General features: G+C 40.1%; 3 protein-coding genes, 1 non-coding gene and 1 pseudogene across 5 annotated transcripts; 2 read left to right on the plus strand and 3 right to left on the minus strand.

The window, feature by feature from the left end:
* Positions 1–6,578: 6,578 nt before the first annotated feature.
* On the plus strand, positions 6,579–9,860 carry LOC102414161 (annotated as a pseudogene).
* A 12,205-nt stretch (positions 9,861–22,065) lies between these two features.
* Positions 22,066–23,051, minus strand: LOC112585253 (POU domain, class 3, transcription factor 3). The gene is made up of 3 exons (XM_025287165.3): positions 23,045–23,051; positions 22,375–22,993; positions 22,066–22,287 (listed from the first exon to the last, which is right to left on the minus strand). Exons 1-3 carry the CDS (start codon positions 23,049–23,051, stop codon positions 22,236–22,238), a joined length of 678 nt encoding a protein of 225 aa, XP_025142950.3. The 3' UTR covers positions 22,066–22,235.
* LIN9 (lin-9 DREAM MuvB core complex component) lies at positions 22,952–106,735 on the plus strand. 2 transcript variants are annotated; one of them, XM_006046076.4, is made up of 15 exons: positions 22,952–23,166; positions 33,064–33,096; positions 34,662–34,756; positions 36,202–36,306; positions 45,697–45,830; positions 47,099–47,224; positions 55,777–55,934; positions 76,314–76,447; positions 77,836–77,955; positions 78,440–78,541; positions 81,882–81,962; positions 96,556–96,681; positions 104,319–104,498; positions 104,665–104,762; positions 105,253–106,735. In XM_006046076.4, the coding sequence occupies exons 1-15, from the start codon at positions 23,088–23,090 to the stop codon at positions 105,356–105,358; spliced, it is 1,677 nt and encodes a 558-aa protein (XP_006046138.1). In that variant the 5' UTR covers positions 22,952–23,087; the 3' UTR covers positions 105,359–106,735. The 2 variants fall into 2 exon arrangements, with proteins under 2 accessions (XP_006046138.1, XP_025141820.1); XM_025286035.3 differs by lacking the exon at positions 81,882–81,962.
* Positions 106,736–109,562: 2,827 nt separating this feature from the next.
* On the minus strand, positions 109,563–113,199 carry MIXL1 (Mix paired-like homeobox). The gene is made up of 2 exons (XM_025285195.3): positions 112,602–113,199; positions 109,563–111,400 (listed from the first exon to the last, which is right to left on the minus strand). Exons 1-2 carry the CDS (start codon positions 113,007–113,009, stop codon positions 111,098–111,100), a joined length of 711 nt encoding a protein of 236 aa, XP_025140980.3. The 5' UTR covers positions 113,010–113,199; the 3' UTR covers positions 109,563–111,097.
* Positions 113,200–139,970: 26,771 nt separating this feature from the next.
* Positions 139,971–140,078, minus strand: LOC112585366. The gene has a single exon (XR_003109831.1). It is a non-coding gene; the product is annotated as a U6 spliceosomal RNA (small nuclear RNA).
* Positions 140,079–144,179: the final 4,101 nt, after the last annotated feature.

Below are 144,179 nucleotides of genomic sequence, written 5' to 3' on the forward strand. Positions count from 1 at the left end.
CAAACTTAGCTTTCCTCTGCCCTGTCTTCTGTTTTTTTTTTAAGACCCCTGTTACCTAGTAAAATGTTTCTTGCTACTGAAAATATCAGCTCCAAAAGATAGTACATATTCTGTGTAGCATTTGTGGAATAAGAATGCCAGGCAAGGGGCTTCCCTGGTGGCTCAGTGGTAAAGAATCCACCTGCCAACGCAGGAGACAGGGGCTTGTTCCCTGGTTTGGGAGGATCCCACGTGCTGAGGAACAAATAGATCCATGCTCCACAACTATTGAGCCCGTGCTCTAGAGCCCAGGAGCCACAACTACTGAGCCCACGTGCCACAACTACTGAGCCCGCTCACGCTACAGCCCGTGCTCTGCAACAAGAGAAGCCCCTGCAAGGAGAAACCATGCACCACGACAAAGAGTAGCCTCAACTCATCGCAACTAGAGAAAGCCTGCTTCCAGCAGTGAAGACCCAATACAACCAAAAATAATAGATAAATGAAGAAAGAAGTAGAAGAGGGGGTGCCTTGCCCTGGGTATTCTGAGTCTGGATGCCTAGATGTGCCGTAACCATCAATCACCACGAGAGGAGCTCTCTCAAGGAAAAGGTGATGTGCTGAGAAAGGCAGAGCAAGAAGAGAGAAGGACCCAGGCCCTGCTAATCTCCCCAAATTGCACACCCACCAGCCCGAGGCTGCCCTCCTCCAGCAGTCTCGTTACCTGAGAGAGTACTACTTTATTGTTTAAAGTCACTCAATGGCACCCCACTCGAGTACTGTTGCCTGGAAAATCCCATGGATGGAGGAGCCTGGTAGGCTGCAGTCCATGGGGTCGATAAGAGTCGGACACGACTGAGCGACTTCACTTTCACTTTCCACTTTCATGCATTGGAGAAGGAAATGGCAACCCACTCCAGTGTTCTTGCCTGGAGAATCCCATGGACGGAGAAGCCTAGTAGGCTGCAGTCCATGGGGTCGCACAGGGTCGGACACGACTGAAGCGACTTAGCAGCAGTGAGGGTAGTCCGGAGAAGGCAATGGCAACCCACTCCAGTACTCTTGCCTGGAAAATCCCATGGACGGAGGAGCCTGGAAAGCTGCAGCAGTCCATGGGGTTGCTGAGGGTCGGACACGACTGAGCGACTTCACTTTCGCTTTTCACTTTCATGCATTGCAGAAGGAAATGGCAACCCACCCCAGTGCTCTTGCCTGGAGAATCCCAGGGACGGGGGAGCCTGGTGGGCTGCCATCTATGGGGTCGCACAGAGTCGGACACGACTGAAGCGACTTAGCAGCAGCAGTGAGGTTAGTCTGTTACTTGCAAAGATCCTAACTGATACAATTAAGAATTCTCAATATATAAAGGACTCACTACATAAAGGCCACCTGATGCGAAGAGCCAGCTCATTGGAAAAGACCCTGAGGCTGGGAAAGACTGAAGGCAGGAGAAGGGGGCGACAGAGGATGGGGTGGCTGGATGGTATCACCGACTCAACGGACACGAGGTTGAGCAAACTCCTGGAGACAGCGAAGGACAGAGAAGCCCAGCGTGCTTCTGTTCATGGAGTCACAAAGAGTTGGACACAACTTAGCAACTGAAAACAACACAAAGGACTTTAAAAAGATATTCCTCATGAGGGAAAGCTCAGGAGTGGGAAGTGTGTGTGTGCGCTTGCATGTGTGTTTGCCCCAAGGGAACAGCAACATCTAAGGAACAAATGAAACAGAACAGGAAGGCAGAGGAAGATAGAGGGACAAGAAGCCAAGAGCTAAATATAGATAAAAACCCAAATATATCGTTCAAGAGGAGATTATGTTTAGAAGAGGAATTAGAATGATACAGGGAGAAATTAAGAGGAGGTGCTGAATAACTTTGGGAATTTTAAAATGCTGATGATTAATGGAAAGGCAATATAGTTTTCAAACACAGAGGCCCAGGGAAAGGACGAGAATTAAAGGACTAAGGTAGTAGGAGAAAGCACCAGTTCTAGGACCAGGTGAGAGGAAGCAAATGCAAAAATACCTATTAGATACTCATTCTGTGTTTGCTCATGCAGGTGACACAATAAATCCAAGAACAGTTGAAGCCAAAGTACAAGATTTTCTCTCAAAAAAGCAATGGAGAACATTCTATCCTGCACATAAGATGCACACAATAAATATTGCTTGAATCAATTAGGAACAATATTTGATCAAGAAGCCAATTGTTGGGTTAAGGTTATTGTGTCTTTGGAACACAGGGAAAGGAAAATTAGCAGAGTGGCTAGAGTGATTCTGGAAGGGACCATGGGATATATGAACTGGGTCTTAAAATTTATAGAGAATTTATTTGGGCATGGAAAAATATGTAGAGAATTAATGATATTGTGGTGGGTCATTAAATTCTTAGTCATAGTTGCCTGGCAGTTGCTGCAGTCTAAATAAGTCCTATTATTATGATCCAGAGACAAGCATGTTATCAATGCAGTAGAATTGAATGTGTGACTAATTGTTTTTAATTTAAAAAGTAAAAAGGATTTCATTCAAACAGAAAAATGTATGAAAAAACTTGAGTGACTAATATAATCTTTGTGCCACTCTTTTCAATGTTAGCAATTCTTACATTTTTTAATTAATAAACAGGCACCACAAAGAAGCTTAACTGAAAGAGAGTCTTTGTTAAGCTTGGTGCTTATGTCACTAAGAAATTGAAGCTGTCAGTCACCCTGAAGTGAGGAGCGTAAGCTGCCTGACTGCTTCTTGCTAGTCACGTGATGATGAAAAGTTTTTTAAACTCTAGGAACATCAGTAAAATAAAGATAATAGTAGTGCTTCTCTCGATAGATTGTGAGAATTAACTGAGAAAAATGAAGGTAGTGATAATTAATGAGGTGGCTCAGAGGGTAAAGCGTCTGCCTGCAATGCAGGAGACCAGAGTTCAGTTCCTGGGTCAGGAAGATCCCCTGGAGAAAGAAATGGCAATCCACTCCAGCACTCTTGCCTGGAAAATCCCATGGACAAAGGAGCCTGATAGGCTACAGTCCATGGGGTCACAAAGAGTCGGACACGACTGAGCAACTTCACTTTCACTTTTCACATACTAAGTATTCTTAAATAAGAGCTAAAAAGCTCAATGAAAACTAAGATCATGGCATCCGGTCCCATCACTTCCTGGGAAATAGATGGGGAAACAGTGGAAACAGTGTCAGACTTTATTTTGCTGGGCTCCAAAATCACTGTAGATGGTGACTGCAGCCATGAAATTAAAAGACACTTACTCCTTGGAAGGAAAGTTATGACCAACCTAGATAGCATATTCAAAAGCAGAGACATTACTTTGCCAACAAAAGTTCATCTAGTCAAGGCTATGGTTTTTCCTGTGGTCATGTATGGATGTGAGAGTTGGACTGTGAAGAAAGCTGAGCACCGAAGAATTGATGCTTTTGAACTGTGGTGTTGGAGAAGACTCTTGAGAGTCCCTTGGACTGCAAGGAGATCCAACCAGTCCATTCTGAAGGAGATCAGCCCTGGGATTTCTTTGGAAGGAATGATGCTAAAGCTGAAACTCCAGTACTTTGGCCACCTCATGCAAAGAGCTGACTCATTGGAAAAGACTCTGATGCTGGGAGGGATTGGGGGCAGGAGGAGAAGGGGACAACAGAGGATGAGATGGCTGGATGGCATCACTGACTCAATGGACATAAGTCTTAGTGAATTCCAGGAGTTGGTGATGGACAGGGAGGCCTGGCGTGCTAGGATTCATGGGGTCGAAGAGAGTCAGACACGACTGAGCAACCGATCTGATCTGAAGTCATTATATAGGACTTCCCTGGTGGCTCAGACTATAAGGAATCTGCCTTTGGTGCAGGAGACCTGGGTTTAATCCCTGGGTCAGGAAGATCCCCTGGAGAAAGGAATGGCTACCCTTATTATATAAAATTTTTATAAAGTAAAAAATTATTATATAAATGCATAATAACAATTATCACAGGCATGCAAAACAGTCTAAGGCCTAAAACCAAGTGGGCCAGAAAAAAGAAAAAAGTAATGACCAATAATTATGAAATAATCACCAAATAACCAAAGTTACCTACTATTGACATTTTGGTATATTCCCTTCCAGTCTTTTCTCTAATATAAAATGTTTTGGTTGTAACCATACTACATGTACAATTTTGAATCCTACTTTTCTTTAAAATTTACCACCTTCAAATCAATGATATATTTCTAAATCTGTCCATGTACAGTCTTCTGAGCTCTTTGTTATTTATAATGTTTTTGAATTTGCAGAAAAGCTGTTTTTGAATTTGCAGGAAAACCTTCGTTATTGGGGTCTCTGAAGTATCAGTCTGCCTTGGGCAGTGATGCTCTTCACACTGTTCTGTGATTCTTGGGGGCAGTGGGCGCCGTCTGATTCAACTTTGTTCTCTTAGCTCTAAGCAGGTAAGTGCCTGACATCAGGGCAGGACTGAGGATACTTTGGCTGAATGAATGAATGAGTAAATGAGTTAACAGGGATGCAGGTTGCTTGAAGTTTATTTAAAGACTGAGGAGATCATTTTAAGGTCAACCAGCTTTATTTGATTTGAATACTCTCTCATGCACATGTGGCAAAACAGTATCATGTCTAGATTCAGTTCAGTTCAGTCACTCAGTCGTGTCCGACTCTTTGCAACCCCATGAACCGCAGCATGCCAGGCCTCCCTGCCCACCACCAACTCCCGAAGTCCACCCAAACCCGTGTCCATCGAGTCGATGATGCTATCCAACCGTCTCATCCTCTTTTGCCCTCTTCTCCTCCTGCCCTCAATCTTTCCCAGCATCAGGGTCTTTTCCAATGAGTCAGCTCTTCTCATCAGGTGGCCAAAGTATTGGAGTTTCAGCTTCAGCATCAGTCCTTCCAATGAACACCCAGGACTGATCTCTTCCTCTAGGATGAATTGGTTGGATCTCCTTGCAGTCCAAGGGACTCTCAAGAGTCTTCTCCAGCACCATCAATTCTTCGGCACTCAGCTTTCTTTATAATCCAACTCTCATATCCATACATGACCACTGGAAAAACCATAGCCTTGACTAGACAGACCTTTGTTGGCAAAGTAATGTCTCTGCTTTTGAATATGCTGTCTAGGTTGGTCATAACTTTCCTTCCAAGGAGCAAGCGTCTTTTAATTTCATTGCTGCAATCACCATCTACAGTGATTTTGGAGCCCAGAAAAATAAAGTTAGCCACTGTTTCCACTGTTTCCCCATCTATCTGCCATGAAGTGATAGGACCGGATGCCATGATCTTAGTTTTCTGAATGTTGAGCTTTAAGCCAACTTTTTCACTCTCCTCTTTCACTTTCATCAAGAGGCTCTTTAGTTCTTCACTTTCTGCCACAGAGATTATGACTCTTATTTTTTACACAACCTTAGGTTTTTTCCCAAAAATGGACATTTAGGGTGCAATGCAGAAGTATACTAAAGATCCAAAAATCTCAATGAACCTGAAGCAGGAAAAAACTCAAATAGCAACATGCCAAAGGACATTATAATCAAATTGCTAAAAACAAGCAATAGAGATCTTAAAAGTAGAGAAGAACAAAGATACGTTACATCTAGAGGACCGAACAGTTTTCATTAGAAACAATGCAAGCACCCACCCCCAAAATGTCATCTTTAAAATGCTGAAAGATAAAAAGTTACCAGTCTAATGAAATAAAGATACTTTCAGATAAGCAAAGGGTGAGAGGGTAATTTCCCTCAGAATTGCATTATTAAGAAATGCTTTTAAAAGAGTTCCTCAGTACTCTTGCCTGGAAAATCCCATGGACGGAGGAGCCTGGTGGGCTGCAGTCCATGGGGTCGAAAAGCGTTGGACATGACTGAGCGACTTCACTTTCACTTTTCACTTTCATACATTGGAGAAGGAAATGGCAACCCACTCCAGTGTTCTTGCCTGGAGAATCCCAGGGATGGCAGAGCCTGGTGGGTTGCCATCTATGGGGTCGCACAGAGTCGGACACGACTGAATCGACTTAGCAGCAGCAGTTCAGTTCAGTTGCTCAGTCGTGTCCGACTCTTTGCCACCCCATGAATCACACCTCCCTGTCCATCACCAACTCCCGGAGTTCACCTAAACTCATGTCCATTGTGTCGGTGATGCCATCCGGCCATCTCATCCTCTGTTGTTCCCTTCTCCTCCTGCCCTCAATCTTTCCCAGCATCAGGGTCTTTTCCAATGAGTCAGCTCTTCGAATCAGGTGGCCAAAGTATTGGAGTTTCAGCCTCAACATCAGTCCTTTCAATTAACACCCAGGACTGATCTCCTTTAGGATGGACTGACTGGATCTCCTTGCAGTCCAAGGGACTCTCAAGAGTCTTTTCCAACACCACAGTTCAAAAGCATCAATTCTAGAATAAATGAATGGAAAAAATGCAAACACCAATCATAAGCAATCTAAACTAATATCAGACAAAGTAAATTCCAGAAGAAGGAGTACTACCAGAGATTTTAAACATTTTTTCATGATGACAAAAAGGACAATCCATCAAGAAGATAAGAATCCTAAGTATGTGTATACTTAGTAAATGAAATTCAAAATAGAGGAAACCAAAAATAAAATGAGAAATCCACAATGACAGTTTCAAATTTCAACAATTCTCTCTGGGCAATTGATAGGTTAAGTAGAGAGAAAATCAATAGGTGCAGCTTTGAACATTATCAATCAACTCGACCTAACTGTTATTTATAGAACATGCCACCTAATGATTGGAAAATACACATTCTTCTCAAGTGCAAATGTGACATTCACCAAGATAGTCTATATCCTGGGCATAAAACAAGTCTCACATTTAAAAGGACTGGAACAGTGTAGAGTATGTTCTTTGACCATTAAAGAATCAGAATGGCAACAACAAATAAAAAAAAAAATGACAATATCTTCACCTTCCAGGGTAAGTCTCATCCAATTAGATGTTCATGTGGCCTTTTCTATCTCAGTTCAGTTCAAACAAACTCACTGGTTTGAAGCATTTTCATAGTTGAGACCACCAGGTAGAACTAACCATTCTATTTCTTTTGCCTGCACTGTATTCGGTATGAATGTCTGTATATAAGTATGAATATATGCCATGCAATAAATACAGAGATTATGCTGATATTTTATGTACAGACACACATATGTAATTCTTATTTTGTAGTCAGTCTCATCTTAATCCTTTCATTTTTGATAAAGGACTGACTCTAAAATCAAATTTTAAAAATACGATAAACTACAATGGAATATAATTTGCAAAAATGCTGAGTCAGCATGCTGTACACCAAAAACTAACATAAAAGGTACTTCCCTGGTGGTCCAGTGGCTAAGGCTCCAAGCTCCCAATGCAGGGGCCTTGGGTTCAATCCCTGGTTGGGGAACTCGATCCCACATGCTGCAACTAAAAAAAAGATCCTGCGTGTTGCAAGCCAGACCCATGTAGCCGAATTAAAAAACAAAGGAAAACTAACACAATATTGTAAATCAATGACACTTCTGTTAAAAAAAAAAAAAAAAAAAAAAGGAAAGAAATGGAAAGAGCCTTGGGAGCACTGCTAGGGCTCAACCTCTCTCCTCTCTCTGCACCTTTAGTCCACCACTTTCTTTTCTGTGGACTGGCTTTTTCTAGCCGCAGGGCAGAAAACACAGGCAAAGAAAAGGACACATTTGTGCCCTACCGTGTAACCATTTGGCAAGTGACTAAGTCCACGCTTTCCCACCCAATTCCACAATCCTTATAGGAGAGAATCACTGATTCAGTTTCCTATTCTTGAACCAATTACCTGTAGCAAAGTGAGAGAAAGCAAATCTTGGGTAGGAGTTACTTTTGAGCCAATCAGCTGTGACCTGCAAGTCCTAGAGGAAACACATTTCAAGTCCAGCTGTGCTTTCTTGGTTCTTGCTGTCTGACTCAGCCCTGGGACCTTCTGCTGCAGCCAGAGCAAGGATATTTAGGACAGGATAGACATGTGCTAACAGTGCCTGAAACAAATATTGACAATTCTGATGAGCAATGATTTCCATTTCTGGCAGTGATGTGTATTCTTATCCATGAAAACGACAACAAAATTAGACCTAGAATCAAAATGAATTGTGTCTTGGTTGAAAACATTGCGAAAAGACTATTGCATCAAGCCTTAAGCGTCATCTTATTCAACACAGAAAATCAACTCCTGATACAGCAGAGATCAGATGCTAAAATTTCCTTTCCATTTTGTTTTACCAGCACTTGCAGTTATCCATTAAGTCATAAAGGGGAACTTGAAGAAAATAAGGCAACTGAAATACGAAGGACAGCACAGAGGCCTTTAAAAGCTGAATTAGTGATTTCCATGGCACAGGTTTCCCCAGACGATACTAACTTTTTAAATTTTATTTATTTTTGACTGCATCTGGTCTTAGTTGCAGCAGCGGGATCTTTTTCATTGCAGCACATGGGCTTCCCTCTAGTTTGTGACTCGTGGGCTTAGTAGTTGAAGCATGTAGACTTAGTTCCCCTGAGGCATGTGGGATCTTAGTTCCCAGACCAGGGGTCAAACCTGAGTCCCCTGCATCAGAAGGCAGATTCTTAATGACTGGACCACTAGAGAAGTCCTTTTTTAAAAACTTTATTGGGATATAGTTGATTTAAAATATTGGGTTAGTTTCTACTGTGCAGCAAGTGAATCAGTTATACATATACATATATCCACCCTTTTTTAGATTCTTTTCCCATATAGGCCGCTACAAAGTGTTGAGAAGAGTTCCATGTACTATACAGTAGGTTCTTATTATTTATTTTGGTTATCTATTTTACATATATTAGTGTGTATATGTCAAACCCAATCATCCAATTTATCCCTCCCCCACACCCTCTGGTAACCAGAAGTTTATTTTCTACATCTGTAACTGTATTTCTGTTTTATAAATAAGTTCATTTGTAGTTTTCTTATTAGATTCTACATATAAGCAATATCGTATGGTATTGTCTTTGTCTGACTTACTTCACTCAGTAGAACAATCTTTAGGTCCGTCCATGTTGATGCAAATAACATGATGTCATTTTTTGATGGCTGAATAATATTCCATTGTGTATATGTACCACATCTTTATCCATTCCTCTGTTGCTTGACATTCAGGTTGTTTCTACATCTTGTCAATTGTAAATAGTGCTGTCATGAATATTGGTGTGCATTATTCTTTTGGGTAGTGTTTTTCTCTGGATATACTCCCAGGAGTGGGTTGCTGAGTCATATGGTAACTCTATTTTCAGTTTTTTAAGGAACCTCCGTAGCAACTACACCAGTTTACGTTTCTACCAACAGTGTAGGAGGGTTCCCTTTTCTCCATACCCTCTTCAGCGTTTACTGTGTAGATTTTTTTTTGACAACGGACATTCTGATTGGTTGTGAGATGATACCTCATTGTAGTTTTGATGTGCATTTCTGTAATAATTAGTGATGTTGAGCATCTTTTCATGTGCTTTTTAACCATCCGTGTGTTTTCTTTGGAGAAATATCTATTTAGATCTTCCATCCATTTTTTTTATTGGATTGTTCATTTTTTCAATATTGAGCTGCATTATCCATTGGTATGTTTTGGAGATTAACCCCTTGTTGTTGTCGTTGCTTCATTTGCAAATATTTTCTCCCATTCTGAGGGTTGAAAGACAATAATTTTTTAATGAGAATTCACTGTAATCCGATGGCGTTTGGGGCGAAATTAGGTGCATTTTGCTTGTGAGGAAGAATGTATTAATAGCTTTGGATTCCAATGCCTGTGAGATTAAGAGCTATTGTTATGTGTCCAAGGGAGAACTAGAAGATTTCTGCAGCCAATGGTGTAATCAAGATAACTTCCAGGTTTAAAATGATCTCACAGATTTTTCTTTTCACATGTTGAGGTAACTTTATTTGAATCAGTTCATTGAACATTAAAAAACATGAATATGAAAGTTCATGAATGATTTTACAAGTACTGAAAAACTGGTCCACAATAAAAGGGACTGATGATGGCCTCAGGCCTGTGACTATGAAACTCAGATGTGTGTTCAATAGTCCTTGAAACATTTAGGTATCCGATTTTCCTCAGTGTACTGTTGCTTGAATAAACAGGTTCCTTTGAGGAATGACTAGGAATCATTGGTGTTCACTAGCCATACGGATCAAGGGTGCTTCCGCCTAAGAACTTGGCCAGCTCTTCCATCAGTGGGTCCCAGATCTGTATGTAATTTGGCTCAGGGTTGGGAAATGAGCAAGGCATCAAGACTTTTTATTAGGGTGACTGCCCTCCTGTTCCGGAGAAGGCAATGGCAACCCACTCCAGTGCACAGAGTCGGACGTGACTGAAGCGACTTAGCAGGAGCAGCAGCACCCCTCCTGTTCCTACTCTTCCAACTTTGTCTTGACTGTAGATATTAAATAATTGCCATCTATTTTGCCCCTGGAGACGCCATATGTTATTAACTATTTCCATTTCCACATGTTTCTGTGGGTCAACTCCCTTGGCTGTCCCTTCAACCATGCCAGTTTTTGTGGTAGAAGCATCCTCCACCCACACTGCTTTCCCATGATTAAGCACTGCCATCTGGCCTCTGTTATTAAAAAAAAAAAATTCTTTTATATTTAGTTTTGGCTACCTCAGGTCTTAGCTGTAGGCTCAGTAGTTGCTCTGTGAGATGTGGGACCTTAGTTCTTCAACCACGGATCGAACCTATGTCCTTGCACTAACAAAGCAGATTCTCAACCCCTGGACCACCAGGGAAGTCCCTGCTGCTGCTGCTGCTGCTGCTAAGTCGTTTCAGTCGTGTCCGACTCTGTGCAACCCCATAGATGGCAGCCCACCAGGCTCCCCCCGTCCCTGGGATTCTCCAGGCAAGAACACTGGAGTGGGGTGCCATTCCCTTCTCTGAGGGAAGTCCCTAGCTGCTGTTATTTTCAACAGGCTCCACATCATTCCCAGCACTCTTAAGGAGACCAGCCTGCGACTGCCTCTCCTATGGTCACCCCTGGCCTTCATGGGAGAACCACTGCTGAATTTCTCCACACTAGCACGTTCTGAATGACATGTCCCCTGGGCTTTCCCAAATAGCAGCACACTTCTCTGTTCTGGCTTGTATGAAGTATCCATTGCAGCACACCCACCTCTCTGAGCCCATTTATTCCTTCCTCTACAATCTGCCAGGGCAACTCAGGAATTTCAGCTTCATTCATTTTAAACTGTTGCTTTCTCCAGGCATCTTTGTGATATTGTAGTAACCCTTGAGATTTTTGTCAGGACATTAAATCCTACGTCCCAAGAGAAGGTCCCCAAGTCAATGAATCCTTCCCCATCCATTTTATATTTATTTAAATAAAATAAATATTTTATTTTATTTAAAATTTTATTTTTAATTTATTTTATATATATATATAGTCTTCCTGATCAATAACCTTCAAAATCCAATCTAGGGACCTCCCTGGTGGTCCCCCTGGACTAAGACTCCATGCTCCCAATGCAGAGGACCCAGGTTCAATCCCTGGTCAGGGAACTAGATCCCATGTGCTGCAGCTAATGATCACACATGCCACCACTGTAAGATCTTGCATGCCACAATTAAGACCCAGTGCAGCCAAATAAGTCAATAATTTTTTAAAAGTCTAATTCAAAATCTCCTGGTTTCTACCAGTATGTGCTGGGTAATTCTGGAAGCTCCATTGGGTGTAATCTCTCTCCTTCTTTTTCAGCCTTAAGCTGGGATTTAACCTTGGTTATCAGCCTAGCAATCAAGAGAGTGTGATTGGGGTGGGGGAACCCTATTGTTTTGTCAGAGAGAAGATGCTTCCGTGTCTTCCTGAGTGGGAAGAGAGCTAGCTCTAAAAGGAGGCCTGGATTCCTCTACACCTCCTGAACACCCTACAGGGTTCAGGAGCGTCTGCAGAGCCAAATCCTCAGGAACATTCCCCTACAAGTCTCCTTCCCAAGAAAGTGTGTTAGTCACTCAGTTGTGTCCAGCTCTTTTGCAATCCCATGGACTATAGCCCGCCAGACTCCTCTGTCCATGGAATTATCCAGGCAAGAATAGAGGAGTAGTTAGCCATTTCCTTCTCCAGGGGATCGTCCAGACCCATGGATCGAACCCTGGTCTCCCACATTGCAGGCACATTCTTTACCATCTGAGCTGCCAGAGGAAGCCCTGTCAAAGGACTCCAGGTTTTCTCACCTAGGACTCTGACCTAGGCATGACATAACCTGCCCTGGCTGAGCATTTACATGTCTCTGGAGCTCAATGACTCTGTTAAACCCTACTCTTACTCTTTTGCTATGTTCTCTCTTCATGGAGGCAATAAAGACCTCTTAATAAACTAGCCAAGAACCCTCTGGCTTTCCACTTAGCTTTTAGGTGTTGGATAACTTTTTTTTTGTTATTCCTATGCAAGACATCAGTACAACTTAGTAATAACCAGCCAATCCACTGTCCTTGTAAGCACCATTTTCCCCTTTTCTTTCAGTGCCTGAATCATTGCATAAGTGAAGGTGTGTTCCCCTCCCCTGGGATATTTTTCTAGGACACCACAAGTGAAATCTTCAGTTACCAATGTGCCAAGAATTATGTCCCACATTCCACCTGGGTTGGGATATTCCCTGCCAGCCAGGTGATGAGTTATCCAGTTCAAAGTTCATTGTAACACCTACTTTTCCAGACTATTTCCTAATATACACGTTTCCAGTTCAGGTGCTCTGAGAAGCAGATATCAGGAGGGAATCAGAAATGCAGAAGATTTATTTGGGGAAACACTTTTGAAAGATAAAGCAGAGAGGGAGCAAGAGGATGTGGGGAGAACCTCAGAGCAGACTCCAGGTCTGACACCTGTAAAAGGAGATGGAAGGAAGGAAAGAGCTTCTCATAGGAAGAGGCTCCAATTGTAATGCAGCTCCAGGATCATCTTGGGCAGGCCAGTTGGGAGACTGTGTTAACTATGCTTTAATCACTTTCAATGTTTGATTGCTAGAAGGACTCACAGGACTCCAACAGCTTATACTCATATTTTTTTTGTTTATGTGTTTTTAGACTTTATTTTTAAAGAGTAATTTTAGTAGCAAAATTGAACAGACAGTACAGAGGTTTCTTATACATCCCCTGTCCCCCCCACATGCACAGCCTCCCCATTTACCCATCTCCCACCAGAGTGGTACATTTGTTACAACTCATGAAGCTACGTGGACACACCATTATCTCTCAAAGTCCACAGTTTACATTAGTGTTCACTCTTGGTACAGGACAATTTTTCTATTTGTTTGTTTTCATTTTTTATTTTTTTACTATTTGGCCATGCCCTGTAGCATGAGGGGTCCTTGTTCCCCAACTAGGGATTGAACCCATGCCCCTTGCATTAGAAGTACAGAGTCTTAACCACTGGGCCACCAGTGGTTAAGGAATTCCCAGTCCCTGTTTGCTTTTTAACAAGCAAAGAATACAGTGTGGCAACAGCAAAGTTATGCAATGAAGGGGCTGGAGATCTCAGGTACAGGCTTCTTTGTTCACCCACTGCTGGATCCCACAGGATGCACTTTGTCTCCAGGTCTCAAACCACCATTAGCTTGTGTACCAAGGAGTCCAAAATTGACTCATGGTGGAGATCACTTAGAGTGAGCTGATAGTGTAGACATATTCTAGCTCCACGACCAGCTCTAATCATTGAAATCCCCAAGACTCCACCAAAGAAACAACTATTAATCAATGCTGACAAGCTGGTATATCTTGCACCCCAAATACAGACCAGCAGTCACAGAACATCATTTATTATGTTCCACAGTTTTGCCAAGGGTCACCGTCATGTTGCAGGCAGCTAGATGAGTATGCAGCCAATCCAGACCATGCCATGCAGGAGCCGCAGAGCCAAGATTGCCCAATACAGGAGGCCCAGGTTGAGTACAAATGGTTTGGCTCTGGCAGCTCTGCCATGCTCAGTTACTGGCTAGGAGCAGCAGCCCGAGGAGAGCCTGGCATCAGCATAAATGCTGAGCAGACCTTAGGGTGCAGCAGGAGGGCCTGTCAACCAACTACATTCCTCACAGCTGGAGATCTACGAGGCATCTATCACCATAGCTAGCAAAATTCACCTCAGGAAGTTTTTCAAGCTCCCTCTGACTCTTGTGACCCATGTTTATTACTCTAGTTTGTCCTCTTGACATATCTTTAAAAATTTTTTTTAATTAATTAATTTATTTGACTGTGCCAGGTCTTAGTTGCGGCACGTGGGATCTAGTCCCCCTAAGTAACAAGGGTCAAACCCAGGCCCTCTGCATTGGGAATGTGGAGTCTTAGCCACTGGACTACCAGGGAAGTGCTCTCTTGCCATATCTTAAACTCTCCAGCCATCCTGAACTACTTAAATATCCTGGAATAAAAGTCATTTACTTTCTCACCTCTGGGCCTCTGCTCATGATCCTCTGCCATTAATACTGTTACTTTCTTCTTCCACTTCCTTCCCCTAACTTCTACTCATTCTTCAGGTCTCAGTTCAGACACCATTTCCGTACGAAAACTTTCCTGCTCCCTGTCCCTATATGCTTCTATAGCATCCTGTCCTCAACCTCATAGCACTCATCACATGACTGTTAATAGCTGAAAGAATCTGTGTCTTCCACTAGTCCACACGATCTGTAAGGGTGGGCACTATGTCACATTGAATGTTACCTAATGCATGTCACACTAGGTGCTTAATAAATATTTGCTGATTGACTACAGGATAATTTCACCCTTTTGAATTGCTTAGAATCTGAGAGTTTAGAAATGAAAGCAAAATCGATGATTATCCAACTCTTAATGTTTTCTTACATTCCACAGACATATACATGTCCTGAAGGGACAATCTTTTTGGGCTAGAATCCATAAATCCACTTCATGAAGCCATCTTTCTGGTTTGGGCAGCATTGATGACGTGGCACTCCTTATTGGGTGGTCTAGTCTCCTGTGCCCCCTAGTTGACGTTCCCCAATTTATTCAGAAAATTCTAGACAATGATTGAGTATGTTCATTTCTGTGGGGAGTATGTTTTTCTACTTTACCTCCCATGGGATAATCTAGTACAACTTTTTCTGTAGTTTGTTATGAAAGATACTTGGTGAAAGAGGTTGCTCTTATTCCTTCAAGGAAGTGATGTTTTTCCTTAGGCTTGACTCCATTTTGTAGAATGAAAAACAAAGAGATCTTCACTAAAAAAAAAAACAAAAACTGGGATATGCTACTAAAGTTTGCTGAGCATAATGTCTTTAGAAGTAGTTTCTCAGAAATACAACTCACAACATTTAGTTTCTTCTCGGTACAGTTAGGGAAACAGGACATGGGAAAGCGAGGCAGGAGGTAGTGTTTCTGTGCTGGGATATGGGCCAGGTGTTTTATGTAAGTGCTCTCATTTAATTCATAGTACAGCCTTAGGAAATAGGTTAAATGATCCCCTCCTCTGTTGTTTTTAAACTAAACCTGGGTCTCAGGAAAAATTGGTATTGGATGATCCTCCTAAGGGTCATTCTAAAGAAATAGGATCTATCAAGAATTCAATTTGCATCTTCCTGTAGTCACTTGGGTTGAACAGGAAAAGCAGCTTGTCTTTCCAGCAGAGTTTGCAGAACAGGAAGTAGAATGTTTGGCAGAAAAGACAGAGTGGACAGGAAAGCAGTTTGATATCGGTCTTTTGTTTGCATCTATCATTTAAAATTGCTCAGCAGAGGGCAGTTGACTTTGCATCTTCACTGAGTGACTTAGAAAAGGATTCTACAAAAAGTGACTACGGAGAAACGGGGAGGGGCGGATTTGCCTGGTGGCTCAAACGGTAAAGCGTCTGCCCGAAATGCGGGAGACCCGAGTTCGACCCCTGGGTCGGGAAGATCACCTAGAGAAGGAAATGGCAACCCACTCCAGTAGTCTTGCCTAGAAAAGTCCATGGATGGAGGAGCCTGGTGGGCTACAGTCCATGGGGTCACAAAGAGTCGGACACGACTGAGGGACTTCACTTTATTTCTTTTCAGTGGTAAAGAATCTGCCTGCCAGTGCAGGGGATACAGGTTTGATCCCTGGACGGGAAAGATCCCACATACCTCGGAGCAACTAAGCCCAAACGTCACAACTACTGAGCCAGGGCTCTTGTGAACCGAAACTACCGAAGCCTGTGCTCTGCAACAAGAGGAGCCACCACAACGAGAAGCCTGGGCACCACAGTGAAGAGTAGTCCCGGCTTGTCACAACTAGAGAAAGCCTGCGTGCAGCAACGAAGACCCAGCACAGCCAAAATGTAATAAATAAATAAACCTTATTATTTTTTTAAGTGACTACCAAAGATTTTAGATTGGGGTAAAATCCAAAGAGTCTGAAAATAAGATTTACGTAACAACTTTATTGAGAGATAATTCACAACCATGAAATTTATGTTTAAAACGTATAACTCAGTGGCTTGTAGTACATGCACAGAGGTCTGCAGCCACCACTGCAAGGTCAAGTTTAGAACACTTACTTCACTCCAAAAGGAAGCGCTGCATCCTTGAGTAGTTATTCCCAATTCTCCCCTACCTCCAATCCCTTCTCTGCCTCCTCAACTCCATCCTTGTGCTGTGCTGTGATTAGTCGCTCAGTTGTGTCCGACTCTGCGACCCCATGGACTGCAGCCCGTCAGGCTCCGCTGTTCCTGGGGATTCTCCAGGCAAGAATACTGGAGTGGGTTGCCATGCCTTCCTCCGGGGATCTTCCCAACCCAGGTACTGAACCCAGGTCTCCCACATTTGGCAACTCCAGCCTTATGTAACTATTAATCTACTTTCTCTCACTATGGATTTGCCTATTCTGGACATTTCATATGAATGGAATCATATAATATGTGGTCTTTTGTGACTGGCTTTTTTCACTTAGCATGTTTTCACGGTTCACCTATGTTGTAGCATGCATTAGTACATTTCTTTTTATGGCTAGGTAATATCCCATTATTACTATTACTATTATATATCACTTTTTTCAACAACTGGTTTTATCATGAAAGTAACAAAATCTTACTGTAGAAAAATGATAAATACAGATATAAAGAGAATAAAAATCACCCATAATCCTACCACCGAGAGACAGCTACCATTGTATATCTTTTGTTTTAGATTTTAGTCTCTGCATGTGTATTTATAAATGCGATCACATTGTGTGTACTATTTGTACCTGTATTTTTAATAGTGGTAAAATATACATAATATAAAACTTACCATATTAACTATTTTTAAGTGTACAGTTCAGTAGCATTAAGTATATTCATACACTGCACAAACATTACCACCATCCATCTCGGAACTTTATCTTTCCAAATTGAAGCTCCATAACCATTAAACAGTAACTCCCCATTTGCGCCTCTCCCAGTCCCTGGCAACCACCATTCTGCTATCTGTTTCTATAAATCTGAGTGAGTGAGTGAAGTCACTCAGTCGTGTCCGACTCTTTGCGACCCCATGGACTGTAGCATACCAGGCTCCTCTGTCCATGGGATTTTCCAGGCAAGGGTACTGGAGTGGGTTGCCATTTCCTTCTCCAGAGGATCTTCCCGACCCAGGGATCAAACCCGGGTCTCCCACATTGTAGGCAGACGCTTTACTGTCTGAGCCACCAGGGAAGCCTTATGAATCTGATTAGCTCATGTAAAAGGAATCATACAATACTTGTTTGTTTTTGTGTGTGTGACTGGCTTATTTTACTTAGCATGATGTCTTCAAAGTTCATCCATACTGTGCATAAGTTAGAATTTTCTTCCTTTTTGAGGCTAAGGAATAATATAATAGCCCATTGTATGTATTTACCATATTTTGTTTATCCATTCAATATTGATGGACACCTTGGTTACTTCCACCTCTTTACTATCGTGAATAATGCTTCTATGAATATAGGTCTACAAGTATTTCAAGACCTTGCTTTCAACACTCAGAAGTAGAATTACTACAGCATATGATTTTGCTGTTCAATTTTTTTTGAGGAACCACCATACTATTTTCCATACTGGCTATACCAGTTTACATTCCCAGCATCTGTACACAAAGATTTCAATTCTTCCATGACTTTGTCAACACTTGCTATTATCTGTCTTGTTGAGCATAGCCACCCCAGTGAGTGTGAAGTGGTATCTCATTGTGGGTTTTTTAAAAATATTTGTTATTTATTTATTTGGCAGCACCAGGGTCTTAGTTGTGGCGTGTGGGATATAGTTCCCTGACCAGGGATTGAACCTGGGCTCCCTGCATTGGGAACCTAGCGTCTTAGCCACTGGACCAACAGGGAAGTCCCTCATTGTAGTTTTGATTTAAAATTCCCTAATGATATTGAGCATCTTTTCATGTGCTTATTGGCTTATATCTTCTTTGGATCCTTTGCCCATCTTTGAGTTGGGTTATCTTTTTATTATCAAGTTGTAAGATTTCTTTATATATTTTGAACACAAGTTCCTTATTAGGCATGTAATTTACAAATATTTCTCCCATTCTGAGGTCTGGTTTGTTTTTTTTTTTTCTTTCTTGATAGTGTCCTTTGAAGTACCTGTGCATGAGTGCTAAGTCACTTCAGTCGTGTCTTACTCTTTGCTACCCTATGGACTGTTGCCCGCCAGGCTCCTCTGTCCAGGGATTCTCCAGGCAAGAATACTAAAGTGGGTTGCCATGCCCTCTTCCAGGGGATCTTCTCGACCCAGGGATCAAACCCATGTCTCCTGAATTGGCAGGTGGGTTCTTTACCACTAACCCCATCTGGGAAGCCCTTGAAGTACACAAGTTAATACAAAAATAACTCAATATTTGATAAATGAACCATGGGACTGGAAATGATCAAACAATATCCCTAAAATGTGGCTATATTTATTTTCCTTATGACTTATTTTCATGACTATTGTCCTTGTGAAATTTTAGGGTTTTTTTCTTCAAGCAAACAATGACTCCCAGCGGAATATTGCTCAGCCATTAAAAAAAAAAAAAAAGGATTTGAGTCAGTTCTAGTGTGGTAGATGAATCTTGAGACAGAGTGAAGTAAGTCAGAAAGAGAAAAACAAATATTATATTAACACATATATATGGAATCTAGAAAAATGGTACTGATAAACCTATTTGCAAGGCAGAAATAGAGATGCAGACACAAAGAACAGACTTGTGGACACGGTGGGGGAAGATTACATGCTACGCTAAGTCACTTCAGTCATATCCGACTCTTTGTGACCCTGTGGATTATAACCCGCCAGGCTCCTCTTCCCATGGGATTCTCCAGGTAAGAATAGTGGAGTGGGTTGCTATGTCCTCCTCCAGGGGATCTTCCCAACCCAGGGATCAAACTCACATCTCTTACATCTCCTGTGTTGGCAGATTGGTTCTTTACCACAGTGGGGCAAGGAAAGTGTGGGATGAATTCAGCGAATACCTTTGAAACATATATATTACCATATTGTAAAACAGATAGCTAGTGGGAAGTTGCTGTGTAACACAAGCAGCTCAACCCAGTATTCTGTGACAACCTAGAGGGGTGGGATGGAGTAGGGGGTGGAAGGGATGTTCAAGAGGGAGGGGACATATGTATACTTATGGCTGATTCATATTGTTGTATGGCAGAAACCAACATAACATCATAAAGCAATTATCCTCCAATTAAAAATAAATTTTTAAATGTTTTAAATAAATAAGAAACAAACAATGACTTATATAATCATGTCATTTTAAATTGGAATACACAATTGGAGGAAATTTAACAACATCATGATGGATGTCTTATCCTCACATCATAGAGGGAGAAACTGAGGCTCTGAGAGTGGGTTAGATTCCTAATTCTATCATCCAGTCAATGCTGTCCTTGAATAAGTCACCAGATTGTTGGAAGGATCAAGTAAGCAATGATTGTAAACATCCTCATATAAATATCCAGTAAAGAGTCTCATTGAAAATAATGAATAGTTCAGTTTCTTGTTTGTAGTCACAAAGCTAGTTAAGTGGTAGATCTGAAGCTGTATCATAGCTTCAGACTTCGGAGTGTGAGAAAACTCATTTAGGGTTCTTGTTTAAAATGCAGATTACCAGTGGAAAAAGAGTACATCAAGGCTGTATATTGTCACCCTGCTTATTTAACTTACATGCAGAGTACATCATGAGAAACGCTGGGCTGGATGAAGCACAAGCTGGAATCAAGATTGCTGGGAGAAATATCAATAACCTCAGATATGCAGATGACACCACCCTTATGGCAGAAAGTGAAGAGGAACTAGAGAGCCTCTTGATGAAAGTGAAAGAGAAGAGTGAAAAAGTTGGCTTAAAGCTCAACATTCAGAAAACTAAGATCATGGCATCTGGTCCCATCATTTCATGGCAAATAGATGGGGAAACAGTGACTTTATTTTTCTGGGCTCCAAAATCACTGCAGATGGTGATTGCAGCCATGAAATTAAAAGATACTTCTTGGAAGAAAAGTGAAGACCAACCTAGACAACATATTAAAAAGCAGAGACATTACTTTGCCAGCAAAGGTCCGTCTAGTCAAGGCTATGGTTTTTCCAGTGGTCATGTATGGATGTGAGAGTTGGACTGTAAAGAAAGCTGAGCACTGAAGAATTGATGCTTTTAACTGTGGCGTTGGAGAAGACTCTTGAGAGTCCCTTGGACTGCAAGGAGATCCAACCAGTCCATTCTGAAGGAGATCAGTCCTGGGTGTTCATTGGAAGGACTGATGTTGAAGCTGAAACTTCCAGTACTTTGGTCACCTGATGCGAAGAGCTGACTCATTTGAAAAGACCCTGATGCTGGGAAAGAGTGAAGGCAGGAGGAAAAGGGGACAGCAGAGGGTGAGATGGTTGCATGGCATCACTGACTTAATGGACATGAGTTTGGGTAAACTCTGGGAGTTGGTGATGGACAGGGAGGCCTGGTGTGCTGCGGTTCACGGGGTCGCAAAGAGTCAGACACAACTGAGCGACTGAACTGAACTGAACTGCTGTGTATATGTGTATGTGTGAAAACTGCCTTAAAACCTTGTTTGCCTGCTATAAGTCGTTTTTCATCTTTGTAGAAGGTAGGTCAGAATGTGATTAAAAGGCGCATAAGGGGTTAGGTTACCGATGAAAGGATTACTTGTAAAATTTAGTCACCCCCTTTCCTTTTGCACCCTGCTTCACCTCCTCCTAACCTCAGCAAGTGGCAGCACCCAGTTACCCAAGGCACAAAGTTGGCATCCAGTGATACTCTCTAAAGTCAAGTGGTGGTGGCAAGAGCTAACATTTGAGCCAAAATGTGTTCCAGGAAGTATCATGAGGTCTTTATGTTCATCAAGTCATTTATCCTCAAAACCACCCTGTTATTATGAGAAACTGAGGCACAGAGAATTAAGAAACAAACTTGCCTGAGATTATACAACTAGCAGCCAGAATCCCAGGCCTTGGGGCTCCTGAGTCCACCCTTTGAAGCTCTAGGGTGGTTGATACTGATTATCTGTTCTCCTTTGCCTGCCTGCCCTAGCAGGCTTCCTCATGACTGGTTTCCAGAACTCTCAAGTTGTCACACTCAGTTTTCCACATTTTTATTCTACAACACAAATGGAAACATGCCAGCCCTACACTTTAAAACCCCACCTATCCATTGCTCCAGTGCTCTTAGCAAATTCAGCTCCTTAGCCTCAGGCTGGCCTGTGTTCTGCTGTCTTCATCTCTACCACCTACCTCCGTCTGCTGCTGCTGCTAAATCGCTTCAGTCGTGTCCAAATCTGTGCGACCCCATAGACGGCAGCCCACCAGGCTTCCTCCTCCCTGGGATTCTCCAGGCAAGAACACTGGACTGGGTTGCCATTTCCTTCTCCAATGCATGAAAGTGAAAAGGGAAAGTGAAGTCGTTCAGTTGTGTCCGACTCTAGCGACCCCATGGACTGTAGCCCACCAGGCTCCTCCGTCCATGGGATTTTCCAGGCAAAAGTACTGGAGTGGGTTGCCATTGCCTTCTCCACCTCCGTCTACTACCTTTTAACTTTTTAGTTCCTGGAATTCACCCATGTTGTATTCTCATTGCTTAACTATCTCCCTCATCCCAACCCCTCCCCCATATATCCCTGGAAAGAAAGGACTGGCGCTCAATAACATTCTTAGATGAATTGTTGAAAAGCAAGAGTGGTTTATTATTGCACAGTTAAAAGTCTGAAATTGTGAAATCTTTCCCTGGGCTTCTTTCAAAACCGGATGACTTCTCATTCAGTGTTCTCGTAACATTTCGATCAGGATGCTTCATCTTGAAGTGTCACTGTCGGGTTTTGTCTGTATCCTCTCAAAGCCTCCACTTCCTGGTTCTGGAATTCTCTCCCAGCTCACTACATGGTCTAGTGTGAATGGATCAAAGAGCTGAGCAAAACAGTTCTTCGGCTGCCGACCCAAGTGACTAACTTCATGACCTCCCAAGGTCTCACCTCCAAGCTCCACGCAATTGGATGGAGTGGCCCCGGCTAGCGAGGGGCTCCGGGCACCGCGAGTCCGGGGCAGACAAGCTGTGGGGCTGAGGCGGTCCGAGCCCTCCCTCCAGCTCTCCGGAGAAGGGAGGAGATGGAAACGCGGGAGAAACGTGGGCATGGGGAGCCGTGAAAAATTTACTTGGAGTAAAACCCCCTAGGGGAAGACGGCCAAGAACCTGGGGCCTCTCCCCGCGCCAGGCCCACAGGTGATGCCTCCCTTCCCCGCTCCTTAACCGGCCCGGGCCTCCTCCCCACCTTCCCTCCTTTTCCCCACTCGGAATAAACAGCCTGCAGTTCCCGCGGCTGCAGCGAGAGACGCGAAACGCGCGGCGGGAGCGAGCCCCGGAGGAGGAAGGCCGCGCGGGCCGGGAGCGGGCCCGGGCGGGACACAGCAGCTCGCGCCGCTCCCCCCGCGCTCCGGCGCCGGGCCCGGGCAGGGGCGGCGCGAGACGGGCCTGTCCGCGCGGCCTTCCTCCCCCTCCCTCCGGCCCGGCTGGGGGCGGGGGTGGAGGGGCGAGACGCGGCCCCACTAGGCTGTATACCCTCCCCAGGCAGGAGCGGGCGGAGCCGGGCCCGCCTCAGCCGGCCGCGGCGGGAGCAACGCCGCGCTGCGCCGCGGGCAGCGAGCTCCGCATTCGAACCTCCCTCGCAAAGACAGTCTCCGCCCCACAATGCACCGCGGCGGGCAGCCTTTGAAAAAGCGGCGCGGCTCGTTCAAGATGGCGGAGCTCGACCAGTTGCCTGATGAGAGTGAGTAGCACCTCAAAGCACCCCCACTCTTCCCGTCTGCCGCTTGCCCCCGGGTTGCATCGGCCGGGACGGGCGGCCGTGCCCTCTGCCGAGCAAGTGGGCTGACTGCCAGCCCTGCCGCGGTCCCCTAGTCCTTCCACCTCGGTGTTGCCGCCGCGTCGCCGCCTTTGTTATGGTGTCTGTGTGTTGGTTTCTGGGGTGTGTGAGCGCCAGGGCCGGAAACCGAAAGCCCAGGGGTCCAGCCCGTGCGAGGCGGAGGCAGTGGCAGCTCCCCTGGCCCTGCTTGGGCCCCGGGCCGCGGTGGGGGAAGAGCGGCCCCCGGCCGCGGGGGCTGTCCTCGCCGCCTGCACCGTTCTCCTGGCGCGGAGAGACGCCTGACGGGGTTATGTAACTCGTTGTCCGGGGGCCGAGAAGGTCTCAGGCTGGGGAGGGGGTGGTCACAGCCCTTCTTCTTGCCCGGGTCTCTGATCCTGTCCTGTCACAGTTTCTGCCGCTGCGGGCACTTGTGATCATCACTGCCCTTCCTATCCTCCTCCGGTGTGTCCACCCCTAGAAGCGTTTCCGTGTCAAAGGGCTGGCCCCTTCCCCTGGGACCACAGGTGGCTGTGGACCTTTCCAGAGGTAATACAGACAGGGTCCACAAGTGTTCAGGGAGCCCCCATCCGACTGACTTTCTTCTGTGTCTTAGGAATCCTTCTGTGTCTTAAGAATCCTGGGGGTACCTTTATGCAGGGATGTGACCATCACACCAGGCACATACAGTACTCTCCCCTGACTCCCACCCTGTGCATTGCCTCCCTTAACCTTGTTTACTTATCTGATATTCACTTGTGTTTAGTAAGTAAAAGCATTAATTCGTAGTTTAAGCACAATAGAACTTTATTTTGTAGTTTACAATATTGTATAAAGTATACAGGATAAAGGCAGATATTTTAGTTAATCACAAAAGAGACCTGATTCACACTCACTATTCAGTGTATGTATCCTTGTTATTTATGAGAGTTTTAGTATAAAGAAAACAAAAGTGATTTAACAATCACTGTTAAATCTGCCTGTGCAAGACCCTTAAAATGAGGGCTGAAAACAGCCAATTCTGTTTTCCTTGTGTGGTCATATAATCTTAAATGTGTTATAAAGCTGAAAGTTCAAGTTGCCAAACTGGGAAAAAGTTGTATTAAGAGAGTTTATGTTTCATATTTGCTCTAGACCAGTGCTGAATTCCAATGGAACTTTGTCAGCGATGGAGATTGTTCTGTTTTGCAATGTCCAGTAGGGTAGCCACTAGCCGTATTGGCTCTTGGAACTCTTCAGAAATGGCTACAGTGACTTTTAAATTTCATTTGATTTTTGTTAATTTAAGTCTGAATAATTACATATGGCTTTTGACCACTGTATTGGACAAGGCACAACCATAGACCACCAATGAATATTATTATTTCTTGTCTGGAGAATATCTTTGTGATTTAGGATGCTCCTAAATAAAGGTGGGCCTACACAATGCACTCATCATCTGGAAATCTTTGCTGTCTTTTTCATAATCTTTTATCACCTCTTGGAAGTCCCAGCCACTTGATAACTGTCATTTAGAATGACACACTAGGGTTCAAATTCCAGCTACACTCTCAGACTGTATAATGTAGTCATTTATATTACTTTGTAACATCTCTGGTACACTAGGGTGTGTGTGGCGTGCACCTTAGCTTGTCCGGTATATGTCTTGTTTAGCTTGACCAGAGCTTGTTGAAAGCAGGGATTGCTTTAGCTGGTTTGTCACACAGTGCCACAAGTCAAGTATATATCTATATATGCTTAATTTAAATGGAATTGAATGTAGGGTAAGAGGCATGATGACTGACTGGAGCAGAAGTGATTTCAGTTTGATACTAGAAGTAGCAATATGTTTCTTTGCCAGGTTTGGTCAAGGGGGCTAGTTACAAGTTATCCAGTAGTCTGTATAACATTATCAATGAAAAAGCTACCTTTTATTTAGTCCTAATTATGCACCAGGTGCTGTACAAAGCATATTGGATACATTTGCTCATTTAATCCTCATTCCAGTTCAGGTAAATACTCTTAGTGAGGTAGTTGAGGCTGTCTTCAGCCCAGAACTTTCCAGTGAGCCTCTGTGCTTAACAGCTCCTGCTCATTTCACACATTGTCCTAGAGGCCCTTCAGGCTTTATGGGTTCAAGATCTACCTCATCATCCTACCCCAGTACAGAGATACTTTCAGTTGTTCTGGTTGAATGAATGGCTCCGCTGCAATCAGCTAAAACCTAGACTGAAGTTACCTTGCTCACTCCCAATATTTAAGCTTTTACTAAATCTTGTAACTGTTACCTTTTTAATATCTCTCAGTTTTACCTACTTGTTAAACTTTATCCTCATCCAAGTTGTCACCATCTCTTCTGCATAATTCACTTCAGCCTCCCATTAATCCACCATCGTAACCCTCCCCCTCAGCCTACACACAGCCAGAGAGATCCTTTCGAAATATATGTATGTCATCCTATTGCTGAAAAGTCTACTGACTACAAGACCCTTTGTGGTCTGGCCATTCCCCATCTCTCCAGCACTATTTTGTACCACTCTCCCTCTCATTCTGTCCCTTTGAGCTAAACTGAACCTTTTTCAATCCATATAATCTCTCAGCTTTCTTTTTTTGTAGGGCCTTTGCTCATGCTCTTCTGTCTACCTGGAAAGCTCTTCCTTCCCCTCACTTCCAGTTAACTTCTACTTTATCCTTTAGATCCCATTTTAGGCTTCTGTCCTCACTGACAAATAATACATCTTCTTATTAAATATTTTCATACCACTGTGTAATTTCTTAGTGGCAGCCGTCACAATTGCAGCTTTACATTTGCTACCTTTGGTTAGAAGCCCTACCAGAGAAGGTGCCATTTCTGTTTTTCTTCATGCCTGCAGTTTCATGCTTGACAGCTGGTTTCTTTCTCTGCTCTTTTTTCATACCACCCTTCTCCTGTCAATGAGTCCCCAAGCATAATATTGCCCCCTACCCTTCCTTCATATTCTAAGTGATCTACCCCAGGGCTTTTTTACTTGCTGTTTCTACAACCCTGACTCGTTGCTTTGACCTGTTCTTTCATGACTAGTCTTTTTCATGAGTTACCTTCTCAGAGAAGCCTTCTGTAACTACCATATATAAAATTAGTTCCTCTCCACACTGCGATCCCCTACTTATTTCCTTTACAGCAGCTACCACTATTGTCGTTGTCATTTTATGTTCTTGTTTAAGGTATGCCTCCTTCTGCTACACTGTAAGCTTCCCTGAGAACAGAGGCTTTGTCTTTTCCTTCAGTTAACCCTAGTCCCTAGGGCAGGTATTCAGTCAATATATGTTGAATGAATGAACATAGCCAGGAAAAGCAGGATTCTAACTTAAGTGAATTCACCTGCCTGTAAAATATTATTCTTAACCTAATTCTTTTTTTTTTTTTGATTGATCAAAGTAATACTATCAATAAACATGGTCTGAAAATTAGTCTTGTGCTATGTACATTTTTCTCTAAGCAGTTTTACATATACCAACTCATTTAATCTCCCATTTTATGAAAGAAGAGTAAGTAGCACAGAAAGGTTAAGTAACTTGCTTTAGACAACACAAAGTGGCAGAGCCAAGATTCAAACACAGGTAGTCTTCATCTGTGTTCTTAACCACTGTGCTGTACTCTCTCTCAAGAAAGGAAGAAGGTTAAAGGTAGTAGGTCAGAATCGGCAAGATGCAGTGTCTGCCTTCATGGAGCAGAAATGATATCGTTACAGCTCACATCTCTTCCTTTAGATCTCTGCTCAAATATTACCTTTCATGAGCACCTTTAATAGAAACAGTCTTCCCTCCACCAGCTCCCACCCATCTTGCTTTATTATTTTTTTCCAGTAGTGCTTATCTTCCCTTGATATGTGTGCATGTGTTTATTTCCCCTCAGTAGGATGTAAATTGCCAGGGGAGCATCAGGAGCATGGGCTTTGTTTTGCATGCTGTCCTTGTCCCCAGTGCCTGCAGCAGGGGCCAGGATGCAGTCATACTCTCTGAATGGGTGAATGGTTACTGCTTTTTCTCAGATGAACCCTGTTTTTCTTGGTAGCTACGTGGATATGTGTTGCTTCCCAGTTGTGTTGTATTGTTTGATCCTTCTTAGCAAGACTTTATGGCCTCTCTCCGCCACCTTTCCCCTTACAGCTTTACTGCCTTTGGTCATTAAACTTCAGTTTGCCATGCAGAAGCTGTTAAGGTGCCCTGTTAGCCATTCTCCACATCTAGGCAAGACAATAGGGGGAAAGCAAGAGTGGCTTTGATATTGGTGGGTTGTCTGTTCTACAAGCCTCTTGAGTACTGCCTTGAAGAGAAGTCAGTTGAGGTTTGGAGACCTGAGATGCATAATAATGTTTCATAGGCAGAACCGTGATACTTTATCTGCTACTTTGCATTTAAAGTCTGTTGTCAATTTGTATGAGTTGTAAATAAATCATTGCTGCTTCTGTCTGATTTTTGTACTTTGTTCATGTTCTTCTATCTTCTACATTATCCCCTGAGATTATTATGTATTTATTTATTTTTGTGTTTTGTGTAATGTCATAATGGACTGGCTTCTTTTAGATGTTCAGTTCAGTTCAGTCTCTCAGTTGTGTGTGACTCTTTGCGATCCCATGAATCACAGGCCTCTCTGTCCATCACCAACTCCCAGAGTTCACCCAAACTCATGTCCGTCGAGTCGGTGATGCCATCCAGCCAGCTCATCCTCTGTCATCCCCATCTCCTCCTGCCCCCAATCCCTCCCAGCATCAAGACCTTTTCCAATGAGTCAACTCTTCGCATGAGGTGGCCAAAGTATTGGAGTTTCAGCTTCAGCATCAGTCCTTCCAATAAACACCCAGGACTGATCTCCTTTAGGATGGACTGGTTGGATCTCTTTGCAGTCCAAATGACTCTCAAGTCTTCTCCAACACCACAGTTCAAAAGCATCAATTCTTTGGCGTTCAGCTTTCTTCACAGTCCAACTCTCACATCCATACATGACCACTGGAAAAACCATAGCCTTGACTAGACAGACCTTTATTGGCAAAGTAATGTCTCTGCTTTTGAATATGCTGTCTAGGTTGGTCATAACTTTCCTTCCAAGGAGTTCAGTTCAGTTCAGTCGCTCAGTCTTGTCTGACTCTTTGCGACCCCATGAATCACAGCACGCCAGGCCTCCCTGTCCATCACCAACTTCGGGAGTTCACCCAGACTCACGTCCATCAAGTCAGTGATGCCATCCAGCCGTCTCATCCTCTGTCATCCCCTTCTCCTCCTGCCACCAATCCCTCCCAGCATCAGAGTCTTTTCCAATGAGTCAGCTCTTTGCATGAGGTGGCCAAAGTACTGGAGTTTCAGCTTTAGCATCATTCTTTCCAAAGAAATCCCAGGGCTGATCTCCTTCAGAATGCACTGGTTGGATCTCCTTGCGGTCCAAGGGACTCTCAAGAGTCTTCTCCAACACCACAGTTTAAAAGCATCAATTCTTCAGCACTCAGCCTTCTTCACAGTCCAACTCTCACATCCATACATGACCACAGGAAAAACCATAGCCTTGACTAGACGAACCTTTGTTGGAAAATAATGTCTCTGCTTTTGAATATGCTATCTAGGTTGGTCATAACTTTCCTTGCAAGGAGTAAGCGTCTTTTAATTTCAGGGCTGCAGTCACCATCTGCAGTGATTTTGGAGCCCCCAGAAATAAAGTCTGACACTGTTTCCACTGTTTCCCCATCTATTTCCCATGAAGTGATGGGACCGTATGCCATAATCTTCGTTTTCTGAATGTTGAGCTTTAAGCCAACTTTTTCACTCTGCACTTTCACTTTCATCAAGAGGCTTTTGAGTTTCTCTTCACTTTCTGCCATAAGGGTGGTGTCATCTGCATATCTGAGGTTATTGATATTTCTCCCGGCAATCTTGATTCCAGCTTGTGTTTCTTCCAGTCCAGAGTTTCTCATCATGTACTCTGTACTCTGCATATAAGTTAAATAAGCAGGGTGACAATATACAACCTTGACATACTCCTTTTCCTATTTAGAACCAGTCTGTTGTTCCATGTCCAGTTCTAACTATTACTTCCTGACCTGCATACAGCTTTCTCAAGAGGCATGTCAGGTGGTCTGGTATTCCCATCTCTTTCAGAATTTTCCACAGTTGATTGTGATCCACACAGTCAAAGGCCTTGGCATAGTCAACAAAGCAGAAGTAGATGTTTTTCTGGAACTCTCTTGCTTTTTCCATGATCCAGCAGATGTTGGCAATTTGATCTCTGGTTCCTCTGCCTTTTCTAAAACCAGCTTGAACATCTGGAAGTTCACGGTTCACATATTGCTGAAGCCTGGCTTGGAGAATTTTAAGCATTACTTTACTAGCGTGTGAGATGAGTGCAATTGTATGGTAGTTTGAGCACTCTTTGGCATTGCCTTTCTTTGGGATTGGAATGAAAACTGACCTTTTCCAGTCCTGTGGCCACTGCTGAGTTTTCCAGATTTGCTGGCATATTGAGTGCAGCACTTTCACAGCATCATCTTTCAGGATTTGAAACAGCCCAACTGGAATTCCATCACCTCCACTAGCTTTGTTTGTAGTGATGCTTTCTAAGGCCCACTTGACTTCACACTCCAGGATGATTGGCTCTAGGTGAGTGATCACACCATCATGATTATCTGGGTTGTGAAGATCTTTTTTGTACAGTTCTTCTGTGTATTCTTGCCATCTCTTCTTAATATCTTCTGCGTCTGTTAGGTCCATACCATTTCTGTCCTTTATCAAGCCCATCTTTGCAGGAAATATTCCCTTGGTATCTCTAATTTTTTTGAAAAGATCTCTAGTCTTTCGCATTCTGTTGTTTTCCTCTATTTCTTTGCATTGATTGCTGAGGAAGGCTTTCTTATCTCTTCTTGCTATTCTTTGGAACTTGCATTCAGATGCTTATATCTTTCCTTTTCTCCTTTGCTTTTTGCTTCTCTTTGTTTCACAGCTATTTGTAAGGCCTCCCCAGACAGCCATTTTGCTTTTTTGCATTTCTTTTCCATGGGGATGGTCTTGATCCCTGTCTCCTGTACAATGTCACGAACCTCATTCCATAGTTCATCAGGCACTTTGTCTATCAGACCTAGTCCCTTAAATCTATTTCTCACTTCCCCCGTATAATCGTAAGGGATTTGATTTAGGTCATAACTGAATAGTCTAGTGGTTTTCCCCACTTTCTTCAATTTAAGTCTGAATTTTGCAATAAGGAGTTCATGATCTGAGCCACAGTCAGCTCCTGGTCTTGTTTTTGTTGACTGTATAGAGCTTCTCCATCTTTGGCTGCTAAGAATATAATCAATCTGATTTCGGTGTTGACCATCTGGTGATGTCCATGTTAGAGTCTTTTCTTGTGTTGTTGGAAGAAGGTGTTTGTTACTGAACTGAACAGTATACTGAAAGAGGAACTCCCCAGGTCAGTAGGTGCCCAATATGCTACTGGAGATCAGTGGAGAAATAACTCCAGAAAGAATGAAGGGATGGAGCCAAAGCAAATACAACACCCAGTTGTGGATGTGACTGGTGATAGAAGCAAGGTCCGATGCTGTAAAGAGCAATATTGCATAGGAACCTGGAATGTCAGGTCCATGAATCAAGGCAAATTGGAAGTGGTCAAACAAGAGATGGCAAGAGTGAATGTCGACATTCTAGGAATCAGCGAACTAAAATGGGGTGGAATGGGTGAATTTAACTCAGACGACCATTATATCTACTACTGCGGGCAGGAATCCCTCAGAAGAAATGGAGTAGCCATCATGGTCAACAAGAGTCCGAAATGCAGTACTTGGATGCAATCTCAAAAATGACAGAATGATCTCTATTCGTTTCCAAGGCAAACCATTCAGTATCACGGTAATCCAAGTCTATGCCCCAACCAGTAATGCTGAAGAAGCTGAAGTTGAACGGTTCTATGAAGACCTACAAGACCTTTTAGAACTAACACCCAAAAAAGATGTCCTTTTCATTGTAGGAGACTGGAATGCAAAAGTAGGAAGTCAAGAAACACCTGGAGTAACAGGCAAATTTGGCCTTGGAATATGGAGTGAACCCGGGCAAAGACTAATAGAGTTTTGCCAAGGAAATGCACTGGTCATAACAAACACCCTATTCCAAGGAGTAAGCATCTTTAATTTCATGGCTGCAGTCACCAACAGACATTTATAACAAACCATGTAGAAACCTGCCTTTTCTCAATATAAGTAAATGGCTAACCTTTCAAATAACATCACTACTGCCTGATCTTACATTATATATTTTTTAAGCTTAATGGATGTCACAGTAACTGAGATGAAAAATAGCTGATTATAAAATAAAATAAATTTTAAAATGAGGAATGATAAGAAATAATAATTTGACTATAGTAAAAGAAAAGGTGCTCTAAACAGTTTTTTAAATTTAAAAAGGGAGATTTTGCTCACTAATAATTCTATGAATAATTTCTATTTTGGACCACAGAAAGGTTTTTTCCTCCCTGTACTTTCTTTTATTGAGATATAATTAACGTATAACCTTGTATTAGTTTTAGATATGAGTATAATGATTTGATATTTGTATATGTTGCAAAACAATAAGTTTAGTTAACACCCATCACCACACAGATACAATTTTTTTCTTGTGATGAAGACTTTTAAGATATACTCTTTTAGCAATTTTCAGAAATATAATACAGTATTGTTCACTTTAGTTACCATTGCTATATATTATATCCCCAGGACTTATTTATCTTATAACTGGAAGTTTGTACCTTTTGACCCCCTTCACCTCTTTTGCCTATCCTCCACCCCTGCCTCTGACAACTGCCAATTTGTTCTCTGTATCAGTCAGTTTGGTAGGGTTTTTTAATTTTTTTATTAAAAACATTTTATTACTATTTTTGGCCATGCTGAGTGGATTGTGGGATCTTAGTTCCCTGACCAGGGATTGAACCCTGGCCCTCAGCAGTCAAAGTGCAGAGTTCTAACCATTGGACCACCAGAGAAGCCCCTTTTTTATTTTTTCTAGATGTCCCATATAAGTGAGAGAGATCATACTTTATTATTTTTCAAATGACTTGATCTTCTTTGCATACATATCCAACTCTGAGATTTTCAATTTAGTGCTCTACCTCTCTCATAAAAGCTTCTTTGCCTATCAGTTCTCCTACAGCTCCTCACCCAAATATCCTTTATTTACACCAGAACCTTTAGTCCAGTGTTTCTCAATATGGGCTTCAGAGTACCTACAACAGAATCCCCTGAAGGCCTTTATTAATCCTTCAATTTCTACATGGAGGAGGAGCTTCCGGGTTGTTCTGCTATACACTGTTTTAGTTAGTGAATCCCTCCAGCTTTACGCTATTCCTTCTTGGCTTCTCTGAATGCCCTAGTCAGACTTGTATCTTTTTAAGTGTACATACTTGCATTCTAGACTTCCATTCTAGACGGCTATGACAGTCCCTGGATCGTTTCCATTTTCTCTTTTCTAAAACTGTATTACCTCTTTTGATCTTTGCCTCAATAAATGTCAATTCCCTTTCTCTTTTCCTTCTCCAAAACCAGCACACTTTTGGTTGAGGATCCAAAATTGCTTCTGTCCCTACTCCTTCTCTTTCCTCTCTTTCTGTTTTTCTGTCTTACAAAGTTCACCAGTTCTCATAGTTTCAAACAGAACTCCCAGATGTCTCCAGTTCTTCCATATGTTGTCTGAGTTCTGGTCAATAGCTTGAACTGTCTATTAGTTATTTCTAATTGCATGTTCAACTATGACTTCAACATTGCTAAAACTAAGTGGATCACCAAGTTTTTTCTCTCACTCTGATTATGAAGTAATACTGATTTGTTTTCATTGCAGGCTCTTCAGCAAAAGCACTTGTCAGTTTAAAAGGTAAGAATCAGAGCTTGATTCTTTAGATATGGCATAAACTAGGAATTTAATTCATTAACTTAATTTGGTTATAGTATTGTCTTTTCTTTCTAAGTTACAATTCACTATAGCTTTTAAATACTGGTTTTCACTGATGATAACTTTAAATTCATATGGGAATTTGGCCCTTGGTTTTCTCCCTCTAGAATTATTGATTAAAGTACTTTGTAACTAAACATTCTGAACAGTTCTTATTGGATTTAAATAATGTATTAACAACTGGGCTAAGCTGTATTTTGAGGGCTTCCCAGGTGGCTCAGTGGTTGTTTATTTTTAAAGAATTTTGTGAGCTAAGTAATAATGCAAGTCTCTTGAAATAAAACAGTGATAGTGTTATTTTGAGAAAAAGTTAGACTTGTTCCTTGGTCTTGCTATTTCTTTGTATGAGTAGATTAGACCAGTCCTTTTAGTATAATTTTGAAATTTTATCTCTTGAGCAAAGATTCTACTGGGTAAGTACATTAGGAACCAATCTAAATCTTCTCATAGGCTCATTAGTACTTTTAGTTTTTAAAGCTACCATGTTGTACCTTGGATGGGTGATGTACCAGATCAAGTCCTTCTGGCTTGAGAACACTTATCTTCCAGGATTACCCTCATTTATTTGTCTAGAAGGATCAACCCCATCTGATCTCTTTTGTACTTATTAAAATATATGTCTAAAAAACGAGAACATGGGTACACCCGTGGCGGATTCATGTTGATGTATGGCAAAACCAATACAATATTGTAATTAGCCTCTAATTAAAATAAATAAATTTAAAAAAAAAAGAAAGAAAACCGACTCCACTATTTTTTTCTCCAAATATTAAAGCCATGTCTCTTTTTAAATATATACAAGGAGCATAAAATTTTTATAGGAAAATTAGAAAATGCTATCAGGTAATTAAAAGGAAATAGAAACAACTATCCTGTGTATATTCATCTCAATTTTCTCTGTCTCTCTCTAAATAAACAAATTTTTATAAAAATTAAACTCACCTTCTTTAATTTCACAATTTTCATGTTTAATGTATTTAATCAGTTGATCAGATTTTTTTCTGGTTGAATTCAACTCTGAAGACGTTTTACAGAATTAAGGGAAAAAAATACCACATATGTCATTTTTAGATATCAAGGGTTTTACACGTTGAAGCAGAAAACGTTTAGAAATATGCTCTAAGTTCAAAGTTAAAACTTTTCTCATTTTTCCTTGCCTGCTTTCAGTCAGACTGTACTGAGACAGTTTTTGGCAAATTAGAATAGAGGAATTATTGAAAACCAAAATGAAATAAGCCACACATGTTTTAATATGAAAATGTAATAGTTTCAAGTAGAATCAGCTTGTCAAATTATTTAGAAAGTTTGATGAGAAAATACAGAAGAGATTTTTTTCATTTGTAATAAACTAAAATTATTATGGGCAGTATATTTTTTCCATATTGGTAAATATTTCAGATATATTGCTGTTATTAAAAGGCCATATTTATAGTATAAAGTCCTTTGAACTAAAGTTAAATATCATAAATAATAATTATTTATTACAGAAGGAAGCTTATCTAACACATGGAATGAAAAGTACAGTTCTTTACAAAAAACACCTGTTTGGAAGGGCAGGAATACAGGCTCTGCTGTGGAAATGGTGAGGAATTAGTTTTTCTTACTCTTTAGAATATGATAGCTAAATTGTCTATATTATTGTCATGTACACATTCTTATAGCACTATAAAACTTTTTCTAAGGTTTTTCTCCAGTTCCAACCGTTTGTTTAAGTGTCATTGAACAGTATTTGGTCGTATCTAGATAAATAATCTGTGGTATCTGTTCATCATTAAGCATTTGTAAGTAATTCTTGCTTTAAAGAGGCAAACCAAAAAAACTCCTCAACAACCCAAAATCTTTAATAGATTTTTAATGATTTAGTAGATTTTTTTAAAATAAAAAAAAAATGTATGTGACTCCGGACCCTACAAAAAGATTTCTAGATAAGTGGTAAGATGTTGAAATCTTGTGGAGGTCAAGGGTAAATGCATTTAAGTTGGGAAGTAAAGATGAGCACATAATTGGCATAACTAACAATTTTGGGGGCCTTTCTTCCTCCCCTAGCCCCTGGAAATTTTAGGGGTCAATCATGAAACACAGCTGGGTTAGACGGCAGCTGTCTCAGTAGCCTGGACAGTTGGCCATACTCTTATCAACCCTGCTGTCATCATTTTCTTCTTCCTCTCGGCCCACGGTCAGGGGAGGGAAGCAGGGTAGCGGGGACTTCCTGTTAGGCCTATGCGTTCTTAAGGCTCTCAGTGGGTTTAATTTCAAGGGTCCATACCTTTGATGTCATTTGGATGCTTCCCATATGTTGCTATTCCACTGCCCCTGCTTCAGTTCAAAGTAGGCATGGAACTGTCTTGAATGATGAGAGAAGGATTTGAAAAGGGTGTGGGTGTTATTGGGATATTATTTCTGGTGTTCTTTATTAATAAAGGCTCTGAACCTAGGATGGACTGTAAGTTTTTTCATATTACAGATCCTTAAGTTTGTAATATATTTTGGATACTTAAAAGTTTTTAGTTCATATGCACTTATCAAGCATCTGTTATTATCTCGTCTTTTTATTAAATGGAAATTTGTCAACAATTTTTCATAGCAGATCTAGTATAATATTATATACCTTTAGATTTACTCTCTAAAGTGAGTAAATGTACTCTCAAAGTCTAGTAAATTTGTCCCTACCCAGTCCTACACAGGAGACACATCATGTGAAACACCTAATTGCTTGGTATTAATCCAAGCACCAACATAATGAGAACTGGAATTTCCGGAACTTAATTTTCAAGACTACTAGCATACTGTATGAAGACTTGGGTTCTACTTTAATTATCAGCTGGGTGTTTCATTTTTAAACAAGTTGCATAAATATGTATATTTCTACTTTATAAAATCTAAGATTATTTGTATGCTTTATATTTTCTTTCTTCTTCAGTACTGATGATAATTCAGTTAGCTGTATTTTCCAAGTGTAGAATTGTGCTTTGGAACAAAAATGAGATATGTTTGGCCTTTTCTTTAAATAAAAAATTTGTATCATAGCCTTTCAGAAACTCAAAACGAAGTCGGCTCTTTTCTGATGAAGATGACAGACAAATAAATACAAGGTCACCTAAAAGAAACCAGAGGGTAGCAATGGTTCCACAGGTATGTGTGTGCTAAAATTTTGTTTCATTGAAAGGAAATGAGCAATCATTCAACATAATAAAGTTTGTATTTATCATTCTATCACATTTTGAGTGACAAGTTCTTTTCTTTAAATCGTTACTTCGGCTCAGCTCTGTTTTAGTTACCTGAAAAGGGGCATTATTTTATTCATGAACTTTAAACCAGAGTAGAAAGCCAATCCTCAGTCTTACAAATGCACACTATTCTGTTTTGGGGGGCAGGGGGCACTGCCCCACAATATGCAGGATCTTAGTTCCCTGGCCAAGGATCTAACCTGTGCCTCCTGTAGTGGAAGTGCAGAATCCTAACCACTGGACCACCAGGGAAGTCCCATGTACACTCCTTTTAAGCATGGAGATAGTGGACATTAAACAAATGAATTTGGCAAATTGGGATTAGCTTGGCATTTTGCATGGAATTCAGAGGGGAAAAATCATTTTAGTTTATCACTAAGGGAAGTATGTTGAAGACTTTCTTTATCCAGAAGAGGAAAATGTATAGTGAAAAATCGTATTTCCTTTTTCAGTTTTGACGTCTTTTTTTTTTTTTTAAGTGATAGTAGACATATAAGAATCAAAGGAATGAATGAAAATTAGAAAAGGAAATATTAACTTTAAAAATAATTTTCTTCTATGAAACTTAAAATTTTTGATAAAGTTATTCCCTACTTTCATTTTTTTTCAAAAGCATTTTAAGATTTTCTAGTAGGATATATTATAGTAGAGGTAATTTTCTTAACCAAAGATTTGGCATCAAATAAATTAGAAGTATTACCAGCAATACGCCCTACCAAAAAAATCCAAAGAGCTTTTACATACCTTTATGGTCATTTCAAATAGTAAAATATATTGTTATCTATAAAATGAACAAAAATTATCACAGCAATTTGAATCACTTATCGGCTTTTCTTCCTGTCTTCCTTTGGCCAATCATTTTGATTTGCCTGGTTCAGAGTCCATATTTGGTATATTTCAGGATTCTCCTGAGTGTGCACATATATCTCTTAGCCAAGATGGATTCTACCAAAGAGACATATGGGTAGAGTATCAGTTAGCACCACTCTGCTTTGACCTCCAAGGAGCCTTTCTGCACATATGTGGTCAGGGAGATCTCCTGACTTCAAGAATGAGAAATATGTGGTCTGGGCAGGGTCCAGTGTCCTCTCTTAATTGTTCTGCTATTCTTGTCTTGGAGTTTCAGTCCACAGGGAATGAATCTCCTATTGCTTTACCCTGGGCAGGAGCCCCATCTACCTCCTGCCTCAACTGGACTGCCAGGGAAGTCCCCTGGGTTGACCTTGAAAGAGCTGTATTATTATGATAATTTGGATGCTTTAATTATATTTAGATTTTTAAAAAATTTCCAAACATATGGAGTTAAAAAAAATTTTTTTTTAATGTCTCTTCAGCTATTTATTAGGAAAAATTTCAAACATACAGAGAACTCTGGTCTTTGTGACTGTGAAACCAACCTCCCCCAAGTCTACCCAAAGCCCTCCTCCCCAGGCACATTTCATTCCTCTGGGACTGTTTTACAAAGACCTTTCAACTTCTGAGCAATACAATACAAATATAACATAGGACAGATATGATATGAGACTTATTCAAATATGTGAAAAAATTTTATATTCTCTGAGTTTTCTTTTTTCTAGTCTTACATGCCTAGTTCATTCAGTCTTCATTTATATGATATGTCTTATTTTCTTACCCTCCTAGTCATAACCTCTAATCTGTTGTATTCTTTTTGTTTAAAGAGCACCACTCAGAGCTGAAAAATTACAAAAATCCAAATTTACTGAGTCTTTAGTATGTTCCAGATCCTGTTCTAAGCACTTTGTATGTAATATTTTGATTTAATCTTCAAATTCCCCATGAGTTAGGTTACTTATTTCACATTTTTCAGATGAGAAAGCAGACACACAGAAGTTACCTTGTTCAAGATCATAAAGCTGGGAAGTGAAAGCTGATACTGAATGGCAGACAGCCTGTCTTAAGAGCCTTTCTTTTTTTGTTGTAGCTTTATTGAGATGTAATTAAGAAAGCAGACAATTCAGTATGCTTTAAATATATGCATAGATGTGTGCAACAGTTACCACAGCCAATTTTAAGACATTTTCATCATCTCAAAAAAAGAAAAAGCAGTAGTAGTCACTCTCCATTTTCCATTTATTGAATAAACCCTTAGAAGTATAATTGCTGCAAGGGTATTTACGCTTAAACTTTGGAAGATACTACCTAATAATCTATTTTTAAAAGTTGGAATAACATATTTCCACTAACAAATTGACTGTATTTCTTCATACTCAACAGAGGGATCTTCAATACAGTTTTATGTCCAATGAGCCACCAATACCCTGTTTTAAAATCTGCATCAATAACTCAATAGAAATAAGAATAGCACTCTTTCTGATAGTAATATTTTGTAATAATTTGGTTATTTTTTATGCTAAATGACTCATGACATATAATTTTTTTTTACATTAACAAGTCAACTTTCTAAGTACCATGTGGTATCCTGAATTGGATTCTGGGCCAGAAAAAGGACATTAATGGAAAAACAGAAAAAATCCAAATAAAGTCTGTTGTTTAATAGTATTATACCAGTGTTAATTTCTTAGTTTTGACAAACAGTGGTTGTATAAGATGTTAACATTAGGGAAAGCTGGATGAAGGGCATATGGGAACTCTGTATTGTCTTTGCAACTTTTCTATAAATCTACAGTCTTTCCAAAATAAAGTTTTATATTTAAAAATAAGTTAATTTTAACCTTCATCTACCCTTCTGATCTGCTTCCCTCTTCCATTGATAACCAACCAATTTTAGACCTCTTTAATACTTCTAAACCTTTCTATATGTTTTCACAGAAAATATATAGTATTGTTTTGTGTATGTAGTTTAAAAATTACATTTATAGTAGTATTTTCATGATATTGTATCAGTCATCATTCTGTAATTTATTTTTTCACTCAAAAGTCTGTTTTTTTGTTTTTATTTTGTCTTGTGGCTTGTAGAGATCTTAGTTCCCTGACCAGGGATTGAAGCTGGGTCCCCTGTAGTGGAATCAAAGTTTGTTTTTGAGATCTGGCTACGCTGACTGATTTAGACAGGCTTCGGTGTTTCATTTCTTTTTGCTGTTTTATAGTATTCAACCTTATACCATAATTTATTTCTAAATTCTCTATTTATGGGCGTTCAAGTGGTTTCTGAGTTTTCACTTTTACACACAATGCTGTGGTGAACATCCCAAGCATGTTTTATAAATTTGCAAGTGTATTCTAGGACAGATGCCTAAAATGTGGAATTGCTGGATCACAGGATATGCACATTTAAAGTTTTTAAAGTAGTGCCAGATTATTCTCCAAAGAAATTGTACTGGCTTATACTTTCAGCCAATAATATATCACAGTGCCTATTTTATCTAATGCTTGTCAACCCAGTATAACCAAACAGCTAGATTTTTGCTAGTCTCATAACAGCATCTCATTTGTTTTAGTTGGTAGGTCATCTATGAGTGATGGTGAGATACTTTTCATATACATTTATAAACTTTCTTTCTTTTGTTCTAAACTTTCTCCTATTTTTTTTTATTTTTAAATTTTATTTATTTATTTACTCATGTTTGTCTGTGTTAGGTCTTTGTTGCTACACATCGGTTTTCTCTAGTTGCAGCAAGCAGGGCCTACTCTTTGTTGTAGTGTGTGGGCTTCTCATTGCAGTGGCTTCTGTTGTTGCAGAACACAGGCTCTAGAGTGTGGACTCAGTAGCTGGAGCTCATGGGCTTAGTTGCTCCACGACATCTGGAATCTTCCTGGATCAGGGATCAAACCTGTGTCCCCTACATTGGCAGGTGGATTCTTATCCACTGTAACAGCAGGGAAGTCCTTCTCCCATTTTTAAAAATTGAATTATTGGTAATTTCTGATTAATTTGTAACAACTTTGTATATATTAAGAATATTAGTCCTTTGGCTATTTATATTATAATTTTTTTCAGAGTTTATATAATAGTTTGTCTTTTGCTTTGTTTCTGTATTTTTCACCATGCTGCTGCTGCTGCTGCTAAGTCGCTTCAGTCGTGTCCGACTCTGTGCGACCCCATAGACAGCAGCCCACCAGGCTCTGCCGTCCCTGGGATTCTCCAGGCAAGAACACTGGAGTGGGTTGCCATTTCCTTCTCCATTGCGTGAAAGTGAAAAGGGAAAGTGAAGTCGCTCAGTCGCGACCGACTTGTGGCGACCCCATGGACTGTAGTCCCCCAGGCTCCTCTGTCCATGGGATTTTCTAGGCAAGAGTACTGGAGTGGCTTGCCATTGTCGTCTCCATTTTTCACCATAGAGGACTGAAAAAGATTCTATAGGTCAAATATACCTGTTTCCTTTTAATGAGTTTTTGATTGTATGATCAGAAAAACCTTCCCTAGTCTAAAATTTATAGCTTTAGAATTCTCTATTTCTTATTTCATTTTTTTAAAAAAATGTTTAAATCTTCAACTGTCTGAAATTTATTTTGGAGTAAGGAATGAGGTAAGACTGCAACCAGATTTTTTTTCCAGAGGACTGTTTAGTTGTCCTGGTAACATTTACTAAATAATCCATCTTTTTTACATTGGTTTATAATGCTACTGCATGACAAGCTAAATTCTGTATATATTTGGGTTTATTTCTAGACTTCCTATCTCTTTATATCTAGTATATCTCTCTATGTGCTAGTATCAAATTATTTTAATGTGACTTTATATTGTGTTTTAGCCTCTGATATAACATTACTTATTCTTTTTTAAGATTTTCCTGAATATTCTTTCACATTTATTTTTCCTTATGAACTTTAGAATCAACTTGACTAAGAAAAAGAGTCTGTTGGGATTTTCATTGATATTGCAGTAATATTATAAATTAATTTGGGGAATATGACATGTAACATTGGGACTACCCATCCAAGAACTGGTTGTAGTTCCACTTATTCAAGCTTTTTTGCCCCTTTTTTGTTGTCGTTTAGTTGCTAGATCATGTTCGACTCCATGTACTGCAGCATACTGGCTTCATGTCCTTCACTATCTCCCACAGTTTGCTCAAACTCATGTCCATTGAATCAGTGATGCCATCCAACCATCTCATCCTCTGTCGCCCCTTTCACCTCTTCCTGCCTTCAATCTTTCCCAGCATCAGGGTCTTTTCCAAGGAGTCAGTTTTTCACATCAGGTAGCCGAAGTATTGGAGTTTCAGCTTTAGCATCAGTCCTTCCAATGAATATTCAGTACTGATTTCCTTTCAGATTGACTGGTTTGATCTTGCAGTCCAAGGGATTCTCAAGAGTCTTCTCCAACATCACAGTTCAAAAACATCAGTTCTTCAGCACTCAGCTCTTTATAGTCCAACTCTTACATCCATACATGACTACTGGAAAAACCATAGCTTTGACTAGACAGAACTTTGTTGGCAAAGTAACATCTCTGCTTTTTAATACACTGTTTAGGTTGGTCATAGCTTTTCTTCCAAGGAGCAAGCGTCTTTTAACTTGATGGCTGCAGTCACCATCCACAGTGATTTTGGAGCTTTAGAAAATAAAATCTGCTACTGTTTCCATTTTTTCCCCATCTGTTTGCCATGAAATAATGGAACTGGATGCCATGATCTTAGTTTTTTGAATATTTGGTTTTTAAACCAACTTTTTCCACTCTCCTCTTTCATCTTCATCAAGAGGCTCTTTTAGTTCCTCTTCGCCTTCTGCCATTGGGTTGGTGTCATCTGCCAATAAGAGGTTGTTGATATTTCTCCTGGCAATCTTGATTCCAGACTTTAAATTTCTTTTCCATGTCAATCTTGCACATTTCTTAAGTGTATTCCTAGGCGTTTAATACTTTGTTCTCACCATTTTTGCTGTAATAAACAATGTATTTCTTGTTTTATTGTCTAATCTGTTTTCATTTATATAGAGAGAAGATAATATCTTTTAAAAATAGAGAATTTTGGATAACAGCTTGTTTTCTCCTGCTTTATTAAATTCTTACAGTTGATTTTTTTGAGTTTTCTGGGAAAGTCATGTCACCTGCAGATTTACAGTTTTATTCTTTTTCTTCAATTGGCTAATTCCACCATCAAATATAGTACAATGTCAAAAATAGTATAATCAACATCTTTATCATAGTCCTCACTTTAATGAGAAATGTTCACAATTTTAACATTGAATATGATCCTGACTTTTGGATTGGATTGGGGAGAAATGTGTTATTTATTTATTTTTGGCTGTGCTAGATCTTCCTTGATGCATGGGCTCTTCTTTAGTTGTGGAGAGCAGGGGCTACTCTCTAATTGCCATGCACAAGCTTCTCTTTGCGGTAGCTTTTGTTGTGGTGCACGGTCTCGAGTGCGCATGAGCATCGGTAATTGTGGCACGTGAGCTCAGTAGTTGGCGATTCCCGGGCTCTGGAGCACAGGCTCAATAGTTGTGGCACGTGGGATCTTCCCAGATCAGGGATTGAACTCACGTGTCCTGAATTGGAAGGTGGATTCTTTACCACTGAGCCACCAGGGAAGCCTGAGAAATGTGTTTTGAAGGTTAAGAAAGTATTCATCTATTTTTATTTTCTTGGTCAGTATAACTAAAGGCTTATTAATTTTGTTGATTATTTTCTTCAAATAATTTTTGATTGTATTGATTTTTCTTCTATTGGTTTTCTGTTTTTTATTTCTTTTATTTTTGCTCTGATTTTTATTATTTTCTTCCTCTACTTGCTTTGAGTTTTCTTTGTTCTTTTTTTTTTTTCTAATTAAGGTGGAAGGATAAGTTATATTTGAAATTTTTATTTTATCCTAGTACAAGCATTTATCCAATGAATTAAATTTTTCTTTCAGGTACTGCTTTAGCTGTATCACTTAACTTTTGGCATATTGTGTTTTTTTCAGTCATTTTGTCTATTTTATTCCATTAAGAGTTTTTTTAGTAGATATTGGATTATATCAAGTGTTTTAGCATCAGTGGAAGTGATCATATGATTTTCATTATTTCATTTATTAATAATGGCACATTACACTAATGGTTTTCTAATACTGGCCCTTTCTTGTATTCTTGACATGAATTTCACTTGGTTGTGTTGTATTTTTTTGATGTTCTTATGATGTTTTTTAAGCTTTTTAAAAAATGAAATATAATTGATATATTACGTTTAGGTATACAATATGATAATTTTATTATTTGTGTATATTGTGAGATGATCATCACAGTAAGTCTAGTCAACATGCATCCCCATAGTTACAATTTTTTTTTCTTGTGATGAGAACTTTAAAAATTTATTCTTTTAGCAACTTTCAGATAAATAGTATGATATAGTCACCATGCTGTACATGACATACCCATAACTTACTTATTTTTTTAGTATATGTGCTGCCGAAGCGAGCACCATAACTTACTTATTTTATAACTGGAAATTTGTATCCTTTGACCATTTTTTATCCATTTCATCTGTCCCCCTACCCTGTCTCTGGCAACCACTAGTCTGTTCTCTCTTGAGTTTGGGTTTTTTGAGGGGAGAGGAGTATTTTTTTTTTTTTTAAGTTACACATATAAGTAAAAGTATATGCTGTTTATCTTTCTCTGACTTATTTCACTTAGCATGATGTCCTCAAGGCCTATCCACCTTGTCACAAATGGAAAAATTTCCTTCTTTTTAATGACTGAATAATATTCCATCTGCATATATACCACATTTTCTTTGTTTGTTCATTTGTCAGTGTATGCAGCAGTTGTTTCCATGTCTTGGCTATTGTAACTAATTCTCCAGTGAACTTGGGGGTGCATGTATCTTTTGGAGATAGTGAGTTCATTTCCTTTGGATAAACACCCAGAATTAGAATTGCTGGATTATGTGGTACATCTATTTTTAATTTTCTGAGCAACCTCCATACTGTTTTGCCTTCTGGCCACACCAATTTACATTTCCACCAGCAGTTTACACGGGTTCTCTTTTTTCACATGCTTTCCAACATTGTTATTTCTTGCGTTTTTGATAATAGTCATTCTTACAGATGTGAGGTAATATCTTACTGTGGCATTTCCTTGATAGTGATGTTGAGCACCTTCTCATGTACCTCTTTGCCATTTGTGTGTCATCTTTGGAAAAATGTCTATTCAACTCCTCCACCCATTTTTAAATCAGACTGTCTTTTTGTCGTGGAGTTGTGTGAGTTCCTTATATATTTTGGGTATTAACCTCTTGTCAGATATATGATTTGGAAATATTTTCTCCCATTCTGTAGCCTGCCTTTTCATTTTGTTGATTGTTTCTTTGTGGTGCAGGAGCTTTTCAGTTTGATGTAGTCCCACTTAGTGACTGTTGCTTCTGTTGTCTTTGCTTTTGGTGTCATCTCCAAAAAAAATTATCACCAAGACCAATGTCTAGATTTTCCCCTATATTTTCTTCTAGGAATTTTATAGTTTCAGGTCTTATATTTACATTTAAGGCTTTAATATGTTTATTTTTGTGATGTAAGACAGGTAGCCAGTTTTATTCTTTTGCTTGTGAAAACCATTTCCAACACCATTTATCAAAGAGACTATCTTTTCCCCAACTGAGTATTCTTGGTTACCTTGTCAAATATCAATTGACCATATTTGCATGCATTTATTTCTGGGCTCAGTTCTGTTTCATTGGCCTAACCTATCTGTTTTTATGCTAGTCCTATCACATTTTGATTACTATAGCTTTGTAATATAGTTTATAGTCTATATTATTAGATTAGGGAGTGTGACGCCTCTGACTTTGTCCTTTTTTCTCAAGATTACTTTGGCTAGTCAGGGTTTTTTTGTGGTTTCATAACAGTTTTTGGATTGCTTGTTCTATTTCTGTGAAAAATGCCATTGAAATTTTAATAGAGATTGCATTGAATCTGTAGATTGCTTTGGGTATTATGGACATTTTAACAATATTCTTCCAATCCATGAATATAAAACATCTTTCCCAGCATTTTTAAAATTCATATAAATTAGTGATATTTTCTACGTGTTCTTTCTCTTGATCTTGCTCACAATTGTATCAGAGTCCTTACTGGTCTTTTCTAGGCCAAGAACTGCAGAAATAGTGTCCTAAGTATCTTCTTCCTACATACCTAAATTGAAATTGTACTGTAGACCAAACATGGTGGGGCAAATATTTTCACCCTCCTTGTCAAAATCTGTTATGAAACTGGAGGCTTTAACTTTGTAAGAAATAATCAGAATGTGTATTTGTTAAATAATAACAAATTTATTTTGTATATTGTTGAATCTTTTTGAGTACTTAACCATAATCTTTACCTTTTTACAAATGTAGCCAGTATTATGGATGTTCACTTTTACTTAATGGGACTGTAATTAATCTCTTTTTTTTATTGTATAGAAATTTACAGCAACAATGTCAACACCAGATAAGAAGGCCTCACAGAAGATTGGTTTTCGATTACGTAACTTACTCAAGCTTCCCAAAGCACATAAATGGTGCATATATGAGTGGTTCTACTCAAATATAGATAAGTATGTATCACGGCTCGTATAATGAATATCATTTGAATCAGAAGTTTAAGGTTTTCGCATGTTAAAAGCCTCAACTTTTTCTAGAGGTCTATTTTGATTCTGTTTTTTTCCTGAATTTCTTTTCCTGTTCCTCATTCTAGTTTGATCTGTTTCTGTTTTTCATGCTTTTCTTGCTTCCTCTCTTTTGGGGAAGAAGTTGTTACAAGTTTTTGTGAAAAATCAAATGACAGTATAATTTCTATATTATAATTTACAAAGACTATGCAGTGGAGATACCCTGAAAACAAAGCACCATTATTTGCAGTGAATGGGACTTGTTTTATAAATCTTAAGATTTTAAATGCTAGTATAGTAGGAGAGAAACAGTTATGAATGGTAAAAGTGATTCAGGAAGATTTTTAAGAGTCTTTCTATTTAGGGGATGATATTCATGCACTTTTTCATTATATGTAAGTGTTTAAGTAGAGCATAGTAAGAGATTTGGGTGAAATGCAATTATTCAACAACAGAATTCATTGAGGAAAGATTCTGATTTCTCATCTACTGCAGTCTATTCTTATCTAACCCATGCTTGTCAGTGCTACTTGCTTTGCTGGCTACTTATCTTTATTTCCTTTCTCTGTTGTTACCAGTTGCCTACTCTAAACCTTGTTAACCTCATGGCCATTCATATTTAAGTCCAAGACATTCATGTGTCATTACTAAGACTGGTTCCTCGTTTCCCAAACTCATCAATAAAATTGTCTTATTTTTGTCCACAAATTTTTTCGTTATCTTAATTAAGAGAGCACTCGGTGTGCTAGTATAATCTGTGTTCTGCATTTCCTAAAGAACCAATCTAATTCTTTAGAGTCCCCTAGTTTCCTAAAACTAATTTAATATCAAAGAGAACTACTTGGTGATGGTATTTATTATCTTTGGGACAAAGATACTTTGTAGTTTACATTCTTAATCCTCACCAGATACAATGATAGTGCTAAAATAGCTTCCCAAAGGATAGACTTCTATAGGAGATTTAATGAAAATCAGTATCTCCTGGAATCTCAATCACAGACAGTACCTCTTGAGTAACTTTTACACATTATTTGTTTTATAAATGTAAACAATTTGATTTTAACACTTGGAATTTGTGCCCATTTTGTATATACTTTGGGTAGAAGTGAAAGTTTGGTGTCTTGGGATTGATTGATGTTCAAAATTGGAATGCATATTTTGAATTTTATGTCTCAAGCTGTATATTAACTTAAAATACAATTTCTCTTTTACAGACCACTTTTTGAAGGTGACAATGACTTCTGTGTGTGTCTAAAGGAATCTTTTCCTAATTTGAAAACGAGAAAATTAACAAGAGTGGAATGGGGAAAAATCAGGAGGCTTATGGGGAAACCACGGAGGTAAAAATAACGTTTTTGTTTAAAAGACTAGTACCAAAACATAACTTTCCAGAGTAGTTATATGTTAAATATATTCTATTGACCAGCGTTAATGTAGATGCTTTTTATACTTAGGCAACTTGTAATTAAATACACAATTTCATTTTTCTTCGGATCACAGGCCTTGAACATAATTTTTTTATATTAGCTGTGCCCCACTAAGAGAAACCCAAGTAACACGGTAGCTGCTGAGAGAGGGCATCAGAGGGCAGACAGACTGAAATCACAATCACAGAAAACTAGCCAATCTGATCACATGGACCACAGCCTTGTCTAACTCAATGAAACTAAGCCATGCCGTGTGGGGCCACCCAAGACGGACAGGTCATGGTGGAGAGGTCTGACAGAATGTGGTCCACTGGAGAAGGGAATAGCAAACCAGGTCAGTATTCTTGCCTTGAGAACCCCATGTTCTGAATAGTATGAAAAGGCAAAAAGGACACTAAAAGATGAACTCCCCAGGTCGGTAGGTGCCCAATCCGCCACTGGAGATCAGTGGAGAAATAACTCTAGAAAGAATGAAGGGATGCTGCTGCTAAGTCACTTGAGTCGTATCTGACTCTGTGCCAGCCCAGAGACGGCAGCCCACCAGGCTTCCCTGTCCTTGGGATTCTCCAGGCAAGAACACTGGAGTGGGTTGCCATTTCCTTCTTCAATGCATGAAAGTGAAAAGTGAAAGTGAAGTCGCTTAGTCGTGTCCAACTCTTAGCGACCCCATGGCCTGCAGCCTACCCGGCTCTTCCATCCATGGGATTTTCCAGGCAAGAGTACTGGTTTGGGGTGCCATTGCCTTCTCTGAATGAAGGGATGGAGCCAAAGCAAAAACAATACCCAGTTGTGGATGCGACTGGTGATAGAAGCAAGGTCTGATGCTGTAAAGAGCAATATTGCATAGGAACCTGGAATGTTAGGTCCATGAATCAAGGCAAATTGGAAGTGGTGAAATAGGAGATGGCAAGAGTGAATGTCGACATTCTAGGAATCAGCGAACTAAAATGGACTGGAATGGGTGAATTTAACTCAGATGACCATTATATCTACTACTGCGGGCAGGAATCCCTTAGAAGAAATGGAGTAGCCATCATAGTCAACGAAAGAGTCAGAAATGCAGTACTTGGATGCAGTCTCAAAAATGACAGAATGATCTCTGTTCGTTTCCAAGGCAAACCATTCAATATCACAGTAATCCAAGTCTATGCCCCAACCAGTAACACTGAAGAAGCTGAGGTTGAACGGTTCTGTGAAGACCTACAAGACCTTTTAGAACTAACACCCAAAAAAGATGTCCTTTTCATTATAGGAGACTGGAATGCAAAAGTAGGAAGTCAAGAAACACCTGGAATAACAGGCAAATTTGGCCTTGGAATACGGAATGAAGCAGGGCAAAGGCTAATGGAGTTTTGCCAAGAGAATGCACTGGTCATAGCAAACACCCTCTTCCAACAACACAAGAAAAGACTCTATACATGGACATCACCAGAAGGCCAACACCGAAATCAGACTGATTATATTCTTTGCAGCCAAAGATGGAGAAGCTCTATACAGTCAGCAAAAACAAGACCAGGAGCTGACTGTGGCTCAGATCATGAACTCCTTATTGCAAAATTCAGACTTAAATTGAAGAAAGTGGGGAAAACCACTAGACTATTCAGTTATGATCTAAATCAAATCCCTTACGATTATACGGGGGAAGTGAGAAATAGATTTAAGGGACTAGATCTGATAGATAGAGTGCCTGATGAACTATGGACGGAGGTTTGTGACATTGTACAGGAGACAGGGATCAAGACCATCCCCATGGAAAAGAAATGCAAAAAAACAAAATGGCTGTCTGGGGAGGCCTTACAAATAGCTGTGAAAAGAAGAGAAGCAAAAAGCAAAGGAGAAAAGGAAAGATATAAGCATCTGAATGCAGAGTTCCAAAGAATAGCAAGGAGAGATAAGAAAACCTTCAGCAATCAATGCAAAGAAATAGAGGAAAACAACAGAATGGGCAAGACTAGAGATCTCTTCAAGAAAATTAGAGATACCAAGGGAGCATTTCATGCAAAGATGGGCACAATAAAGGACAGAAATGGTATGGACCTAACAGAAGCAGAAGATATTAAGAAGATGTGGCAAGAATACACAGAAGAAATGTACAAAAAAGATCTTCACGACCCAGATAATCACAATGGTGTGATCACTCACCTAGAGCCAATCATCCTGGAACGTGAAGTCAAGTGGGCCTTAGAAAGCATCACTACGAACAAAGCTAGTAGGGGTGATGGAATTCCAGTGGAGCTATTTCATATCCTGAAAGATGATGCTGTGAAAGTGTTGCACTCAATATGTTAGCAAATCTGGAAAACTCAGCAGTGGCCACAGGACTGGAAAAGGTCAGTTTTCATTCCAATCCCAAAGAAAGGCAATGCCAAAGAGTGCTCAAACTACTGCACAATTGCACTCATCTCACATGCTAGCAAAGTAATGCTCAAAATTCTCCAAGCCAGGCTCAGCAATATGTGAACCGTGAACTTCCAGATGTTCAAGCCGGTTTTAGAAAAGGCAGAGGAACCAGAGATCAAATTGCCAACATCCGCTGGATTATGGAAAAAGCAAGAGAGTTCCAGAAAAACATCTGTTTCTGCTTTATTGACTATGCCAAAGCCTTTGACTGTGTGGATCACAATAAAGTGTGGAAAATTCTGAAAGAGATGGGAATACCAGACCACCTGAAACCTGTATGCAGGTCAAGAAGCAACAGTTAGAACTAGACAACAGACTGGTTCCAAATAGGAAAAGGAGTATGACAAGGCTGTATATTGTCACCCTGCTTATTTAACTTATATGCAGAGTACATCATGAGAAACACTGGGCTGGAAGAAACACAAGCTGAAATCAAGAGTGCCGGGAGAAATATCAATAACCTCAGATATGCAGATGACACTGCCCTTATGGCAGAAAGTGAAGAACTAAAGAGCCTCTTGATGAAAGTGAAAGAGGAGAGTGAAAAGGTTGGCTTAAAGCTCAACATTCAGAAAACTAAGATTCATGGCATCTTGTCCCATCACTTCATGGGAAATAGATGGGGAAACAGTGAAAACAGTGGCTGACTTTATTTTTTTAGGCTCCAAAATCACTACAGATGGTGATTGCACCCATGAAATTAAAAGACGCTTACTCCTTGGAAGGAAAGTTATGACCAACCTAGACAGCATATTAAAAAGCAGAGACATTACTTTGCCAACAAAGGTTCATCTAGTCAAAGCTATGGTTTTTCCAGTAGTCATGTATGGATGTGAGAGTTGAACTATAAAGAAAGCTGAGTGCTGAAAAATTGATGCTTTTGAACTGTGGTGTTTTAGAGGACTCTTGAGAGTCCCTTGGACTGCAAGAAGATCCAACCAGTCCATCCTAAAGGAGATCAGTCCTGGGTGTTCATTGGAAGGACTGATGTTGAAGCTGAAACTCCAATACTTTGGCTACCTGATGCAAAGGGCTGACTCATTTGAAAATACCCTGATGATGGGAAAGATTGAGGGCAGGAGGAGAAGGGGACGACAGAGGATGAGATGGTTGGATGGCATCTCCAACTCAGTGGACATGAGTTTGGGTAAACTCCGGGAGTTGGTGAGGGACAGGGAGGCCTGGCATGCTGTGGTTCATGGGGTTGCAAAAAGTCAGACACGACTGAGCAACTGAACTGAAATTGATGCCCCATTATGTCCCAGAAAATATTTAAGGATGCCCTCACAAGCATTTAATGAAGCTGTGGGATTATATATATATTATATATATAATATATATTATATTATATATATTATTATTACCTTTTTAAAAACTCTTATTATGACTTCAGGTGATAATAAGTGATCCACTTATTATCCTTTCCACAAATGCATGTTTTACTTTATATAAAAATGAATCAAATGAATATATCCAATATGTTACTTCCTGAGAATTACTTTTCAAATTACCTTTCATGTGAAACTACCTTTCCTTTTCTAGTGTTGTCTTGCTTTCTTAATATATCAGAAAATCTTATATTACTTTTGAGTGAAATATTGTAATATACTATATATCATTAGTTCTCATGTTTGATCTGTCAGCCTAGTAAAAGCTTGTTTAAGAGTTTTTCATTTTAAATGGTAGGAAAATTTAGGGAAGACTTGAAATATAAAGTGATTCGAACAAATAGACCTGGAATTTAGTTTACATGATTTGTATCGATAATAATGAAATTCAAGGAGAACTTTTCATTGAACTGGTTTATATTTATTTTATCTATTGTATTAAAAAGTGTCACTGCTGCTGTTGTTTTAAGTATTTCCCTTGTTTATAAGAACAAATTAAAATGTGATGTGTGTTGTGTTTCACACAGGTAATTTATGGTCTTTGGTAATTACTTTAGGCCATTTGGGGGCTTTTCGCTGTAACTTTACACTTTTGAGTAAATTGAGCCACACTGTTTCTGATTATTGTCAGAATGAGGTATTAGTCACTATTTTATTGTTATAATTCTGAAGTTTGTCATTATTTCTCTTGCTAATTTATCCTCTGTTAATAGGGTTACCATAACATTGTTGAATTTTAGAGTTCTTTACTTCATCAAGATAAATTAACAGTTTAAATCAAGTCTTTATTATCAGTAGAAGTTTGTAGTTTTTTTTTTTTTTTTGAGGAAGCTGACGTACACTACAAATTATTGATATGATATACTTTTTCAAATATCCTAAAAAAAAGAAGCCAGGAAAGAGCTTAGCAGGAAATGTGCAGAATACTCAGCATTCTAAAATCAGTCCCACTGAAAATATCAGTAGGCCTTTAAAAAAAAAAAACTAGACCAACTCATTCTAAATTTCACATAAAGAAAAGAAATTAAGCAGGAAGAGCCAGGAAAATTCTGAAGAAACAAAGTAATGAGGGGAGATTATGTTATCGTACATATGTTTGTCGTATGTATTATCAGATATTAATGTTGATATAACATCATAATCAAAATGATGTCATAGTGGTACTTGAATAAAAAGATGAATTAAAAAGGAGAGAAAGTCCATGAAATTAATACAACACTGTAAATCAGCTATACTCCAGTAAGGTTAAAATATCTTTATTGAATCAAAGATGTCCACAGAATTTTAATACATAATAACACTGATTGCATCTCAGGCCTACAGGGGAGAAGGAGGTTAAATTATTTGTTCAGTGGATATTGAGACCACTCTGAAGCAATCTAAGAAAACACAAGTTGATTTCATACCTCAGACCTTACACCAGGAAAGATTTTAAAGGATCAAAGATTCAGATTTTTTAAATGAAGCAGTAAAACTACTAGAGGAACCTGTAGGAGAGTTTTGCTTAATCTTGAATTGGGGAAGATCTTTTTAATAGTCCCCAGAGCTAGGATCATAAAAGAAAATATTGATAAATTTGATTTTGTAAATAAAAAAAAAAAAGGCATTTTGCATGGCTCACCCGCAAAAAACCCATAAAGTCAAAAGACAATGACAGAAATATTTATAATTCTTACCACAAAGGACCAATTTCTGAATATATGAAGAACTACTAATCAGTTCAGTTGCTTAGTCGTGTCCGACTCTTTGCAACCCCATGGACTGCGGCACGCCAGGCCTCCCTGTCCATCACCAACTCCCGGAGTTTACTCAAACTCATGTCCATTGAGTCAGTGATGCCATTCAACCATCTCATCCTCTGTCATCCCCTTCTCCCGCCCTCAATCTTTACGAATCAGTAAAAAATATCAAATAACCTGTAATAAAAATGTCTGTTTATACAAACAGTACCTAAGAAAGGAGAAAGAAGTGGCTCTTCTAAACAGATGAAAGAGTTCAATCTTACTTATAATAAGAAATACAAAATCAAAGTATGCCAAGATACTGTTTTTTAGCTATCAGAACAACAGAGTTCCAAATGTTTGAATATATTGGGTTGGCAATGGCGTGGTAAAAAAGCCACTGTTGGTGGTGAGAGAGTATATTTATGTAACCTCTGTGGAGGGCAGTTTGGTAATATCTGTCAAATTTACAAATTCCCATACTCTTTGACCTAGTACTTCTATGAGTACTTATACATGGATAAAATGACATGTACAGTGCTATTTGTAGAAGCAAAAGATTTTTAAAAACCTAAGTGTCCATAAATAGAGGCATGATTAATTAAAGTAGGATACCTCAATATAGGAGAAAACTGAAATCATTTAACTTAAAATCAGAGAAAGTTTCTTATGTACTGCTAAGATACTTTAAGAAAGCAGAATACACAACAGAGCATATTGTAGCTATTTGAGAAAAATAGGAAGGGAACATAAGCATTTCTTGAGTGTATATTTCTAAAGTATAATATCAATAAAGGGCATGTACAAAATTTATTGTCATCATCTGGAAGACAGAATAGAAAACCAAGGGACAAAAATATTAGAGTTTTCTTTTTTTAATCTCATTTAATTAGTTATTTTTGGCTGTGCTGGGTCTTCATTGCTACACGGGCTTTCTCTAGTTGCAGTGAGTGAGGGCTATTCTTTGCAGTTTGCAGGCTTCTCAATTGCAGTGGCTTCTCTTGCTGAGGGCACGGGCTCTAGAGTGTGGGCTCAGCAGTTGCAGTGCATGGGCCTAGTTTCTCTGTGGCATGTGGTATCTTCCTGGACCAGGGATCAAACTAGTATCCCCTGCACTGCAAAACAGACACTTAACCACTTGACCACAAGGGAAGCCCTAGAGTTTTCAATGCCTTTTGAACCTTTTAAATTAGAAGCCTATGAATGTATTTATTATGCAAAAATGCTATTTAAATAAAATTTGATTGCCAAAAGTATGTATTATATCCAGAATGTATGAAGAACTCTGAAAATTCAGTAATAAAGCTCAAACAGGGGAATTCCCTGGTGGTCTGCTTGTTAGGGATCCACATTTTTCACTGCAGAGGGCACATGTTTGATCCCTGGTTGGGGAACTTAAATTCTGTATGCTGCGTGGTACAACCCCAAAATAAAAAGAATCAAACATCTCATTTTACAAATTGGTAAAAAAAATTTTAAATAAATAATTCATCAGTGGTGTAGAGATATCATATAAACCAGTAAGAGGATATTAAACATAATTAAACATTAGGAAAATGCAAATTAAAACCGCAGTGTTAAAAATTTACATGACTAAACATGTCAAGTGTTGGTGAATCTTTGGGAAAACTTGAACTCTTATACACTGCTGATGGGACTATAAAATGGTATAACCACTTTGAAAAAACTGTTTGGCAGTTCCTGTCCCTTTATTTCTTTTTTATAAGACTTATTTTTTTAAGAGCAGTTTTAGATTTGCAACAAAATTGAGAGGAAGGTACAGAGATTTTCCATTTACTGCCCCTCCCCCCACATAGGTGGCCTCCCTCATTGTTAGTATCCTCTGTCAGAGCGGTCCATTTGTGACAGTCGATGAACCTGCGTCAACACGTGATAATCATCCAAAGTCCACAGTTTACATTAGAGTTCACTCTTGGTGGTGTGCATTCTATGGGTGTTGACAAATGGTGACACGGCCACCATTATAATATCAGTATTTTACAGAGTATTTTCACTGCCTTAAAAATCCTCCAAGTTCTACCAGTTCACCAACTTCTGGTAACCATGGATCTTTTCATTGTCTTCATAGCCTTGCATTTTCCGGAATGTCATATATTAGGATCACACAAAGTGTAGCCTTTTCACATTGGCCTCGTTTACTTGGTAGGATGCATTTCAGGCTCCTCCATGTCTTTTCATGGTTTTAGAGCTCATTCTTCTTTTCTTTTTTTTTAACTTTTAATTTTGTCTTGGGATGTAACCAACTAACAATGTTGTGATAGTTTCAGGTGAACAGCAGGGGACCCAGCCATGCATATACATGTATCCATTCTCCCCCAGATTCCTCTCCCGTCCAGGCTGATCGATATCTTCATATGTTCATTATCTTGACTGTAGTGATAGTTTTATGGACATATATTTTATGGCATGAAAGCTATGTTTAAACACCTTTGGTTCTTCCTAGAATTTGAAAATAGAAATAAGATGGGCCCTGAGAAGAAGAGTACATTCAGTATTCATACTTAAAGACAGAAAATATGATTAAAAGTTTACACGGCAGCAGGTCTTATCTTTAATTCCTATATTGATATGCTCACTAGGTCACTGGGAAAATATCATGTTCTTTTGAATAGAATATTGAAATTGAACTTTGTTCTTAAGAGAGGACCTGGGATCCAGATGCAGTTTTGTCAAAGGTTGGTGAACAATGGATCCTCCTGCTTTGTAGGAAGAAGCAATCTAGACTCTCTTATGTATCTTTCAATCTTGCAAGATCCTGTTTTTAAAACAACATAAAGGTAATTTACTTTGAAGAGAAAATTATTATTTTTAAGAACCCGTTTTTAAATACAGTACTCAATGAAAGAAATAAAGGGATTAGTGATATGGATGGTGTGACTTGAAGTTTTTATATAGGACAGTTATCACTTTATATGATTTTTATAATTTATTCTAGATGTTCTTCTGCATTTTTTGAGGAAGAGAGATCAGCATTAAAACAGAAACGGCAGAAAATAAGGCTCTTACAACAAAGGAAAGTTGCAGATGTTTCACAATTCAAAGATCTCCCAGACGAGATTCCTTTGCCCCTGGTTATTGGAACCAAAGTTACTGGTAGGTAAAGATAAGCTTATTACTATTTTGACTTGTGGTTTTTCACCAAGGTAACCTTTATTAGACAAATGGCCTTTACATTTAGAAAGCTTAACTATATTTCTGTAGCAATATTCTGTAGGTTACTGTTCTTCATCTGTGAAGTCTGTTTTTTAAAGTAGTTGGATAAAAGTGTACATCTTCAAAGCAGTGTCTTCCACAACGTAAACTGCCACAAAAATGAAATTTAAAATTAAGTGTAATGTTTAAATTTTTTAAATTTTGTTTTATTTTTGCTTCTATATTATATTGATTTTCTTTTCTGACCAGTCTTACCTGGTTAGTTAACAAACACTGTTGTTCTTGTGATCTTTAGGTTTATAAATACTCCATTTCTAGTGACTAGGTTTATAAATACTCCATTTCTAATGACTAAATGACTAAACTACTTACTGAATAATTTAGTTTGCTCAAAATTTTATAAAGATGTAAATTCTGTCAATTTGTAGGTAGTGATTCTATATGGTCACTTCAGTTACAACATTGAGGGAAAGTGCCACTAAAATCTCAAGTTTAGGTTAATCCTTAATAATTTAGTAATCTAAGATTACAATTTATGTAATACAAGCAATAGCAAGGTGTTCAGTGAGTAGATAGAGTTAAAGTTTGAAAAAAATCATTGGATTAATCAGAGAGTATTTTCTGGAGGAAAGGGAGCCTTGAATTACATATTTATATCATTTTTTCCTGGTTATGAAAGTGGCACATTTTTTCATTATATTGTAAAAATGGGTAGTGAAGAGGAAAAATAGACAACAGGGGAAAGGCTATATCATGCATATGAAATGCAATTGGTAAAGAGAAGAATGCATTTAGTCATAACCTACCATGAAGTTATAGGTGATATATATGATCTCTCCCTTAACAAAATTAGTCTGGGAGTGAGGATGGAGATAGAGTGAGGAAGAGATAGCTTTCCTGAAAAGATGTGTTAGTTCTAAAAACCCCATATAAATAAGTAGATATACAAAGTCTACAATGTAGACTAATCAGAGAAATGCTGATGTGAATAGAGTGACTTATAGACCCAACTAGGAAATCCTCAAAAGTTAATTGCTCCAGAATTTTAAGGGCTAGTGATATTATTTGATAAGAACTGAAAGTTTTACAGAGGATCAGTAAGTAGGTACTTTTTTACAATGCAGAATAGGGGGACTAGATGTATCAAAATATGAAAGAAGTTTGTAGGAATCAACTACTAGAGCTTTTGAAAGTTTCTATTTGGTCTAGGGGAGGTGTCAGCATATGATAAAAAATTACTAAACCTATGAAGAAACAGAAAACAGGTTCTATAGTTAAGACCAAAAGCAATCAACAGAATTAGATGCTAGGGTGACTCAGATATTGGAATTAGTTTCAAAATATATGTTATAAAACATGTTCAAGAACTTAAATGTACATATGGTCATAATTAATGGGGATATCACAGTAGAAAAATGGAAATTACTTGTATAAAATAAATAGAAAATTAAAAGTGTAGTGTCTGAAAAGAAAATTTCTAAATGGTCTTAAAAGCATATTGAAAACAACAAAAAGTAAGAATCAGTGAACTTCAGAATAAATCAGTATAAATGATCCCTTGTGAAGACATGGAGGAAAAAAGTGGAAAAAACATTCATAGAGCCTCAGAGACCTGTGGGACAATATTGACTCATTGGAAAAGACTCTGATGCTGGGAGGGATTGGGGGCAGGAGGAAAAGGGGACGACAGAGGATGAGATGGCTGGATGGCATCACCGACTCGATGGACGTGAGTTTGAGTGAACTCCGGGAGTTGGTGATGGACACGGAGGCCTGGCGTGCTGTGATTATGGGGTCGCAAAGAGTCGGACACGACTGAGCGACTGAACTGAACTAAAACATATAATTAGTGTAAAAGAGAGGCACAGTGGCATGTAAAAAGACAAAAGATTTGATTTTTTTTTCTTCCAGTTTTATTGAGATGTAATTGACATACAGTACTATAGCTTCCCAGGTAGCACAGTTGGTAAAGAATCCGCCTGCCAGTCCAAGAGACTCAAGAGATATGCGTTCAATCCCTGGGTCAGGACGATCCCCTGGAGGAGGAAATGGAAACCTACTCTAGTATTCTTGCCTGGAAAATTCCATGGACAGAGAAGCCTGGTGGTCTACAGTCCATGGGGTCTCAAAGAGTTGGACACAACTGAACGCATGCGCATGCACACACGTGTACACACACACAGACAAATACACAAGAGTCAAGTATAGGTCATAAAGATTTAACTTAAATCCACAACATTTCCTGACCTCAGAGAAGTGGCCTTTTGTAAGAGAACTCCTGTGCTTCCCAGCAGCTGACTTCCCTCTGGTCACCAGAGCTATATTCTCTAGGGGTGCTCCCTATGTGGGCTGCCTGGATCCTTCTGTTGTGGTGGACTATTTATGGACAGTCTGGTAGGTGTGGCTGACCCTCCTTATGGTTGGTTGCTAGGATCTGCCTTGTGGAAGGCTTCTGTCTGTGGGCTAGGTCGTCAGGTGGCTGGTTGTGGAACGGGGTGGGGCGTCCTGGGACTGATGCTGGCTCACTGGTGGGTGGAGCTGGTTTTGGGGTGGGTGGTTGCACATCTAGATCTGGGGTCCCAGATCTGGTGCTGGTGGGTGGGCCAGTTCCTGGCATGGCTGCCTGGGGGTGGGGGTATGGTCTGGGATATCCCAAAGTTTGTGTCAATGGATCTGGATCTTGGGGCTACTGGTTGAGGGGTCCAGAACGTCTAGGAGCAGCTATCAGACTGCTGTTGGCAGAGCAGAGCCCCTGGTTTTCCCCGGCCTAGTGTCCCACCACTGGTGGATGGGGGCATTTCCACCATGTGCAGCTGGCTGAGGGGCCAGGGGTATCCCAGAGCTGGTATTAGCCTGCCAGGACTCAGTGGGTCTTGAGGCTGGTGCCAGCCTGCTGGTGTGTGGGCTGCATCCTAAAATAGCAGGCCCTAGGGCTGTGGTGGTCCTGGGGCTGGCGTCCACCCAGTGGAAGATGAGACAGGGTATCAGATCCCCTAGCTGGTGCCCACCCCTTGATAGGTGGAGCCGGATCCTGGATTTTCCATCTGTAGGACTGGGATACTGGAGCTGGTGTCTACCTACTGGTGGGTGAGGCTCGGTCCTGGGGCTAGTGCCAGCTCACTGGTGGGCAGAACCAGTCCCAAAGTTCCTGGCCACAGGGCCCTAGGGGCACGTTGGTGTCAGTGGTGGGTCCTGGGCCCTCTGGTGGATAAGACCAGGTCCTGAAGCGGCTGTGGGCTCAGGGACTCCCTGCTGGCCAGCTGGTGGGCGGAGCTGTGTTCCTGCCCAGATAGCTGCTTGGCCTGAGGTGTCCCAGCACTGGTGCGGACAGGCTGGTGGGCGGGGCCGGGTCTGAGCCTGCTACCTTAGAGTGAGGATTAAAAAATGGCGCTTGCCAGCGGCAGTGTCATGGTTGAACAAGTCTCCAGAAATGCCTGCCACAAGTGTTTTTTTCCCCTGGATGAGCTCCACTTGGCTCCTGCCTCGCAGGGAGGCTCTCCGAGATCAGCAGGTGGGTCTAACCAAGGCTCCTTTTGAATTACTGCTCTTAACACTGCGTCCCAGAACTTAAGAGGTTTTGTGTGCACCCTTTAAGAATGGAGTTTATTTCCCACAGCACTCTGGCTCTCCTGAATGTAAGCTCTGCTGGCCTTCAAGGGCAAACGTTGTGGGGTTTGTTTTCCCAGTGCAGAACTTCCAGTTTGGAGAGCCACAACTGGAAGTTTGTGGAGTTCAGATCCCTTGCTCCTTCGGAAGAACTTCTACAGTTGTGATTATCCTCCCCTTTGTGGGTCACCCTTGTGGAGGTATAGTTCCTGACTGTACTGCGTCCCTGTCCCTCCTTCGTGTCTGGTTATGGTTCCTTTATGTCTTTAGTTGTAGATCTTTGCTTGCCTTCTGGTCTTTCTCATCAATACTTGCTCTGTAATAGTTATAATTTTGTTGTGCCACTGGGAAGAGGTGAGCTCAAGATCTTTCTACTCCGCCATTTTGGCCACTTTACTCAAATTTAATTTAAAAAAAAAGTATGCATCTTTAATACTCTGGGATTTCCGGGTTACTCAGTGGTAAAGAATCCACCTGCCAATGCAGGAGATGCAAGAGGTCAATCCCTGGGTTGGGAAGATCGCCTGGAAAAGGGAATGGCAACCCGATGCAGTATTTTTGCCTGAAAAAATACTGTAGCCCGTCAGTCTCTTCTGTTCATGGGATCACAGAGCCGGGCACGACTGAGTGACACACACACGCCGCATACCACACCTTAGTACTCTAAACCCCAAGTCATACACCCACATGTGTACAGAACCCCGCAATTAGAGCAGATCTTGAAAGCAATCTTAGGAAAACAATATATATAAGGAATAGTGATACAGATAGCTGCTGACTTCTCATGGGAAAAGAACACTAGATGTTACCTCAAATGAAAATTTCAGGTTGAGGGAAAATGATACTAAATGGAACCTTGACTATAGAGTCAGAACTCCGGAAATGGTAAATATATGCATAAAATGTAGCTGTTGTGTTTCAAGTTTCTTAAATTTGTTGTGAGGGCATACAGTATTAATTATTATTAGAGTGTAATATGTGAAGAGTGGATATTATAAGCCTTAGAATATTAAGGTTCAAAAACCTTAGATTTTTGAACATTTTTGAACATGTACATCAGATTAGCTGGAGAGCTTTATATAGGACAGGTTGCTGGCCCCTGCCCTAGAGTTTCTGATTCAGAGTCAGGGGTAGAGCCTGAGAATTTGCATTTTAAGAAGTTTCCAAGTATCAGGTGTTGACACTGCTGGAGTGCACTGTACTTTGAGAACTAGTAAAGGAATTACTTTCTTTTTTTAAATTTAATTTTTATTGAGGTAACTTTGTTTATAACACAAGTTTCATGTGTATTTTTTTTCTTCTTACACTGTAGCATGCTAACCACAAAAAATGTAGTTCTTATCTCTCACCATACAGGTGATCCTCTTTATCTGTTTTACCCCCCACCCCCATCCCACTCCTTCCCCTCTGGTAGTGACTGCTCTGTTTTATGGCTGAGTGGTATTCCATTTATGGTAATCACTATTCTTTTTTTACAGTGGAGCTGTATTTAGTGTGTATGTGTGTCTGTGTGTGTAGCATATCTTTTTCTATTCTTTCATTGATAGACACTTAGGTTATTTCCATATCTTGGCTGTTCTAAATAAAGCTGTGATGAACATAGAGGTGCATATATCTTTTTGAATTAGTATTTTTGTATTCTTTGGATAGTTACACAAGTGGGATAGATATGGATAGATCATGTGATAGTTCTAATCTTAATTTGGAGGGGACTGTTTCTCCATAGTGACTGCACCTGTTTACACAGGGTATGAGGGTTTCCTTTTCTCCACATCCTTGCCAACCCTGTTATTTCTTGCCTTTTTGATAATAGCTATTCTAACAGATGTGATGTGATATCTCATTGTGTTTTTTTTTAATTGAAGTACAGTTAATAAACAATTTTGTGAATAAAATTCCCTGTGCTATACAGTAAATCCTTGTTGCTTGTCTGTTTTATGTATAGTAGTTTGTTAATTCTATACCCCTAATTTACACCTCCTTTTTCACTTTGGTAACTGTAAGTTTGTTTTCTATGTTTGTGAATCTGTTTCTGTTTGGTATATAAATTCATTTATATTATTTTTCTGATTCCATACACAAGTGATATCATATAATTTGTCTTTCACTTACTTCACTTACTGATATTCTCATCCATCCATGTTGTTACAAATGTTTCATGCTTTTTTATGGTTGAGTAATATCCCATTGTGTGTGTGTGTGTGAGAGATATATGTGTTTGTATATATATATAGAGAGAGAGAGAGAGATTCATATCTTTTTAAACCAGATCTATTGCTGGGCATTTGAGTTGTTTCTGTCTTGGCTATTGCAAATAATACTGCTGTTTGCAATGCTGATGAACATTGGGGTGCATGTATCTTTTCAGATTAGAGTTTTTCTCATTCCTGGATAAATACTCATGAGTGGGATTGATGGATCATATGATAACTGTATTTTTTTTCTGCCCATTTTTTAATTGGGTTGTTTGTCTTTTTGTTGTTGAGTTCTTTATATATTTGAGATATTAGCCAGTTAATGTATATATGAGTTGTAAATATTTTCTCCCATTTGGTATGTTGTCTTTTCATTTTGTTGATGGTTTCCTTTGCTGTGCAGAAACTTTTTAGTTTGATATGAGCCCATGTATTCAATTTTGCTTTTGTTTCCCTTGCCTGAGGAGACATATCCAGAAAGATATTGCTAAGATCAATGTCAAGGAGCATGCTATATGTGTTTTCTTCTAGGAGTTTTATTGTTTGAGGTCTCTCATTCAAGTCTTTTATCCATTTTGAGTTGATTTTTCTGTATGATGTGACATAGTGGTTTAGTTTCATCTTTTGCATCTGGCTGTCCAAGTTGAAGGAATTACTTTTTAAAGTGTTGAGAGATATACCTAAAAAGCCAATAAAGAAATTAAATTGACATACTAACAAATTCTCAGTTAAGTGAAAAGATGACAGGAAAGAAAGTACAGAGAAGTAGAAAATAAATAGCAAGATGGTAGACTTATATCTCGCCCTTTTAAAATTATATTAAATCTCAATGAACTGAACACTATACTTAAAAAGTAGAGATTATCAAACTGAATTTATCTTTTTTTTAAAGTCACACTCAACTACAGTTGACCATTGAACAGCATGGATTTGACATGTTTGAATTGTGTGAATCCATTTATTTGTGGATTTTTTTTTCAATAAACATTGACAATTTGGGGGGAGATTTGACAGTGTGAAAGAACTTGCAGATGAATTGCTTAGCCTTGAAATATTGGAAAAAATTTTAAAAGTTAATATGTCATGAATGCAGAAGATATATGTAGACATAGTCTATTTTATCATTTGCTTCCCATAAAATGCAACAGTAAAATTTATCAAAACTTACTCCCACAAACATAGACTATACATTTACCATTGAGAGAAATGGAAGCAAACATAAAGATGCGGTATTAAACTGCAACTTCTCAAAATTAACTGTAGTACACGCTGCACTGCTGTAAAAATTTCATAGCAACCTTCTGTTGCTGTTGCAGTGAGTGCAGGTGTTTCAAGTATCTGCTGAAAATGCTGTGTAATAGTAATCATCTCCATGTGATCAGTTTGCAGCAAAATGCATGTGATTGCCTTAAAAAGTGATTTCTTATAGTTTTCAGATGTTTTTCATTATCTTTAGTGCAACACCATAGACTATGAATAATTTCATAGGCCCATGTGAAGTGCCGCAGTGATGCTGGAGTTGCTCCCAAGAAGCAGAGAAAGGTTATGACATTACAAGAAAAAGTTGAATTGCTTGATATGTATTGTAGATTGAGGTCTTCAGCTATGATTGCCCACTATTTCAAGATAAATGAATCCACATAAGGATCAGTGTAAAAAAAAAAAGAGAGAAAGGAAATTTGTGAAGCTATAGCTTTAGCTATGCCAGCAGGTATGAATACCGTGCATTTTTTGAAATATCTTTTTATCTCATAATGAAAATGTAGCTCTTATGTGAGTGTAGGATCGATATAAGGAAGACAGACCTATGGACAACAAAGCAAAAGGGATTGAAGGATCTAAAGCTAAAGAATTTAGCGCCAGCAAAAGATGATTTGATAATTTTAAAAAGAGGTTTGGTTTAATAAATATCAAGATGATAAGAGAAGCAGCTTCTGCCAACCAAGAGGCAACAGACAGGGTTCCAAATGCCTTTGAGGAAATCATGGAAGAGAAAGGATATCTGCCTGAACAGGTTTTTACTGCCAACAAGTGTCGTATTCTGGGTTTAAAAAAAAAAAAAAGCCTTATTAGTAAGGAAGAAAAGCAAGCACTGGGATTTAAAGCAGAAAGAGATAGGCTAACACCTGCAAATGCAGTTGGGTTTATGATCAAGACTGCCCTTATATATAAAACTGCTAACCTCGGAGCCTTGAAGGGGAAAAATAAACATGAGCTGCCAGTCTTTTGGTTGTACCGCAAGGGGTCCTGGATGACAAAACCCCTTTTTCTGGATCGGTTCCATTGATGCTTTGTCCCTGAAATCAGAAGGTACCTTGCCAGTAAGGAACTGCCTTTTAAAGTTCTTTGAAAAAAAAAATAAAGTTCTTTGATATTGAAAAATGCCCCTGGCTACCCAGAATCCCATGAGTTCAGCCCTGAAGGCATTGAACACAGATACAACATCTATAATTCAGCCTTTAGCCTTAAGGACCTTTAAGGCTCATTACACATGGTACTCTATGGAAAGGATTGTCAACGCTGTGGAAGAGAATGCAAATAGAGAAAACATCGCAAAAATCTGGAAGGATTATATCATTGAAGATATCATTGCTGTTATAGAAAAAGTCTGATAGAACCAGTCAAGGAAATCATGAAAGAGATTGCAGCTTTATGGGGTGAGGTGGGGGAAGGTTGGGGGTGAAGGGGTTTGAGATGCAGATATTTTCAAGAACTAATAGACACCACACCAGAGGAATTAACAATGCAACTTGATGGAGATGATTGCTTCCGAATTAGTGCCAGAAAAATAAGGAAGAAGACATAGAAGATGCAGTGCCAAAAAATAGATCAACATTAGACAATCATGTGTCATCAGGGAAATGAAAATTAAATAGTGAAATACCATTATACACCTACTAGAATGGCCAAAATCAAGAACTTGAGAACACCAAACATTAGAATGTGGAGCAACAGGCGAGAATGCAAAATGGTACAGCCACTTTGGAAACCTGTTTGGCAATTTTTTACAAAGTTAAACATATTTCACCGCATAATCCAGCAGTCACGCTCCCTGTTGTTTACCCAAATGAGTTCAAAACTTATTTTTGCACAAAAAAGTACACATTGATGTTTACAGCAGCTTTATTTGTAATTGTCAAAAGAACCACTGTGTCCTTCATTAGATGAATAAACTGGTACATCCTCACATGGAATATTATTTGAAGCTGAAATGAAATGAGCAGGAATTCCCTGGCAGTCCAGTGGTTAGGACTGCACTTCCACTGCAGGGGGTGCAGGTTTGATCCCTGATTGGGTAACTAAGATCCTACATGCTGCACAGCCAAAAAGGATAGATAAAATAGCAATAAGAATAAAAAAATAATTATACAAATAAATAATAACTGATCAACTAGATATCTATATGGAAATGAGCCTTGACCTTTCCTCATGCTATACAAAAAGCTTAATTTAAAATGGACCAAAGGGCTAAATGTAAAAGCTAAAACTATAAAACTTCAGTAAGTAGACACAGAAAAATATCTCATGATCCGTAAGTAGTCAGAGATTTCTTGGATCTGACAAAAATAAAGGTGATTTTTACATTGAGCTTGAATTTAAAACTTCTGCCCACTAAAAGCCAACACTAAGAAAACAAATAGGCAAGCCATATACTAGGAAAAAATATTTCCAAATCCTATATCTGAAAAGGGACTACATCTAGAAAACATAAATAACTCAATTATTTAGTGATAGAAATATAAATAATTCAGTTAAAAAAATTAGACAAAACACTTGTGTAGAGGCTTCTCAGAGAAAGATATATGAACGGCCAATAAGCACATGAAAAAACACTCAGCATCAATTAATCATCATGAAAGTGCAAATTACAAGCATAATGAAATACCACTACACACACCAGAATGGCTAAAATTGAAACTCCTGATAACATCAAATGTTGACAAAGATGTGGATCTACTGTAATTCATTGTTGATAGGATGGTGTACCACTTTGGAGAAAAGCAGGACAATTTATTTATTTATTTTAATTGGAGGCTAATTACAATATTGTAGTGGTTTTTTCCATACATTGACATGAATCAGGCATGGGTGTACATGTGACCCCCATCCTGAACCCACCTCCCTCCCCATCCTGTCCCTCTGGGTCATGTCAGTGCACCAGCCCTGAGCACCCTATCTCATGCATCAAACCTGGACTGGGGATCTATTTTACATATGGTAATATACATGTTTCAATTCTGTCCTCTCAAATCATCCCACCCTCACGTTCTCCCCCAGATTCCAAAAGTTCTTTACATCTGCATCTCTTTTGCTGTCTCACATATAGGGTCATCGTTACTCTTTCTAAATTCCATATATATGCATTAATATACTGTATTGGTGTTTTCTTTCTGACTTACTTCACTCTATATAATAGCCTCCAGATTCATCCACCTCATTAGAACCGATTCAAATGCATTCTTTTAAATAGCTAAGTAATACTCCATTATGTATATGTACCATAGCTTTCTTATCCATTTGTCTGCCAATGGACATCTAAGTAAAAGCATGACAGTTTTTAATAAAATTAAATTTATGCCTGCCCTATGACCCACCAGTTCTGCTACATGGTATTTAAGTAAGAGAAATGAAAAGTGCTATTCACAGAAGGATATGTACAAGAATATTCATAGCATCTTTGTTCCAATCTTATAGCCAAAACCCAGATTTGTACCAACAACGGGCGAATGGATAAACATAACATGGTATTTTCTTGCAGTGAAATATAAATTGACAATATAAAGAAACTACTGATGTATAGATTAACTTCAGACAGTATGCTAAGCAAAGAAACTGAAAACTAAAAAATGTGTATATATGGTTCAATTTATATAAAGTTGTAGAACAGACAAAATTAGTTTATGGTAGAAAAATATGATCAGAAAAGCGGTCACTTCTGAAGAAAGGATTGCCTGGGAAGGGGGTACTTTCTGGGATAAGAATATTTCATGACTTGATAAGGATGGATGATATCGTTTGTCAAAACTTATAGAATTATATGCTTACATTTTCATTTTACTGTATGTAAATGTTACCCAGAAAGAAAAAGCAACATTTCACACTCCTTATTGGGAAGAAAGTTTTTAGTAAAGAAGGAGTAGTAGACAGAATTTTCCTCAAAAACAACAACAAAAGGAATTTTTAAAGTAACTGATTTGAGATTGTGCAGTAAGTGGAAAGGCAACAGGTAAAAAGTGACTGTACATGATTCTTAGATACACAATTAACACAAGAGTTTTGACAAATACCAAAATGATGGAAAATTTAATAGTGGAGAAGTTTGGGGGCAACGTCTAGACATCATACTTTAGCCACGTTGTATTAATTTAAGAAGTTGTTCATCAGTTGTCCTTTTTGCTCTGAGTAGTTCTAGAACTCTGTGTAGTCAGAGAAGTCAGGGTTTAAGAAGAGATTTTTTAAATGATTGGCTTGTTAAGAAATTTAAAGAATTGGAACTGTCCTAAAAGTAATGTAGGTTATCTAAGTCTCTTTTTCTTGCATTGTGTATTTGACCTTATAAACAGTCAGAGGAGTAGAGTGGCCATGTAATTTATCACCCAAATAAGCATCTTCTGAGAGTAGAGGAGGAGATGCTGTTAATAACTGAGGTAGGGTAACAAGTGTAAATGAACATTGTCTAATACGATTTATGGATTAATAGGATTTACTCTACTTGATGTTTTTGAAATTTCTGTAAAGTATTCTCAAAACCTTACGATAAAGGAAGTGCTGATAATAACAACAATATTTTTTTCTTATTTTCCTGACCAAGAGTCTGTTTTTTACCCCCCCGAGTTATCATGTGTAATATACTAACTCACATTGCTGCTTTTGCTTCTGTTTCTTTAGGTTTGCTTTGTCGACACTAGTAATCTAGTACAGAAATGGCTGTTAATGAGAGGGCTGCCTTAGAGATGAAGTTTAAATATTTTTTAAAAATCTTTGAACCAGTTAAGTAAAACTGGTTAGAATTTAGTCATCACTCAAACTGATAGATACTCCTATAATAATAGGGGAACCTGATTTCAAATATAGATCTGTGGTAAAGGGACATAAATGATAACCACATAAAAATTATGGAAATGTCTTCTTTTTGTTGATTTATAAAAGCAATACATTCTCAAAGCAAACAAAACAAAAATACCACAGAAGTGTAGAAAGAGAGTTTTCTCTAAAGTTTTATAAATCTCCCTCTAAAGTTTGGTGTATCTAAGTATGCAATATATGTCAGAACATAAGATGGTCCTCCATCCAGAATATATGAGTTCTTACAGTATTCATGTTATAAGTATTCTTTTAGTTTATTTTATATAACAAAGTCTGCTTGATGAAGACTCAGTAATTTCTAATGTCTTTTTGTTTTGGCTGGAGAAAGTATTCTGTATGGTTTTACTTCTTTTAAAGTTGTTGAGACTTGTTTTATGGCCCGTCATCTGGTCTGCCTTGCAGAATGTCCCATATGTATTTCAAAGGACTGTGTGTTTTGCTGTTGGGTTGAGCATTCCATTTGTTAGGTCAAATTGGTTGATAGTGTTATTCATATCTTCCATATTCTTACTGCTTTTCTGTTTTATTGTTATATCACTTACTGAGATGAATATTAAAATCTCTAACTTTATTTTGTCAGATTTTGCTTCAGGTATTTTGGTGCTTTGTTAAGATGCGTATTTATTTATATTTGTCATATTTTCCTGATACATTGACTCTCTTGTCATTATGAAATGTTCCTCTTTGTTTCTGGTATTATCACTTACCTTTGTTTTGTTTAGTGGCTAAGTCATGTCTGACTGTGTGTGTGTGTGTGTATGTCCGACTCTTTTGCAACTCTGTGGACTGTAGAGTGCCCGGCTCTTCTGTCCATGGGATTTTTCAGGCAAAAATAATGGAGTGGGTTGCCATTTTCTTCTCCAGGGGATCTTCCTGACCCAGGGGATCTTCCCGACCCAGGGATCAAACCCACATCTCCAGCATTGCAAACAGATTCTTTACTGCTGAGCCACCAGGGAGGCTCATGCCTTATCTTCACTTTTTATTATATAGCCATTCCAGTATTCTGTTGTTACTGTGGTAAATGTTTTTCCATCCTTTCACTTTTAATCTTTTTGTATCTGTGAATCTGAAGTGTGTCTCACGCACACCCCAGTGTTCATCGCAGCACTGTTTACAATAGCTAGGACATGGAAGCAACCTAGATGTCCATCAGCAGACGAATGGATAAGAAGTTGTGGTACATATACACAATGGAATATTACTCAGCTATTAAAAAGAATGCATTTGAGTCAGTTCTAATGAGGTGAATGAAACTGGAGCCTATTATATAGAGTGAAGTAAGTCAGAAAGAAAAATACCAATATAGTCAGATCAGATCAGATCAGTTGCTCAGTCGTGTCCGACCCTTTGCGACCCCATGAATCATAGCACGCCAGGCCTCCCTGTCCATCACCAACTCCCGGAGTTCACCCAGACTCACGTCCATCGAGTCAGTGATGCCATCCAGCCATCTCATCCTCTGTCGTCCCCTTCTCCTCCTGCCCCCAATCCCTCCCAGCATCAGAGTCTTTTCCAATGAGTCAACTCTTTGCATGAGGTGGCCAAAATACTGGAGTTTCAGCTTTAGCATCATTCCTTCCAAAGAAATCCCAGGGCTGATCTCCTTCAGAATGGACTGGTTGGATCTCCTTGCAGTCCAAGGGACTCTCAAGAGTCTTCTCCAACACCACAGTTCAAAAGCATCAATTCTTTGGCGCTCAGCCTTCTTCACAGTCCACCTCTCACATCCATACATGACCACAGGAAAAACCATAGCCTTGACTAGACGAACCTTTGTTGGCAAAGTAATATCTCTGCTTTTAAATACGCTATCTAGGTTGGTCATAACTTTCCTTCCAAGGAGTAAGCGTCTTTTAATTTCAGGGCTGCAGTCACCATCTGCAGTGATTTTGGAGCCCAGAAAAATAAAGTCTGACGCTGTTTCCACTGTTTACCCATCTATTTCCCATGAAGTGATGGGACCGTATGCCATAATCTTCGTTTTCTGAATGTTGAGCTTTAAGCCAACTTTTTCACTCTGCACTTTCACTTTCATCAAGAGGCTTTTTAGTTCCTCTTCCCTTTCTGCCATAAGGGTGGTGTCATCTGCATATCTGAGGTTATTGATATTTCTCCCGGCAATCTTGAGTCCAGCTTGTGTTTCTTCCAATCCAGCGTTTCTCATGATGTACTCTGCATAGAAGTTAAATAAGCAGGGTGACAATATACAGCCTTGATGTACTCCTTTTCCTATTTGGAACCAGTCTGTTGTTCCATGTCCAGTTCTAACTGTTGCTTCCTGACCTGCATACAGCTTTCTCAAGAGGCAGGTCAGGTGGTCTGGTATTCCCATCTCTTTCAGAATTTTCCACACTTTATTGTGATCCACACAGTCAAAGGCTTTGGCATAGTCAAGAAAGCAGAAATAGATGTTTTTCTGGAACTCTCTTGCTTTTTCCATGATCCAGTGGATGTTGGCAATTTGGTCTCTGGTTCCTCTGCCTTTTCTAAAACCGGCTTGAACATCAGGAAGTTCACGGTTCACATGTTGCTGAAACCTGGCTTGGAGAATTTTGAGCATTACTTTACTAGCGTGTGAGATGAGTGCAATTGGGCGGTAGTTTGAGCATTCTTTGGCATTGCCTTTCTTTGGGATTGCAATGAAAACTGACCTTTTCCAGTCTTGTGGCCACTGCTGAGTTTTCCAAATTTGCTGGCATATTGAGTGCAGCACTTTCACAGCATCATCATTCAGGATTTGAAATAGCTCAACTGGAATTCCATCACCTCCACTAGCTTTGTTTGTAGTGATGCTTTCTCAGGTTTATAATTCAGTATTATAGTCACCATGTTGTACATTTTGTACATGACTTTTTGTATGTTTACAATTTTTAAAAAATTTATGGAAATATAGTTGATTTACAGTGGTTGGTTTCAGGTGTATAGCAGAGTGATTCAGAGTGATGTGTGTGTGTGTATGGATGTGTCCGTGTGTGTGTGTGTGTGTGTGTGTGTGTATATATATATATATATATATATTCTTTTTTAGATTCTTTTCCATTATAAGTTATTACCAAATACTGAGTATGGTTCTCTCTGCTATACAGTAGGTCCTTGTTGGTTATCTATTTTATATAGACTTAACTTATTTTATACTCCTTCCCTGGTGGCTCAGACAGTAAAGAATCTGCTTGCAACACAGGAGACCTGAGTTCGACCCCTGGGTGGGGGAAGATCCCCTGGAGAAGGGAATGGCAACCCACTCCAGTATTCTTGCCTGGGAAATCCAGTTATTTTATAATTGAAAGTTTGTAACTTTTGACCCCGCTCACCCTCTGCTTTTTAATCAGTGATTAGTCTGCTCACAGTTAATGTAGTAGTTGATATGGTTGAATTTATGCCTGTCATGCTATTTGTTTACAGGGTGTCTCATATCCTTCATGTTCCTTTGTACCTCCTTTGCTGCCTTCCTTTGTGTTAAGTACTATATAAAATTAGTATACAAGTTTTACTTAGTATAGTTACATAGTTAGGATTTGTATATTAGTGTACAAATTTAGTATACAATTTTAATTTCTCTGTTGTTATTTTTAGATGTTTTTTGAAGGTTTTGTGTGTGTGTGTTGCTCTGGGAAATACAATATGAAGGTTTTTTTTTCCAGTATGAACTTTGAACATATCAGAATCTAATTAATACTGAATTCATTCTGATAAAATATTGCAAATTTATCCCAATATAGCTCCATTTTCTCCCACTTTCTTATTACTGTCTTCATCAAATGCATTAGATTATATCTGTGATCATCTGAGAATATAATATTACAATTATTGCTTTAAATAATCTTACTTTTTAAAAATGAAGAATATAGAAAAAGTGTTGTATTTTGTATACACTGTTTTTTATATGCACCCACATATTTACCATTTCTGGTGTTTTTCTTTTCTTGCTGTGAATTTTGGTTACTGTCTGGTATTGTTTCCTTTTATTACATAGGATGTGCTTTAGTATTTCTTCCTATCTTATCTAGTAGCCACAGATTCTGTTTATCTGAAAGTGTTTCCATTTCTCCTGCATTTGTGAAAAATAGTTTCACAGGATATAGAATTCTTGACTGACAGTTTTTTCATGTTAGCACCCTGAATATGTCACCCTATTGCCTTCTGACTTTCATCGTTTCTGATGAGAAGTGAGAAATGTACCTGTTCCTTGTGCTGCTGTTCTCCTACATGTGATGAGTCATTTTTCTCTTGAAGCTTTCAAAATTCTTTCTTTGTCCTTGGATTTTGGAAATCTCACTATGTTGTGTCTAGATTTGATGCTCTTTAAATTTATCCTATTTGAGGTTTATTGAGTTTCATTGATTAGTAGGATCTAATTTTAAAATTAAATATGGGAGATTTTTGGCCATAGTGTTTTTCTGCTGCTTTCTCTCCTTCCCTTTCCATCTGTCATTACAAATATGCTGGTGCATTTGATATCTTTCTCCAGCTCTCTGAGGCTGTCTTCATTTTTCTTCAGTCTTTCATTCTCTGTGTTCTTCTGATTGGATAATCTCTATCTTGATCTCTCTTTAATAGAGCAGAATCCAGACTTATCATAATATATTATCTAAAATGTTCCCTGATGCTTTTTTCATATCTTCTTTTTAATTCTAGAGTTTCTGTTTGGTTCTTTTGTACAGTTTCTGTGAGATTCCTATTGAGTCATTGTCTTTAATTCTCTGAACATATTTATAAAACCTACTTTTGAAGACTCTGCTAATATATCATCTCTTTCAGTTTCTACCTACTATACTTTTATTCTGGGTAAGAATCATGCTTTTTTACTTTATTACATGTCTAGTAATTTTTGGTTGAAAACTAGATGTTTGAGATAATGTATTATAGCAAGTCTGTTTTCTTTCTTTCTTTTTTTTGAGAATTGTTGTATTTCCTTTAGTAACTTGCCCTGGGAGCTCAGATGGTAAAGAATCTGCCTGCAATGCAGGAGATCCTGGGTTCAATCCCTGGGTCAGGAAGATCCCCTGGAGAAGGGATGGCAACCCACTCCAGTACTGTTACCTGGAGAATTCCATGGACACACATGGAGTCACAAAGAGTCGGACATGACTGAGCAACTGACAGTTTCACAGTGCAACCACCGATATCTCTGCTCAGTTTTTGTTTGCTCTTTTATTAATTTTTAATAAATAAAGTCATGCAGACTTAGTGGTCAGCCAGTGACTTAGGCAGAAGTTGTACTCAAACATCTTAATCCAGAAAGGCCTTAGACTAATCTGTATGTGAGGTTGGGTAACACATACAAAGTTGATGTCAGTTTCCAGGTCATCCTTTAGTTTTTGCTCTTTACCAGACTCTCTTGGGTCTTTCCCACCAAATCACATAGTTTTCCACTTAGGCAAAAATTTATGGAGAGTTTATTTCAGTCTTTTTATGGCTCTCTATTTTATAGGATCTCCCTGTTAAACTCCTGCCTATATACTGCCACTCACCTCAGACAGGACTGCATCTTAGGCTTCCAGAGTTGTAGGGTTTTCTTATTCTTTCTTCATTGAGTTCACCACTCTTAGCTAACACAGTCACAGGTTTTTACTCACTGGTCCACAACCAGTCTGCCCCTCTGGCAACAAACAGCACTGTTTCCATGACCAACCATACACTAGAAAAACTCATTTCACCAATCCTTACCTGAAGTTCTAGCAATTTTACAACAGTGCTCATTTCTCAATTGTTTTCTGCATTTAGTCCGTTTCCAGTACCTTGAAATGATAGTCTTTGACAATCTTGTACAGGTTTTTACAAGTCTTTTTTCAGAGAAGAATCACCAACCTCTTCATACTGCCATAACTAGAAATTCTAATTCTCTGTTTGTTTATTTAACTTTATTGCTCCTATCTTCTATATACCTGTTTAATTTTCCCTTAGTTGGTCAAAGACTGAAAATGATATTTTAGTCTTCTGCACTTGAGTTTTTAATCAGTTGATCATTTCAAGCAGTTTTGCAATGAACATTTGTGTTCTATTAAAATAATATCATTTTCTTGTGTATAAAAATAGAGAATCCCCATGGACAGAGGAGTCTGGCAGGCTACAGTCCAAGAGTTGGATACAAGTAAGCGACTAAGCACAGCACACACCAAAATGTGTCATTTTGCCTAGTTTAACGCCTTAAATGTTCTTATTTTTTCACCCATGCTGGTTGTTTCCTTGGATTTTCCTGATGTTACTTCAAACTGAATTTAAATAATAGTGGCACAAGAATTCATCTATGTGAGGGATCCCCAAGACCACACCCAGATTTCGTTTGGCGATTCACTAGAAAGACTCAAGTGTGTGTACAAGTGTGACCAGTTGCTCAGTTGTACCCGACTCTTTGCAACCCCATGGACTGTAGCCCACCAGGATCCTCTGTCCATGGGATTTTCCAGGCAAGAATACTGCCCTTTCTTCCTCCAGGGCATCTTCCTAACCCAGATATCAAACCTGCATCTCCTGCATTGGCAGGTGGATTTATTACCACTGAGCCACCTGGGAAGCCCCAGAAAAACTCAAGAGTACTTGGCAAATAGTTGTATTCATGGCCATGGCTTATCACAGAAAAGGATGCAAAGCAAAATAAGCAAAGGGGAAAGTCAGTTCAGTTTAGTCGCTCAGTTGTGTCAGACTCTTTGCAATCCCATGGACTGTAGCACGCCAGGCCTCCCTGTCCATCACCAACTCCTTGGAGTTTACTCAAACTCATGTCCATGGAGTTGGTGATGCCATCCAACTATCTCATTCTCTGTCGTCCCCTTCTCCTCCTGCCTTCAATCTTTCCCAGCATCAGGGTCTTTTCAAATGAGTCAGTTCTTCACATCAGGTGGCCAAAGTATTGGAGTTTCAGCTTCATCATCAGTCCTTCCAATGAATATTCAGGACTGATTTCCTTTAGGATGGACTGGTTGGATCTCCTTGCAGTCCAAGGGACTCTCAAGAGTCTTCTCCAGCACCACAGTTCAAAAGCATCAATTCTTCGGTGCTCAGCTTTTTTATAGTCCAACTCACATCCACACATGACTGCTGGAAAAACTATAGCTTTGACTAGACAGACCTTTGTTGGCAAAGTAATGTCTCTGCTTTTTAATATGCTGTCTAGGTTGGTTATAACTTTTCTTCCAAAGAGCAAGTGTCTTTTAATGGTGGCTGCAGTCACCATCTGCAGTGATTTTGGAGGCCAAGAAAATAAAATCTGACACTGTTTCCACTGTTTACCCATCTATTTGTCATGAAGTGATGGGATCAGATGCCATTATCTTCGTTTTCTGAATGTTGAGCTTTAAGCAAACCTTTTCACTCTCCTCTTGCACTTTCATCAAGAGGCTCTTTAGTTCTTCTTCACTTTCTGCCATAAGGGTGGTGTCATCTACATATCTGAGGTTATTGATATTTCTCCCAGCAGTCTTGATTCCAGCTTGTGCTTCATCCAGCCAGGCGTTTCTCATGATATACTCTGCATACTCTTTTCCCTACTTGGGACCAGTCTGTTGTTCCATGTCCAGTTCTAACTATTGCTTCCTGACCTGCATACAGGTTTTTCAAGAGGCAGGTCAGGTGGTCTGGAATTCTAAGAACTTTCCAGAGTTTGTGGTGGTCCATACAGTCAAAGGCTTTGGTATAGTCAATAAAGAAGAAGATGTTTTTCTGGAACTCTCTTGCTTTTTCGATGATCCAAGGGAAAAGTACATGGGGCCAAAGTCTAGAGGAAAACAAGTGTAAGCTTCCAAGAGTCCCCTCCGTATGGTGTCACACAGGACTTGCAGAATTCCTTTAGCAGCAAGTTGTAATCACACTTATGAAGTGTTGTCTACCAGGGAAACTCATTACTCAATGCCCAAGGTTTTTATAGGGGACTGCTTACGTAGGCACCTTTTGCTTGGCATATACAAGAATTGGAAAGCTGGTAATCACATTGTTTGCACAAACAATCTGGGTACAGTTACCCACCTTTCTTAGTATGGCAGCAGCGGGAACACTCACTGTTCAGGCTCCCGGAAGTCAACCTTGTAGGCGACCCTTTCTAAGGATAGCAGTCTGAAGCCTAGTAAATCTTTTCTGCTTAGCAACCATGTCTTTTTTTCATTTGAATTATTACTAGTGCTTCATTCATGAGTATAATGACCAAGTTTCTTTTGTTGACTTTTTTAAAAAGTATTTTCCTCCTAGTTTGATAGATATATGGTTTCATTCATTTATCAAATTAAGGATCACCATTTATAGTTTTGTTGTTTGTTTCAAAAGTGTTTTAATTGTTCTTCTAAACCTAAAATAAAGTATTAATACATAACTTTTTTGGAATCTTTAATAGCAGTACTGTACTTTCTCCACTTTGAGGTACATGTTTGGAGCAGTTCTGTACGTGGGAGTTTTTTGTGTCCTAAGTATCATAAAGTCTTTTTGTTTCTTTTTTCAGCTCGATTACGTGGTGTTCATGATGGTCTCTTCACTGGACAAATAGATGCTGTGGATACTCTTAATGCTACTTATAGAGTAACATTTGATAGGGCAGGGCTTGGAACTCATACTATCCCTGACTATGAAGTTCTCGTGAGTATTTATTTCACAATACATATTTGGTTTATGCCTATAAAATATGTTTTGTAGAGTTTTCTTAGGGGTTGTATTTATGATAGAATCAAGATTTCAAGTCTCAAAGGAAGAGAACTTTAGGGGTTCCCAGCCCTGCCTCCTGAACTCCTGGAGCAGAACTCTAATTTTCTTCTACATTTTCCAGAATCTAGCATCCTTCTGCCTTCCTTACACCAAATTATAGTGTGTCGCAACTGATCAGTTGTTTTTATAAAACAACTGAAACAAGTTTTCCAGTTTACAAAAAGGAGTTGTTTTGTAAAACAACTTTGAAAGTTGAAGTAACATCTTGTACTTTGAAATATATGTATTTTTATATGTCCCTATTTTATCCTTAGAATATACAGGTGGATGTTAATAACCTCCACTTTTTGTAAGGTGAAACTGAGACATAAGTACATTAGGTAATTTATTCAAGGCTTTCAAGATGGATTCTTGCCAGGTTAAGTCTTGACTCCAGATCTTTTGAACTTCTGATATAGTCCATTAAACTATTGAACCGTTATTTCATGATCATGCTTAATTTAGCAAGGTAATGGAAATTATATACTTTCCTAATAAGTTAAAATATAAAGAGTAAATATAACTCTGATAGTTTTTTTAATGAGTAAAAACTTTTTTGAAAAAAAAATTGTTTGCCTCTAAGTATAATGGAAATTTAACTGTTTACATTAATCCCCCTGCCTCTTCATTCCTTTGTTATAAACTTGATTTTTAAGGATTCTGAACTTACAATTAAAAATCAGAATTTCTTTATCTCCTTAGTATAAAAATAGAAGACTGTTTTTCTGCTCCATACTTTTAAAAAAACTGTGACTCTGCTTACTGTAAGAGTTTCCTTATCAAACGTACTTTAGAGAGGAGTAGGAGAGAAAGACAATTTGGATTAAATATAGAGCAAGGTATATCAATCTTATTTTTTTCATTAAAGGATGAAATCTTTAAACCTCCCATTTCAAAAGAGAAAAATTACTCTTCTGTTGCATTAATGTAATTTCCTTTATGAGATCATCAAAACATCTCTCCCTGGCCAGATAAGAATTGCCTTAATAATTACAGTGGGTAATATTCAAATAGTCTTTAACACAGAGACAGCCAAGGGTGGCCATAGATCACTTTCCTTTCTTTCATAGATCACTTTCTTCTTTTTGTGGGTTCAACATCTTAGTAGTCAAGTAATATTCATACTCTGATTTAAGTTCTAGCCCTTTGATCTTTGTAGTTAATATATTTTATGATAAATCATAATAAACTAGTGTACATTTAATGCTAAAATAGAATTTTTATAAAGCTAAAATGATTGGTAAAGTTCTTCAAGTTTTGGGGCCTGTTCTCTTTTCAAAAAGAGTAATGAGCCTCATGAGACGATGCCAATTGCTGCCTTTGGACAAAAACAGCGGCCTTCTCGATTTTTTATGACTCCACCACGGTTACATTATACTCCTCCTCTCCAGTCACCGATTACAGTAAGTAATATTTTTTAAATATCACCAGTAATTTAAATGATTATTATGAATGTAAACTATGTCCTTACGAAATATACATTGATTGTAGTAACTTTAGGTGGTGCCCGCATTATTTGGAGTTGTCAGATGTTAAATAAAAAGCTAATAAAGTAAATAAAATAGTTGCTTCAGCTTGGAAATATTTTCCTTTTCATAGGATTTCTAATAGAATATTAATTATAATAGAATTTGCTCTTTATTCAAAATTTTATGATAGTTCCTACTTTGTAGCTCAAAGAACTGTATTCAATATCCTGTGATAAACCATAATGAAATAGAACATTTAAAAATGTAACATATATGTAGAAAGGAATCACTTTGCTGTACAATAGAAGTTAGCACAGCATTGTAAATCAAATATACTTCAATAAAATAAAGTTTTAAAAAATTAAAATGCTTCCTTTTGAAAGGTCAGTGGTTAAATGGTTCCCTTTTATTCCTATAGGATAATGATCCCTTATTAGGACAGTCACCTTGGAGAAGTAAAATTTCTGGCTCTGACACTGAAACATTAGGTGGTTTTCCAGTAGAATTCCTTATCCAAGTGGTAAGAATTGTTCTGAATATTTTGCTCATTTGTTAAAAAAAAATTCAATATATTTTGTGTTATTAAAGTTGAAAATTTTTCTAGGACCAAATATTTTTACACTTTTTAAAATCATTGTGTTTTAAAAACTGTTATTTCCAACAAAGCTTGAAATTAAGTTATAACAGCCAAAAAAGACTTAGAGGTCTATTTTTCTTGGGCTTTTCTTGGGTTTGGTTCTTATTATTTTGCTATGTTAAGGACTCTAGCATAAATGTTGTAGCATACAGTCTATGAAATTGAATGGTTAGCTGTTAATAAATTGTATAAATATAAATGTTTTTATTTAGTAACCTCAGTAATCCTGCCATTATCAGTCACCTCAAAACTTATGGTGTGTTGGCCAGCTCTCTGGTTAGGAGGAACTTTAGTTTTTTTCTGAGACTACAAATAGCTATTCATTTGCTAAGTACTTAATGATTAGACACAAAGAAATCTAAAGCTAAAGCAGAAACAAATAGCAATTATTATATAGAACAGTTTTCTTGAATAGCCTAACTCTTAATATAATGAGCTGTTTGTTTTGAAAATTAGGTTGAATAAATTATTTAGTTTGAATCATAGTCTAATGATGTTTGATTTGTTTCTTTTCTTTTCCTCTTCTTTTTCCTTTTTGAAAATAAAGCTATTTGGCTTGGGATAGATAGTCTTTATAAATAAAAATGTTTATAACATAAGCCATTAAAATATTCAGTGTTACCTTTTACAATTAATGTTATTTTGAGGAAAAGTCTTGTCACTTGTATGTATATGTATGGCATTTCTTATTCCTTAGTTATATGTTGTTAATTATCCTTGAACTACAGAATTATACCTTTTAACTTTCAAAGGTAGATATTTTTATATGAAAAATTTTAAATATGAAAAAAGCCAAGGCTTATCATTTCACAACTAGGGCACTTGTTTTTTAAAGACATTCTTTCTTTTATTAAATACTGGAAGTAAAAACAAAGCTGATATGTCATATTTGGGCAAGGGGTAGAGGGAGATGGGGAAGGAGGGTGAAGAGGAAGAGGAGTGGGGAGCAAGAGATCCACCAGCAGAGGGAGTCAGAAGCTAAATACTAATACACTACTTCTAAAGGATTGATGTTTTTATTGCTGCTTAGATGTTTTGATTGCAGTGCTTAATTTTAACTTCAAAATCTATGTGTAATGCCTAGTTGAAACACTGCTTTCATTATTTTAAGCTTTCTAGCAGGTAAAAATTAAAGCCTTTTTATAAAAGTACTTGTCTTTTGTAATATCTAAAGTTTTATGAAACTCAGGTTTGCTCTTGTTGAGCTGTAAGATATATTTTTGTCTTTGTCTGTTATTGTTTTTTCTTATGACAAAATAAACATCATTTTTTGCTAGTTTCATAATTCATAGTTCGCAATGAATTTTTTTTCTTGGGGTTAGGGATTTTGAGGAATCTAAAAAGACTGACCGACCCTCTCTAAGAGAGGACTCAGTTTTGAAAAGAATGAGAAAGAAACAGCATGATTTTCTATCAAAAACTAACAAGAAACACAAAACTGAAAGATAAACTAAAAATGGGAGAAAGAAGTTGCCTTCATCCATTTTTTACTGTTTCTTACTCAGTAGAATCACACAAATTTCCATAAAACCCAACAACTAAAGACAGGAGACCAGTCCAGAGCTCTGGACCTACTAATAAGGGTCAGTATATAACTGTAATATAGTATTACAGCATATAATATTATATATTATATATATATATAATATATATATTAATAAATATATTATTTTTAATATATTATAAAATATATTATAATAAATATAATATAATAATACAGTATATAATATAATAAAATATAATAAAAAACAGTAATAAGTATATAACATATCTTACCAGGCCCTCCCTCTACCTGTATCAACTTAGGTCAGTTTTTTTATTTTTTTAATTATCAAAAATTTAGTATATATGAAAGCAGACAGTTGTATAATGTATCTCTCTGAACCCATTATCTAGCTATAGCAGTTATCAAAAACTCCTGGCCATTTCTATTTCATATATACTTCTACCCTCTTTCTCTCTTTTGAGAAATTAAACATCATATCATTTATCTGTAAATATTTTGTTATGTATCTTTAAGTGGTAAGGGCCCTTTTTTTAAAAAAGAGACATAACTGTAATATTATTATTACATCTAAAAACATGTCTATTAAAAACATATCTTAATATCATCACATATCCAGTCAGCATTCCGGTTGTCTAGTTGGCTCTTAAATATTGGCTCTTCTTTTCTCCCATTAACCTCTTTGTTGAATAAACTGTATTATTTGTCCGTAGAGTGTCCCACTGTCTGGATTTTGCTGACTGAATCTTTGTAATAACATGCAGTATACTCTTCTGTCTTTGTACTTCATGTAAATTGCTCATTGAATATAAAGGTTTGATTTGATTTGGGTTTTTATTTGATTGGTATAGTTTGTATATGACCACTTTTATGCATACATTTGAATTCTGATAGGATGTGTAGTAGTAGTGCTCAGCCATGGGCAACTCTTTGCGACCGTGGACTGTAGTCCACCAGCTCCTCTGTCCATGGAATTTTCCAGGCAGGAATACTGGAGTGGGTTGTCATTTCCTACTCCAGGGATCTTCCCAAAGCGGAAATCAAACATACATCTCTTGTGTCTCCTGCATTGGCAGGCGGTTTCTTTACCATTAGCTCCACCTGGAAAGCTCTGATAGGATGCCCCTATTTTTTATCTCTTTTTAAATATAATGTTAGCTGCTACAAATTATCAATGCCTAGATCCATTCATTCATTAGGATTGCAGAAATGGTGCCATTCTTGTTCTTTGTGTATTAGCTGAAATCATTCTGTGAGGAAAAACTTCCCCAAATCTATTATTTGGTTACCTAATGGCATAGTTTGTATAGGAAAGGCAGGATAAATGCTTGATGTTTTTGGCTTTGTTTTCCAGTTCATGAGTTTGGTTACTAGTGTTCTCCAACAGTGGTTAATTTTGTTTAAGTATCGGTCTGAATGCATGGATTTTAACATATTTGTGCTTCAATTAATTATAGTTATTATTCTGATTGGTCTACACATTGTTCCAGTGAAAGCTTATTCAGGTTGACTTCTTATTCGTTTTGATGTACCTGCTTACAGTGGATTTTAAAATATCTTCCTCTCAGCCAGTCAGATTTCTAAAATAGTGTCTGTGCTATATTTATATTGAAACACATCTGCTAAAATATCTTAGTGGAAACTTACAAGTTTGATGTCTACCTGGTATATTTAAGTGCCTCTCTTTATTCCAAAACATCTCTTTTTCATTGTCTGTAGACCAGACTATCAAAAATTCTCATGATTAAAAAGGAACATATCAAGAAATTAAGGGAAATGAACACAGAAGCAGAAAAACTGGTAAGGATATTTTTTTGTTTACTTGTCTCATTTTCAAATGGTGGGGGCTTCTATATTTAAGGGTTGAAAATATTTTATGAAAGAAAACCTAGAGATAACTGTTATTTTAAAATCCTGATTTACTCTCCCTATGTTTTATTATACTGAACACATGCTTAATTAGCAGTACAGAACAGTTCATTACCCTGGACCTCCTTATGTCATTGAATAGGATTAATGGATATATATTAGATTCTTAGACAGTTTACATGAGTGTAGAATTCCTAGCATTGGTGTTTCTGACTAAGGAAATCATACTAGCAGAGGTTATTCAAATGGTTCAGAATAAATAAATCGGGAAATATGTAGGCTGGTATCTTTAGTTATCTTGACAAAGCTTATATCCTATTTTATCAATCTAATGAGTACAAAATATGAAAGTCAATTTAATTCATAGGAGAGAATTATCAGAATTTTTTAAGATGTAGAAAATATTCACTAAGAAAGTTTTTTAATCATACTGAAAGTCATAGTTATGATTTTATAGGATGGTGAATGGTTTTTATCTCCAACTGATTAGAAATGGTTGCTAGAAAGTATGAAAGAAAAGGAGAGCTCAGTGACTAGACTTTGAGGCAAAGGGCTTTAGCTAATTACGAGTGTCTGTCATGAGTACAAGAATAGGGAGTTGTCATAACATTAATCACCTCTTGCATCGAATGGTGTGAGGGGTAGGTGTGAATAAACCGCTGGACAAGTAGATACAGAATTGAATGAAGAACAGTCTTCATGTAGGCGTTTTTTTTAAAATCTGAACATGACTTTGAATTATCCAATTCAAACCCATCATTTTTATGGAATTGAAAACTGAAGACCAAAGATGTTGAGGGATTTGTCAGATACACAGACTATCAAAGATCAAAAAAAATTAGGCATAATGTGTTGCTGTTGTATATCCTGAACATAATAATATTAATGTGCTTGCTTCTTTGCTACTTGACTCTTGTTCTTATCTTGGTTTCCATTAGTTCTACTTCTGCCCTTTATTCTATGGTTTTTCAGTGTTCCCCCGCTGCATTTCCTTTGATCATACCATCTTTTCCATCTTGAGAAAAGTGTTTAAGTTCCTCAGTTGTGTCCGACTGTTTGTGACCCCATGAACTGTAGCTCACCAGGCTCCTCTGTCCGTAGAATTCTCCAGGCAAGAATACTGGAGTGGGTTGCCATTCCCTCCTCCAGGAGATCTTCCCAACCCAGGAATCGAACCTGGGTCTCCTGCATTACAGGAAGATTCTTTACCATCTGAGCCACTAGGGAAGCCATTTCATCTTCATGCATAATCAAATTATTTTACTTTCACACCACTAATTAGGACTTTTCCCTGTAGCTGGGTTTCACACCTTAAAGTATTAGATTTGACTCAGCTGAATTAATGTTACCTACTTTTAAATAAAGGCCTATTTTGATGTTGGCTTGGCTTCTTGGCATGTGGAAACTGCAGAAATCTAATTTTCTTGATAGACTTTATAATTTTATTTATGATTAGAAATAATTTCCATTATAAAAATTCAAATATTGTGAAACTAGTATATGGTATAAATATATTTTTATGCTTAGCATATGGATTTCTTCTTCCATGCATTTACTTTCATATTTTGTTTTGTTTTTTGAAGTATAGTTGATTTATGGTATTGTCTTAGTTTCAGGTATACAGCATACTGATTTAGTGGGTTTTGTCAGATTATATTCCATGATAGGTTATTATAAGATACTGGGTATAATTCCCAGTGCTATTCAGTATATTCTTGTTGTTTATCTATTTTGTATGTGATAGTTTTTATCTGTTAATCCCATACCCCTAATTTATCCCTCTCTATTTTCCTCTCTCCTTTGGTAACCACTAGTTTGTTTTCTGTATGTGAGTCTGTTTCTTTCTGCTTACACATTTATTTGCATTGCTTTTTAGATTCCACATATAAGTGATATGCAGTATTTTCCTTCCTCTGTCTGACTTATTTCACTAAGCATAACATTCTCTGGGTCTGTCCACATTGCTGCTGATGGTTTTATTTCATTCTTTTTTATGACTAAGTAATACTTCATTTGTGTGTGTGCAGGTGTGCGTGTGTGCCATGTCTTCATAAACCAATCTGTTGCTGGGCACTTGGGTTGTTTCCATTGTCTTGGCTATTTTAAATTGTGCTGCTATGAATATTGGGGTGCATGTATCCTTTTGAATGAGTGTTGTCATTTTTTCTGGATATATACCCAGAAGTGAAATTGCTGGATCCTATATATTTTTAGCTTTTTAAGGAACCTCCATATTGTTCTCAGTAGTGACTATACCAATTTACATTACCAGCCATGTACAAGGGTTCCCTTTTCTCCATACCCTGACATTTGTTTTCTCTAGACTTTTTGATTATAGCCATTTTGACTGGTGTGATGTGATACCTAATTGTGGTTTTCATTTGCATTTCACTAATAATGGTGATGTTGAGCATCTTTTCATGTGCCTATTAGCCACCTGCATGTCCTTTTTGGAGAAGTGTCTATTCAAGTTTTTTGCCCATTTTTGGATTGAATTGTTTGTCTGGTTTCTTAGAGTTGTATGAGCTGTTTATGTATTTTGGATATGAACCCTTGTCAGCCTCAAGTTTTTTTCTTTTGTTGATAGTTTCCTTAGCTATCTAAAAGTTTTAAGTTTAATTAGGCCCCATTTGTTTATTTTTGCTTTTATTTATTTTGCCTTAGGAGACTGATCCAAGAAAACATTGCTACCAATTTCTGTCAGAGTATTCTGCCTCTGTCCTAAGAGTGTTATGGTTTCAGGGCTTACATTTAGGTCTTTAAACCATTTTGAAGGGGTTTTTTATTTGGTTTGGTTTGGTTTTTTGTATAGAAAGTGGCAGGGTCAAAATGTATGAGCATTTTAAAGATTTAATTGTACTCCTAACTTAAGACGGTAGGCTGAACATGTGTTTTCTTGTCGCTTACAATTTCCACAAAAATAAGTACGAAAAAAAAGTTAATAGAATATATGGAAACAGATTGTTTAACAATGTATGAAAGGGTTGTTTGTTTTTTTTTTGTTTGTTTAACATTTTCTGACGTGTTGGGTGAAATTAAAACCTTGTATACCTGTGGCGGATTCATTTTGATATTTGGCAAAACTAATACAATTATGTAAAGTTTAAAAATAAAATAAAATTTAAAAAAAAAAAGGAAAAAAAAAAAAAAAAAAAAAAAAAAAACCTTGGCTAAAAGAGGCTGCATGTTGGAACCCTGAAGAGACTCCGGGCCAAGAGTTGCAAATATGATAGAGGAATGCAGAAGTGAGATGCTATACTTTAAAAGGAATTGATTTAATTTCTGTTTTCACATTTCCGATCTTCATCCGAGTGACAGAATATAAATGTGGCTTTTACCCAAGTTAAAAGGAGAAAAAGAAACTGACACTCCCCTAAAGAATTTGAACATACTGTTTGGAAAAAGTTAATGCTCTTCTGCTTTTGGTAATGGTAGGCTAGATAATTTGGATTAGTCTTCCTAATCCAAATAGTTAAGAACAGCTATTTCCTCTGGAATAAAATGTAAAAACAAGCCAAAGACACTGGAGCATTAATAAGGTATTTAAGAATTTTAGGGATAGGATCTAGGAAAAGAATTAAACACAGAAGGAGGATTCTGGCAGTTAGGATTCCTTTTTCCTTAGGGGCTTATGCAAATTTCAGAAAAGATGGCTGAGAAACCGAATAGTGTTCTCAAAGGGCTTCGAAGAGTGGGGAGGACAAAAATTAGAGTCCAGAGAACCAGCAAGGGTTGAGAGAAATTGGCAAATTCCTTCCATGTTCTGGATTGGACCCCAAAAAGGCTACATTGGCCCAGCTTCAGATTATTTTATCTCTGAAACTGAACTAAGTTGATTATGGAGTTTCCCAGGTGGTACTAGTGGTAAAGAACTCTCCTGCCAGTGCAGGAGCTATAAGAGATGTGGGTTTGATACCTGGGTTGGGAAGATCCCCTGGAGCAGGGCATGGCAACCCACTCTAGTATTCTTGCCTGGAGAATCCCATGGACAGAGGAGCCTGGCAGGCTACTGTCCACTGGGTCTCAAAGAGTCAGACACAAGTAAAGCAACTTAATACACACAGGCCCCAAAGCAGCCATCCAGAAGTAAGTAGTCCTCTTAGAAGAATATAATATCATACTAGACCTGAAATTATTTCTACAGTTATTAACATACAGTATCTAATACTCAATTTTAAATCCCAGAAACAGTAGGAAACATGATAACACTAACGAAAAACACAAGAAAATATGAACAGAGGGCAGATTAAGGAGAATGTTATTTTTAGACATAGATTTTGAATGCTTATTTTGTTTAACGAGGTGAGACAAAACAGAATTTTAGAAGAGAACTAGAAACAACAACAAAAATGACCTAATGAAAACTCAGGAAATAGACTACAGTAATCAAAATTAAGAATTCAACTGGTAGATATAACACAGCAGATTAGGAACAGCTGAAGAGAGAGCTAGTATTTGAGAACAGATCAGAATGTCCAGAATTAAGCATGGAAAGATGGATAGAAAGTACAGAAGAGAGGAATAAGAAATAAGGGATATAGTGAGGAGTCTAACATGTCTAATAGGGTAGCAGAAAGAGAAGAGAAAGAAAAATGAGACAAAAGGGGAGAGAGTTTTTGAGAGATAATAACTGAGAATTTTTCAGAACTCTCAAAATTCAACAGGCTACAAATCCAAGACCCCCATAAATCATAAGGTAAATAAAAAGATAATGACTCCAAAACACATCGTTGTAAAACTGCTGAAAGCCAAACACAAAGTGGGAGGTATTTAAAGTACCCAGAGTAGGATGGAGAGGGGGAAGTACTTTCAAAAACAGTAATTGTTTGACAGCTGACTTCTCCACAGAAAACACAGAGGACATAAGTGAATGGAATGACATCTTTATAGGGCTGAAACAAAATTACTTCCAACCTAGATTTCTATATCCAGTGAAAATTTCGTAAGGGTAAAGTTAATACAAGGACATTTGCAGGCAAGTTATAGAATTTGTTACCAGAATATCTGTACTAAAGGAAATAATACAGGTTTTCTTCAAGCGGGGGGTGGAGGGAACAACTTGTTTAAGACACTTAAAAGTTTCAAAAAGGAATGAAAAACAACAAAAAGAATGAATATGTACATTAGTCTAAGTGTCACCATATAAAATAATAAAATTGTATCTTGCAGTATTTAAAATATAAAGGTTTAAAAATACAGTGCAACATTTGTTTGTTGGTTAGGGTAAGGAGTGTGTATTCCACATAGATTTTGAAAAATGAAGAATGTACATTTTACTTTCTAAGGCACCTATTCAAATAATGGTAAAAGATTAATAACTACCAAGCTTATCAGGGGGAGTTGCATGAGGGAATGGAACAATTAAGTGTTCACTCAGTCCAAGAGAAGGCAACAAAGGAAAGGAAAAAATGACACCAAACAAGTGGGACACATAGAAGGAAAATAGTGAGATGGTAGATTTAAATCTAAACATTTTGATAAATAGCACTGAGTATAAGTGGACTAAATTTCTTAAATAAAAAACAAAGATTGCCAGACTGGATGAAAAATAAAACCCAGTTCCTACCATATGATTCAGCAGTTCCACTCCTGGGTATATATTTGAAGAAAACAGAAACACTAATTCAAAAAGATACATGCATTTCAATGTTCATAGCAGCATTATTTACAGTAGCCAAGATATGGAAGCAACCTAAGTGTCCATCAACAGATGAATGGATAAAGAAGATATAGTCTGTATATATGTGTGTACATGTATATACACACACGCATGCATACATGCTTACACACACACACACTCAGTGGGCTATTACTCATCCATAAAAACAGAAATGCTGCTGTTTTCAGTAACATGGATCGACCTAGAGGGTATTATGCTTAGTGAAAGAAGTTAGAGAAAGATGAATACTACTCTGTGTTATTACTTAAATGTGGAATCTAGAAAATAAAACAAACATGGATATAACAAAACAGAAACAGACTCACAGATATAAAGAACACATGGTTACCAGTGGGAAAAGGGTAAGGGGATGGGCAAGATAGGGGATTTAGAGTTACAAACTACTTCTATGTATAAATGGACTTCCCTGGTGGCTCAGATGGTAAAGCATCTGTCTACAATGCGGGAGACCTGGGTTCAATCCCTGAGTTGGGAAGATTCCCTGGAGAAGGAAGTGGCAACCCACTCCAGTACTCTTGCCTGGAAAATCCTGTGGATGGAGAAGCTTGGTGCAGGCAACTGTCCATGGGGTCACAAAGAGTCGGGCACGACTGAGCGACTTCACTTTCACTTTTCACTGTGTATAAAACAAATAAGCAACAAGGATACTACACAAAGAAATTCTTAATATTGGAAAGTAATTAGCCTCTAATTAAAATAAATAAATTAAAAATTTTTTTTTAAATTAAAAAAAAAAAGAAATTCTTTGTACTACACAAGGAAATTCAGCCATTATTTTATAATAACTTTAAGTGAAGTATAATCTATAAAAAAATATTGAATCACTGTGTTGTATACCTGAAACTGATATATTAGTTTAAATAGTTGTAAATCAACTACAACTTTTAAAAAAATCCAACTCTATGATTCTTGAAAGAGACACATTTAATATAAAAAAATCCAGGATAAAATCGTTAATGTATGAAAAGATAAACAATACAATTACTTATTTATTTATGGCTATGCTGGGTCTTTGTTGCTTTGCGGGCTTTTCTCTAGTTGTGGTGCACGGGCTTCTCATTGCAGTGGCTTCTCTTGTTGCAGAGCAGGGCTCTAGGGTGGGTGGGCTCAGTAGCTGTGGCACATGGGCCTAGTTGCTCAGTGGCAGGGATCATCCCAGATTAGGGATCAAATCCATGCATCCTGCATTGGCAGGTGGATTCTTCACCATTGAGCCACCAGGGAAACCCCAGCAATACAAATTTTAAAATAACAACAGAAAAGCATGTAACTATATTCATTTCAGTTCAGTCACTCAGTCATGTCCGACTCTCTGCAACCCCATGAATCGCAGCACGCCAGGCCTCCCTGTCCATCACCAACTCCCAGAGTTCACTCAAACTTCGATCCATCGAGTTGGTGATGCCATCCATCCATCTCATCCTCTGTCGTCCCCTTTTCCTCCTGCCCCCAATCCCTCCCAGCATCAGAGTCTTTTCCAATGAGTCAACTCTTCACAAGAGGTGGCCAAAGTACTGGAGTTTCAGCTTTAGCGTCATTCCTTCCAAAGAACACCCAGGGTAACTATATTAGTATCTGATAATTAAATGTAGGGCAACAGATATACTGGTATTACTGGATATAGAGAGAGATGCTTTCTAATGAAGAAAAGTTTAATTCACCATATCTTACTGGATGTAAAGAGGTGTGATTCTTAATGATGAAAGGTATAATTGCAAAATAATAACGTGAAAGTTATATGTACTTAATAACATGGCATCCAAATATATAAAGCAAAAATTGGCAAAACTCAAAGGAAAAGTACAAATCCACTGTTGTAACAACAGTTTCCATAGCCCTCTTAGTAACTAATAAAACAAATAGTCAAAAATCAGTTAGAGGGTTTCCCTGATGGCTCAGTGGTAAAGGATCCACCTGCCAATGCAGGAGACACGGGTTCCATCCCTAGTCCAGGAAGATCCCACATGCCACAGAGCAACTAAGCCCGTGTGCTGCAACTACCGAGCCTGTGCTCTGGAGCCCAGGAGCTGCAACTGCTGAAGCCTGCGGGCCCTAGAGCCCGTGTTCTGTAACAAGAGAAGCCACCACAGTGAGAAGCCCATGCACTGCACTTCTTTTACCACTAGAGTAAAAGCCTGTGTAGCATTGAAGACCCAGAGCAGTCAAAACTAAGTTAGTTAATTAATTAAATTTTTTTTAAAAATCAGAATATATACTTGAAAGACTCAGTTAACAAATGATTTCATTAGCATATGGAGACAGTTACACCTGCCAACTGTAGGATACCTATTATTTTCAAGCCTGCATGGAATATTTACAAAAATTAATTGTACACTGGTCTTAGATCAGATTTCAACAAATTGCAAAATGATTAAAATTCTCCAAAGTAAGTTCTCTGACCACAGTACAGATAAATTTAGAAGTTAATAACTAAAGGATCAGTTCAGTTCAGTCACTCAGTCATGTCTGACTCTGCGACCCCATGGACTGCAGCACACCAGGCATCCCTGTCCATCACCAACTCCCAGAGCTTGCTCAGACTCATGTCCATTGAGTTAGTGATGCCATCCAATCATCTCATCCTCTGTCATCCCCTTCTCCTCCTGCCTTCAGTCTTTCCCAACATCAGGGTCTTTTCCAATGAGTCAGTTCTTAACTAAAAGATACTAAGAATAAAACTCATGCTTGAAGATTAAAGAATACAATGCTAAATAAACCATAAAGCAAAGAATGAGTTATCAGAGACCAGAAAATGTTTTTAATTTAGTAGTATTGAAAATTATATACATCAAAATGTTATTATGCAGCCACACCTATTTTAGAATAAAAGGCATGTTTAAATTGAAGATGGACTGAAAAAAATTAGTTACATCTATCTCAGTAAGTTAGAATAAGAACAACAAATTAAATCCAGAGAGAAAAGTAATGAAATAGAAAACAAATCTAAAATAGAGATGATCAACAGAGTAAAAGTTCAGCCCTTTGAAAGACCTAATAAAATCGATAATCCTGAAAATGCTAATCAGGAAAGATACAAATTACTGCTATGAAGAAAGAGGGTGGTCCAGTGGTGGGGAATCAGCCTGCCAAGGCGGGAAACACGAGTTCTGTCCCTGGCCTGCACGCCACAACTGCAGAGCCTGCACTCTAGAGCCTGAGAGCAGCAACAAGAGAAGCCTGCACAGTGAAGTCCAGGCACTACATCACAGAGTAGCCCCAACTAGGAAAAGCCCACATGCAGCAATGAAGGTCCAGCGCAGCCATAAAAAGAAAGAGGGAACATCACTATAAAACCTACAGACATGAAAAAGATCTTGAGAGGATACTGTAGGATTGAATTTTGTGTGCTTCAGATTCATAAGTTGATGCCCTAAGCCACAGTGTAACTGTATTTAGAGATAGGGCCTTTAAGGAGATAATTTAGGTTAAATGAAGCAATAAGGTTGGGACCCAAATCAGTAAGACTGGTGTCCTTACAAGAAGAGGAAGAGACCCTAAGAGATCTCTCCATGTATGCACAGAAGGAAGGCCATCTGAGGACACAATGAGAAGGCAGCTATCTGCAAGCCAGATAAAGTTCTAAAGTTCTGTTTAGAAACCATCCCTGACAGCACCTTGATCTTGAACTTACAACCTTCATAACTACAAAAAAAATTTATTGCTATTTTTTAAGCCACCAGTCATGGTATCCTGTTATAGCATGCCAAGCGGACTAATACAGTTCATAAACAGCTTCCTGTAAATATTTTTGAAAATTGAAATGAAGGAGGCAAATTCTTAGAAAAATACTTGTCAACACTGATATGGGAAAAGAGTCTGAATAGTCCCATCACTGCGTTATAAATGAATCTATAATGTAAACTTGACCACAAAGAACCTATACCACTAGATGAATTCTTCCATACCAGTGAATTCAACTAAATATTTACCATTACCATCACCTTGCAAAAACTTTTTTTAGAGAACAGGAGAAAAACTAGGAACATTTTCCAATTCCTTTTTGTAATTCTTGAATAAGTTGATATTAAAATCTAACAAAGATATTACAAAAGAAATAACTACTAGCCAATATCATTTATGAATATAGGTGAAAGAATCCTAAACAAAGTATTAACAAATGGGAATGTTTCAAAGGTACATCATGCCAACCAGTAGATTTATTCCAGGAATGCAAAGGTAGTTTAACATTCAGAAATAAATGAGTGGAGTCTTAGCCACAGAAGAAGATGATGGTCCACAGACAGATTACAAGAATAGAATATAAAACATGTAAGCGAAAATGACCTACATATCCAGAAGCTCCTCCATTAGGTAGATTTACAAGAAAACTTAATATGAAAAGAGTTATTTCCAATGGGGTGGCGGATTCACAGAACATACTAATGTTAAGCAAAATGTCAGAATTCATATTAGATTTAAAACAGTACTTCAGATTCTTTTCCTGTTTAGGTTGTTGTATAATATTGAGCAGAGTTCACTGTGCTACACAGTGGGTCCTTATTGGTTATCCATTTTAATTATAGCAGTGTATACGTGTCAATCCAAAAGAGATACATGTATATGTATAACTGAACCACTTTCCTCCACACATTAAATTATCACAACCAACTGTATATATTGTTAACCAACTATACTACAATATAAGATAAAAGGTTAAAAAAAAAAAGCTAGGAAATCTAATGATGTCCAAAGAAAATATGAAACTTCTGCAGGCATTTATATAAGCAATAGCAGTTGATTTTAGGGGCTATCCAGCTTCCTGTCTTGGTTATTATGGTGCAAAAATCTCAAACATTTAATAAAGTTATTCCAGCTGGTAAACATAACATGTTCTTTCGTTGGTAATAAAATATTTAAAACATGTATACTCATTATGTTTTCAGACAACAGGAGGACAATGTGCCACTATTTTTTTTCTCATGTCAAGGACTGTCATTTAATCATAAACCTGGAATTCAGTTCTATAGGATAAGATCAAGGTATGAAGTATCAGACTGCTTTAGAATAAAACTGTTCTCAAAGAAGAAAAAGCATAAATCACATACTAGCCTGGCGAAAGAGTTGAAATTTAAATTGTTCAGTGTAGCGGGTATAAGGAATGCTATTGCAAATCCTGTTGCTTTTTGAAGAGTTGCTAACTGCTAGTAGTATAAAACGGAGAAGGCGATGGCACCCCACTCCAGTACTCTTGCCTGGAAAATCCCATGGACGGAGGAGCCTGGTGGACTGCAGTCCATGGGGTCGCTGAGTCGGGCACGACTGAGCGACTTCACTTTCACTTTTCACTTTCATGCATTGGAGAAGGAAATGGCAGCCCACTCCAGTGTTCTTGCCTGGAGAGTCCCAGGGACGGGGGAGCCTGATGGGCTGCCGTCTATGGGGTCGCACAGAGTCGGACACAACTGAAGCGACTTGGTAGCAGCAGCAGCAGCAGCAGCAGCAGTAGTATAAAAAGTATATTCAAGGTTATTTGATCCTTGTACTCATTAAAAACAAATGGTGGAGAGAGATGGATTTCTATTCACAGTAGGTCCTGTGTATAACATGTATCATGCATGGTAATTGTTTGGTCTTTGTTTAATAAACCATACCCTTCAATTTAAGTGGAATCATCAAAAAGGAAATAGTATGGTATGTGATGGCTCAAATGGTAAGGAATCTGCCTGCAATGCAGGAGACCCAGGTTTGATCCCTGGGTCCGGAAGATCCCCTGGAGAAGGGAATGGCAACCCACTCCAGTTTTCTTGCCTGGAGAATGCCATGGACAGAGGATCCTGATGGGCTATAGTCCCTGGGGTCGCAAAGAGTCCGACATGACTGAGCTACTAACACTTACTTACATGATTTGAGATTAGTTTTAAAAAGTAAATAAAACGTGAAAATTATCTTCAGAGACTGCCATTTCTATTATATTGATATAAGTACAGTGCCTTGCTGCTGCTGCTGCCGAGTCGCTTCAGTCGTGTCCGACTCTGTGCGACCCCATAGACGGCGGCCCATCAGGCTCCTCCGTCCCTGGGATTTTCCAGGCAAGAGTACTGGAGTGGGCTGCCATTTCCTTCTCCAATGCATGAAAGTGAAAAGTGAAAGTGAAGTCGCTCAGTCGTGTCCGACTCTCAGCGACCCCATGGACTGCAGCCTACCAGGCTCCTCCGTCCATGGGATTTTCCAGGCAAGAGTACTGGAGTGAGGTGCCATTGCCTTCTCCAACAGTGCCTTATAGAGGTAGTAAAAATCAAATTATATCCATTAATCATAACATACCTATTATTTATTCTGTTTCGTATATCACTTGTGAGTTGAAATTTTGTAGAATATTTCAGGGACAAATACAAATTATTCAATTAGTTTAATTCCTTCTTTACAGAAGGAAGAATCCTAAGTATTATAAGGAGATTTTATTTTTAATATATCCAGAACTGTTATTTTTTAATATCTTCAGAGGTATAACAGTTCTTTGATTTTTATGGATTACAGATTTTCTTGGTATGCATTTTTTCCTAATTTTCTGTGATACATCAGGTTAGTGACATTGAACTAATTTAATGTTTATGTTAAACCCAAATGATTTTCACAATGAGTGATTTTATGGAGAAAAGGAAAGAGATACCCATTTGAATGCAGAGTTCCAAAGAATACCAAGGAGAGATAAGAAAGCCTTCCTCGGTGATCAGTGCAAAGAAATAGAGGAAGACAATAGCATGGAAAAGACTCGAGATCTCTTCCAAGAAAATTAGAGATACCAAGGGAACATTTCATGCAAAGATGGGCTCAATAAAGGACAGAAATGGTATGGAGCTAACAGAAGCACAAGATACTAAGAACAGGTGGCAAGAATACACAGAAGAACTATACAAAAAAGATCTTCATGACCCAGATAAGCACGATGTTGTGATCACTCACCTAGAGCCAGACATCCTGGAATGTGAAGTCAAGTGGGCCTTAGGAAGCATTACTACAGACAAAACTAGTGGAGGTGATGGAATTCCAATTGAGCTATTTCAAATCCTAAAAGATGATGCTGTAAAAGTGCTGCACTTGATAAGCCAGCAAATTTGCAAAATTCAGCAGTGGCCACAGGACTGGAAAAGATCAGTTTTCATTCCAATCTCAAAGAAGGGCAATGCCAAATAATTTCAAACTATTCCACAATTGCACTCATCTCACATGCTAGGAAAGTAATACTCAAAATTCTCCAAGCCAGGCTTTAATAGTAGGTGAACCGTCAACTTCCAGATGTTCAAGTTAAATATAGAAAAGGCAGAGGAACCAGAGATCAAATTGCCAACATCCACTAAATCATAGAAAAAGCAAGAGAATTCCAGAAAAACATCTTGCTTCATTGACTACGCCAAAGCCTTTAACTGTGTAGATCACAACAAACTGTGGAAAATTCTTAAAGAGATGGAAATACCAGACCACCTTACCTACCTTCTGAGAAATCTGTATGCAGGTCAAGAAGCAACAGTTAAACCAGACATGGAATCTTTAAATGACATCCCTTCCCTTGTCTCCCTGTGACATTGTTTCCCTTCCTCCTCTTTCACTGCATCAGATCTCATGGTGGAGGAATTCTGATGCAGTCTACCTTCAGATCCTGCATGCTCACCACTTATTGGCTGTGGTACATGGACCTCAGATTCCTCCATATGTAATGTGGGGATAATTATAGTATCCTTCTTGGGATGGTTGTAAGGATTCTGTGAGATTCTCTTAAACACTTAAAACAGTACCTGGTACATTATTAATAGTGTGTGCTATTGAGCAAAACATTTAACTTTCCTGGGCCTCAGTTTTCTCATCTGTAAAATGACAAGGCTGAACAAGATGATTGCCAGGTTTCTGTTAGCTCAAACAATTAAAACACTGTGATTGGTTACTAGTTTAAGTAGTTTATCCCTACCAGTCTAGGCACACTTTTCTTTCTTAATTGTACTTGTTTCCCCAGTGCACGATGATCTGCTTTCTTAGAAATCCTGTGAAAAACAGAAGTGTGGTTCAATTTGGCTTGACTAAAGAAGTCTCATTGCAGCATTTGTAGCTGAAGTGGAACAGATAGTGTAATTTATTGGAGGTGTTATGAAGAGAGGAAAAGAAATGGAATCAAAGTCCGTTTACACTTACTGGTAGGAAGCAGATACGAAATAATGGCAATGGTAATAACAGTTAATACTTAATGAATATTTTCTATGTGGAAGGCAATATGCTACCATATATTATTTCATTTAACCTTTGCCATAATCTCATTAGATAGACGTTCTTTTATCCCCAGTTTGCAGATGAGAAAACAGGCACAGAGAAATTAAGGAACTTGCTTAAAGTCACACAGCTAGTATGTAATAGTGTTGGGTTTTGAACATGTAATCTGATTCTAGCACGCATGACTGTTATCCATTATGCTATACTGAATTGAGTCCAAATGGAGAATCAATTAAATAACTAGAACACTTCAAATGAATATATATAATTTTTTACCAACTTTTTATTTTTGAAAATGATAAAGTTACTAAAAAGTTAAAAGATTTTTAAGAAACATAAAAAACATACATAGATTCAACAGTTTTGAACATTTAATCTGTCTTGCACACACACACTCTCTCTATATATATACAATCTCCATTTTTTAAAAAGTAAATGACAGACATCATGACACTCGTAAGAACAAAGACAATCACCTAAATAACAATAATACCATTACCACATATAAGCAGTATAACATTGAGCGTAGTCTGTTTTACTAACCTGTTTGTCTATTTTGAATAAGTCCTGTATCCTAGTAGATCGTTGAAATTGCATTGTTAAAAAAAAAAAACTTATCAAAATCTGACTTTTTTTCCTTCTCAGAAATCATATTCCATGCCCATTGGCATTGAATTTCAACGGAGATATGCAACGATCGTTTTAGAGCTTGAACAACTGAACAAGGACCTAAACAAAGTCTTGCACAAAGTTCAGCAGTACTGCTATGAGGTAGGTGGTGTGTACCAAGTTCCCTTGAGGGGGCTGTGACCCCTCTCTTACTTGAAACTGATACTGTTACCATCCCATCTTAGAAAACCCAAACTAAGCCAAGATCTTTGAGCAGAACCATATTTTATATACTTTTTTTTCCCTTACAGCATCAACATTGAAGAGTGCTTTATACACAGTGACCTGTCAATTCTGTTGGTTTTTTGTTTGAATTACAAATGATTATACCTCTCTAAAAATTTAGAAACATCCAGAAAAATAATTACTCTTAATTCTACTACCACAAAAACTTTATTTTTGTTTATTTCCTAATTTTTTTTTTTTTTTAATGTACATGCTTTTTCTCACAAAGTTATGACCATGCTGTGTATACAGTTTTGATTGCTCCTTTTTAAACTTTACATTTGGGGATCCCCTGGTGGTCCAATGGTTAGGACTCGGTGTTTTCACTGCTGAGGGCCTGTGTTCAATGTCTGCTTGGGGAACTAAAATCCCACAGGCTGTGAGGCACAGTCAAAAAAATAAATAAATAGAAATTTTAAAAATAAACTTTACATTAGAACTATGGATTTTGAACTGCAGTCACATACATTATAGGATTATTTGTGAATTATCATTATTGTTATGCACATATAATTGTATGTATGAAGGTGGTTCACCAGTTTCACCAAAAATTTGAGTTTCTTACAAGGAAGAATGAAATGATTGTGATGAGTTTAGTATGCTCCAGCATTTGCATTCTTAGAGGTTGTATATTTCCAGTAAAGCCACTTTTTTTTTTTGAAGTAGAGTTTTTTGAATTAGCATTCAAAAAGTATCCTTTTGAATTAGAGTTTTCATCTTTTGCATGAGTGGGATTACTTGATCATAATGGTAACTCTGTTTTTAGTTTTTAAGGAACATCCATACTGTTCTCCATACTGACTGTACCAATTTACATTCCTACTCACTGTAGGAGGGTTCCTTTTCTCCATACCTTCTCCAGCATTTATTATTTGTAGACCAGTTGATTTACAGTGCTTCAAGTATACACAAAGTAATTCAGAGACATGTATTCTTTTTCACATTCTTTTCCATTATAGATTATTACTGAATATAGTTGCCTATGCTATACAGTAGGACCTTGTTTATCTGTTTTATATATGGTAGTGTATATCTGTTAATCCAAAATTCCTCATTTATCCTCCCCCCATCCCTTTTCCACCGATAATCCTTTCTATGTCCTCTTTTCTGAGAGTCCATTTTGGTTTTGTAAAAAATTTTATTTGTATCACTCTTTGATCCTTTTTTTGGTACCATGTTTTTATATTCTACAAGTAAGTGTTATCATAATGATATTTGCCTTTCTTTGTCTAACTTATTTCACTTAGTATGATAATCTCTAGGTCCATCCATTTTGCTGTAAATGGCATTTTTCATTCTTTTTTTAAAGCTGAGTAATATTCTATTGTATATATGTACCGCATATTCCTGTGGTTTGTTTTTTTTTTTCCTTATACCACATCTTCTTTATCCATTCTTCTACTGATGGACATTTAGGTTGCTTCTATGTCTTGGCTATTGTAAATAGTGTTGCTATGAACTTTGGGGTGCATGTATCTTTTTGAATTAGAGTTTTCATCTTTTCCATGAGTGCGATTACTAGATCATAATAGTAACTGATTTTAGTTTTTAAGGAACCTCCATACTGTTCTCTGTACTGGCTGTACCAGTTTACACTCCTACCATCAGTGTAGGAGGGTTCCTTTTCTCCGTACCCTCTCCAGCATTTATTATTTGCAGACTTTTTGATGATGGCCATTCTCACTGATGTGAGGTGATAACTTTTTGTAGTTTTGATTGCATTTCTCTCATAACTAGAGGTGTGGAGCATCTTTTCATATACTTGTTGGCCATGTGAATGTCTTCTTTGGAGAAATGTCTCTTTCGGTCTTTTGCCCATTTTTTGATTGGGTTGTTTGGGTTTTTTTGATATTGAGCTGTATAAACTCTTTGTTTATTTCAGAAATTAATCCCTTGAGGTCACATCATTTGCAAACATGTTATCTCATTCTGTAGTTTGTCTTTTTATTTATGGTTTCCTTTGCTGTGCTAAGGCTTTTAAGTTTAATTAGGTCCCATTTGTTTTTTCTTGCTCTTGTTTTCATTACTCTAGAAGATGGATCCAAAAAAATATTGCTGTGATTTATGTCAAAGAGTGTTCTAGTATCTGGTCTTACATTTAGGTCTTTAATCCATTTTGAGTTTATTTTTTATATGGTATTAGAGAATGTTCTTTGCATGAAATGTTCCCTTGGTATCTCTAATTTTCTTGAAGAGATCTCTAGTCTTTTCCATTCTGTTGTTTTCCTCTATTTCTTTTTTGTTTGTTTGTTTAGTTTTCCTCTATTTCTTTGCATTAATCCCTGAGGAAGGCTTTCTTATCTCTCCTTGCTATTCTTTGGAACTCTGCATTTAGATGCTTATATCTTTCCTTTTCTCCTTTGCTTTTCACTTTTCTTTTCACAGCTATTTGTAAGGCCTCCCCAGACAGCCATTTTGCTTTTTTACATTTCTTTTCCATGGGGATGGTCTTGATCCCTGTCTCCTGTACAATGTCACGAACCTCCGTCCATAGTTCATCAGGCACTCTATTTATCAGATCTAGTACCTTAAATCTATTTTTCACTTCCACTGTGTAATCATAAGGAATTTGATTTAGGACATATCTGAATGGTCTAGTGGTTTTCCCTAATTTCTTCAATTTAAGTCTGAATTTGGCAATAAGGTGTGCATGATCTGAGCCACAGTCAGCTCCTGGTCTTGTTTTTGCTGACTGTATAGAGCTTCTCCATCTTTGGCTGCAAAGAATATAATCAGTCTGATTTCAGTGTTGACCATCTGGTGATGTCCATGTGTAGAGTCTTCTCTTGTGTTGTTGGAAGAGGGTGTTTGCTATGACCAGTGCGTTCTCTTGGCAAAACTCTATTAGCCTTTGCCCTGCTTCATTCCGTATTCCAAGGCCAAATTTGCCTGTTACCCCAGGTGTTTCTTGACTTCCTACTTTTGCATTCCAGTCCCCTATAATGAAAAGGACATCTTTTTTGGGTGTTAGTTCTAAAAGGTCTTGTAGGTCTTCACAGAACCGTTCAGCTTCTTCAGCGTTACTGGTTGGGGCATAGACTTGGATTACTGTGATATTGAATGATTTGCCTTGGAAACGAACAGAGATCATTCTGTCATTTTTGAGATTGCATCCAAGTACTGCATTTCAGACTCTTTTGTTGACCATGATGGCTACTCCATTTCTTCTGAGGGATTCCTGCCCACAGAAGTAGATATAATGGTCATCTGAATTAAATTCACCCATTCCAGTCCATTTTAGTTCGCTGATTCCTAGAATGTCGACGTTCACTCTTGCCATCTCCTGTTTGACCACTTCCAATTTGCCTTGATTGATGGACCTAACATTCTAGGTTCCTGTGCAATATTGCTCTTTACAGCATAGGACTTTGCTTCTATCACTCACATCCACAACTGGGTATTGTTTTTGCTTTGGCTCCATCCCTTGATTCTTTCTGGAGTTATTTCTCCACTGATCTCCAGTAGCATATTGGGCACCTACTGACCTGGGGAGTTTGTCTTTCAGTATCCTATCATTTTGCCTTTTCATACTGTTCATGGGGTTCTCAAGGCAAGAATACCGACGTGGTTTGCCATTCCCTTCTCCAGTGGACCACATTCTGTCAGACCTCTCCACCATGACCCACCCATCTTAGGTGGCCCCATACGGCATGGCTTAGTTTCATTGAGTTAGACAAGGCTGTGGTCCGTGTGATTAGATTGACTAGAAATGGTATGGACCTAACAGAAGCACAAGATACTAAGAAGAGGTGGCAAGAATACACAGAAGAACTATACAAAAAAAATCTTCATGACCAAGATAATCATGATGGTGTGATCAGTCATCTAGAGCCAGACATCCTGGAATGTGAAGTCAAGTGGGCCTTAGAAAGCATCACTACGAACAAAGCCAGTGGAGGTGATGGAATTCCAGTTGAGCTATTTCAAATCCTGAAAGATGATGCTGTGAAAGTGCTGCACTCAATATGCCAGCAAATTTGGAAAACTCAGCAGTGGCCACAGGACTGGAAAAGGTCAGTTTTCATTCCAATCCCAAAGAAAGGCAATGGCAAAAAATGCTCAAACTACTGCACAATTGCACTCATCTCACATGCTAGTAAAGTAATGCTTAAAATTCTCCAAGCCAGGCTTCAGCAATACGTGAACCATGAACTTCCACATGTTCAAGCTGGTTTTAGAAAAGGCAGAGGAACCAGAGATCAAATTGCCAACATCCGCTGGATCATGGAAAAAGCAAGAGAGTTCCAGAAAAACATCTATTTCTGCTTTATTGACTATGCCAAAGCCTTTGACTGTGTGGATCACAATAAACTGTGGAAAATTCTGAAAGAGATAGGAATACCAGACCACCTGACCTGCCTCTTGAGAAACCTATATGCAGGTCAGGAAGCAAGTGTTAGAACTGGACGTGGAACAACAGACTGGTTTGAAATAGGAAAAGGAGTACGTCAAGGCTGTATATTGTCACCCTGCTTATTTAACTTCTATGCAGAGTACATCATGAGAAACGCTGGATTGGAAGAAGCACAAGCTGGACTCAAGATTGCCGAGAGAAATATCAATAACCTCAGATATGCAGATGACACCACCCTTATGGCAGAAAGTGAAGAGGAACTAAAAAGCCTCTTGATGAAAGTGAAAGTAGAGAGTGAAAAAGTTGGCTTAAAGCCCAACATTCAGAAAACGAAGATCATGGCATACGGTCCCATCACTTCATGGGAAATAGAAGGGGAAACAGTGGAAACAGTGAGAGACTTTATTTTGGGGGGCTCCAAAATCACTGCAGATGGTGATTGCAGCCATGAAATTAAAAGACGCTTACTCCTTGGAAGGAAAGTTATGACCAACCTAGACAGCATATTAGAAAGCAGAGACATTACTTTGCCAACAAAGGTCCATCTAGACATGGTTTTTCCAGTGGCCATGTATGGATGTGAGAGTTGGACTGTGAAGAAAGCTGAGTGCCGAAGAATTGATGCTTTTGAGGTGTGGTGTTGGAGAAGACTCTTGAGAGTCCCTTGGACTGCAAGGAGATCCAACCAGTCCATTCCGAAGGAGATCAGCCCTGGGATTTCTTTGGAAGGAATGATGCTAAAGCTGAAACTCTAATACTTTGGCCACCTTATGCGAAGAGTTGATGCATTGGAAAAGACTCTGATGCTGGGAGGTATTAGGGGCAGGAGGAGAAGGGGACAACAGAGGATGAGATGGCTGGATGGCATCACCAACTTGATGGCCGTGAGTTTGAGTGAACTCCAGGAGTTGGTGATAGACAGGGAGGCCTGGCGTGCTGCGATTCATGGGGTCACAAAGAGTCGGACACGACTGAGCGACTGAACTGAGAGAATGTTCTATTTCATTATTTTACATATAGCTGTCCAGTTTTCCCAGCACCATTTACTGAAGAGATACTACCTTTTTTCCATTGTATATTTGTGCCTCTTTGTTGTAGATTGACCATAAGTGCATGGGTCTAGGACTTCCCTGGTGGTTCAGATGGTAAAGAATCCACCTGCAATACAAGAGGTTCTATTCCTAGATTGGGAAGACCCCCTGGAAGAGGGCATGGCAACCCACTCCAGTATTCTTGCCTAGAGAATCCCCATGGTAAAGGAGCCTGGTGGTCTACAGTCCATGGGCTCACAGTGTCAGACACGACCTAGCAACTAAGCACAGCATGGGTTATTTACAGCCATATCTGTTTGTGATGTGAGATAAACAGCTTTTTATGATACTAACCTCATCATTGAGTCCCAAAGGTCTGCCATTTTTGCTGATATCAGTCCACTTGAACTGAGGGAAATGAACTGCGATTACCTTTAACTAAATTCTGAGTATGTTTTGCTCGTTCCTTCAGCCATCCATTATTATTTTTATTTTCCTGATAATTGTCATTTACCTACATAGCAATATGTGTTGTCTTAGCAAATAGAGTTCTCCCCCTGGACTAGCAACCATCCACAAGAGGTGCAAACCACACTGTCCAAGATGACATAAAACATGCAGAAGTGGATGTCCTTTTGTATCTCATTGTGTACACAAGGCCATATGTGGCACTCATTTCCTAATGGAGTAAATTTAATTTTCACAAAGCTCTTATGGAAGTACAATATTGATTTTAAAATGAGAACAAGCAATTCCACTTCTGTGTATATATCAAAGATATATGAACATGTATTTACCAAAAGATAAACACTAGAACATATATAGCATCACTGTTCATTATAGCCAAAAATTAGAAATTACCCAAATACCCATCAATACTAAAATGAATCGGTAAATTATCATATAATATGGAATTCTTAGCAATAAGAATGAATATGTGAACGTGTTTGTTCATATGAGAACATGCAAATATTGAACAAATAAAGTCAGACACAAAAGAATATATAATGCATAATTCATATTATGTAAAGCTCAAAAGCCAGCAAAAACTAATATATATAATAAATAATATATAGGTCTGTATTGTTTATATATATAAAAGTCAGGATGGTGGCTATCCTTGGAATATTATATATTTATGTATACTTCAGTTTAAAAAAATGTTAAATGTTAGAAGACAAGATTATTCATTGCAGTGTTTCTGACAGTCACAAAATATTAGAAGTAACCTAGATGCCCATACATGGGGAATTGGCTGAATAACTTATGGCACATCCCACAGTGGAGCGGTGTGCTGCTATAAAAACAAGGAAGCTCTCTGTGCTGATGGAGGCACATAGCTTCCTTAACCAGGTGATCAAAGATAACATAAGCAGTAGTGGGGCAGATAAACATCATATGCCTCCTAGTCACAGTGAACTGAGAACAACAACATCACTTTCGTGGTGTTCCCGCCAAAGACCTATTACCTTAGTCTAATCAAGAGGAAACAGACAAACCCACATTGAGGGATATTATGCAAAATAATTGGCTGATATTCTTCAAAGCTATCAAGGTTATGAAAAACTGAGGAACTGTTCCAGAGTAAAGGAGTCTAGAGAAACAGGACAACCAGATGTATTCAGGGGGAAAAATAGCTAGGTATTGGGACAGTTGATGAAATCTGTATATAGACTGTTAGAAAATGGTATTATGTCTTTGCTAAACTTCCTGATTGTGATCAGATCATTGCTCTGTGGTTATTAAGTATTTAGGAGTAAAGAGGCACAGTGTTTGCTATTTATTCTCAAATAATTAAGAGAAAAAAAATTATATACAGAGAAAGGTCGAATGTTAACTCAAACACAGTAAACCATAAGCAGTTAGTGAATCTGGGTAAAAGGTTATCAAGAAATTTTTGTTCTCTTCTTTTTTTAGAAGTACCTCAAAATTAAAAGGTACCCAAAATATAAAACAAATCAAAAAATAAATACTGTTAGAGGAGAAAAATTTTCTAAGGTAAAAGTGAGGTTGTTTTTGTTATACAAATGCTACTTTTTAAAAAATCCTAATCTGCAAACAGGGCACAAACACAGAAATTATCATGGCCTTATGAGTGTGTATCTTGTGTTTTAATCATCTGTATTCAGCTTGCTCCAGACCAAGGGCTCCAGCCTGCAGATCAGCCGACAGACATGAGACGAAGGTGTGAGGAAGAAGCACAGGAAATAGTTCGGCATGCAAATTCCTCAACAGGACAGCCCTGTGTTGAAAATGAAAATCTGACAGACTTAATCTCCAGGCTTACAGCTATTTTATTACAAATTAAGGTAAATTTCAGAGGACCTTTTGGGGAAAATATTAAGAATACTTTCTTCATTTTGACACCTAAACAAACTGTGCTAATTTGGTGCTAAAAAATTAAACTGTATATTAGAGCAGAGTTTTTGTCTGTATTCGAAGTACAATTAAATTTTGAAATTTTTTTTTCTTTAGTGTCTAGCAGAAGGAGGCGACCTGAATTCCTTTGAATTTAAATCACTTACAGATTCACTAAATGATATCAAGAGTACAATAGATGCTTCTAATATCAGGTAATTCGTTAGATGTACACTCTATTTTTATATGAAATTCATAGTGATTTCCAGTATAAGCTTTAAGAATTGTACATATTTATGAAGTAGTCATGATTTTTATCCTTTAAGTAAATTGTAAATGAGCTTTCATGTTATATGCAGTCTATTGACAGAATTTTCAGATGGATTTTTTTATATAAAGGAGTCAAAGACATGTAATATTTAGGTTTGGGTTTGGCATAGAGGTTTAACTTTGAAGTAAGTCTTCCCCAAAGAGAGATTTGTCCATCCTCTCTTTCCAGTACTTCCATGGCTTCTTTGCTTCTTTCAAGCATACCTTTCAGTTACTACTGAAATAGAATTATGGCTAATGTAAGGGGAAGATATGTTACTTATGTGGGGTTGTTATCTTAGATATTTCCTAACTGAAATTCAGCCTTTTCTTTTTAGAAAAACTGTTTTTAATTTTGTGAGATAAAGTAGTTAACCATATTTCTTCTTTCTTTAGTTGCTTTCAGAATAATGTAGAAATTCATGTTGCACATATTCAGAGCGGCCTGAGCCAGATGGGAAACTTACATGCCTTTGCAGCAAATAACACCAACAGAGACTGAATAGAAGATTTAATTATCCCAACTGCATAGGACATTGTTTTTGTGAAGTTCTCTTCCTTTATATAGGCTTCCAACACCAAATAACCTATCTGCTGGAAAACAAGGAAAATTTAAATCTCCAAATAAGGCATTTTAATATACTCTACTGCTTCTTGAACCAGCATTGCTGACCAGCATTATATTTATTTTTCTTTTATTACTCAGCTGCAGTAGCACTGCTTATGTTATATATGTTTATTAGCACGTATTTTTAAACTGAAAATGTCTGAACATAACATAATTTCATGGAAGAATATGTTGACCATTTTTTAATGTGCATGAATTCAACTCAACCCAGGCAGACAACTACTGCAGTGGAGAACATGAAGAAACATGGTCTTTTGTGCATTATGCATGGCAGTGTGGAAATTCCATCTAGAAAATCACAACTCCAGTTCATTTAGTTGATCACCACTTCAGTCTTCAAAAGATAACATCATGAGATATGGGAAGTCCTCATTTTTAGGAAGCCACTGGAATATAGGTGGGAAATACGGACTTTACAAGTATATATGATATATACTTGCAATGTGACATGGTTCTATAGATCATTTTATAATAATAAATATTTTAATTTATCATAATTTATAAAAGAAACCTTTGTTGTTTGTCTGTTGAAAGAAAATGAAGGAGCAGGAAAGAAACATTACTGCAAGATGCTAAATTTCAGCAAATGGATTTGGCATGTCTTTTCCCATCAATTCAGGGCAAAAAGTGCTATTGTTATGGGATTTATTTTCAAAAGACTGATAACACACTATTTTCATATTTTTTTGTTTATTTGCACAATTTTTGAACCAGATTACTGGTTAAAATCCAACAGTTACACAATTTTTAAAGTAAAAAAAATTTTATAAGGAAAACAAATATAATAGCCAGTGCTAGAAAATGGAGAAAAAAGGTTTGTATTTGGTTGTGGGCTTTTTTGGTTTTCGGTTTTTTAAGGAAAACCCTGCCTAAGATGTTAATCTTGTAAAAAGTGTGTATTTGGAATTTTCTCTGTTTTAATATAGAATATTATAAAGTCAAAATATAATAAATTGTTTTCAGATTTGGAGTTTAAAATATAGCTGTAGAAGTGGCTTTGATTCTTTTAGATGTCTCATAAAATGAGACTTTTTGTATGTTAATGTATAATAAAACTGAAACAAGATTATTTTCCATTTGAAATTTTTGTATAGTTTAAAAATGCTTCCATATTCTTTGTTGGTATTGTGCCACTGCAGAACTTTAGTGCAGAGTTTATATTTAGCTAAACTGTTACGTTTAATTAAGAAATGCATAAATCTTTTATTCTTAATATTTGTAATTCTAAATAAATTGATTTATGAAAATTAATGATCTTCATTTTCATTTAATTAATACAAGTTGATAAATATTTCTTCTATTTAAAATGTTTTTTAAAATTATCTTTTCCACTAAACTATATTTTTAGGAGGAACAGTACAAATTTATTACTAAGTCATTTTGAATTAAAATACCATTAGGATTTTTTTTCCCCATGGCTAAGTAGTCACTACGGATAACACTGTGAGCACATAAGTTACTTGGCTTACTCGAGACCTAGAGAAAGGTTGATTTTTAATATATTCTGCCTAGACTTAGGTAAGCATTTTTTATATTTTTTCTTCTACATTTCTTAAGGCTGACTTGTCACACTTAAATTATACCTAGTTTTGCACTTACGTAATTAAGCATCATCTATATCTTTCAGTGCCATCATGTGTTGATGACAAGAACTGTGCCTAAGAATATATATGAATTTTATTTTTGTTTAAGGAAGAAGAAATCTATATAATTCAAAGTAGTCATTTGGGATCAGCTGTGCATTAATTTAAATGATGCTGCCACTGCTTAACACCTTTATGGAGCCCTAAAGAAAACTATCAAAGCCAGATTGAGCGAGCAAGCAAGTACATCATGCTTTATGTAGATTTGGTTCTGAATTTCTATTAGTTCCAAAAATCAGATTCACTTGCTACCATTGAGAATCTACAAACAAACTTGCCTGTTAAATTTTTTTCCTTGAATTCAAGCCCTTTCTCCATCTTCACTATCACCAGTACTGTCCGCCCAGTGCCCTCATCCCTATCCTGGAACACAGCAGAGAGTTCTTGTCTCCCAGCATCCACTCAGCTCTCTGCAGAAGCAGCCAAAGCGATGCTCTTAAAATGAAGAACTGGTCAGGTTATCCCTAACTGAAGTCTTCTGTCTCTCAGGACAAATTCAGAACTCTTCTACAAGACCTACACAGCCATGCCTGATCTGGCCTCCCGTACAGTTTCTCCACCCTGCTCCTTAAGTCTCCAGGGTCTTTGCACACTCAGTGCCCTCTGTGTTCCCTCTCCCTTTACTTTGGTAACTCCTGATGATCCTGCAGATTTTACCTTCAGCATCCCTATCTGAAGGTATCTTCAGAAAGGAAGATAATCTTTGACAACTACATGTCCTCTCCAGGCCCTCACAGGCCTCCTCCATCCAGCACTTGGTCACATTTGCAATTTTGTATTTCTTCTGTCTCCATCCTGGCTTCTTGGGTCCATTAGGTGGGGGACCGCTGCTGGTTTTGCTCACCATTTTATTTCCAGGCCCTGCTAAAGTGCCTTTCATAGGCACCAAGTATTTGTGGAATAAATGAACAAGAGTTTCAAAGGAGTTCTAAGCAACATTTGTGTCCCTGGAATAAAAGTAGGGTCCTTCATGAGGATTGCTTTGAAAGATGAGACATACTCACTTGGATGTACAAAAATACTGATTAAGGAGTTGCCTTTAAACCTATCACATTATCATTAGTCCTAACTAAAAGGTCAGGCTAATATAACAGCCATTATATGGTGGTGAATAAATGGTGGACTGAGTTCTAGATTTGAGTCCTGGCCATTATTTATTAGCTATGTGATTGTCAACCACTACTTAAATTCCATAATTTTTAAAATAATAACAGACCCTACATGACATGGCAGTTGTAAGGATTAAATCTATAATGCCTGTAATACATTCAACAGTTAGGGTCTCTTAAGAGTTTCAGAACAGTACAGACCACTCTTAGAGGATCCTATGTTAAAAAATTGACAGTACTTAAACATGTGTAGATTTTTTTTTAACTGTTCACTGGGGAAAAGAGAACATAATGTAAATACAATAATAAAATTAATATGTTCATTATAATATTTCCTTTAAATGTGATCCTTAATGGACTGTTAAGTTTAAATGATATGCCTCTCAGTTGTGAATGTATTTATATTATCTCATTTGGCCTTGTCGTAAGTCTAAATGCGAAGGAAGCTGTGATTGTGAGACCTCCTGGCCAACCCCATAGTAGGCCCCAAGCATAATGTATAATACAAAGCAAGCACTGAAAATAAGACCTAATGTTTATCATCCCATTTTTTATTTCAGACAGTTTTCAGAAGTCATCTGCTACTAAAGCCTGAACTATATCCTGGTTGCTTATAATAATGGATGTGCTACTCGGAAAAGTACAGGCCACTCAACCCTTCTATGAAAATCAGGGTAGTGGGCATGTATAATCTCTGAGGTTTTCAGTGTAGTTCACAGTCTTCTAGTAATCAAGACCTGAGTCCTGTGGAATTCCCTGGTAGTCCAGTCCTGGGGAATTTCCTGGTGGGCCCTCGCTTTCACTGCCAAGGGCCCAGGTTTGATCCCTGGTTTGGGAAATAATATCCATGCCAAGACATATGTGCTGAGTCACTTCAGTTGTGTCTGACTCTTTGCAACCCTATGGACTCGAAGCCCCCCCAGGCTTCTCTGTCCATGGGGATTTTCCAGGCAAGAATACTGGAGTGGGTTGCCATGCCCTCCTCCAAGGAATCTTCCCGACCCAGGAATCTAACCCACGTCTCTTGTCTCCTGCACTGCCACCTGGGAAGCCCCATGCCAAGGCATATTCAAATAAAAAAAAATTACATTAAAAAAACAGAAACACCTGAGTCCTGGCCCCAGCCCTGGTTTCTCATGCTGCTAAGTCGCTTCAGTCATGTCTGACTCTGTACGACCCTATAGACGGCGGCAGCCCGCTAGGCTGCCCCGTCCCTGGGATTCTCCAGGCAAGAACACTGGAGTGGGTTGCCATTTCCCTCTCCAATGAGCTGCCTCCAAAGTACAATTTACAAAAAAACCTCACCTGTGATTACCTCATATACAAAGAGTTTCCTTTTGCTTTTAGAAGTTTAAAAACCCTCAAAATAACAAGACAATAATTTATTTCAGAATAACTTGAAAATAATAATTTTCATACATCCTTATCATATAAATTGGGAACAAGAAATCTCCTGGAACCAAAAGATTCGTGTTACTAAACTTTGAACAAGCTGGACAGACTTTTAACCAAGTTAAACTTAATACAGTGGCCTCCAGATATGACAGTGACTGGCTTTAGAAACTACATTTGCAGAAACTTCTTGCAGAAATGTTTTTCATGGCCACAAAATATGTGCTGAGTAGTTATGGAGTGAAGTGCTGTACTAAGAGCTGTCTAAAGAACAGAACTCATTTAAATAGAATTAACAATGAAACATTTGTGGGAAACATTTAATAATAATAAACTAAAGTTGCACAGAAGTACAGTTAACAAGTGCTAAGGGTAATGATGCTGCAGTGACTGAAGTAACAGGTACAAAATCGGGATTAGAGAAAGTTACAGCCTTCAGCAAGAGGGAGGTCTAGAGTGTTTTGAAAGAGAGAGGTTATGCATTTGCTTCCAAAACTGAAAGAAATGGCTTTGAGACAGACATATATTGTGGATGGGTGAAATTAAAGATGTGCATAACTGTCCTATAGGCTACCAATGTCCGTTACCTAGAAGAGTAACCAAAGGCTAGGCTAAGGTTAAGTCACTTCAGTTGTGTTCGACTCTGTGCGACCCCATAGATGGCAGCCCATCAGGCTCCCCCGTCCCTGGGATTCTCCAGGCAAGAACACTGGAGTGGGTTGCCATTTCCTTCTCCAATGCATGAAAATGAAAAGTGAAAGTGAAGTCGCTCAGTCATGTCCGACTCTTCGCGACCCCATGGACTGCAGCCTACCAGGCGCCTCCATCCATGGGATTTTCCAGGCAAGAGTAACCAAAAGGTCTTTATAATTTGGCAGCAACTGAAAGCTACTACAGGTTTTAGAGAGTAGTTTTTTAAAAGTTGAGAAAATAGAGGCAGGGGTCTCTTGAATAATCTGGATGCAGAACCACTGGAACTATGAAGGTGTGTAAAGATGTGAGGCCCGATTTTAAAAGCAGTAAATCTTGACGATAGGAGGAGGGTTGAAGGAGCTGGGTTAACATAAGTTTAAGGGTATTAGCCTTTGGAGGAGCCATATGAAGACAGCAGCTGTCAAGCAAAGGGGAAATTGAGTCAAACTGAGGAGTTCTTGTGAAAATAATGAGTTCTGAGAAACTAATTTGAAAAAATTACAACAGGGCTGGTAAGAAGGAACAGATAAGGGGACCAAAATGAATGTGCATATTTGGAGATGTGTTGATAAAAATAAATGCCAGAACTCCTAGGTGGTGTGTACTATGAAGAAGGAACAGGCCATGGGCAACAGGTGAGAGATGACTCAAGGGCCATTATCAAGGTTAACACGGATGAGTCCTTAACATGGAAGCCAGAAAGGACGGTATTCCGATGTGCGTCCCCCTGACTGTCAGTCATGGTTCCTCTGAGCTCACCCTGAATCCTCCCAGACTCAAGAGTTACCAAAGGCAGAAAAGATGTGTTCCTCCCATGTGTCCAGCTTTGAACCAGTGTCTTCAGAGAGAGGAGAACAGGTTTCAAAATTCTGACCCTGGGAGCTAGAGTCAGAGATGCCTCCAACCTTGTTGGGATCGGGCAGGCAGTTCACATCTACCTCCAGAGGCGGCTGGGCCTTTGGATATTTTGCTTCAGTTTCACAAGCAGAGTGGTGGAGGAACAGCTCCGGCCTGGCTGAGGGTTGAAAGGGTTTCCCGCTCTGACGACGTGACTTGGCACGCCTGTTCTGGAACCACACCTGCAAGAGGGAAGAAAGAAACTGCTTCTGGTTGGAGTCCTCGTGCTACTTTTACCTTCATAGTTCACTGTAAGTTCCAGTTAACATGCCCTGGCTCTCTGCTCTGGAACCTTATGGTTTTCACAAAACACTTCACAAAATCAGAGCACCCAGCTTTCTCGACCTCATCATTCCCAGGTGCAAAACTGCAGTAATACCTAGTTCTTTATATAGGGACATCTGTATTACTTTATATAGGGACATCTGTATTACTTTATATAGGGACATCTGTATTACTTTATATAGGGACATCTGCAATGAAAAAATGCCACAGCAACAACAGCACTTAGAATTTTAGGGGGAAAAATGCTACTATGCTTTAAAAGAATCTGGAGAGTCAATTTTCAAAAGTGTACTCCCTTGTCAAATTATTTAAGGAGGCATTTTTCTCAGTGGACTTCATTCACTTAGGTGAATAAAATTTTTGCTCACTATTTCCCCACAAATACCAAAGGACCTGTCCTGCTCAGGAAGCTTCTGTGCCTGCTGTTGAAACTGACAGATGCATTCCACCAAAGACGCAGAAAAACAAGTCCACTCTCTCCCAGTGTGAAAATCAGGGCTCCTACTTAGAATTGCTCTTAGGTACAGACCACGGTGCTACAGACCAGGCAAAAAAGGCAGGCTTCTTATGACCACAAAGCTCCAGGATTCTGATCTAAATTACTTTAGGCAATAAACACACCTTGCACTAAACTTTTCAAACGGTGACAAGAGACTCCATATGCTTCAGGCTTTACCCCCAAGACATATCCTTTACAACCCACATTCCAAATCCAACACCTGCCAAGGAAGTGGCCTAAGGACCCAGGGGGGCAACTTGGTGAGCCAGCAGGGGGAAACACCAACTGCACCTCATCTGCCCCTTCTTCCTGGATAAGGAAAAAAGTGTGAAAATACTCCCTATTACCTTCCTGCTGAGGATTTACTTTTTGACCGTTTTAAGGGACCAGCTAGCCTCCCGGGAGGAGCCCTTATACTCAGCAATGAGAGGCAGAAGTCATTGAGCGTGAGTCTGAATTATTTCATTCAAGCCTCACGATCACCGTAGCCAATAGACACTGATTGTACAGCCTAGAACACTGAGGCTCAAGGGAAATAACTTGCCCAACGTCAAGTAGGTGGCACCGGCGAACTCGCCAGCCCGCCTCGAGCCGCTCACCTGGATCCTGGACTCGGGGAGCAAGGTGAGCGCGGCCAGGCGCTCACGCAGGTGGATGTCGGGGTACATGGTCCGACGGAAGACGAGCTCCAGCAGCTGCAGCTGCTCGGGTCTGAACGACGTGCGCTTGCGGCGCTGCGATGCCGACGAGACGGCCGCTCCTTTAGGGGGCGCAGGCGGGCCCAGGCCGGCGTGAGGCGGCGCGGCGGGCCCGGGACCCCTCCCGAGAAAGCCGGCGAAGGCTACCGGGGCGCCGAGCTCCGGAGCGGAGCCCGAGGGGCGCGCGAGGAGCAGGCCAGCGTTGGGGTTCGGGAGCGGCAGGAACGCCCCGCCGGGGTGGGCGGGCAGGTAGGCGGGGGGCGCGGCGATCTCCTCGAACTGGAGCTGGCTGGACTCCGCTGCGGCCATCGCTGCCCGACCCCAGTGCACCTCCGGGAGGGGCACGGCCTTTAGTTATACTGGCCCCGGGGCCGAGGGCGGGGGCCCGGGGTGGCGGTGCGATCAAAGCGGTGGATGCGGGGAGGCCCGTGTCTCTTCGGGGTGCGAGCCCGCCCCCCACCCCGCCAGACGCCGGTGGGGAATAATCGCTTCCGCTGCCCGTGGGATGGAAGGAGGGAGGCGTGAACTTGGGCCTGGGCCCCCGCCGCCCCCTCCCCCGTCCATCTGCCGGGCCAGCCCCACCACCGCCGCCACCACAATCAACATCCCCCAGAGCAGGTCCGCCCGGGAAGGCAGTGCCTAGGGGCCCGAGTGCGTGGGCGGAGTGGGGCAGAACCTCCCTCCTCGAGGGCCAGGTCCCGCACGCAGGGCAGCGAGGGGCCAGCCGCCTATCTCTCCCATGGCCAGGCAGAGAGCCTTGCCCGCTGCCCTGTCTGTAGTCATCAAAGGTATTTATTTACACCCCCTGCTATGTGCTAGACCCAGTACCAGGTTGGTCAAACAGCCCAGCCCCTGTCCTTCTCAGACCTCCGTAACAAATCCTGAATCAGAAGGAGTGGGTACAGATAAAGGGACCTCAAAGAGAGGCAGTAAACTCACCTTGGAAGGGAGGAGACCTTTTGTCTGGAATGTCCCAGTGGGCCTAGGAATAAGGGTACCCTAGACACAGCAGAGTTAGGAATGTGCCTTTCTAGATTCAGTTATTGACTCCTGATCTGGCCTCTCTGGAGATACCCTGCAATGCTCAAAGCTCCTCTTAGCTGGAAGGGAGATGAAAGGGGCACCCCGAAGTTTCCACTCCCTCTTGCCTCTGCCCTCAGGGCCTCATTTAAGATTCCTATGTAATTCTTATTTGTACTGTGATTATGGTTCCTGTACCTGCCTCCCCTCCTAGATTGTAAAGGCTTAGGGAGCAGGAGCCACTTCTCTTGATCATGTCTGTCGAGTGTCTGCTTTGTATGTCTGCTGCTATGTATGTATAAGGCACCATGCCAGACTCTAAGTGAAGGTCTGTAGAAGTGGATGCCACTGAACTGATTTATCGGAACTCACGGTCCAGAACGGAAGCAGCTCCACCACAGTACAGTCTTCAGGAGAGGAACACAGAGACTCAGCTTTTCTTGCTCCCAGAACCTGAGCCCTGATTTCACCAGGACCATGTACTGTCATTGGCTGCAAGGGGGCTCTGAGCTAGAAGGATCTTTTAGGCCACAGCCCCCACCTGTCTCTATCCATTCTAGAATGTTCGGAGACAACCTCAGGAAGAGCTTGGATATTTTCGTCCTGAGTGGACCTTCCAGGTGTCAAAGCAGAAAGGATTTTTTTTTTTTAACTTTTTGGTTGCACCTGAGCAACTTCTTACTTTCTCTAGCAGGGATCGAACCCTCACCCCCCCTGCAATGGAAGCATGTGGTCTTAACCACTGGTCTGCCAGGGAAGTCCCCAGAAAGGATTATTGGGGCTGCTGCAAATAGGAGCCCTGTGCTTGATTCTCTCCCTGTGGGTGTGGGGGTGGAAGATGGGGTCTGGGACACAGTCCTAGAGGCTCTTGCAGGCAGTCTGACCATTCTCACAGCCTGCTTGCTCCTCCATCGACCCCACAGCACCCCCTCTTTCTCTTCCCCCCTCCTCCTTCTTTCTTATTCCTTAGCCCGGTCATTGGGGTTTTCAGACATAGGCTGTATGGGATGGGAGATCAGACCCTTTTATTTTACTCTGTGCCTTCATTCTTTCATTAATTCAAAAACCACTTATGAAGTGTCACTGTACTAGACTGTGCTTTGCATATGCACCTGTGAAGTCGATATTCCTATCCCAGTTTTCCAGATCAAGAAGTACTCCACAGTCTAGACGAGGCCCAGATGACTCCAAAGCCACCATGCTAAGCCGGTCTCCAGACATGACCCCTGGGCTCCCTGCTGATCTTCCCAGCCGCCCTCAGAGGGGGGTGAAGCCCCTGGCCCTCTCCCATCTCAGGGTTGTTCTCTTCCAGGCACGTTGGGCCCGCTGGGTTCCCAGGCACAGGCAATGGAGGTGATGGAGCCAGATCCACTGCTTCCATTGCTTCACTCTGGCACCGTTAGGCCAACCAAGCGAGGAAAGCAGAGCTTGGCTTGGCTGCTGGCTGCCAGCTGAGGTCTAACAGCCAGATGGCCCAGCAACCCAGAAACTCTCTGCAGAGGTCGAGTCATCGGAATTCTCCAGCCTATGTGAAAATCCCCACTAGTCCAGTGCCCAGGCCTCATTCCTCTGCTGCTGTCTGCTCACCTGTGAGGGTCCCCCCAACCCCCAAGCCTGCCTGTTTTACAGTGGGCCAGAAAAATGGACCTGCAGAGACAAATGGAGTGCCTGGTGACGATCTGATGAAGGAATCTAAACCTATAAGACAGTCTTCTCTCTGTCTTTTAAACTAGTGGTTTAAATTGCAATGTTCAATTTATGGCTTGATAATCCTCCAAACTGACTAAACAAGCATTATCTTCTTATGACTTTTCCTGAGAATCTATGAGAGTCTGTGTGGAATTAGAATCCTTGATGTTGAAATAACATTTCAGCATTTCCCCTTCTCTCCTCCTTTTGTTCTAAAATGAAGTTTTAATGGCATGTGCTTGTATATACCTACAGAATCACTTCAGTGAGGAGACTGTGCTGCAAACCCAGGGTTGGAAATTGGAGTCAAGTATTAGAGATGGAGACTTTATTGTATACCCTTAGGTGCTGGGGTGTTTTTTTTTTACTTTTTTAATCATGGCCTGTATTGTTGTTATAAGTATATTTTTAAAACTTAGTTTTTTGATGACTAAATGTCCTGTGGTATTCTGAGTTGGGTCGTTAGAAAAGAAAAAAGAACATTAGTGGAAAAACTGGTAAAAGCTGAATTTTTTTAACAAACTAACTTTTAAAAACTGAAGCAAAAAATGCAGGGAAATGTATCTGAAAAGAGACATTACTTCCTGGTAGGAATGGCTTTCCTAGTTCTCTTGGATTTTCATTGATTAAAATCGGTAAGCTATAAGTGTCTAGAGGGTCTCTGCAAAGCTCTGAGGTGTTCATTCACTTGAAAGTTATTTTCTGCTTCTCCTTTGTTTGACAAACACCTATAAAATCATGAGTGAGTGAAAGTCGCTCAGTTGTGTCCAACTCCTTGCAACCCTGTGGACTGCACCCCACCAGGCTCCTCTGACCATGGAATTCTGCAGGCAAGAATACTGGAATGGGTAGCCATTCCCCTCTCCTTCTCCAGGGGATCTTCTCGACTCAGGGATCGAACCCAGGTCTCCCACCTTGCAGGCGGATTCTTTATCATCTGATCCACCAGAGAAGTCTCAAAATCATGAGTGGTTTTCACTAAATCCAAGTTTTAGATTCCTTACTCAGTTACATTGCCGCAAGTACACAATGAATATTCGTTCTTTCTCCTATACCTGTTTCTCCAAATGCAAAGTGGAAAGAGCTCGATCCTTGGCAATATCTTAAAAAACAATTATTCCAAGTGATTTTCCCAAAGTAGATGATCTGTGAAATTTAAGTACGTTTTGAATAAGCTCTGTAAAGTACTTGTTTCTATCAGAGGAAGTCAGTTTACCAGTTTCAGAATAGCAGACACGTTCAGGGTTAGCTGAAGACGAGGATCACTGAGATCAGGGGTCTGATTCCCCCTCGCCAAAACCTGGGCTCTGCTCCTCACCACTTGATGTGTTGAGAATTTGGGGCCATTATTTTATTCGGCCTGTCAGAAACGCCACAGGGAAGGGCAAGGTGAAATAGATAATTTTCAAGGCTGCTTCCTGTATTAAGAGGGAAGTCTGGTAAAATACAAGTAAAAATGCAATAGAAAAGTGATGCAGAGAGAAAACATTATTCTCAGAGCCACACTGGCTCTGAGGCCGCCGGGCTGGGGAGGATGGAGCCATTCGGGGTCACCATCCTGTTCTGCTTGCTCCACATTTCCCACCACGGTTCCTGTCACCGACTCCCCCAGACTTCACAGAGGCCTGCCTTTCCTCTCCAAGTGCTAAGTACTCTCTTCCCCTCTGCGCTGCCCTCAAACCTGGCCCTGGAGCCCCGGGTGTTTATTAAAGAGAGAGCCAGGAAAAGGCAGCCCAGGGGAGTCGATGGCTCTGCTTTCACCTTGAGATCCGAGGGCTGTTGGCTCCTTTGATCCTGGCCTCGCTTTGATTTCATCTCCTCGGCTGCCCAGGCCTCTTCGGTTTCTGAAGTTTATTTCAGAACCAGTGGTTGCAAGAGATCGAAAGACAACACCCACCCCCCTCCCCTGCAAAGGTATCAATGTGCCAGGAAATTGATAAAATGTTAAGAAGCTTTCTTGTTGTTGTTGAGTCAGCGTCATATAAATTCAAATAACAAACACAAAACAGATTTGGAACCTAGCCTGTTGAGCTTTTTGAAAGGATGATTCCTTTTCTTCTTTCAAGGATTTTTACCCAAAAGCCTCTAAGCAAGAAAGACTCTTCTGGATGTCTTTCACAATGCTGATTCCCATAGCTGAGAAATGTTAAAAGAACATTTCAGCCTCAGAGAAAGGAAACTGTAAATTTTTAAGTTTATGTCTACACACTTGAAAAGAAAAACGGAAACAACTAGCAGAGTATTTTGTCCTCACATCCACACGTGTCTGACATTTCTTTCTACAACGTACCTACTGAGCACTTTAAATAGGGCTGGTGCCACCAGGAACTGCATTTTTAATTTGATTTCCATTCAATGATTTAAAATCAAGTAGACACTCAAGTAGACACATGTGGCTAGCGGCTATTGTATTTAAGCTCTATATCATCAAGCAAATCACTCTTCTTTGATCTTTTTTTTTTTCATATAAAGTTTTTTATTTGGTAAATGCTAGGTTTTGTAGCTTAGGTTTTGAAATTTTTCATATTTGTCCACAAGCTCTATGTCTGTGCTCCCCCTTGTTTTGATTCTATTTATTTTTAATGAAATATAGTTGGTATTTTTTATTGACGTATAGTTGATTTATATTGTGTTAGTTTCAGGTGTACAGCAAAGTGATTCAGTTTTGTATGTTTAAATTTTGTTACATATGTAAATATATATATGCTTTTTCAGGTTCTTTTCCCTTATAGGCTATTATAAAATATTAAGTATAGTTCCCTGTGTTATACACCAGGACCTTGTTGGTTAACTATTTTATGTATATTAATGTGTACATGTTAATCTCAGACTTCTAATGGATCCCTCCCGCTCTCTCCCCTCTGGTAACTGTAAGTTTGTTTTCTATGTCTGTGGATCTATTTCTGTTCTGTAAATAAGTTCATTTGTATAATTTGTTTAGATTCCACCTGTAAGCAATATCATATGATATTTGTTTTTCTCTGACTTACTTCACTTAGTATGATAATCTTTAGATCCATGATAATTTTTTTTTTGGTCGTGTCTTTCAGCTTGTGGGATCTCAGTTCCCCGACCAGGGATTGAACCTGGGCCATGGCAGTGAAAGCCCAGAATCCTAACCACCCAACCAAGGAACTCCCCAATGATAATTTTTTATATTTAGATACAAAAAGGTATTCCGTTGATGCAAAATCATATACTAGATTTGAATTCTAGAATCTCATTTTTATTGTTTAAACAGAACTCTGGATCATCAGAATGATTACCACATTTTCCAGCCAGTCTCATACAGATTTGACTGAGTAGCACATGAAGTAATCCTGTAGCATTCATGAATGGTCTTTCTCCGAAGTGACAGTGTGAGAGAGCACTGCTGATTGAAGTCTTATGACACCATGAGTTTCTTCAGTATTGTCATTTGACTTTAACTCCATTTCATTTTGATCATTCTGTTCTCTTCTAACTAGGTAATGAAATTTAGCTTCAGAATTCCCTGATTCTCTGTGGAGTGTGGCATGGTATTGAATTAATGCATATCACGTGTCTTGCACAAAGTTAAACTGAACCAGGACAAGTAAAGAGAGCGGTATTAGGAGAACACAGAATCTGCCCATACCTGTCTTTTCTGCCCCCAAATAATTTATTCATGTGTTAGCAGATACCCAAAGTAATCTAAGATCATTTCTGGACTCTGTCCCAGCCAGCATGTACTGGGTCTGAATTTCCAATACATTGTCTTTTACTGGATATATTATAAGCCTATAATAGATGGGGCTTCTCAGGTGGTTCTAGTGATAAAGATCCTGCCTGCCAATACAGGAGATGTAAGAGAGGCGGGTTCAATCCCTGGGTCGAGAAAATTCCCTAGTGGAGGGCACAGCAACCAATTCCAGTATTCTTGCCTGGAGAATCCCCATGGACAGAGGAGCCTGGTGGGCTACAATCCATAGGGTAGCACAGAGTCAGACACGACTGACGTGACTTAGCACGTACACATGCTGTAACAAATGAGAAATTCTGTGCAAGTAAAATACCACCTATAGTTAGTCTAATCAATTACAGATTCTTGGTGGATACAGGATATAATAAGGCACTTTCAGGGTTTCCCAAGTGGCTTAAGTGGTAAAGAATCTGCCTGCCTATGCAGGAGACACATGAGATGTGGGTTTGATCTCTGGATTGGAAAGATCCCCTGGAGGAAGAAATAGCAACCCACTCCAGTATTCTTGCCTGAAAAATCCCGTGGACTGGCAGGCTGCAGTCCGTGGGGTCGCAAGGAGTCAGACACAACTGAATGTGCACACACGTCCAAGGCACTTTCAAATAGATCCTAGTCCATTTTAGTGTGCACCAGGAGGGGCGATTTTTAAATAAAGAGATCCACTCTTTCAGACAGTTGGGCATTTAGCGTTTCACAGTCTCAGCATTCAGACTCCTTTGGAAAAGAAAGTAACCTTGACCTCCCCTTCTTTTAGAGCACTCCCGTGCTTGGTGGCCAGCTCTGCTCCAGACACCAAGCTGCAGGACCATGAGGAACATGTCCTTACTGCTGGGCCTTCTGCTTTCCAGCTTGGCTTCTTGGGCCAGTGGCCGTCCCATGGAGCCCACCCCATGCGGCTGAGCCACCACTCTGAGGCCCCAGCCGTAGACCCAGGCTCAGCCCACTCCCTTTTATTGCCCAAAATACACTTGCCTTGGGTTTATCACTTATACATAGTGCCAAAGCGGGTCCTGCTTTTAATTTGGTTGCTTATTCTAGGATTAATTAAACTCATTCGCACTGAAACTTTGGCTTCTACATATTATTTCCTATGAAAAGGAAAAAAAAAATGCTCCTTTGCGAAATGGCTCATTCTAGGCCTAGAACAGCAAATGTATGAGTCTGAAATATTTAGTCATATCTGAAAATGACAAAACTATTAAGCACAACCAAGGGAGCCCTCACAGGAGACAATCTGAAGAAGCTCCTGCTTGCCAAACACTAGGACAGTTTGAGCATCAATAAGAATCCTGAAAGCAAAAACAAAAAATCAAAAGCAGAATACTAAAAGCAATAAACCTATCAAGCATGTTAAAATCCTTTATTTCATAATGATCACACACACACACAAAATTGGTCACCTTGGAAAAATCCTTCATTCTGAAGAAAAGCAAGTATTTATCCTATCTTTTCTGTATGACTGTAACTCCTGGGAAACAAACTCTTGATAAAGAAAAATTTCTCCTTATAGAGGTATTTTGCTAATACATGAAGAAGAAATGATAGAATATTCCCATTTGCAACTTCTAATGAAATAGGGGACCTAAGCAGTGATCGTCATGCCTGCTAACTGTGCTTTCTTTAGAAAAGCACATCACCACTTATAACTCGTTCTCGCCAAAATTTAGAACCAGAATCTCATCCAGTTATTAGAACTCCTTAATGGTTCAGAAGAAGTACAGGGAACAGGCGCAGTCTCACAAGGATACTCTCTCAAAACCCAGATTGTGGAAAATTCTGCAGGACAAATCGATAGCTGCTTCAGCAAATAAACTGCAGAGAGAGAGAGAAAAAAAACCTAAAGACTAAACGAGACCAAAGAGATGTATCAACCCAGTGCAATATTTTGGTCCTGATGCCAACAAACCATCTGTAAAAATTCATTTCAAAAACAAGGTAGGACATTTAAACAGTAGATAGGAGATGATATTAGGGAATTGCTGTTAACATCTTTTTCATTATGGTGATTTTGTGTTCTATTTTTTAAAGATTCATTGTCTTTTAGAGATATATGGAAACACTGGCAGATGAAATAAGATGTTTGGGGGTCATCTGTTTTGGGGGTTGGGAGAAGAGAGGGAAAATATAGCAGAAACAGAATTGGGTATGAATTGATAACAGTTGAAGTTATGTCATGATCATTTATGATGTTGTTGTCTCTACTTTTGTAAACATTTGAGATTTTTCCAGAATGAAAGTTTTAAAATGCAATAGGCAGTATTTTTTAAAGAAGTAGAAGACAGATGCTGAGCCTGAGGAAAAAAGTATCACTTTGGAGCAGCAGGGTCTGCTAGCCTAGAGGTGGCACTTGCTTTATGAACCCGGAGGAGAGCAGCGTCACTGCTTGCAGAGGTGGGGCTGGAGATGAGCAGGGTCTGTAGCGGGAGTCTTTCCTCTAGGGAATCTGCCACAAGGCAAGCTGTGCAAATCACAGCCAGCGATCAGTACCTCCTGCACAACCATGATACTGCCACGCTACTGTGTCAAATGAAGGGACGCTGGCCGGGGCGGGGAGGAGGAGAGTACGTGGGGGAGAGCCGAAGGCAGGCCTGGTGGGCTTAGTGGTGCAGAAACAGTTCCTGGGCGAAGAGTGGCTGGGCTGAGCCTCGCAGATGGTTGTCAGGCTTTAGGGAGGCTGTAAGAAGGACTTTGGGAGAAGAGGGTGTGAACCAGGTACGAATGCAGGAATAAGCAAGGGCCTGTCCGGGAGCTTGGGTCCCCACCACCAAGCATCAGCCTAAGGACAGGGACCTGGAAGAAGAGCTAATACACCAGAGGGAAGAAAATCAAGCTTCTCCTTCCACCGCTCTTGAGGAATTTTTTTTTCTTCTGCAAACAGTTCTTCACCCAGAAGGCCCCTTTTTCTTCCCCATCATCCTGTGCAAGTTTCTGGGGCCTCTGAGTTGAGTTCTGGGGCATCCCCCGGAATTTGTCTCATCTGTTGTTAAGTCTTCGCCAGAGGAGAAGTTGCTGGAAGTCATGCCCACCATGGTGGCAGAGAGCCAGTGAGAGGGCAGCTTGGGACTGATCCATTTAAGTCTGCGAAGAGACTCCTCAGCTGCAGCCAGAGCCCTAAGATGTCTTTGAGTAGGGCTTAAGAAAACAGCCCACTACTGGATGGCCCCTCTCCGACCTCGGGCACTGGGGGTGGGTGTGCCTTGGGGTGTGTGCTGCTTGGGGACCCTCACCTTCCTGTGCTCCTGGGCCTGGGCCCAAGGGCAGGAGTGGGGTACAGGTGATGGGGAACCTCTCCTGGAGGTGCCAAGCTCAGGAGCCCACCCTGGGAACTTTCTAGAACAGGAAAGACCGCCTCAGCCTGTTGCCAGTTCTCCACATTGTCCCTGTGGGCCTAGCAGAGGGCTTATCAGAGGCGGCCCGGCCTGGAGCTCCCTGTGCGGAGGCCGTGCAAACCTGATCTCATGGAGCCTTGGCTCCCTGGGGTGAAGGGTGACCCAAGAAGGGGACAGGCCCAGGAGGCCCTGGGGGGTTGGAATCAGAGCCCGGCTGACCCAATCCAGAGCCTGTGCCACCTGCTCTCCCTCAGGCCATCCCCCCGCCCCACAGCCTCTCAGATCAGCTCATCTATTCCTCCTCCTTCTCTGGAGTAACTTGGTTCCTCCTCCTGATACTTGTTCCAGATCCCACCCCCACCCACTGCCAGACTGGGTGCCAGTCCTCCTCCCCGAGGCCTGCCCCAGCTGCCACTGTTCCTTGGTTGTGTATGTGGGGGTCTCCAGCCAATTCCTGCGAATCCTGGTTTCTGCAGAAGTCAAATGTAAACCACAGAAAAAAGAAAAGACCCAAAAATAAATCTATCAGAGGTCAGCCGTGATCAACTCATTCATATAAAACCTTTTCTTTGTAGCCATGTGTGTGGGTGTGTGTATTTATACATATATTTACATAATTTTATGTATAGTTTTATGTAGTTGAATCTTGTTTCCTTAGCCAGATTATAATTGCTTTGTTTGATATTACTGTGCCCCCTCCGTGTGCCTGCTGCTGCTGCTGCTAAGTCGCTTCAGTCGTGTCCGACTCTGTGCGACCCCATAGACGGCAGCCCACCAGGCTCCCCCGTCCCTGGGATTCTCCAGGCAAGAACACTGGAGTGGGTTGCCATTTCCTTCTCCAATGCATGAAAGTGAAAAGTGAAAATGAAGCTGCTCAGTCGTGTCTGACTCTTTGCAACCCCATAGACTGAAGCCCACCAGGCTCCTCCGTCCATGGGATTTTCCAGGCAAGAGTACTGGAGTGGGGTGCCATTGCCTTCTCCGTGTGCCTAGCACACTGTAAAAATCTGTCATGGGCTGGAAAGAAGTCACAATCTAAAATCTGTGCGTGTGCCCATCTGTGCAGGGAGGGGACCTAGGTGGGAGAGAGCGGTTTTCACACTTTACCTTATAGACTTTAGTGGTTATATCTATACTTATTGTACAGCAATCAATCTCAAACTCTTGTAATCTCCTGTGTGTTCTAGGTTTGGAAGGACTCAGGCGATGCCCAAGGATGGATGCCCCCAGGGAAATCCCTAGATTCCCAGTTCTGGGACTAGCCCACTTTACTGGAGTCAGTCCTGCTTTGGAAGCATCTGATCCTGACTCTGCATGAGCCTCTTGATGAGTGTGAAAGAGGAGAGTGAAAAGCTAACTTAAAACTCAACATTAAAGAAACTAAGATTGTGGCATCCAGTCCCATCACTTCATGGCAAATAGAAGGGGGAAAAGTGGAAACAGTGACAGATTTTATTTTCTTGGGCTCCTAAATCCCTGTAGATAGTGACTGTAGCCATGAAATTAAAAAGACAGAAGAAAATGGCAACCCACTCCAGTATTCTTGCCTAGAGAATCCTGTGGACAGAGGAACCTGGTGGACTGCCATCTATGGGGTCGCACAGAGTTGGACACGACTGAAGCAACTTAGCAGTAACAGCAGCTTATAAGAAAAGCTATGACAAACCTAAACAGTGTATTAAAAAGCAGAGACATCACTTTGCCAACAAAGGTCCATATTGACAAAGCTATGGTTTCTCCATTAGTCATGTATGAATGTGAGAGTGGGACCATAAAGAAGGCTGAGCACCGAAGAACTGATGCTTTCAAATTGTGGTACTGGAGAAGACTCTTGAGAGTCCCTTGGACAGCAAAGATATCAAACCAATCAATCCTAAGGAAGATCTGCTGCTGCTGCTGCTGCTAAGTCACTTCAGTCGTATCTGACTCTGTGCGACCACATAGACGGCAGCCAACCAGGCTCCCCCGTCCCTGGGATTCTCCAGGCAAGAACACTGGAGTGGGTTGCCATTTCCTCCTCCAATGCATGAAAGTGAAAAGTGAAAGTGAAGTCACTCAGTCGTGTCCGACTCTTAGCAACCCCATGGACTGCAGCCCACCAGGCTCCTCCGTCCATGGGATTTTCCAGGCAAGAGTACTGGAGTGGGGTGCCATTGCCTTCTCCGCCTAAAGAAGATCAACCCTGAATATTCATTGGAAGGACTAATGCTGAAGCTGAAGCTCCAATACTTTGGCCACCTGATACAAAGAGCTGACTTATTAGAAAAGAGAAAAGACCTTGACGCTGGGAAAGATTGTGGGCAAGAGGAGAAGCAGGCTACAGAGGATGAGATGGTTGAATGGCATCACTGACTCAATGGACATGAGTTTGAGCAAGCTCTGGGAGACAGTGAAGGACAGGGAAGCCTGGCATGCTGCAGTTAATGGGGTCGTAAAAGGTCCACAGGACTTAGCAACTAGACAACAGCAACAAAGTTGTTCTGCAAGCCTTTAAATTAGGAGAGCACCAGAAACTTGAGCACACCTCTCCTTCTTCTGTGACCAGAAAGGAATGAGGGTGAGTAGAGAGCGTGGCTGAGTGTGTATCTCTTACTTGGGGTCCACGAGCCACTTTAAGTCTGTGGGCTGAAGGGGTGGAGTCTGCAGGGACTTGGATGAGGAGGGGCTGACTGAGCTGTTTGGGGAGCACCCGTCTTAGACTCTCAAAAGTAACTCCCTGTGTTAGCCCCAGCTTTTCCTCAAAGCAAGAGTCAGTTCAGGAATATTACTGGCTGTGTTTGAGTGTATTTGACATCCTGGAGCCAGATAGGGATGACACTCTGGCACACAGTCCATCTTCATGACTGCTCCCTCCTTCCCACACAGTCACTACATTTTCTAATCTGAGCTGGATGGCCTTGGGCTCTGTCCCAGGTAGAAGTGTGGTGTGAACACCCAAAAGGAGTGCTGAGCCCAAGACCAAAGCCCCCTGCTCCCAGCCCTCCTGTCTGCATGTTGCCTGGGATGCCTGAGTAAACATCCACCTGCCCTGGGAGACTAGTGGAGCTGAATCTGACTTATTCTCCACTCCCTCAACACCAGCCTGATATCCAGCATATAGCAGAGACTCGGTGCACTTTTCATTATGATAAACACCTAGCAGGTCAGGGCGCCTTGGGGGCTGGCACACTGCACAAGCTCGGGGGTCCTGCCCGCTCTGGGTCAGGTTACCAGCCCCCAGGGAAGGGTGCAGATTCTTGCGTTTGTTTTCACTTTAGTCTTGATTAGTCGTTGGACCTTGGGCAAGGGCTTTAATGTCTCCAGGCTTTGGTTTTCTCCTCTGTAAAATGTGCCCGCAGAGAGTAGAGGCCCTTCCCTCCCTGCCACCTACTCCCCACTTCCCAAAAAGGCTTTTTTTTTTTTTTTTAAATATTTATTTATTTGGCTGCACCGAGGTCATAGTTGCAGCATGTGGGATCTAGTTCCCTGACCAGGGATTGAACCTAGGTTCCCTGCACTGGGAGCCTGGAGTCTTGACCACTGGACTGCCAGGGAAGTCCCCTGAGAAGGCTTTTTAAGCTGGATAGCCCAGGCCGTGTGCACGCCTCGGCTGACATGGCAACGAACACTCCAAAGACTGCCCATGGAGCCTCTGGCTGGTGCTTAGGCCGTTACTGGTGGTGCTGCAGAGTGAGTGAGGCAGAGGGACCCTGTGCACTCCCTTTGGCTCTGCCCACGCGCCCTCCCACCCCCCACGACCTCCACTGCTGGGTCTCTCACATCTCACATGCTGCTTTGCAGTGTTTTTTCAGGTGTCCTCATCTCGGCTCCCATCTGGCCTGTGAGCTCCCAGAGGGCAGGTCCCTGGTGTCCGCTGAGCTCCGGGGCTAGCTCCAACGTGGCTGCACGGGCAGTGGTTATACAAGGCGGGGGCCTTCGGCTTCCTAGGGTACAAAAGTAAGGGGGTGCAGCACCCACCCCAGTTGCCAAGACACAAGAAGACACGGGAGGCTGTCCAAGCCAATGCCACTGTCTAGTCCACCAGCTCTTTCTGAAAGACTCAGTGGGGTTTCTTTCAGCGCCTGCAGGTTTGTGTCAACTGATTTATCTCAAGAGGAACTAGAGGGGGGACAAGGAGAGGGCAGCAACTGACAGCTTCTTCCAGAGCCTCAGTTTTGCCAGCAGTGAAATGGGGGAAGTGGTACCTGTCTCCTACCTTCTTCCTGGGGGTTCTTTGGTAGGTGAAACTTTTCACTTTTAAAAGGCTCAGATGAAAGGCTCTGATGGGATGAAAGGATCTTGGGGCCATATTAAGTTTCTCCACAGTTTTTGAAGCCTGAAAGGAGCTGCTGGAGGAAGTGGTCAGCTGACAGGTACTTGTGAAGCCGCCCAGAAGGTGATGCTGGGCAGAATTAGCATGCCAATCAGCCACACCTAGGGCGTGAGGGCAGCAGGGAGCGGAGCCCTTATCTGGGGCAAAACCTGTCATTTCCCTGAAGAGGGGGTTGGGGCAATGTTCTGAGGGAGATGGACAAAGCCCAGACAGGCAAAGCCTCAGGCAAGCCCTCCCCTCCCTGGGCCTCAGTTTCCTAAGGCACAAAAGGAGGAAACAGAGGAGTATGTTGCCCCCGAACTGGGCCATATTCACACTGTGATGTCATCTCCTGGGGACATCTTTAAACCCCTGACTCCAGATTGTACTTCAGATGGAATAAACCTGAGCCTCAGGGGTGGAACCCTGGCATGAGAAGTTTTTAAAGCTACCGGGTGATTCCAGCATGCAGCCCAGTTCAAGCTCTGGAATAAAGGATTTCCAGGATTCTAAGGTTCGCTGAGCATAACTTCCCCCCGACTCAAGGAGTCTCTGAGGGATTCTGTGAGGGATTTGAAAATTTAACTCACATATCTGAGTCTTTTGGAGCTCTCTCTGTGTGCAGAACTCAGTTATTAATTTATTTCAAACCACATCTCAAATATAAAATTTTTCTAGTGTTCTTTTTAGTCAGGCTTAGTTTTCTTCCTCTAAATTATTTTTTTAAAAACAGAGGACCTCCCTGGTGGTCCATTGGTTAAGACTGTGCTTCCAATGCAAGGGAGCATGGATTTAATCCCTGGTGGGGAGCTAAGGTCCCCCTTGCCTTGTGGTGTAACCAAAAAAATGTTTAATTTAAATTAAAAAAAAAAAAAAAAGAACAGTTGCAAGGGGGGAGGAGCAATATAGGGGTATGGGAATGAGAAATACAAACAGGTGTAAAATACGCTACAAGGTAGATAACCAATGGGCTTCCCTGGTAGCTTAGCTGGTAAAGAATCTGCCTGCAATGCAGGAGACCCCAGTTCAATTCCTGGGTTGGGAAGATCCACTGGAGAAGGTTTAGGCTAGCCACTCCAGTATTCTTGCCTGAAGAATTCCATGGACAAAGGAGCCTGGTGGACTACAGTCCATGGGGACGCAAAGAGTCAGACAGGATGGAGCAACTAAGCACAGCATAGCACAGATCACTAATAAGAACCTACTGTATACACAGGGAACTCTACCCAGTACTCTGTAATGACCTATATAGGAATAGAATCTAAAAAAGAGTGGATATACATAAACATATAACTGATTTGGCTGTACAGCAGAAACTAACACAACACTATAAATCAACTATACTGAATAAAAATTAATTAAAAAAATAAAGTGGAGTGACATACTTTGAACCTTGAAAAAAAATAAACATAAGCTACAAGGTTATATTATACAACATGGGGAATATAGCCAATATTTTATAGTAATTAAATGAAGTATAACCTTTTAAAAATTGTAAATCGTTCTATTGTACTTCTGTAAAATATAATATTGTACAACTATACTTCAGTTTATTTAAAAGTTTAATCATCAATTAATTTAATTTTAAAAACCAGAGTTGCAACCCCAGTAGTATTTGAGTTTTCAATCTCCTGTCATTTTTCCTGACCCTCTTTGGTGGAAACCTCAGTGAGCAGTGAGATGGGCACCAAAAGTCAGCAGCCAGGAGAGAGGGCGCAAAAATGTTAGACTCTCCAGGCATCACCAGTAGGAGGGGTTTCCTCCTGAGGCCAGCTCCTCTCCCTCTCTCTGCCACAGGGACTCCATCCCCATCCAGCAGAAATTTGCCATGGCAGGGACTGGTTTCAGGGTCTCACTGAGTCCCTTGGCTCTGGACCTGAGCCAGGGTCGTGGGTACAGAGAGCGAAACTGTAGTGCCTGAAGGTGGCAAGGATCCTTTGTTTGGCCTAACTTTAGTCAGGTTCTTGAAACTTCTCCTGGGCTCATCTGTGCACTTGAATCCAGTTTTAGCAAGAACCCTGGGCTTTCCTTGTAGCTCAGTCGGTAAAGAACCTGCCTGCAGCACCAGAGACCCGAGTTTGATCCCTGGGTTGGGAAGATCCCCTGGAAAAGGAAATGGCAACCCACTCCAGTATCCTTGCCTGGAAAAATCTCATGGACACAGAAGCCTGGTGGGCCACAGTCCATGGGGTCTCAAAGAATCGGGCATAAGTGAGCAACACACTTACTTACTGCTATGTTAGTTTAGCAGGAACCCCCCACCCTCCATGTCTGATCAGGTTCCTCGTCCTTCACTAGCCCCAGGTGATATCTGGTCACCCTGGCCTGTCTTCGGCAAGAATCTTGTTAGCTTGATTAGCCAGAATTCCCCTTTCCCCTGATGTAATTTTAGCAATTACTTCTTAGTAATTTCTGTCCACTGATTCCCATCCTGTTCCTTGCCTAAGCTGTATTTGGAGCTGAGACCAATCTCTCTCCCTCCCTTGCAAAATTCAGTCATTGTGGTCCCTATATCTAAGATGTTCCTGAATAGAGTGGACTCTAGCATCTTTAACAAGTAGCATGAATACATGTTTTTTTTCTTTAACATACAGGCTGTTCAGAGGGGAAAGGACCTCGGAGGTGTGCCCATGACTGCACACCGTGCAGGGGCCTCCAGGCTCACAGCAACCCGCAGGTTGTCACCCCAGACGTCACGGGAAACGAACAAACAGTTAGTGCTGTGTTTGGAGTTGAGGGGACCAGAGGGAACAGACAGAGGTGGCCAGATATCCAGTGGATTTTTCATCTGTACCAAGTTCTCTGGCCCTTGGTCCCTCGTATGCTAGGATTACTGCCTGCCCCCTCTGCTGACCCAGACACTCCCCCACCCCACTGTCTGAAGCTCTGCAGCAGTCCCTGAGTCTCATCATGTCCACCACAAGGCCTGGCAAAGAGGCGGCAGCAGCCCTCAGCCCCACCCTTCTGATGGGAGATGCAGCCGTGGTTTTATTAGACTGCGGAGAACAACCCGTGGGACACAGTATACTGTTGATTAGTTGCTAAGTCGTGTCTAGCTCTTTGCAACCCCATGGACTGTAGTCTGCCAGGCTCCTCTGTCTTTGGATTCTCCAGGCAAGAATTCTGGAATGTGTTGGCATTTCCTTCTGCAAGGGATCTTCGCGCCCCAGGGATCAAACCCGAGTCTCCTGCATTGTAGGCAGGTTCTTTACCACTGTGCCACCTGGGAAGCCATGGGACACAATCCACCAGCCTTTTATTGCAAATCTTTTCATAGCTCTGACCAATAGTGTACTTCATGTGCATGCATGCTTCAGTCATGTCCAACTCTATGCGACCCCATGGACTGTAGCCCACCAGGCTCCTCTGTCCATGGGATTCTCCAGACAAGAATACTGGGGTGGGTTGCACGCCCTCCTCCAGAGGATCTTTGCGACCCAGGGATTGAACCTGCGTCTTTTACACGTACTCCAAGTAGACCCACAATAAACCCTCTTATGAGACTTCACTCTCATACATATCTACTTAGAAACAGAGACTCAGCACAACCCAGTGAGGCCCTCTTCAGCCCCACTGAAAGGAAGAAGAAGGAGTGAGTATGCATGCTAGGCCAGGACCTTTTCTAGCTGCCATGCACCTATTACCTTAATCCATTCCTCAATAATCCACTCTTCTTGTGCCTTTTCTCCCATTTTTCCTTTCTTTTTTTTTTTTTTCCTGTTGCCTTTTCTCTTGTTTTACAAGTGAGGAAACCGAGGCCCCAAGAATGTAGATGACCAACCCAAGATCCCACAGCTTGTATGTGGTGGAGATGGATCTACCTACACCTCCAAGCCCCATGCAGTTCCCACTACCATCCTGCAGCTGGTACTTCCCTAGAGACGATGGGCAAGCGGGCGCCTTCTTCCTCAGCTGCCCTGCCCTCTTTCATCCATCCAGGAACAGCTAGGTGTCAAGCAGTTCTCTCGCAGGAACTCGAAAGGGACTGAGGCTTGAGATGACAGCCTTGTCTTTCGGACAACCACTCAGGACAAAGCAGACCTTCCCTGACTTTTCTGGAGCCTGTCCCCTGCTTGATGTGCTCTTGCTCCAGTTCTTTCTCAGCACACTCACCTCAGAAGTTTAGGATTTCTGAGCCCCTGACATCCCTCGTGAGCCTCAGATACTTTCCTGAGCCCCCCCACCCTGACACAAATTACAGGGGAGGCACGCTGGTCTCCTGCCCTGACTCATTCAGAGGTGTTCCAGGGGTGCCTACCATCAGCCCAGCACTGTCCCAGGCCCTGGGAACACAGCAATGCACCGAACAGCAAAACTCCTAGCCCCCATGGGGTTCTAATTGAGAGGAGACAGACAATGAGCACAAGAAGTGATTGATAAGATGTGAATTTGGGATGGTGTAACTACACAGTTTGGTAGAATTGGTATAAAGAGTAGGGAAGAAAAATAGGGTGGAACATCTCTGGTGGTCCAGTGGCTAAGGCTCCATGCTCCCAATGCAGGGGCCCAGGTTTGATCCGTGGTCAGGGAACTAGATCCCACATGCTGCAGCTAAGACCTGGTGCAGCCAAACAAATAATTTTTTTTTTTAAGAAGGAAGACACTGTGAAGCAGCCTAGTCAGGGAAGTCTGAAACAAACACTGAAGGTGATGGCTGCGAGTGTCTGGAAGGCAAACGCTAATGCAAAGGCCCTAGGGAGGCAGTGTGGCTGGTGGGTTGCAGGAACCCCAAGTCCTGTGTATGCAGTCGGGGAAACAGTAGGAAAACAGGCCAGGGAGGGGACGGGCCCGCATTAGGTCGTAGATGGAGTAATGGCTTTGGCTTTTCCTGGAAATCCAAGCCCTGGAAGGCTTTGTTCAAAAGAGGGGCTTTGTAACCATAGCTGACACTAATTGAGTTTTCTGTGCTGAATTCTGCACTCAATGCTTTCTATTCTTTATCTCACTTCACTTTCACAGCCTCCCTATGTGGTAAGTATAGTTACTATGACCATTTATTTTAAGGAGTGAACACATAACCTAAAATTAACCACTTCAAAGTATACAGTACAGTGGCATTTAGTATATATACAATATTGTGCAACTATTGCTTCTATTTCCAAAGGATTTCATCACTCCCCAGGGGAGATGTTGTGTCCACTAAGCAGTTACTCCTCCTCCTCTCCTCCCCCAGCCTTTGGTAGCTATCAGTATTTATTCTGGATATTTTATAAAAGCCAAATCATTCAGTATTTGATCTTTTGAATTTGACTTCTTTCACTTCAGTGTAATACTTTACACTGAAGATTTGTCTAACGTTGTGGCATGTATCAGCACTACATTCCTTTCTCATGGCTGGAAAATATCCCATTGTATGGTTATCACTAGTTATTTCATAGATGAAGAGACTGAGGTTTGGGCACAGAACCAAATAACTTACTCAAGACCTCCTTACCCAAGCTGCTTAAGTGGCCCGGCCTGACCCAAGCCGAGGTCTGCCTGACACCACAGTCTAACCTCCTCACCATGGCAACGCTCCATCACTCCCTTCTCTCAACTCGGGCACATTTACAACCTCCAGTAAAATGATGCATGGTCTGCTGTCATTCTCCCCACCCCACACACCACCCCTGCCAGCTACACAGTGTGGCATTCAGGATCTTAGTTCCCCCACCAGGCATGGAACCCATGCTCGCAGTCTTAACCACTGAACCGCGGGGGAAGTGCCTCCTCTCATTCAAACTCTCAACATGTTTGCAGATGTTTGGCTTCCGGAGAACAGGAGCTGTGACCAGCCTTCTGCCCTTCCCTCAGCACATGCTGGACTCAGAGAAAGTGCAGGAAATATGGACTGGGTGATAACTTAACCCCTTTACAGTTGATCTGATTACAAACCAGCACCAGTAGAAGGTTGGCTGGATAAATTATGGTACATTCATAATATAGAACATGATCCAACCATTGAAAATTGTGTTGTGATATAACATTTATTATCATGAGAAAATAACATATAGTCCCCTCCACCACAAAGGGGGAAAAGCAAGCTGTGTGACAAAACTATGGAAAATATATCATTTTCTGAAGATAAAAAAACACACATACACATATAAATTCACAGAAAAATTTCTGGTGGGGCATCTTTGAAAATATTAATGCTGCTTCTTTTCAGATAATGAGATCATAGGTTGTATTCACTTATTAAATATGGAGGGAAATACTCCAATAAATCTATTATTTTAAAACTCCATCAGTCAGATGGATTCACTCCCCAAAGAAGCTACAGCAAAGGCCACTTGCTGCCCTGACCCCTAGTTCTGGGTAAGGCACATGAAGGCCCCTCTCAGCAGTTTTCAAAGCTCTTCCCAGACCGAGAGGAGGAAGAGGCCAGGGTGGAGGAGTGTGAGGGCAGGGGGATAGAGTCCATAGGGAGGGGTGGTGGGTCAGCTGCGCTGGGGGACTTTGGGTCAAGTACAGGCTTCCCTGGTAGCTCAGCTGGTAAAGAATCCATATGCAATGCAGGAGACACCAATTTGATTCCTGTATCAGGAAGATCTGCTGGAGAAGGGATAGGCTACCCACTTCAGTATTCTTGGGCTTCCCTGGTGGCTCAGCTGGTAAAGAATCTGTCTGCAATGCGGAAACCTTGGTTTGATCCCTGGGTTGGGAAGATCCTCTGGAGAAGGGAAAGGCTACCCCCTCTAGTATTCTGGTCTGGAGAATTCCATGGACTATCTATTTCTGCTTTATTGACTGTGCCAAAGCCTTTGACTGTGTGGATCACAATAAACTGTGGAAAATTCTGAAAGAGATAGGAATACCAGACCACCTGACATGCCTCTTGAGAAACCTATATGCAGGTCAGGAAGCAACAGTTAGAACAGGACATGGAACAACAGACTGGTTCCAAATAGGAAAAGGAGTACATCAAGGCTGTATATTGTCACCCTGCTTATTTAACTTATATGCAGAGTACATCATGAGAAACTCTGGGCTGGAAGAAGCACAAGCTGGAATCAAGATTGCCAGGAGAAATATCAATAACCTCAGATATGTAGATGACACCACCCTTATGGCAGAAAGTGGAGAGGAACTAAAAAGCCCCTTGATGAAAGTCAAAGAGGAGAGCGAAAAAGTTGGCTTAAAGCTCAACATTCAGAAAACGAAGATCATGGCATCTGGTCCCATCACTTCATGGGAGATAGATGGGGAAACAGTGGAAGCAGTGTCAGACTTTATTTTTGGGGGCTCCAAAATCACTGCAGATGGTGACTGCAGCCATGGAATTAAAAGATGCTTACTCCTTGGAAGGAAAGTTATGACCAACCTAGATAGCATATTCAAAAGCAGAGACATTACTTTGCCAACAAAGGTCTGTCTAGTCAAGGCTATGGTTTTTCCTGTGGTCATGTATGGATGTGAGAGTTGGACTGTGAAGAAAGCTGAGTGCCGAAGAATTGATGCTTTTGAACTGTGGTGTTGGAGAAGACTCTTGAGAGTCTCTGGGACTGCAAGGAGATGCAACCAATCCATTCTGAAGGAGATCAGCCCTGGGATTTCTTTGGAAGGAATGATGCTGAAGCTGAAACTCCAGTACTTTGGCCACCTCATGCAAACAGTTGACTCACTGGAAAAGATTCTGATGCTGGGAGGAATTGGGGGCAGGAGGAGAAGGGGACGACAGAGGATAAGATGGCTGGATGGCATCATTGACTCGATGGCCATGAGTCTGAGTGAACTCCGGGAGTTGGTGATGGACAGGGAGGCCTGGCGTGCTGTGATTCATGGGGTTGCAAAGAATTGGACACGACTGAGCAACTGAACTGAACTGATACAGTCCATGGGGTGGCAAAGAGTCGGACACGACTCAGCGACTTTGCAACTTTCACTTTCACTTCTCAGGCTCTTCCACCAGCTGGTGGTGACTTGGGTCAACACAACCCCTCAAGTTTCTCATCCATATGGTCTGTGCACTGGACTCTTTGTTGTTGTTGATGTTTAGTTGCTGAGTCACATCCAAATGTTTTGTGACCCTGTGGACTGTAACCCACCAGGCTCCTATGTCTGTGGGATTTCATACGCAAGAATACTGGAGTGGGTTGCCATTTTCTTCTCCAGGGGACCTGGAATCTAAGGCCCCTTCCCAGGCCTGCAATGGGAGAAGAGATGCTGCTGCCGCTAAGTCGCTTCAGTCGTATACGACTCTGTGCGACCCCATAGACGGCAGCCCACCAGGCTCCCCCGTCCCTGGGGTTCTCCAGGCAAGAATACTGGAGTGGGTTGCATTTCCTTCTCCAGTGCATGAAAGTGAAAAGACAAAGTGAAGTCGCTCAGTCGTGTCCGACTCTTAGCTACCTCATGGACTGCAGCCTACCAGGCTCCTCCGTCCATGGGATTTTCCAGGCAAGAGTACTGAGTGGGGTGCCATTGCCTTCTCCGGGAGAAGGGATAATGACACACAAAAGCCACCTTCTGGAAGGTGGCCCCTCTGCCCCACCCTTCCCCAGGTGTGCCTGAGAGGCTGCAGGGCTGAATGCATCTTGTCAGGTTTGCTGTGCTCTCCACCCCCAAGTTTCCAGATGGTGCCCATACTCCCTGCTTAAATAAACTGGGGTACATTGGTTCAAAGGCGATCTAGACCCAAGCAGAAAAAATTTGTATTGAGTTGGCCAAAAAGGTTGTTCAGGTTTTCCCATAACATGGTTTGGAAAAACGCAAATGAACTTTTTGGTCAACCCAGTAGCTCTAAATGTACTGTCTGGAAAGAACTGTGAAATGAAAAAAGGAAATTGCCAAACAAGACTATGTATGCTGTGTGTGCTGTGCTTAGTTACTCAGTCATGTCCAACTCTTTGTGACCCCATGGACTGTAGCCCACCAGGCTCCTCTGTCCATGGAGATTGTCCAGGCAAGAATGTTGGAGTGGGTTGCCATGTCCTCCTCCATGGGATCTGCCCAACCCCGGGATCAAACCCAGGTCTCCCGCATTGCAGGAGGATTCTTTACCGTTTAAGCCACCAGGGAAGCCTGATGCTACTTTAAGCACATGTGTATGTTTCTAAAGAGGTTCTAGACTGTATATACATGAATATATTTGCATATGCATAGAAAAAAATTTCAGGGAAGGATACTAGAGAAACTCTGACCTCTAGAAGGTGGGAGTTTAGGGATAGGAGAAGGGAATTTAACTTTTCAGTTCATATCCTGCAGTGCTGTGTGAATATATTTTATCACAAATCTGTGTTATTTTGTGATGAATTTAAAAGTAAATATATTAGAAAGAAGTCAAGAGAAATAAAGAATATTTCTCTAAGAATTAATTACTATTGGTATTTATATAATTATTTTAATGATTGTATTATAGCAATATGATGTATTTGGGCTTCCCTGGTGGCTCAGTGGTAAAGAATCTGCTTGCCATGCAGGAGACGCAGGAGATGCAGGTTTGATCCCTGGGTCGTGACGATCCCCTGTAGGAAGGTATGGCAACCCACTCCAGTATTCTTGCCTGGGAAATCCCATGGACAGAGGAGCCTGGTGGGCTGCAGTCCATGAGGTCACAAAGAGTTGGCCACGACTGAAGTGACTGAATATGCACAAATGCACATGATGTATTTATCTTTTAAAAAATGCACCATATATTAAAGTTTATAAATTATAATTAAATATTAATACGTAAACTTCATAAGAAATAAAAACAGTAAGAAAATATTGCCTGATCCCACTGTCTGTTTTTTGACCACTGGACTGTTCTCTAGGGCTCTCAGGAGTTGCCATCATCACTCTGCTTCTCAGGCAACTTAAAAAAGTTTGCTTTTTTAAATCAATAGATATAGGCTGGCACACAACCCTGTGCCATGGGGGAGGGCGTACATATACGTAGCTGGCATACTCTTGGTACTTATTTTAAAGCCCTTTGTGATGGGGGTTTTATTTGATTATCACCTTTACATCTGCCTCAGCCAGAACCCTGCTGTCTGGCACCTGGAAAGCCTACACCCCAGTCCTAGCGCTGGGGCTTGCACACCACATTTTTCCTGGGTGTCGGGACTTCCTGCAGCTTGAAGATATGCAGTGTGACTGGGCTGGTTCTCTGCACCCTCCCCTGGCAGCCTCTGGACCGGGTGCTTTTAGTGTCTTCCCTCGAGCCTTTCTGCTTTTGTCACCCAAGCAGACAATGAACCCGGCAACTCGTGGTTAGGGCAGGGACACTCCATGTCCTTCAACTCTCAGGTCAGGTCACCCAACTCCCACGTCCCACTGGGTGGTCGTGGAGACAAAAAGCCAGTCGGCATTTATCCAAGCACAGACCCTGACTTTCACAAAGAAACACAGTGAATTTTTGCACCAAAATTTCCAGGGTAGTATCTATGCATAATTTCTTTTCAAAAGTCATTCATAATTGCAAAAAGCTTATTGCCAACAGCAACTACGTCATCCATCTGTATTTATAGCAGATTGTTATAGCACCTTGTTTTCAAGGTGGTACTATGTATGCACCCAAGTATCTGACCACTTTGTTATTGTTCTAGAAGTCATGCTTAAACAGCAACACTTTTATTATTAATCGCTTTCCCTGCATTTCTCCTTTATATTAAATTTAGGACATAAAAAATGACTTTATAGATACGCCATTTTATCATCCGATTTTCTTCAGATAGGAAGAGGGATACTAAAAATGATTTATTTTAAGAAGAGGTGTGGGGTCTGATAGAGTTGAGATTCATGGCCTTTGACCTCCAGGTCCTTTAGCACAGAAACCACGTCTGTTTTGCCCCTGCACCTGGAATACATGATAGATCCTCAGTAAATATTTATTGATTAAATAATAAATTCTCAAAGTAATTGGGGGAAGCTAACGCCAGCCCTTTCCTCTGCCTTGTACATATAAGTGACCAATAAATAATTCCTAAATGAAGGTGTGAAAATGTACTTTTGGGTAGAACACCAGGGCTGCAAAGGTTACATTTAAGATAACTTGCTCTGGGACTTCCCCAGTGGCCCAGTGGTTAAGACTCCATGCTTCCAATGCAGAGGGCATGGGTTCAATTCCTGGTTGGGAAACTAAGATCCCATTCACTGAGAGAAATGCACTCCCTGCCAAAAAAAGTGAATAAAATAAAAAAGATAACCTGCTCTTCAGAGACTGTGGGAGAGCTTGAGGGGCTGAGCTCCGTAAGTGCAGGAATTTAACCCAGGAAATGTTCTCTGAAGGTAAACAAAAGTCAGAAAGATATGCCTCCAACCTATTCATCAAAAGTATTCATCCAGTGAATAGTTTACTCAGCATCTACTATGCGCCAGGCACGACGAGGGGTGGTAGTCGTGCCAGCAATAATGGCTATCACCTAAAAAATGCCTAAAGTAGTCTTTGAATAAATGTTAATTTTTATGAATTTTATTTTATTGAAGTATAGTTGACTTACAATGTTGTGTTAATTTCTGCTGTACAGCAAAGTGATTCAGTCAAACATATATGTGTGTAAAAATGTTAATTTTTCATATACAAGAATAGATTATTTGTAAGAGTAGAAGAGCCATGTATTTTAACACAAGAATACACAACAGATAGGTTTTAAAAATAAGCCATTATCTTCCTTCCCAGATAATCCTCAGTGGTATTTTAAAGTAAAGCCCATATAAGATTAGAACATTCAAACAGTACAGAAATGTAGAAAATGAAAGGTTAAAAACCTCCCTCATATATCCTATATATATCAATTTCTTTAGCCACATAAATATTTTAACCTAAAAGAACCATGCTATAAACGTGGCTCTTAACACAGTAATATATTTTTGAGAGCTTTCCATATTGGAACATTTTTTTTAACAGTTACTAGAACTCTACTGACGGAGAAGGCGATGGCACCCCACTCCAGTACTCTTGCCTGGAAAATCCCATGGACGGAGGAGCCTGGTGGGCTGCAGTCCATGGGGTCGCTAAGAGTCGGACACGACTGAGCGACTTCACTTTCACTTTCCACGTTCATGCATTGGAGGAGGAAATGGCAACCCACTCCAGTGTTCTTGCCTGGAGATTCCCAGGGACGGGGGAGCCTGGTGGGCTGCCGTCTATGGGGTTGCACAGAGTCGGACACGACTGAAGTGACTCAGCAGCAGCAGCAGAACTCTACTGAATGGATGTATCCTTATGTATGTTGCTTGTCCCTTATTGCTGGGCACTTTGGTTGTTATTAATTTTTTTCTACTATAAATGCTGTTGTAATAAACATTCCTGTGCCAGTGACTTGGTACTCTTTTGAGGGACTCTGCCCCTCTTGTCAAGAGGCCAGACTCACCCTGTATTCAAACAACCCTAACTGTACCTTATGTCTTCTAATATTGAAAGATAAGCAAGGTTGAACCTGGTTAATACCTGCATGGGAAGCCAGCTTCAAATCTTGTCTCTCTTGGCCTGCCCCAAGCAAAATAATGGCACTGGGAAGGGGATTTTTGCCCTGGAGGGAGGATGTGCCAAAAAACTTTGCTGCTTCCTTTTTTTTTTTTTAATTTTTATTTTATTTAACTTTACAATATTGTATTGGTTTTGCCATATATCAAAATGAATCTGCCACAGGTATACATGTGTTCCCCATCCTGAACCCTCCTCCCTCCTCCCTCCCCATTCCATCCCTCTGGGTCGTTCCAGTGCTCCAGCCCCAAGCATCCAGTATCGTGCATCGAACCTGGACTGGGGACTTGTTTAATATATGATATTATACATATTTCAATGCCATTCTCCCAAATCATCCCACCCTCTCCCTCTCCCACAGAGTCCAAAAGACTGTTCTATACATCCGTGTCTCTTTGCTGTCTCGTATACAGGGTTATTGTTACCATCTTTCTAAATTCCATATATATGCGTTAGTACACTGTATTGGTGTTTTTCTTTCTGGCTTACTTCACTCTGTATAATAGGCTCCAGTTTCATCCACCTCATTAGAACTGATTCAAATGTATTCTTTTTAATGGCTGAGTAATACTCCATTGTGTATATGTACCACAGCTTTCTTATCCATTCATCTACTGATGGACATCTAGGCTGCTTCCATGTCCTGGCTATTATAAACAGTGCTGCGATGAACACTGGGGTACATGTGTCTCTTTCCCTTCTGGTTTCCTCAGTGTGTATGCCCAGCAGTGGGATTGCTGGATCATAAGGCAGTTCTATTTCCAGTTTTTTAAGGAATCTCCACACTGGTCTCCATAGTGGCTGAACTAGTTTGTATTCCCACCAACAGTGTAAAAATATGGAACGCTTCACGAATTTGCGTGTCATCCTTGCGCAGGGGCCATGCTAATCTTCTCTGTTTCGTTACAATTTTTAGTATATGTGCTGCCGAAGCGAGCACTGCTGCTTCCTTTTTAAAAAAAAAAATTATTTTTATGGAGGTAGGGCTTCCCCAGTGGCTCAGAGGATGTGGGTTCATTCCCCGGATCTGGAAGATCCCCTGAAGGAGGAAATGGCAAACCACTCCAGTATTCTTGCCTGGAAAATCCCATGGACAGAGGAGTTTGGAGGGCTACAGTCTATGGAGTCGAAAAGAGTTGGACACGACTAAGCACCTAGCCATCCATAGGTGATTTACAATATTATACTAGTTTAAAGTGTACAACATAGTGATCCAAAATTTGTATAGATTATACTTTATTTAAAATCACTATATTCCCTATGCTGCACAGTATATCCTTGTAGCTTATCTATTTTATACACAGTAGTTTGTATCTCTTAACACCCTACCCCTATCTTGCCCTTCCTTGCTTTCCTCTCCCCTCTCTACCAGTAATAAACCACTAGCTTATTCTCTATATCTGTGAGTCTGTTTTGTTATTTTCACTCATCCGTTTTATTTTTTAGATTCCACATATAAGTGACAACATACAGTATTTGTATTTCTCTGTATGGCATTTCACTAAGCCTAATATCCTCTAGATCCATCCATTTTGTTGCAAATTTTTTTATTCTTTATGTTTGAATAGTATTCGTGTGTGTCTGTGTGTGTGTGCACGCATGCGTGTGTATCTTCTTTATCTATTCATCTGGTGATGGACACTTAAATTGCTTCCATATCTTGGCTATTGTAACTAATGCTGCTATGAGCATTGGGGTGCATACATCTTCCTGAATTAGTGTTCTCATTTTCTTTAAACACATACCTAGCAGTAGAATTGCTGGATCATATGGCAGTTCTATTTTTAAGTTTTTGAGGACCCTCCGTGCTGTTTTCTTTAGTGTTTGCACCAGTGTACATGTCCACCAACAGTGTACAAGGTTTTTCTTTTCTCCACATCCTCACCAACATGTGTTCCTTTTATTTTTATTTTGGCCATGAGGCACGGGTTGCAGGATCTCACTTTCCTGACCAGAGACTGAACCCAGGCCAGGATAGTGAAGTGCTGAATCCTAACCACTAGACCACCAGGGAATCCCCAACATTTGTTATTTCTTGACTTTTTGATGATAGTCATTCTTACAGGTGTGAGGTGGTATCTTGTCATGGTTTTGATTTGCAAAACCCTGATAATTAGTGATGTTGAGCACCTTTTCCTGTACCTGTTGGTAGATGTCACCAGACAGAGCCTCTTCAGGGAAAAGGCTGTGCATATTCTGCATATGAAATGCAAGAGCCCATGGGCCAGCAAGATGCAGGAGATACTGGCAGACAGGGCCGGAGGAACTGGCAAACCTCCAGGGTGGGGTCGACTGTGGCTTTGGTGTCAGACAGCTTTGGTGCAAATCAAGGCTCCTCCACTTGCTCTGAACAAGGGTTTGTGACCCTATGCATGTGACTTAACCTCTGCAACTTCGTCTTTTCATTTTAAAATGAGGACAGTGATGCCTATTTCAAACAGCTACTGTAAGGCTTCAATGGGAAGCGTACATCAAAAGTTTAGCCTAGTTCACAGCACATACAACATGTTCAGTAGCTATTATTGGTGTTCTTCAGCTGTCAGTTCTAATTTTTAGAAAGTCCTTCCTCCTATTGAGCTGAAATTGGTCTCCTGTAACTTCCTTGCATTGCCATGAAATCTGTAAATATGCCCTTTCTTTTTTTAAAAAAATTTATTTATAATGTTTTTTACTGTGGTATGTTCTTTCAGTCATTCAGCAAACATGGATTGAATGTTTCTTGCTGCCAGGGACTGGGCCAGGCCTGTGAGCACAAATGAGGAAAAGGACTGGTCCCTGTATGTGGGAGAAGTACCCCTCTTCCACATCCGAGTCACTGGAATACATAAGGAGAACCATCACTTCTTCCTTGACATACCTTTTTCCCAGACTCAGCCCCCCTCTCCCACATCTATTTAGCTGTACTTCTTGCTCTTGTTGCTTGTTGATTTCAATCATGGCTCAAAATCATCCCTTCTCCAGGAAGTCTTCCCAAACCGCACTCAGCAACCATATCCTCCTGCCCCGGTTATCCTATCAGCATGTGAGGACCCAGTTTCCATTCTCCCTGCTTGTTTGCACTTGCCAATTTTCTGGTGGATTCCCACTTCTCTGGAGAGCAAGCCAAGGCTCCCAGGCACTGTGAAAGGAAAGGGAAGATAGCAGTCCCGAGTCACAGCTGGTGTCCCTCAGAAAATCTCAGGTCAGTCTTCGGCTTGGCCACCAGGGAGCTGAAGCCCATGTGCAGGTAAAGTACGTTTTTGCTGCACCGAGTGTGTTGTGAAGCTGGAAGGAAGCGCAGGTTGGATCCCAGATACAGGACAAGTGACCGAACCATCCGGGAAGTTGTGTCTCCAACTTCAGTTCTATGCTTTTTGGAGAGCAGCCCTCCAGCGCAACCAAGCAAGGGCACATCCTGGCCTGAACCTTATTCAACTTTGGGGGGACAGGGAACTCTTAAAGAAAAAAGATAAACGATTAGGTACAAAAATGAATGCTTAATCAAACTGAAAAATGAAATCACAGTGAATCACGAATTTAAAAAGCTGACTAGCAATGACAAAATTCAAAGGACACACCTACAACAATGGTCAACAACAGCTATTACTATTATTACTACTAATACTGTTATTTGATTCCCTGGCACATCCTTCATTTTTTTGCCTGCATACTCCTTGTCCTCCATTTGATAACAGTTTCATAATTTAATTTTTTACTGAGAGCATAGAAAGATAATTTAGTCTTTTCCTCTAGCATGGCTGATCAAATTTTAGGTTTTACATTCATCATTTTGAAGTGTCATCATCTAGGCAAACCTGCCCAGGGCCCCAGGCTTCATCCTGGCTCTGCAGCTCCCAGGCGGAGCCCCGGCAGCTGCTCCCCTGTGTGTGTGAGTTGCTCAGTCGGGTCTGACTCCTTGTGACCCCATGGTCTGTCCATGGAATTCTCTAGGCAAGAATACTGGAGTGGGTGGCCATTCCCTTCTCCAGGAGATCTTCCTGACACAGGAATTGAACCCGCATCTCCTGCATTGCAGGCAGATTCTTTGCCGTCTGAGCTACAAGGGAAGCCCAGCTGCTCCGCATGGCTGCCCGCATCTCTCTCCCCCAACCCAGGAGATGGTTACAGGGCCGCGGCTGAGGAGGCAAGTCTGGCAATCCCAGAACACCAGTGAGCCCGGCTCAGGCAGCGCTACCTCCTCCCGCCAGCAGGTGGAGCTGAGGGGCCCTTAAGCTTAAGCATTAGCCTCGCATTTTTTGAATAGATCCTTGCAATCAGGGCATCTCTCTTCCTGAACGTTTCATCTCTTCTTACTATAAGTGGAGAATATTACTTTATAATCATCACCAGTATTATATGAATATTATTATTTGCAAGACAATGAAATAATGTACCCCACATTGCTAATACTGGTTAGATCTCAGTAATGGAATTATGGAAGAGTTATATTTTTAGATACAAATATCTATGTTTTTGACTTTTTTTTTAACACAATGGAGCAAAAAATACTCTTTTATTAATCCGACGTCCACTGAATATCTTTGCAGCTGTTCATGAATATTAGGTGTCTGGCACATAAATATATATACACTTCCACAATTGAAAGATTGTGCTGTACACCAGTCAACCCTGTCTTTGACTTCTTTTATTAGACTCACTTTTACTTTTGAACCTGAAGAAATATACATCATTTCATAATGGAAAGTGGCCCTAAAGTGTTTTGGATGTGGAGGCCTGGGAGGAATGATAACAGAGCCATGCTAATCATATCTCATCTGTTCAGGAATTTTACAGTTTCTAAAGCACTTTCACAATATAATTTAGGCCTTTTCACATCTTGATGGATTTTGAAAGGCCAGGGCAGAAACAATTTCTACTTTTTATAGATAAAGAGACAGAGCTCCAGAAAATGGCCCTAAGTTCACACCACCTAAAAAAGGATTTAGTCCCTCGCCCTTCCCGACTCTGGCTGGCTCTGTTGTACATCTCTGGAATCTGTCTCTTCCTTGTCATCTCCTTAAGCTGCTCCTCTTCAGGATCGCCTGGTCTTCACCTGGGCTAA

The sequence above is a fragment of the Bubalus bubalis genome, chromosome 5, assembly GCF_019923935.1.
Source record: "Bubalus bubalis isolate 160015118507 breed Murrah chromosome 5, NDDB_SH_1, whole genome shotgun sequence".
Lineage (NCBI taxonomy): Eukaryota > Metazoa > Chordata > Mammalia > Artiodactyla > Bovidae > Bubalus > Bubalus bubalis.

Coding starts and splice junctions, on each gene's coding strand:
- LIN9 (XM_006046076.4), top strand. CDS start 23,088: ATGCACCGCGGCGGGCAGCCTTTGAAAAAGCGGCGCGGCTCGTTCAAG. Junction 23,167..33,063: donor CGACCAGTTGCCTGATGAGA/GTGAGTAGCACC, acceptor TTTTCATTGCAG/GCTCTTCAGCAAAAGCACTT. Junction 76,448..77,835: donor TCCCTGACTATGAAGTTCTC/GTGAGTATTTAT, acceptor CTTTTCAAAAAG/AGTAATGAGCCTCATGAGAC.
- MIXL1 (XM_025285195.3), bottom strand. CDS start 113,009: ATGGCCGCAGCGGAGTCCAGCCAGCTCCAGTTCGAGGAGATCGCCGCG. Junction 111,401..112,601: donor TCCCCGAGTCCAGGATCCAG/GTGAGCGGCTCG, acceptor TCCCTCTTGCAG/GTGTGGTTCCAGAACAGGCG.
- LOC112585253 (XM_025287165.3), bottom strand. Junction 22,288..22,374: donor CAATTGCGTGGAGCTTGGAG/GTGAGACCTTGG, acceptor CATTCACACTAG/ACCATGTAGTGAGCTGGGAG.